Source organism: Abramis brama, assembly GCF_963993115.1.
Source record: "Abramis brama genome assembly, chromosome: 24".
NCBI classification, from domain to species: domain Eukaryota; kingdom Metazoa; phylum Chordata; class Actinopteri; order Cypriniformes; family Leuciscidae; genus Abramis; species Abramis brama.
The window spans coordinates 19,421,462-19,535,457 of NC_139986.1; the positions used below are offsets into that span (position 1 = coordinate 19,421,462).

At 37.1% G+C, this 113,996-nt stretch overlaps 7 protein-coding genes across 13 annotated transcripts; 3 read left to right on the plus strand and 4 right to left on the minus strand.

The window, feature by feature from the left end:
• Positions 1-24,157: 24,157 nt before the first annotated feature.
• On the plus strand, positions 24,158-36,023 carry pcyt1ba (phosphate cytidylyltransferase 1B, choline a). Of its 5 annotated transcripts, none has more exons than XM_084102185.1 (8): positions 24,158-24,418; positions 27,841-27,940; positions 32,486-32,602; positions 32,727-32,878; positions 32,950-33,028; positions 33,108-33,235; positions 33,767-33,955; positions 34,460-35,778. In XM_084102185.1, exons 1-8 carry the CDS (start codon positions 24,380-24,382, stop codon positions 34,670-34,672), a joined length of 1,017 nt encoding a protein of 338 aa, XP_083958311.1. In that variant the 5' UTR covers positions 24,158-24,379; the 3' UTR covers positions 34,673-35,778. The 5 variants fall into 5 exon arrangements, with proteins under 5 accessions (XP_083958311.1, XP_083958309.1, XP_083958312.1 ...); XM_084102183.1 differs by having other exon boundaries at positions 24,187-24,418; positions 33,108-33,250; positions 34,460-36,023; XM_084102186.1 differs by having other exon boundaries at positions 24,250-24,418; positions 33,135-33,250; positions 34,460-36,023.
• A 2,587-nt stretch (positions 36,024-38,610) lies between these two features.
• Positions 38,611-44,910, minus strand: pdk3a (pyruvate dehydrogenase kinase, isozyme 3a). Its single transcript, XM_084102251.1, has 11 exons — positions 44,540-44,910; positions 43,031-43,172; positions 42,879-42,950; positions 41,906-42,090; positions 41,732-41,821; positions 41,068-41,145; positions 40,852-40,928; positions 40,600-40,701; positions 40,410-40,517; positions 39,396-39,509; positions 38,611-39,316 (listed from the first exon to the last, which is right to left on the minus strand). Exons 1-11 carry the CDS (start codon positions 44,640-44,642, stop codon positions 39,173-39,175), a joined length of 1,215 nt encoding a protein of 404 aa, XP_083958377.1. The 5' UTR covers positions 44,643-44,910; the 3' UTR covers positions 38,611-39,172.
• A 2,635-nt stretch (positions 44,911-47,545) lies between these two features.
• Positions 47,546-59,068, minus strand: slc51a (solute carrier family 51 member A). The gene is made up of 8 exons (XM_084102252.1): positions 58,712-59,068; positions 56,331-56,482; positions 55,956-56,029; positions 55,574-55,732; positions 53,652-53,763; positions 53,415-53,561; positions 49,740-49,845; positions 47,546-48,209 (listed from the first exon to the last, which is right to left on the minus strand). The coding sequence occupies exons 1-8, from the start codon at positions 58,785-58,787 to the stop codon at positions 48,064-48,066; spliced, it is 972 nt and encodes a 323-aa protein (XP_083958378.1). The 5' UTR covers positions 58,788-59,068; the 3' UTR covers positions 47,546-48,063.
• A 692-nt stretch (positions 59,069-59,760) lies between these two features.
• Positions 59,761-70,197, minus strand: zdhhc20b (zDHHC palmitoyltransferase 20b). The gene is made up of 13 exons (XM_084102378.1): positions 69,975-70,197; positions 69,318-69,344; positions 68,607-68,701; positions 68,330-68,450; positions 66,809-66,878; positions 66,662-66,694; positions 66,465-66,585; positions 65,289-65,421; positions 64,323-64,449; positions 63,710-63,802; positions 63,486-63,601; positions 63,357-63,404; positions 59,761-62,549 (listed from the first exon to the last, which is right to left on the minus strand). Exons 1-12 carry the CDS (start codon positions 70,090-70,092, stop codon positions 63,361-63,363), a joined length of 1,098 nt encoding a protein of 365 aa, XP_083958504.1. The 5' UTR covers positions 70,093-70,197; the 3' UTR covers positions 59,761-62,549; positions 63,357-63,360.
• Positions 70,198-71,955: 1,758 nt separating this feature from the next.
• On the minus strand, positions 71,956-83,135 carry nup58 (nucleoporin 58). Of its 3 annotated transcripts, XM_084102710.1 has the most exons (14): positions 82,766-83,135; positions 82,217-82,374; positions 82,069-82,101; positions 81,149-81,418; positions 80,900-81,062; positions 80,754-80,819; positions 79,803-79,977; positions 79,640-79,719; positions 79,421-79,539; positions 79,226-79,308; positions 77,911-78,112; positions 74,239-74,322; positions 72,997-73,089; positions 71,956-72,709 (listed from the first exon to the last, which is right to left on the minus strand). In XM_084102710.1, exons 1-14 carry the CDS (start codon positions 82,843-82,845, stop codon positions 72,540-72,542), a joined length of 1,776 nt encoding a protein of 591 aa, XP_083958836.1. In that variant the 5' UTR covers positions 82,846-83,135; the 3' UTR covers positions 71,956-72,539. The 3 variants fall into 3 exon arrangements, with proteins under 3 accessions (XP_083958836.1, XP_083958837.1, XP_083958838.1); XM_084102711.1 differs by lacking the exon at positions 72,997-73,089; XM_084102712.1 differs by lacking the exons at positions 72,997-73,089; positions 74,239-74,322.
• A 990-nt stretch (positions 83,136-84,125) lies between these two features.
• Positions 84,126-96,091, plus strand: mtmr6 (myotubularin related protein 6). The gene is made up of 14 exons (XM_084102971.1): positions 84,126-84,340; positions 86,302-86,421; positions 90,243-90,405; positions 90,647-90,804; positions 91,605-91,733; positions 92,083-92,217; positions 92,305-92,437; positions 92,526-92,635; positions 93,759-93,884; positions 93,965-94,014; positions 94,095-94,295; positions 94,370-94,504; positions 94,593-94,719; positions 95,480-96,091. The coding sequence occupies exons 1-14, from the start codon at positions 84,317-84,319 to the stop codon at positions 95,798-95,800; spliced, it is 1,932 nt and encodes a 643-aa protein (XP_083959097.1). The 5' UTR covers positions 84,126-84,316; the 3' UTR covers positions 95,801-96,091.
• A 5,169-nt stretch (positions 96,092-101,260) lies between these two features.
• On the plus strand, positions 101,261-105,055 carry amer2 (APC membrane recruitment protein 2). Its single transcript, XM_084103413.1, has one exon. It carries the CDS (start codon positions 101,693-101,695, stop codon positions 103,655-103,657), a length of 1,965 nt encoding a protein of 654 aa, XP_083959539.1. The 5' UTR covers positions 101,261-101,692; the 3' UTR covers positions 103,658-105,055.
• Positions 105,056-113,996: the final 8,941 nt, after the last annotated feature.

Here is a 113,996-nt window from a genome sequence, read left to right on the forward strand (position 1 = left end):
TTTTGATTATGTCTCTCACAGTGGACATGCACCTACGATGACAATTTCAGACCCCTCCATGATTTCCAAGTGGGAGAACTTGCAAAATAGCAGGGTGTTCAAATACTTATTTTCATCACTGTATATATATATACAGTGAGGAAAATAAGTATTTGAACACCCTGCTATTTTGCTATTATATATATATATATATATATATATATATATATTTTTTTTTTTTTTTCATAAGTTATTCAATAACTGCAAACCAATATTTGCTCCAATATTTTTATGAAACAATAGGTTGTCTGAATTCCCATACATTATGTACTAATTTGATGAAGGACTTACTTCTTGACCATCCATATTTGAATTTCCTTGGTACTTAAAGCACTTGTATTATTATTTTATATAAAATATTAAGATTTAATATTTTCTAAATATATATTTTTGTATTTAATATTTTTTTTATTTATCGAAAAGTAAAATCAATAACTGTAAATCAATATTATGTTCAATATTTTTTATAAAATAATTATCTGTATACTATCAATGTATGAAGAACTCACTTCTTGACTATCGATTTTTGAATGTCACTTGAAAAGATCTTCCTGGCTCACAGTGCACTGTTTTTTATTATCTGATGGCCCCCTCAGCTCTGGGCTTATGGGATAGCAAAGTGTCCAGTTGTTGCACACTTCACTGCCAACAGTATAAAGACTGTACTAGTCTTTAATCTCAAATGAATTGAATCATAATGCAAATACGGCAGAGACTTCATTGTCTGACAGACATGTCTGAATTCATCAGCTGTACCATATAAGTTTTAATAAGCTTGTTAAAATCCAATTTCTCATGGGTTTGTAAATGTCATCCAGGATTATAGTCCAACCAGTGGAAAGTTATAAAAATAAAAATGGAGAGCTCCAAAATCATGTTACTGCAACCCCATCAGGCGACTGTCCTTTAGGTGCATGCAAAATCTGCACTATTTGGACATTTCATTGGGAGCAGCGAGTCCATTAGGTCTCTTAAAATACAAGGAGCTCTTGGCAGACAGGGAGAACAGATGAGGTCAGATGACCTCCTCAGGCCACGATACTCTAAATCCAACTGGATCAGCACAGGGAAGCCAAAATCACACACAGCGTCAAACATGAGCAAAATATCATCTGGCTTAATTATTCATTCAGAGTGAGAGGTGATGGTCTCCTCTGCTCCGCATGCATCTTTGATTTGTTACTTTGCATTTCTGGGCCTAATTAAGTTTTCTATTGATAATTTGAAGCTTGTTGTTCTGCGATGGGACGCATTGTTAAATTGATGGATATTTTGCGAAGGCATATGCCTAATTGTGGGGAAGGAACAAAGGATTGTCTTGATTTAAAATTCAAAAGCTGAACAGTGTGTCTTACACAAGAACTGAAATGTATCTTTTGTTCTGCCACCCACAGGTCTGTTCGTTAAGAAATTTATTAGTTTACAGCAAATATGAATACAATGTGCAGTAGTTATTTTACTCATGAATGATGAATTCTTCTTGCCATTTTAAGCACTGTTGTTTATACGGATACAGTGGGGAGAACAAGTATTTGATACACTGCCGATTTTGCAGGTTTTCCCACTTACAAAGCATGTAGAAGTCTGTAATCAACTGTGAGTGACGGAATCTAAAACAAAAATCCAGAAAATCACATTGTATGATTTTTAAGTAATTAATTTGCATTTTTTTGCATGACATAAGTATTTGATACATCAGAAAAGCAGAACTTAATATTTGGTACAGAAACCTTTGTTTGCAATTACAGAGATCATACGTTTCCTGTAATTATTGACCAGGTTTGCACACACTTGCAGGGGTTTTGGCCCATCTCCTCCATACAGACCTTCTCCAGATCCTTCAGGTTTCGAGGCTGTCGCTGGGTAATACGGATTTTCAGCTCCCTCCAAAGATTTTCTATTGAGTTCAGGTCTGGAGACTGGCTAGGCCACTCCAGGACCTTGAGATGCTTCTTACGAAGCCACTCCTTAGTTGCCCTGGCTGTGTGTTTCGGGTCATTGTCATGCTGGAAGACCCAGCCACGACCCATCTTCAATGCTCTAACTGAGGGAAGGAGGTTGTTGGCCAAGATCTCACGATACATGGCCTCATCCATCCTCCCCTCAATACGGTGGAGTCGTCCTGTCCCCTTTGCAGAAAAGCATCCCCAAAGAATGATGTTTCCACCTCCATGCTTCACAGTAGGGATGGTGTTGGGGTCGTACTCATCCTTCTTCTTCCTCCAAACACGGCGAGTGGAGTTTAGACCAAAAAGCTCTATTTTTGTCTCCTCAGACCACATGACCTTCTCCCATTCCTCCTCTGGATCATCCAGATGGTCATTGGCAAACTTCAGACGGGCCTGGACATGCGAGGTGAGATCTTGCATGGTGCCCCAGACCGAGGGAGATTGACCGTCATCTTGAACTTCTTCCATTTTCTAATAATTGCACCAACAGTTGTTGCCTTCTCACCAAGCTGCTTGCCTATTGTCCTGTAGCCCATCCCAGCCTTGTGCAGGTCTACAATTTTATCCCTGATGTCCTTACACAGCTCTCTGGTCTTGGCCATTGTGGAGAGGTTGGAGTCTGTTTGATTGAGTGTGTGGACAGGAGTCTTTTATACAGGTAACGAGTTCAAACAGGTGCAGTTAATACAGGTAATGAGTGGAGAACAGGAGGGCTTCTTAAAGAAAAACTAACAGGTCTGTGAGAGCCGGAATTCTTACTGGTTGGTAGGTGATCAAATACATATGTCATGCAATAAAATGCAAATTAATTATTTAAAAATCATACAATGTGATTTTCTGGATTTTTTTTTTCTGGACAGTTGAAGTGTACCTATGATAAAAATTACAGACTTCTACATGCTTTGTAAGTAGGAAAACCTGCAAAATCGGCAGTGTATCAAATACTTTTCTCCCCACTGTATATCTTTTTTAAAAGCAGTCATAACACTGCAAAAAAAAATAATAATCAAAAATAAAATAAAAATAAATAAAAAAATCACTGCATTTAGACAATTTTGCAATAATTGTAAATAAATATAATATTCCAATAAATAAATATAAAATAAATATAGATAAAATAAAATAAAACTGCTCGTATAATACTTAAATTGGACAGAAAACTTGCCCAAACACATTTTCAGGGCATTATTTTGTAGAAATTCCTTTTAAACTTACTCTGAATGAACCAAATATTTTTCAACGTCCAAATTTAACTTTTCACATTCTTCACTGCTGGCCTTTGTTGTTGAATCACCTTGAGATAATGAGAAGGCACAGATATTCTTCCAGAAATGCCACGCTTTATTGCACTTGTCCCTTTCTGGTTTTATCTAACTCTTCCAGTTTTGAGTACCCGTCATAGACAGTGTAGGATCCCTGTCTTTTACCTTTTTCTGACAATTCTGCTGGGCTTGACAACACATTCTCTACTTGTTTGTGATGTGATTGATATGACATGACATGAGTAGCCCTCATGAGAAGACTTTGGGTTTGGCATGAGAATCAATCATACTATTAAGTCAACTGTACTGACATCTTTATAAAGCTGAGATATCCTGTAAAGTCCTCATGTCCTTCTTGTCTTTAATACTAAAATTGTTACTTTTAGCAGGAGATCATAAAAACAGTAAGGATAGAAACAAACAGTGTGGGGCGGATTCACTAAACAGTTACAACAGTTGCAAAAACCTTATCATATTCTCAAATCACCCACTATCCAGTGTAACCAAACACTGAATGTGCCAGAATTGTGCTGAAATGCCATCATCGTTTTCAAAGTAAACACATCTATTTTTCTATGCAAATGAGGGTCATTTTAGAATACTACCAATTTGCTATTAAAGGAACACGCTGACTTTAGCTTATCCCCCAGAGTTAGATAAGTCCATACATACCCTTTTCATCTCCGTGCGTGCCGTAACTCTGTCTGTGTAACTCTGTCTGTCAGCTTTAATACCCACCGCTAGCCTAGCTTAGCACAAAGACTGGAGGTAAACGGCTCCAGCTAGCATACTGCTCCCAATAAGTGACAAAATAACACCAACATTTTCCTATTTACATGTTGTGATTTGTATAGTCACAGCGTGTACAAATAACAAGGTCACATGAGACACAGCCATCTTCTAACCGTATACATACTGGGAACTATATTCTCAGAAGGCGAAGCACTGCTACTTCTGCGGAGTGATACGGTGGGATACGGTGAATAAGCTAAAGTCCCAAAAAGACGGCGTGTTCCTTTAAAAAGTGCATGTTGGAATTAGGGATGTAAATTTACATATATTCCCATAATCGATCATTATTAAAATTTAAAATCAATAATCGATTAATCATTAACCTTAACCTCTTAAATCCAGAGTGACGGGCGCTACTAAATTATGCTACTCAATAACCACTTGCTTGACCAACACAAAAAGAAGCTTGGCTTTACAGTGATTATAGCGAATATGACCGTTCTATACCAAGTATTTGTATGAAATGGCGCCTGACGAGGCACATAACAGTAGGCTATATATATGATGCTTTTGCGCCACGTTTTGGTTTGTAACGTAGCAAAACATTAGTAAACCATAGTAGATTGCATTCCTTTATTTAGAGCAGATGGTCTCAAATGAGCCCAAACACAACATAAGACAATGCGTAGATCACGGAGTGACATGACATGCTGCTTGGCTAAAGGAAACTGGATCTCAGGTATGGTGGGTGGACATAGTGGTTAGGGACGATGTGTAGAGACCAATCGGACACTGTTTTACAGCTGGAACGCTTTTGGATTGGTTTGATAGCTCAGATTGACAGGTACAGCGCGCTCGCTTCATTTTTCCTTGTGTGTCTGCTGCATATGTTTGCGTATGACCGCATGCAACTCAAACCTACGAACTATAATGATGACCTTTTTATCTTTTATTAAATTTATTTTACCTTTTTTTATTTTATTAAATTATTATTGACAATTAACCAATTGCAGATTAATCATTTAATCCCTAGTTGGAATAAACTTCACCTGAACAGCAGAATCCATTGCAATCTTCAAGCATCCGAAGACCCACTCTTCTGGGAACACTAGAAGAAAACATCAGAGCAAAAAATTTAATGTGAACTTATAATATCCCTGATGACATTAAACTGTGAATCCCAATTTAAGATTTGTTCCGGACAGAAATCGTGATCTACAACTCAAATGGAGTTTGACAACATATAGGGTCAGCATCACAGTTTAAAAATGCCTGTTGAAAAAACACGTCACAGCTTTTTGCCTCTTTGTAAGTCAAGGTGCCTTTTTTTTCTTAAGAATACCTTTAGGGCTTGCTGCTGGCTTCCAGTCCCTCTGAATTTGTTATGAGGAGTTTAAGATTTAAAGAAGAGCTTGCAGCATTAAATATATGTCTGTAAGCACCCCAATAAAAAGCATGCAAAAAGTATGTTATTTACAGGTATTTCAGTTTATAAATGTATAATTTAGGTACTGTAGAATATGGTTATATTGCTAAACCTGAAAATGCATGAACATCATATTATTAAAATCATATCTGTGTAAGCAATTCAAATCTTGTACTGCACGCAATGATTGTTTACTGAAGTACCTTGCCAACTAACTGCACTACCTAAGTGCAATTCCATGAATATTTTAACCAAAGTGTACTTAATTTTCTTTTGTGCGGCAGCTTTTAAACTAAAATGCTTTAGAGACATGGCATTGCACTGTAAAACACGTTTTGTTCAGGGCAGTTTCGTAAGAAAAACGTCACTCGTTTTATTCAACTCTAATACATTATTCAATACAGCTGAATCAATCAGACTACATTAGGTAACACCACTGAACGCAATTCAGGTCAGGTCAGGTTGAAGTAGTTGTACAATGCACAGTCACTTTTTAAAGTATGTGTTAGTAGTAATTGATCGCATTTAAAGGCTTTTCAACACAGCACCTACATAATTTGGGGTGAAAAATAAAATTTGTTTATTTTGTAAACCTTAAAACAGAAAATGCATGAATATCAAATATCCTGACTTATCATGATTTATCATAAAGCAAATGTGACCACTGTTGCCTTCAACTCATTTGGTGTCTTCTATAGGGCATTCGATCCCATGGGAATGTTTCTCGGCGATCCTTGATCATGTTTCAGTGACACAGAATCAATGACTTGTGGCCTTTTCCTCCGTGACCGCACAGAGAGCGTGCAGCTTTACCCTGTCACTGCCCCTTCCTTCTCTCTCTCTCTCTCTCTCTCTCTCTCTCTCTCTCTCTCTCACACACACACACACACTGATTAGGAGCATCATATTCACTCCGCTCCATTCTGCTGGCTTTTCATCCCAGTTTGTTGTCTAACATGATTATGAACATAATTTCCAAACTGTTCTTGCAAGAGCTCTGACCAAAAACGTTCTCACTTCATTGGTTATTTCTATATTCCACATCTTTTTATTGAAGACTTATACTGCAACTGTAACACAATAAAACAAGGCACCTGACATGAAAATTCAATTAAGTAGTAGTACACAAAACAGTCAGAGACAAACGCAGTCAAACCCCCTTCATCCCAGCTACATACCAAAAAAAAGGAAAAAGAAGAAAAAGAAAAATAAACAAGTAAATAAATGATAAATTAGGACACAAGATCAAACCTCTCTCCAGAGCCCTCTAATCAGCAGGTCATGTCCACTTTATTATCTAGCCCATTATTAAGACCATCAACAATTGCAAGTAAAGGGTTCCAGGTCATATGAAAAGAGCTCAAGGATCCCTTCAGAGCGTATCTCAATTTTTCAAATTGGATGCACTGTAATACCTCTCATATTCCCTACTCATGCGTTGGTGGGGAAGAGTGTTTCCATTTGAGGAGAATGGCACATATGGCTAGCAATGTTGTAAGGTTAATAACACGGTCCATTGTAGTAGGTATAATCAGAAATATAAAGAAACCAAATAGAGCATTTAAGGGGTTAGGGACAATGTTTTGAGTGCCAGCAAAAGAGTTTTATAAAATGTCAGAACAATATTACCACCGAGCAAGTCCAAAACATACTGTATATGTACTGTACTGTACATACTGATTCTATGAAATGTTAAAGCGCTCTTTGAGAGTTAGTGGGAAATGGTGATAAGGAATTTATTTTGCCATAAAGTGTAGATATCAGCCATCTTTGGCCATGGTCAAGGGTGAAAAACTGATTTCAGAGTCAGGAAGGCGGTTGGGGAAACAGTTTTTCAATAAAATGTCTCAATTGTCTTTTACTCAAGTACTGTGTTCGTCCACCAATGCAAAAGTCAGAGAGAGAAGGGGGGAATAGACCGTTATTTAGAAATGACATACGAGTCAAGGCTTTGTGTAAGCCAAATTGCTTTCTAAATTGAAGCCAAATTCATTGTGACATAGTTAAACCCAACCCCTTTTGCTCATTGCAACTTTCACAGGACATACTCAAAACCTTAAATGAAAGGGTCTACTCAGGCAAACATGAAAATTATGTCATTATTTACTCCATGTTGTTACAAACCTGCTTGGCTTTCTTTCTTTTGCTGAAAGATTTTCAAGAATATTTCAAATGGTTTTGTCCAAACACTGTAAGACATTCTGTTAAATTTAAAGTAAAAACATTAACTAAACATAAACTGTAACAAAAAACTAATTTACATTACTGATAACAAAAACAAAGAAACAAAACTATTTAAATAAAATAGAATCATGCGACGTGTCACGCAAGGACATCTACTGCGTTTCACCGTAAATTATACAGTAATTAATAGTATTTACTTGCTAAAACTATAAATGTGCTTGTATTTTACAGCAAAATTACATGTAATGCAATTTTAAACCATTTACAGTTTTTCACCTTATATGGTAAGATAACTTACATGTAAACAATTACATTTAGCAGGTTTTTGCTGTAGCATCTTTTTAGTGTACGAGTCAATAGGGTCCAATACAACAAATTACACTATTGACTTTCACTGACAAAAAACCCCAGACATTTTTCTATACATCTTCTATATATTTCGTTCCACAGAAGAAAGAAACTTGTAAAGATTTGGAACGACATGAGTACATAATGACTCAATTTTCATTTTCAGGTGAACTATCAATTTAATGGGCATATAAGCACATGGAGTCCAAGTGACTGATCAGTAAAACATCTTCATGCTTTATTCAGCAGTGTTATAATCAGTGGCCAATTGCATCTTCCGATGAATGCAGAAGTGTGCATCCCTCAGAGCAGATAATCAAGCTGCGATGCTACAATGCACAGAAATACCGAGAAACATCAACTTAAAACTGTGAAATTTCATAATAAGTCACAGAGTACACATCCAGCTTTAAAAATCCCGAGGAATAATTACCTCGGGCAAAAGTTTCACTCCCTATAGATGAATGTGGAGGGCTAAAAAAAGAATTCTTAGAACAATGCCATTAAAGAATTGTCTAATTGGTGTGTGAAAAGGTCTCCTTGGTCATCTCCATCCACATCATTATGTGGATATTTCAAAACACGGTTGTGCTTTTTTCATTAGGGACCGTGAGTGTGAGCCTAAACAAAGGCGTACCAAAGTCATCCACCGCACTAATTGGTGTTCATTAGCTCCAAGGTTGATACTTTGAGCTCTCTCTGCGAATCTCAGACTGAATCAGAGGATTGCACCCATCAATCAGTTTGATTTACCCTGTTAATTAATCACCATCATTAAAGTTGCTAATTGTGCAAAAAGAACGTACGTAAAGCTTCACTGTGCGTCAAACGGCATTTTGCATTCAAATCATGTTTCATTCACGCACTCGAGGCAGGGGATGTACAAAAATGACTTTCGAACAACCTATTCCTATCCGAAACCAATGTTGAGAGACACATCTGAATTTGCTTAATTAAACGTTGTTGATTTACACAGACACATGGTCATTCATCAGTCAATTCTATGTGAACATAAATCAGAAGACACCTCTTAAAAAAAAAAAAAAAAGCAGCTTAATTTAAGGGTGTGGAGAGGCAAAGATATTGAGATGCTCGGCCAACCTCTCATTGCAGTAAGTGTACTGTTTATTTTTCACTTGTTGAGAGAAGTTATCAGCGTAAGTGATTGCAGTAAACAAAGCTGACATCTTGTTTGGGACTGAATGACAACAGATGTCCGTGATCAATTAGAAGGAGATGGCATGCGATGGTGAACTGGCAGTGGAATTTATCGATATGTGAGTTACAGGCGCTCATCGGATGAGTCAGCTTCTCTCAAGGGAGTGGCGCACGTATCTTTATAGTTTAGGCTTAAAAAGTGTTCCCTCTCCAGGCCTCTTTCCAACTTTTAACATCAAGCAGGGAAAAAACACAGCTTGATGTTCTCTCTGAAATGAGGACAGAATATGGCACTGAATCAATAAAAATGTCGATCCGCTAAAAAGAATCTCCTCCAGTCTCTGAAAATGAAGGAAATAAATACAGTGGATTGAATTTTCCTTTGACGTGTCTAAAAATTGAGAAAGTCTCCAGCGTCTCAGGAGAGCCGGCGTTCTCTCTGAAGCACACGCCTTAAGCTTTATTATATCGGTTTATGTCATTACTGAGCGAGGACGGCGTGTAGCCGATGTAAAAACAAGAAGCTCGGTTTTGTCGTAATTGTATTTTCACGCTGCTCATTAGCAGTTCATTAGAGCAATTAATGGAGATGTTGTTTATTGCATTTAGTGCAAACATGTCACAACACGCATTAATGAGCAATAACAATCAATTTGAATTAGAAGAACCTGAACTATTCATTTATAATAAAAAACTTAGCAGATGCATATAGACTATGATTTTAAAAATAGGGGAAAAAACAGGGCTAGGCACCATTCTTATACATATCTACTAATTATAAATGTAATATCTTTAATAATTTACATATTTACAATGTTTTGAGATTATATATATATATTATAATTTTTACACACATGTATGTATAGTTTTGAGCTCAATTAATATTAATTATTATTGCTGAAAGTCTTGTGACAACATGCCCTGCTACTGGTCCACTATGTTTCTATACAGAAACTGACTTTCAAAATCAAACAAAAATTCAGTAGTATAGTATACTTGCTCTAGTTCCCCTATTTTAAAACTTGTGAAAATGTGAGTGAAAATTTCAAACTCGACAGGTCAGAGTGTTCTCAGAGAACATACTGGCTGTTTTAAAAATGTTTCCACCAAGTTCTTAAATGAAAGAAAAGTACGCCTTGCGTGTCCTCGTAATTCTTCCTGAAGCACCGTTTTCATATTCTGGCGTAGTTGGAACAGTACTGAAAGCACCCACATATTCAAGTCAAAAGAGATGTATTCATGATGCTTTAGTCTACAGGGACCAGCGTTGATTTGATGTTAGAAGAATTCAATCTCACGTTCAAAATGGTGAAATGGTTCAAATAAAATGGTTTCATTTATTCCATATATTCCATTCCATTTTATGAGTCAAAATTTGTAAGCAAAAGAATGGCATTGCTTTATTCCCATGCTCATGGGACAGAAAACACCTCTGCATATTCTTGCCCTGAGGAAAAACTGTACGTGTGCATCATTATGCGGCATTTGCTTCATGTGCCATGTACAAAAAGGAACAAAATTCCACACTCCAGCTTTCAGATCTGTTAATGTGATTGGTGAATCCACACCTCCAGGTGAATTGCCTCGCATCTAAAAAAGCCTTTACTTTTCAAGCAGTCGAGTCTCGGAAGCTGTCCAGTAGAAGTTGGGTTTTTAGAGCTCTGCTTCAATGTGCATCAAGTTTTATAGAGCTCCAGAGTAATTAAAGTGTAGGTTGTCGATTTCTCAGGATTATCTCCGTTCAGTGAGCTGCAACCTAAACGACTCTGTTGGCAATATTGAGGAAAGACTCAAAAGAACAATAGCGAAAGTGAAGTCATGACTCATGGGCAAGAAACACAATGATTCACACTGTGTGAACTGCATTATATTGCAAACAGTATATTGCCACAGGACTACTGGACTGTACATACACTGTTTTCCAATATAACATCAGGTTTCCTTAATTATAATGATTGTCTTAGAGGGATAGTTCAGCCCAAAATGAAAACATTCCTATCTAAACTAACAGAAAAACAGGTGAGTTGCCCAGCTGTGATGTTTATTTCAATCTGGTTTAAAAGCAGTCATCCCACAACCCAGAATGAAGAAGCCAGAGAGAAATCAAGCATGCTTCGCCCCTGGCCATTGCTGCCAACCACCTCTGGAGCGGTGCAACAATGTAAACGTGAATGCACCGCAGTGGCTTTCCCAGGAGCTCATAATGATATCTATAAAGCACAACAGGAGTTGACACATGGAGCCTCTCAACACTCTTCAAAGCAATGACTCACCAGCTTTTATTTAGAGTAGATATGCAAATCAGATGCCGCAGCCATCACCACGTTCTCTCCTGAACCCTTGACAGAGCATTAATCACCCCATCCTCGAAACGTCGCCCGCCGCCCATCGTAACGTCACGGACACCTGGAGATCAGTTCATTGTCTTCTTGCTGTAATGCCAAAGAATGTGTTAAGTACGTCTACAGGCTGGTGTGGTTGGACAGAAGAACATGATGCATCATGTGCAACTGCTGTTTTTAATATAAAGACGCATTTCAGTTGAAAAAAAAAGTTTCACAGTACGACTGTCGGAATATTGCACAATGATGTTATAATAAGCCATCATTCTGAATCCGATCCAGACGTAGTCTTTGATTTTCTCAGTTTTTTGCTCAAAATGTTTCTTTTTTATGAAACTTACCCACAACCAAGTGTTGATAAGAAAAGTATGCATGAAGTATGCAGTATGCATGAAGCTGGATTTTTTTGTTCGTTTCTGTTCTTTTCATATATTGCATGTTCAGATATTCATAGAACAAAAATATTCTGGGGGCCATGAAACTTCTGTAGAAATGATCAAAAATGCTGGCGCTGACCAGTAGCACCTCACTGCAGTACACGAGATCCAGGGGGCGGAGTTGGATCCAGATCTAAGGGGTGGAGATTGGTAGGTTTAGGGGTGGGTTTAGGGATCAGGGGGTGGAAATGGGTAGGTATATGTAAGGTGGGAGGAGTTGGACCTGGATCCAACTCCTCCCCCTGGATTTCGTGTTCTGCTGTGAGGACCATCTCGCGCTGTCTGACAATTCTTTTCAAAAAACGCTGGCGGGGAAAGAGTTAAGTAAATTTAAATTTGAAATTCTTTTGAACTTTCTATTCACCAAAGAATCCTGTTATCATGGTACAAAAATGTATCCGGGTTTCCACAAAATTATTAGACAGCACAACTGTTTTCAACATTGATAATAATAAGGAATGTTTCTTAAGCAGCAAATCAGCATATTACAATGATTTCTGAAGACTGGAGTAATGGCAGCAGAAAATTAAGCTTTGCATCACAGGAATTAATTACATTTTAAAATATATTAAAACAGAAAACATAAATTACAGTATTTTTGATCAAATGCAGTCTCTGTGAGCAAAAGAGACTTATAATGCAAAGACATAAAAATATGGCTTAAATGTACAAATTACTTTTTGGGGTGACTATTAAATGACATGATTATTCAAAACATATTAACAAATTATCAAGCACTAAATGTATCACATGTTGCCTGGGGTAATTGAAGCAGTGGTGAATTTATTTATCCCTCAATAATTTCACTGCACTTTTTTTGTTATGGGTTTACAGAATCATAAGGTCATTTGCAGCAGTAGAGACAGCCCAAGACCTTTTCAGCGCTTCCATATCTGGGCTCCTTTTCAGCGCTGCCATATCTGGGATGACAATATTTAAGTGACTTTTTCTAAACTTGAGCTTAATTTTGTTGGAAGCCAATTAAAAACAGAACCATGGCAGGGGTCAATTTGCTGTTCATCCAAAACTCTTCTTTAGCACTCACCATTTCTACAGAAAATCTGATTTGAGACATATTCCAAATTATCCCTCGTTTTAATTGCAGGTCTGCTGGCAGCTGACAGCTCTTTAGTCTCTAACTGCACCTTGAGGGTTTAAGAACACCCAACTTTTCCCAAGCACAAATTGTATGGGCTATGACCATCATTTAAAGCAGGAACAAACAAGTGCAGCCAGGCTGGAGACTTTTTAATGAGAGGCATTCAGTCACATTAATAAATTATACATTTATATTCCTAAATTATATTATTAAACTACATTTTTACATTTTCTAAAAAGAAAAAAAAAGCCACAATCAAGGTTAGTTGTTACATAGTGTTACACGTTGTATATAAATAATAGTAAAATTATACTAAAATAACACTACTCTCTGCAACAAGCAGCGTAATTTGTAGCTTAATCATATGAGCAACAGTAAAAGTGATGCTTTCTATTTAATACATACTGTATATTGCATCTCCCATTCTTTGAGAGCTTTTGACACTTTTTAAATCAATTATCACTGCAAACAGGAAACCACAGCTAATTAAATAATGTGTGATCTTCAGCTATTCTTAGATATAAAGGTGAGGCATTAAAGGGCTACGTCTTCCACAAAAGTGAAGCTCACAGCACCTGATTTCTGTTTTTAGCTCTTTAATCTAATTTTGAAAAATGAAATAAGTTGAAGGTGTCATTTGCATAACAGGATGTCTTGCGTACACATAATCTAAATTATTTATGGCAAACCAGAGTGGCACTGGATTTTACACAGTTCGGAAGCTTTCATGCTCAATGAAACAGACGGTTCAGCAAGTTAGCAAATGTGGCGGCTTGTCTCAGCCAAGAGCATTACACCTTACATTAATCACTGCCAGCAACTGATCTGGAATATTTGGTGCCAGAATATCACAGGTGACATGGATGTGCGACAATAACGCTTGGCAGCCACTGGAGATAATTGCCACATTGTGTGAGCGATTTGACTACTGACCTCTGAACTCTGACTGACATTGACTGTGTTTGTACATCAAGAAATGAAAGTCGTTCAGGGGGATTCTTTCTACTCAGTAGCACATAATAGCGTTTACGTGCAGGCAGGTGCGTGCCTGGCATGTTGGAGAGCACAGCACAAAGAAATTGAAAAAGGTCAGGCTTGTCACATAGCACTGCGTTTGCAGGGGTGTCGCCAGTCCATGTAGCCAAACTCCAGCTGTGTGGGAGTTCTGTGAAAAATATGCTGTTTAATTAGCTCGGTAAGTGTGTTAAAATAGATCACTCGCTGTAAAGGGTTAAAATTCTTTGGGCTCAACTCCATAGAGGCTTCTGCCTTAAAATTAGCTGCTGATGAGGTATCAACAGTCTTTCACACTTTGATTTTTTTTTCTTTTTCTGATGTTAGTCACTTTCAAGTCATCACATAAATTAACAGATGGTCTAACAAGTGTTGAAATACTGCACTTTTCAAACCCTCAAAGGTTGTTTATACATGAAAAGAGTTGTTTTTTTTCTGTATGACTTAATGAAAAGTCACAATCAAACTGTCTCCATACTTGATGCAGCTTTGCACAAATTTGGATGTAGAGTGTAGGGTGAACGTCATTTTGTAAGCGGCCCCATGGGATATGAGAACCGCTGTAATGGCCTCAGAACATCTCTCAAAAGGCTAATTTGTCACTTGTCAAATGCAGATTTAGTGAGAAGTCATTTCTTTCAGATTTGCCTGTTCCCAGCGGTCGTACTCTGTCAGTTCACATAGTGTCAGAAGAGGGTGTGCAGACGACCAATTAGATGTTTAAAACTCTCAAACCGCCCAACCTCTCAATTAGATCCATTGAGTTAAAATGACATCTTCGCATAATTGCGCACAACTCAATCAGATCTTTTTGCCCACTAACAAGATGCTAACTAAGTGTTTAATATTAGGAGTCAGCAACTAAAATGGTCGCTAACTTTTTTAGAGGTACATGAGACATTGCAGCAAATATTATTTTTGCATGGTCAGTTTCTCATTAAAAAAAATAGAGAAGAGTGAAAGACTCAAATTTAGAGTAACTCCTACAGCAGCTGTATTAGATTTTATTATAAATTTATTGCAGAGTAAAAATATAACATGGTAATAGAAGTGTTAGAAATGTACACTCATTTTTGTATTTTTATATTAAAGTATTATATTTATATTTATATTTACAGCTTCACTGAATCGTTACCAAGATCCCTCACTGAACCGCAAATCAATAATCGAATAATGTTCAAAATTATCCGGAACCATTGTGATTAAAGAAACAAATTCATATTAAAGACACACTATGCAAGATCTGTACCGTGATATAACAGCTTCGAAAACATTAATTAGATGGTAAACAAACTCATAGTAGGGCGAATCATCCCAATAGCAAAGCAGTGGAGGAGATGTCACTGGCAAAACCAGCAATGCAGGTTTGAGATGTGGCGCCCCGCCAAATCTCGCGAGAATCACGACTTGCTTTACGGCACGACGTCACATACATCAACAACATATGAAGCAGCCTCTATGGAAGACACTTGCACGCACTTCAGACGTGTATCATGGCAGAGTCGACGAAGAAAACGAAGAAAGCTCAGTCGGAAGAGTGCAGAGACGGCTCTGCGTGAGTGGTATTTACGACAGTAACGTTAAATACAAGTACTCCACAGCGACTCTAGGGGTCGCTGTTTGAGAAAAAACGTAAACTGCATAGTGTGCCTTTAATAGTTTTGTTGCAATCAATTATTAATGGTATTCTAAGAAAAAACTTTCAGATATTTCACACACAAAATGTTATTGGTGATTGTTTGGCACAAATACGTTCTTTTAAACAAATACACAGCTACACACTTTGCAGCTCAGGGTTTGTTTGGTTAGCATAGTCAGTTTAGCCCTATGGTTTAGCCCCTGGTGTTAGATGCTGTAACTACATCACTGTTTAATTACATTTCATTGGTCAAATTACAACTTGGTCATACTCCAATTAAAGAGCAATTAATAAAGAGAGCTTATGACCTCCTGCCTGGATCTTTGGTTCAGCACGTTTGGCACTTCAAAGGGAATTTCTGTGGGCTTTGTTCCCAGAGGCAAACACAGAATATTTGCATGCATGATATTTCCATTTTGTCTTGCACTCTGGCTGAGATTATGAGAATATAAAAAGAATTTAGCCTTGAGCTTTTTGACAAGCTTGGGTAATAATAGTCTGATTTCTCAGGTTTATTGACACTGTGGAGATTAGTCAGAGTGTTTGAGAACAGAGAAAAGTGGGAAAAAAGTGACAATTTGTCTTGTAGCTAAAATATTGAGCTTGGTGAATGATGTCACTGTTTTTTTAATGAGGCCTTGAATGGTGGAGGGGTTGGGGATGACCTCTGTGATTAATGCGGCTTGCCTTTATAGTTAGTCCAGGCCACAGCATGAAAGCGCATGACTTCCTGCTGTAGCAGCATGTCCTAGATGGATGAAAAAATGCTAGAAAAACCTTGGAATGTAATTTCAAGGACGCAAGCTCGCATGCTGGGATTTTCTAGGATACCAGCCAGATCGTGCAGAATGTTAGCCATGGCAAATGTGGCCAGAGTCTCTTCCATCTCATATCTGATCATGTGAGAATACCCTACGAAGCACGCAACATCACATCATCATGTGAGAGAAGACCGGAGCTATGTATTGAAATGGTTATCAGTCTTTCTTAGGAAGGATTCAGATGTTATTTTCATTTTTCCAGAGTGGTTTTATATGGAAAACCATTTTATGTCAAATAAATAAATGTATAGGGTAACCTCTTATCACAAAGGAATATATAGACTAATGCTTTGTTATTATATCATTCGTATCATTATATAATTTTAGTTAACAAATGAATGAACGTTGTGCTCATTTTTGACCAAACAACAGATTTAAGCTAAGCAAGTGGAATCAGCTTGTTTTCTGAATTTATATTCTGGGAACTCTGGAAATTTGTGGTATTTTGGGGGAATTTTTTGAAAAGGTTATTACTAAAACAAGGTTACTACAAATATTCAGAACATATTTTAACCATGTGGTCAAAAATTATGTCACTCCCTTAAATACTGTATGATGTCAGAAATATCAAAACAATATTTTAAAGAGAAAATCTCAATTTCCTAATTTCCTATGTATAACCCATTAACATTCATTGGCTGTGAACGGACACATCTTGATAAAAACTTTTCAGAATTTTTAAATAATGTGACCCTTCAATCCAGTGGATTATTTTTATTAAATAAATGGGATTTCTTCAGGAAAATATTAACAGAACAAATTTCAGGGTAAATTGTTTCTTATAACAAATTTCTGTGTAATGGTTTGTATAACCATCCTTATGTAAATTGTCACATTCAATTCAATGCAACAATGCATTCATAAGCAATTTAGACAAAACAAATCATTGCTCATGTTCATGTTTGATGGCCAAGTGTTTGTAATGTGACTCTTTATTAAAAACATTATTTTTGTGACACCTTGAACCGGTTGCTCCAATGAATCCCCTAAGTCGACGGGACAAATATGATTCAGTGGGAAATCACGGTCTGTGGACTTCCTGACACAGTTTTCCCTCCATCTGATTCCATATAATTGGATGTCCCAGGCAAAGTGGGTCAGTTTAATTTATATAACACTGGACTAAAAATACAAGAACACATCCAACTGAGCGTCTTTCTTTATATGGTCACTTGGATTAAGTCAGACGGGCATGAAATCATTGCCCTTTTGTTAGTTCCCTTCTCTGCCCATCATGCCCTCTGTTTGTGTCAGGTCAACAGCAATCTCCCTGAGAAGTGGATGGCCAACACAACAACACTTTACCTTCCATTTAGGAAATGTCGGTCCCTCCCGTTTCATGATTCATGGATCACCGAAGGTGCAACCAGTCAGAAAGTGTTACAGGGAGAGCCTGATCACTCCCACCACCGACACAACGACAGCGTGACCTTCAGGTACATGTGCATTCTTCAAAACTGATCATGTTCTGCTGCGGAAATATTACTTAACTTTAAAGCCATGATACATCCAATAAAATAACACTCGGAAAGCCTTAGGGAAATTTAACAGTGATTCGTCGTCACATCTTGGTAACTCAAAGAGTGCAATAACAAAATAAATTCACTAAACAAAACACATGCGTGCTCCGATTACAAAACAAGCACTCAATAACCCTTCACGATAACCAACTTCTTTGCGTGCGTCATCAACCAGCAGTGATGGAAACTGCTGGAACAACAGAACATGGGACTTCACACGAGGACCTAAACAAAAACTGTTTGCGACTGTTAATATTGCGCTCACCTCATTAAAATTCTCACAGTCACACTACTTGCAGGCAAACACAAGAGCGTCATTCCTATTCTCATTTCCATAGCTGTCAGAAGCTTCACTTTCACAAGAAGCCTTCAATACCGGGTGTAATTAGTGATGCCCAAAATAAAACGGTGCCATTTGGTGATCTGTTGACATCGTTAAATCCAGAATCACAGCTTTGGGTGCTGTAACAAGATTCTTCACATACCTGTAAGCTATCTATAGTAAACGATTAGATGGATGCTGTGTAGCTTTGGGGTTCTCATCAAACAAATGGTATGTGATGCTTTGTTTGTTGTTCTATCATATGAAAATTCTTAACTATGCAAACCAGATGTCGGACATAATTAGGCTTTATTTTCACACAGAGTATGTGTGATCAGGCCTTTATTGTCAGGAAATTGCTCCTGCTGTGACATGAATTTTATTTCAAAGGCTCTATATCGGGCAAGTTAATTAATTTATTGCAACTAGCTGCGATCCGTAACTACATCAATTGTCCTGAGCGCGTTTCACGCAGAGCTCTTCAAACTGAGAAAGCCCTTGTGACTTAAGCTTTTTCACTCTAAATATATATTGCCTGAATAGCTATACATAGGTCTGACAAAACAATGGGAATCAAGGCACTCTATTGTTGACATGCATGTCAGCATGAATTCACATCATAATACTCTGACATCAGCTTTCTCCTGATTTTTCCTGCAGTAGTCTCCCACATAACTGCATTGTCAAAAAAAGAAGAAATTTGAAAGGAATACATAAGGGATAATCCACAGCTAGTGGTGCATTAAACAATATTAATGCACAACGTGGAGGCGAAGAACCACCAGTTGCGAAGTGAATAAGGGTAGTTGCGAAGCGGAGTGCATTCAAATTGTTTAATGCACAGCTAGCAGTGGGTTATCCGGCTTATACCGTGGTCATTTGTCAAGTTAACAACAAGTTAAAGCTGTTGATGTTGCAGTGCAATATTTGACTGGATGGGTGAAAATCAGGGTTATTTTCGTCAGTTACAACTCATTAGGTCTATTCTGCCCACTTTAAATGACACCGACGGATAACGTAGGCCGATAATTTATTTGAATTAATTATTGAGAGAGAGAGAGAGAGAGAGAGAGATGTGTGTGTGTGAATTACCTCCGTCTGCAGCATTTTCCTACTAATAGAAATAGACCCTTTTCACAGACTGTGATGACGCGTTTTATCAGTCATCAACATCATAAACGCTGCAAGGTTTTTATATATATATATATTTTTTTAAATGTAGGCTATGTCCATAAACACTATACTTTGTATTATATAACCTTTGCATCAAATTGACATATTTCTCTCTTCTAACAACTCACTCTAATAACTAATACACACTAATAAATCACTCTCAATTTGTTTCCTCTTTTTTAAAAGTTTTGAAAACACTATTGTGGAGTTTTTGTTTTGATATTTGACCAAATGAGAACACATAAAATATATTTGATGTAGTCTCTCATTCACCACTACAGAAGTTGACCCTACTATGAGGACTTCCGCTTCTGAGAAACACGGAAATGTGAAAAGGGTCCATCATGAACCTACTTTTATGCAAATAGCAAAGGTATTTTATTACTAAAAGTCACGGGCCGCGTTAATAACAAGCTTCTGCTCCATCATGTTTCTATGTGTGCAGGCTGTGTACAAAAAAATCTCCGAACTGTGTGCGCGCGCTTAAAGCCGGGGACTCAAATGAAACAAGTAATAAAAACTCGGTGAGTGTTTTAGCGCAATTTTCTGACCTCATGGGATCACAACACTAAGAGATAGCAAATCTTTTCCTGGTTTTTTTTTTTTGTGCGTTCCCGAGATTAGACCTTAACATAATGCCGAAAACCCGAAGTCTCTAGGTGGTCTGGTTGAGGAGTAGATAGAAGTGCAAGATTGGTGCGCACAGACAGAACAGAAATCATGAGTTAACAATCGCAATTTTGTCCGGTGGAAAATTGCGCTAAAAAGGAGCGCATTAATATAGAACGTGATTAACTGACTGGAACTACCTGTGCATTGAACAGTTCTATTTTAAACTGTTTTTAATTTCATCACACGACGTGATTAATGAAGTACTATCAGGGAAAGTTATTATTTTTTACTCATTAAGTTACTAATATTTCACTGGGGCTCGCCCATGCCTGGTGCCTCAGTAAAAAAGGGTCTAGCGACGCGTCCCCTGCTTAGAGTAATTTGTTCGTGAATCGTTATCGGACATTCGGACTAATTTACAGGTGCATGTTTTCCCTTGCTGTTAGCGAGGAAGAGAGGCGCTGAAAGTGGTAAACAGGGAAAACAGGAAACAGACCTGCCTCATGCCAAAATTATCCACTCTGCAACCCACCACCACCAGAGGTGAGTGTGATATATAAAAATTGCTCGTTAAAAAGTAGTGAAAATTGAGCTACTTACATTTAAGATACAGTCAGTATATCGACAGTTGCTTCGACTCTTTGCTGCGCCGACGACCATAAGTTAGTTCCAAACAAAACTAACGTTAACGTTACAGCAGAACTTGCCTGCCTCCGAACAACACTGCGTCAAAATTAGCATACTATCCATACTAAATAAATAGTATTCGACATTAGAATTAGTGTATCCCAAATCGTAGTATGTTGAAATGAGTATTTCAAAGATACCCGTTTGATTATTTTTACTGTTAGAATCCGAAGTGCAGATCCGTGCACACGCTAACGGCGGCTAACATTGACCACAACCCATTGCGCGTTGGAGGAGGATTCGATTAAATCAAAATTGATTTTTTGTTTTGTTTTGGCTTTTAGTATAAATTTGTTAGCCTTACTGTTGTCTATAAGCCAGTGTGCTCCAAAACAATGACACAATTCGCATTTAGAAGATATAGGTATTCAAAACTTACAGTCTCTCTGACATCACTCTGCACTTTGAACGAATCGGTTTTGTGAATGATTCAATGCACCATCACTCACTCTGCCACCTACTGGCAGAACGATGTCTAACCACTGCCAGCAACCAATGGTCTCTACGATCAACTTACCTCACGATGCATTTGTGAAACGCAGCCCAGAGACGGACAGTCAGTCTGGAGCTTGCAAAAAAATACAAGTGATACAAACAATGAGAAGTTTGTCTAAATACCTAAATAGCAAATCGAATTCTAGCATAGTATCTAATTGATGAATAAAAAATGACTTATGTTTATGAATAAATTATGATTTATTTTTTCTTCTAGTGAACTATTCTTTTAAAACTAGTATTTAGCATGAAATATTCCTCCAGTGTGTCTTGCATGCACTTACTCATTTAGCAAGGATGCTACAGTGGATGCTGATTAACATTTAAATTGATTAGGAAGTAAATAAGCATTCATTTCCCTTGCAGTGTCTTATTTTGCATGTCTGTGAAAATGAAAAATTAATTAGTTTGTTTGGCCAGAATGAAATTAATGTCACTTAAAAGAAGTTACTTAGCCAGATTACGTCAAACAATTCTCAGGGGAATCTCAGTATTCAAGAGAGATAAAAGAATATCCTTAACCTTGAATCAGCACACTTATATCACATTGGAATTGTCTCAAAAAGGAAGTGTTTTTTTTCTCCAGACCCTCTCAACGCCTTGGAGGGAAGAGTCTCTTCTCTTTGTCAAGGATCTTCCTGTTTATTCTCTATTTGATTATGACACAGACCGATAACCTTTTTGAGCTGGAGCGCAGCTGCTTCACAAGCCGTGAGAGTTGAATCAATTAGCTACGGCCCCACTGATAGAAGTGTTATTCACAGTACTGTTGCCCTCTGAGTCTCTGGGGATACAGCAGTCAAAAGTACATACCCCCAGCCTAAGAGGAAAATGAGACTCGGTCTTCATGCTGATGAGGAGAGGAGCTCACAGAAAACACATGAGGATATTGAATCTCTCGCCAGCTCTCTTGGACCACATAGGGGGTGGTTCTTCAAAGCACTTCTGTTCTGTCCTGTGACTGAAATAATTACCTGCTGAATAAGTAGACTGAATGAAAGCAACACTGGCACTCAATGGAGAGATGCACACAGGACATGTTCAGGGAAACGGCTGTCAGAAGAAACGTTTGTGCTGAATGGTGCTACTCTTGATCCTGTTTATCATGAAACATTGTCAACTAATATTAAGAAACTTAAAAATGTTTGGTTTTGTTAACTTGATTAGCCATGGGACTGACAGCAGAGAGTAAATGGATGGAAGCTGTAAGGGGCAATATTAACAAGTACTGCTTGTCTAATTTCCAACCCTTATTTTATTCGGTAGCATCTTGTAACTATTTTAAATAACCACTTTGTGCCATGTTCAAACACACTAACTTAAATTGAAACAATGGTGCCACCAAGTGGATAACAACTGAACAGTTCTCAAAATGTTTTCTGAACTGGAAGTAAATCCCAGTGAAAAACAAAACATAATATAGCAATATTTTACGGCTTTATTAGATACACTGCCTGGCCAAAAAAGGGATTTAAATAGGCAAATGCTTAAGAGTCTATGATTGGATCATTATTGCAGTGATTATATTTCTAGTTATATGTGCAACAGTTCTTCTAACCCTAATTGAGTAGATTTTCATTTCTTAAACAACCATGTTGGAAGACACATCATGACCATATTCCAGGATGACAATGTAAAGATTCATCAGGCTCAAATTGTGAAAGAATGGTTGGGAGGGAGCATTAAGAATCATTTTCAAACATGAAGTGCTAGAGGAGAGTGCTTGACTCTTGCATCCTCAATACAAGATCTTGACCAAAAGTTGATGCATCTCTTGATGGAAATAACATTCCAACATTTATTTCCATCAAGAGGTGCGTCAAATTTTGGTCAAGATCTTGTATTGATGGTATAAAAGTCCAGCACTCTGTAAAGTCTCCTCCAGCACATCCCAAAGACTTTCACAGTTTGAGCCTGATGAATCTTGACATTGTCACCCTGGAATATGGCCATGATGTGTCTAATATATATATATATATATATATATATATATATATATATATATATATATATGTGTGTGTGTGTGTGTGTGTGTGTGTATATGTGTGTGTGTGTGTGTGTGTGTATTATATGTATAGTAGTATGTAATCTATTAAATACCTTTTTTATGAAGCAAAAAATGAAACATTACATAAAAGCAATTAAATAAAAATAGCACAGAACTGTGGTAAGCTTTAATAGATTACTGCTCAATTATTGTATATTAATTAAATTACCATAAATATATTTATATTATTATAAATATTATAATAAACTATATTGTTAGGATATTATTTATAATCATCAATTATTTAATTGTTTAATATTTTTTTTCCTGTTTTTGAAAAAATGATTGCGAACCTGCATATAAAAATATGATCTTTGCTAGACAAATCAAATTCAAGTAGTAAATGTTTTCAGAACTACACAAAACTAATACAAAAATCAGCTTTGGTCTTTGTATTGCATAGCTTAAAATGGTTAGACTTATGTTTGAAATCATGTCAACAAAATTCTAATAAATATAAAAAGACGTCACGTGAAATAAAAATATCTTTATTTTTAAATCTAAAATATAACGGTGCATGGTTGTTTTTAATAGAATGAAAAGGAAAATTAATACAAATTGCTACAAATGCCTTATACTTCACTGTCATGTCTAAAGTTTAGGGCTGATAAATGGAGATGAGAAATCTACGTTACTATCCCAACTTAACTGTATTGTTGTCTCTTTCAGCAAGCCTTTGTGATCCACCACAATGAGGAAGCAAGATGAAGTGCACTCAGAGATACTCAGCAGTGGGTTCACAGTGATGGTGCTATAGCCTGCTCAGCCAATCACACTCTCGTATGTAAATTAGGTAGGAGGGCATGTTTTGCTGATTGGTCCTCCCCACACTTGCCACTGCCCTCATCAACAGACTCTTCCTTGTTGTTGTTGTGCCATCATAGAGGTCCTGTGTGTGCGCGCAGGGAGGGGCTGCGAGGAAGAGAAGAGCGAGTGGGCGGGATCTAGACACAGGCTGGAGTAGAGCATCCCTGACCGAGGCTCGGCTAACGGCTAGAAAAGCACCCCCAGACTGATGCTGAGTCAGGTACAGGTGGAGTCACATCCTGTTTGGCTTGGACCCTCCAGAAATCATGGAGGAGCTGGAACATACCTGTCCACTGCCACGAACGGTGAGATATATGCGTTTTGTTGTCGTTGAGGGCATCCGTGAAACGTTGAGGAGAGGCTGGATCACTTTTTCTTTGTTTTCATCTGTCCTTTTTATTGTCCTGCTGTCTGGGTGACGCTGAGCTTGTGAAACTGCAGTTAAAGTGAGATGTTTCGTACTGAATGTGTGTGTGTTTGTGCTAATGCCATGTCATAATGCTGCCATCAGCTCTTTTAATCCTTTGCATCTTTTTTTAAGTGAGAGAGCCAACACATTGGTTGGATGCTGCAGGGCTAATGTTACAGACACCATCCAGATTGCATTTATCTGCAGGTTGCCCTTTTGTGATGTTGCTCCTCCTCTTCACCTTGTATAGAATTCTGGGAAAGGTACCCAGCATCCTTCGAAACACCATCTCCGTTGCTATGGGAATGAATCATGCATTGCTCCATGGAGATTTTTCCTCCATATCAAACCTACATTGCATATCTTCATTGTAAAATGTAAATGCATATGTACCAGCTGTTTCCTGTTGACCGGCAGGAATAAGCTCTCACTGGGTATTTCCTGAAAGGACAGATGGCCACCATTGTCCCAAAGGTCCCAAAAGCCAATGGAAGGTTAAAAACGAAAATATTCTTTAACATTTCTGTAATGTGTTTGACCAGTATTTATTTAAGCAGCATTTGTTGGCTCCGCCCACATTTATGGAAACAGATCGGGGCTAGTTGTCACAATAGAAGGTTGGCTTTAGGATAATATCTCTGTAACTACAAAGTTTTAAGTCAAAGGCCACTATATACTTGATATCTCCTGATTTCATAAATATTTTTTTCTGTAGAAAAGGTTTTGTATTGGTTTCAAACACCAAGTTCAAAATGGTCTTAAATTATTATAATAATGCAAAACATTTTTTTGAAATTTACTGTTGAGTAAACAACTGAACTCCAAAAACCACAATTTAATGGTTTGATATTTTTTGTTACCTTTTTCATTTTGTTGTTTCATGATGTTTATTTTACTCTTTAAATTAAGCAAAAACCCAAATAGAATACATTATATAAAATATAAAATAAAATAAATGATGCATAATATATATAAAATACAATATAATGTAAGACTTGAAGTGGATGATGTTTTTATTGGGCAAAACCCCATTGCCTAACAATATATTTTATTTAATATAAAAATAAAATGCATTATAATATAATATAATATTATTAATATAATACAGACTTGAAGTGGTCAATGTTTTTATTAAACAAAAACCCATTAAATATAACATTGTTTCAAAAGATCAAATTCATATCTGTCTTAAATTAGAATACTTAAAAATAAAAAGTTTTAGATAAAATATTTTTGCTAGTTTATATAATTAAATAGTTTGATAGATGTTGGGTAAAAAAGTGAGCACAATAAAACCAGATCTCAATAATTTGATATTTTTGTATGTTACCGTTTTCTTTCTTTTTTCATGAATTATTTAGTAAATATTATATATGCATATGCTCCAGCTATTAACATAATACAGACTTGAAGTGGACAGTGTTTTTAACAAGATAATATTTCATATTTTTAAAATTCTTTCCATATCGAAATTGATTTTAGCCTATTTCAATCATTTTTAGCCAAAATTCAATACACTTTTGACAACTAACCCCATTCTTCCCCACATTTAAACTGAAAGATGCACAAAAAATGAAGTGTATCCCTGCTGCCTTGCTATACATTGAAATGCCATGTGTTGTCACAGTCTCTGCAGACCTTTTGTTCCCTGTTTATGCAATAAGCCTCTAGGAGGTTTGAATAGATTGAAATATCTGTGTTATGTACAGCATGTCTGTGTCTATCTCCCCCACTCTGCTGTTGTGGACGAATGATTTGTCTTTAGTCAACGATATCAGAGAAGCCTCTACTGGACAAATCAATATTCGGCGTTACACTGTTACACAGATTGTCTTGAAATCAATACGTCAGATAATAACCTGTATTAGTACAAAAAGGGAAACATTTTTGAGAAGATTAAATAGTATGTCAAGTCAGCAGGATCTAGGCTTGTTTAACCTAAACAGTATTTTATTTGGGAAGCTACAATGTGTTAGCCTGGATGCCAGCCGAACTTAGCCCCGCCCACAAATTTTTTAGGTCGGGAAGTTCGGTCTGGACTCGTTCCGTTGAGGATCTATTATAGCCTGACTACGTCAGACTTCGTACTTCCGCTCAATTTCATTTCGCTTCTGTACTCAGTCTGAGACAGCGTAATAGCTTTCCGTTTTCCTCCGGCCTGAAAACAGCCGGCCAATCAACGAACAGAGGGCGGGCTGAGAGCCGTGACGACGTAGACACTGATTGTACCGTGGATGCATAGATTTACTTAACATAATCTGCAAAAGTCGTTCACAGCCATGTTCACTCCGGTATTTCGCTCGGTTTTGTTTTCGCATCATACATGTGTTTACAGTGGAAGTTAGATGCGGCTGAGCATGCGCATAACACACGCCATAACCAAACGTTATGTGATTGGCTTATGGGTAACCAATGATTTTAAACTTCAGACAAGCGCCCCCCCCGCGAGAAAGAAAACGCTTTTCAATTATGCCATGCCAGACTCTGTCTACGAAGCAAAGCGAAGTAGCAGAGTTTGGTATTACCAGGCTAGATCTATTATGCCCGAACAAAAATTGTTAGGACCAATCAAATTGTCAGGGCGGGCTTTATACGATGATGGACAGATGAGCAACGGTAACGTAATCATCCACGTCATCAACGAGCGCTTGGGTTGAATTCAAATGACTGCCGCTGAAGAATTGAGATTTCACGAGTTCACGCTTACAAATAAGTCAGATAGAATAAATGCATATTTGGCGTGCTGTCCGAGGAGAGGCTTCGGGCTCGGTATTCGGCCCGAACTCAAAGTACTCCCCCCGTATTCCTGGCTGTGGAAGAACAAGCCAAGAGTGAGTGGAGGGATGCTGAAAACTGTCAAGGAATGTTAGGTGAGTTGACAGAGTGAATAAATGTATGCTTCCTCTCATGCTGATAGTGTAGACCGTAGACGGTTGATTGGATTGATTATTTGAATGTGCTCCTCCTGAACTTTGTTTATAAAACATCATGTGTAGATTCCGCCATCGCGTCTGTTATAGAAGATATGGACAGCGCATTAATTTTAAAAGAGGAACAGAGAACCGCGATCGGAAACATGAATGAAAAACATACGCCACTTACTCCGTTGCTCTGATTGGTTGTAGGTCTATCCAATTGAGTGCAGAGGCATTTTTTTTTCCTGGTTCGGTTGAAACACGCCCCATAATCAAAGCTCAATGGAGCAGTATCAGACTCACATTCTGACTAGAATCTGAGTATGACGACGTCAAGCTAACAATGTGTATATATTTCTCATAATTTCTCTCAAATTAATATATTCTTCATTCTTCTCTTTAGACTCTTATAGAGCCAGCCTTATTTACCCCCGAGACGAGTTGTAAGTGTCGGGCGCCACATGAGAAGCTGACTGTAGAGCAAGCTCGACTCGGAACGCCCGGTCAGTCTGTACTGTCTGTACTTTCTGTCTTCACACTTTATCATTACAAAAAGATAACACGCTAGTTAAAGGGTTAGTTCACCCAAAAATGAAAATTTTGTCTGTAATTACTCACCCTCATGTTGTTCCAACCGCGTAAGACCTTCGTTCATCTTCGGAACATAAATTAAGATATTTTTGATGAAATCTGAGTGCTGGATCACTTCTCCATAGGCTGCTAGGTGACCGAAACTTGCTGGCCCAGAAAAGTTATTAAAGAGATCGTTAATATAGTCCAAGTGACTACAGTGGCTTAATCTTAAGTATATCAAGCGACGAGAATACTTTTTGTGCGCAAAAACAAACAAAAATAACGACTTTATTCCACTATTCATTTCCATCTCTCTGGGCCTCGTAGTGTTTTTGCGCTGCGCGTCTGTGTTACACGTCATCACGCATCACACACATGACCAGCGTCGGCCAATAGTGAGCCTACGTGGTGACGTGTAACACAGACGCGCAGCGCAAAAACACTACGTGAACCAACTAGAGGCCCAGAGAGAAGGAAATGAATAGTGGAATAAAGTCGTTATTTTTGTTTGTTTGTGCGCACAAAAAGTATTTTCGTCGCTTGATATACTTAAGATTGAGCCACTGTAGTCACTTGGACTATATTAACGATCTCTTTAATAACTTTTCTGGGCCAGCAAGTTTCGGTCACCTAGCAGCCTATGGAGAAGTGATCCAGCACTCAGATTTCATCAAAAATATCTTCATTTATGTTCCGAAGATGAACGAAGGTCTTACGCGGTTGGAACAACATGAGGGTGAGTAATTACTGACAGAATTTTCATTTTTGGGTGAACTAACCCTTTAAAAAAATACTTTTGTAATAAGGTCATTCCTGTTACGCTATAACCTAAGAAAATGAATATGCTCACATCATGAAGTAGTTCTGTAACTGGGTGTAACACACTCTGTTATGCTATCTCAAGCTCTTAAATAGTAACTAAAACTTAACTTTATTGAAGCGCATAACTTCATTCATTATATCTTGATTTATTACAACCCCATTTCCAGAAAAGTTTTGTAATAAAAATCAATAACATCAAGAATCTGTGATCTCTTTAACCTTTATTTAACTGACAAAAGTATAAAGAAAAGATTTTCAAAGTTTTTTCACTGACCAACTTAAGTGAATTTTGTAAATATAAACACATTTTGATGGCTGCTACACACTCCAAAAAAGTTGGGACAGAGGCATGTTTAACACTGTGTCACATCACCTTTCCTTTTAATTACACTTTTTAAATGTTTGGGAATTGAGGATACTAATTGTTGCAGTTTTGTAAGTGGAATTTTTGCCCAATCTCGTCTGATACAAGACCGCTGCTCAACAGTCCGTGGTCGTCGTTGTCTGATTCTCCTTTTCATGATGGGCCGCACATCATATGTTCAATAAGTGACAGATCTGGACTTCTGCCTGGCAGTCAGGCACATCCAGTCTACTGTGTAGAGTGTCTAGAAACCACTCTGTTTTAGCATGTGCAGAATGAGGCCTGGCATTGTCTTACTTCCCAAGATGTCATCTTAATGCCATTAAATGTGTCTGTACAATCCCAATATACGCCTCCATGTCAGTGATTCCTTCACACAAATGCAAGTCACCCATACCGTTTGGACTGATGCAACTCCATACAATGACAGATGTTTGCTCTTGCACCTGTCGCTGATGGAAGTCTGGATGGTCCCTTTCGTCTTTGGGACTGAAAACTTGATGTCCATTTTTTCCAAAATCAAGCTGAAACATGGACTCATCTGACCACAGCACACATTTCAACGGTCTTTTGGCCCATCTGAGATGAGCTCGGGCTCAGAGAACTCGCGGTATCTCTGCATTGAACAGATGTGTAGCTTTCTCCTTGCGAAACAGAGATTTGAGTGGCATTTCTTGATGCAGCGTCAGACTGTGTTAAGTGACAACGGTTTTCCAAAGTATTCCAGAGCCCATGTGGCTGTATTTAACACAGTTGCATGATAGTTTCTCATGCAATGCTGTCTGAGGGCTCAAAGGTCACACACATTCAACAGAGGTCTCATGCCTTGCTCTACACAGACTGAGATTTCTCTGGATTCCCTGAATCTTTTCACAATATTTTTTATGGTAGATGGTGAAAGACATAGATTCTTTGCAATCTTATATAGAAATGTGATTTGTGAATTGTTTAACAATTCTCTCATGATATTTGGCACAAAGTGATGACCCATGACCCATCTTTGCAAAAAAGAAATGGTCCTTTTACACTCAATCACAATATTCTCACCTATTACCAGTTCACCTGCTCATTGTGGACCGTTTCAAAAGAGTTTAAAGGTCCCGTTCTTCGTGATCCCATGTTTCAAACTTTAGTTAGTGTGTAATGTTGTTGTTAGAGTATAAATAATATCTGTAAAATTATAAAGCTCAAAGTTCAATGCCAAGCGAGATATTTTATTTAACAGAAGTCGCCTACATCGAACGGCCCGTTTGGACTACATCCCTCTACTTCCTTCTTTAATGACGTCAGTAGAACAGTTTTTTGACTAACCTCCGCCCACAGGAATGCTCCCTCAACTCTACCGGAAATCGTTTATGTACTTGCGCACTTTTATAACTTACTGTGTTTACTCAGCTCTTACAGTGATTTTCTGAAGTAAAACTGACGCTTCATCTTTTGTGTGATGTACAGTAAACTTTATTAAACTCATCAGTATATGTTTGATCATCATTCGGACCTGGTCCGAAACAGCAGACTTGTAGGCTATTAATAAATAATGGATACATACAAGCAGATGACAAATACGTTATAATAACCGTAATTAAACTACTAAACTATACCTGTTTCATCTCTATACAGCACTCTGACTCTGTAGGCATTATTGTCCGACTCTAAATGAACACCGTTACTGAGAGTTTCTGATATTATCATCATTCCGTGAGATGAAATTGTCCTGAGAGACTGAGCGCGAGCTCATGAAGCTCCGCCCCCTGGGTCGTCCAGCAGCAGCTTATTTGCATTTAAAGGGCACACACTAAAACAGCGTGTTTTTCTGAGCCCCTAAAAATAACAATTTAAACATGCTGTAAAAAATGATCTGTTGGGTATTTTGAGCTGAAACTTCACATACACACTATGTGACATCAGAGACTTATGCGTCAGAGGCATAATACGGGACCTTTAACTTAGATATTCTATAAGCTTTGCACTTTTATTTTGCCTCTCTCCCTACTTTTTTGGAGTGTGTTGCAGCCATCAAAATTAAAACGTGTTTCTGTTTACAAATAGAAATAGAATACACTCAAGTTGGTCAGTGAAAACTTTGAAAATCTTTTCTTTGTACATTTGTCAGTTAAATAAAGGTTAAAGAGAATTAACAAATAACAGATTGTGAATTGTATTGCATTTTATATGTCCCAACTTTTCTGGAAATGGGGTTGTATATAATTGCAAGAAAATTAACAGGATGAAACCTAAGCTATATATATTTTTATGTATGTATGCATGCATAATTATTGACACAATCCAAAGACAAGTAAAGCTTTAAGTCTAAGACCCATGGTAGTTGATTTATTAAAAAGTAACAAAAATTTGATAAATGTGTAAGTGTACATGTACAAAAAAAGTTTACTTTTATCTTTTGGACCCTTTTCACTAATCCTATCAAACATTTATAAGTTAAGCTACTTAAACTGATCCCATATCAGTGGCAGAGGAAAATGCAGTGCTTGTAGAATAGCCCACCACTGGGATCAGAAACAGCAAGACTAGATTCAGGGATTCCCTGTTCATTCTGTGACCCAGATTCTCACAGTCACAAAGCTCTCGCATACCACAGTTCTGCTGGGCAACGATAACTGAGCTTGGCTACAGTGAAGAAGAGACCAAAGGAGAATGGCTGAAAGGTTTTTGATTTCCTTAAGGACTATTTTAAGTTTGTGGAAGGTAAAACTGAGGAAAAAGTTGAACATGACCATCTTAAAGGCGTTCAATACCGTTCAAACTTTGGGGTCAATCATTTTTAAATAAGACTTTTATGCTCACTAAGGCTGCATTTATTTGATCAAAATTACAGTAAACATAGTAACATTGTGAATAACTGTTTTCTATTTAAATATATTTTAAAATGTAATTTATTCCTGTGATGGCAAAGCTGAATTTTCAGCATAATTACTCCAGTCTTCAGTGTCACATGATCCTTCAGAAATCATTCTAATACGCTGATTTGCTGCTCAAAAACATTTTATTATTATCAATGTTGAAAAAGTTTATGCTGCTTAATATTTTTTTTTCAAGATACTTTGATGAATTCAAAGTTCAAAAGAACAGCATTTATTTGAGAAATAAATATTTTGTAACATTCTGAATGTCTTTACTGGTACTTTTCATCAGTTTAATGCATCCTTGCTGAATAAAAGTATTAATTTCTTAAAAAAACAACAACAAGAATGTATAAACCAATTTTTTTGTGTATGTTCAGGGAAATGTTTAATAATTTCTAAACGTTTCTTGAATTTCCCATTCTCAGTGGACCGGCCGGTGCGAATCTATGCAGATGGCATCTTCGATCTTTTTCATTCTGGACACGCTCGTGCCCTGATGCAGGCTAAGAATCTGTTCCCAAACGCCTACCTTATAGTTGGAGGTACAGACACACTTAATTTACTGATACAGACTTTTCAGTATTCTGTAGATGTCGAATTAAGAATTGTGTGGTCCTAAACTGATGAAATATGTATTTGTGTGTGTTTGTGTGTGTGTGTGTTAAGTATGCAGTGATGAACTCACTCACAAGTTCAAGGGTTTCACCGTAATGACGGAAGACGAGCGGTACGAGGCGTTGAGACACTGTCGCTACGTCGATGAGATTTTGCGTGATGCGCCCTGGACTCTTACTCCAGATTTTTTAGAAAAACACAAGGTTAGTCAAGTCTTAGCACAGTACCGTACCCATAATTCCCTGCGATTAACCCTCTGGTTCGTATTCTCTAGATTGACTTTGTGGCACATGATGACATCCCATACTCCTCTGCTGGATCTGAGGACGTGTACAAGCATATTAAGGAGGCAGGTAAAGAAAAGCATTCTTCGCTTAAGAGCATGTGTATGTTTGTGCTTCAGACCAGGTCTAACATGTGTGAGTGTCTCAGGTATGTTTGTGCCCACTAAAAGGACAGAAGGGATCTCAACGTCCGACCTGATCACCCGGATTGTGAGAGACTATGACGTGTACGCTAGACGCAACTTGCAGAGGGGCTACACCGCTAAAGAACTGAATGTCAGTTATATTAATGTAAGAAAGTGAACTTAATGTATTTAAATGTTGAATCCAATTTCAGTTTATTTTAATAAATTAAACTTTTCTGAAACAAATTAATCAACATATTTTTCTTAACCATTTTTCAGAGATTTTCTTTTCTTTTGTGGCAAATATCATGAATTGTTAATTCATAAATATTAACTTTTTTGGGGTCACATGACATGTTACAACCTGAACTAAAAATATATCTAAATACATTTTAATTAATAAATTTAAACATGCTCATCATAGAGGGGTGTATGTGGGTCACTATATGTATGAACTGAATATATACATAGTGAGAATATGAATGTTTAAATAGTTTAGAAAAAAAAGATTCCATTACACAGTGTTGCATAATTTGACCCATAAGTAAAATCAATAAAACGTTCTCATTGAAAATCCTAATTTTCTCTGAAGTACGAAACATTCCGAAAGTAAAGTCTGTTTTGAATGCCATTGACATATATAAAATGCTTGCTGAACTGATGCTGAGCTGTTTCTGGACAGGAAAAAAAGTACCGTCTGCAGAATCAGGTGGACAAGATGAAAGAGAAAGTGCGGACGGTGGAGGAGAAGTCCAAGCACTTTGTATATAGAGTGGAAGAGAAGAGCCATGATCTTATCCAGAAGTGGGAGGAGAAATCACGAGAGTTCATTGGGAACTTCCTGGAGCTATTCGGCCCAGATGGGACATGGGTAAGCAAATATGTATTTATTTGTGTGTGTGTGTATATATATACATATGTTACCGGCAAAGTGTGAAATCCCGGTATTGTATAGAATGCCTAGGCAATGTATAGAATTCCTGATGTTTTTTGCAAAAAATACATTACCTAATTCTATACATTACCTAGGCATTCTATAGAATACCGGATTACACACTTTGCCGGTAACATATATACTATATATATATATATATATACACACACACACACACTTTACCGTTCAAAAGGGGTCAGTAAAAATGTGTAATGTTTTTGAAAGAAGACTCACAGAGGGGTCATTTATTTCATCAAAAATATAGTAAAAACAGTAATATTGTGAAATATTATTAAAATGTAAAATAACTGTTTTCTATTTTATTATAGTTTAAGTCTTCAGTGCCACATGAACTAATTTCTTTAATAAAAAAAAAATCCTGCTGACCCTAAACTTTTGAATGGTGTATTTGTATATAGTATGACCTTTTCATTTTTCCAGAAGCAGATGTTTCAGGATCGTAGTGGACGTATGATCCAGGCGTTATCTCCGCGCGGTTCACCCAGCAACAGCCCACCAAGGGAATTTTCCCCGTCCCGCTCCCCGTCACCCCCCTCCCGCTGGGCCATGCCCAGAACCTCACCGCCCTCGTCCCCGAAGGGTGCTTCAGCCTCCATCAGCAGCATGAGCGAGGGAGACGAGGATGAGAAGTGAAAAGTGGCCCATCACACACAGAATAGACTGCACTTTACCCATTCACACATCACATACATAACACACACTGGCAGCAATGACAGGTCAACTACCCTCATGGGAAAATTTTAAAGTACTGTACACAGCGCAGGGTTGTTGAAGTCCTGTTTAGTTGTGCTGGTATTACAGCAAAAAAGCCATTGCAGCCCTGAACAGATCCTGAGAGGAGATTTAGTAAACAGAGGGGGGATTCACTGAATAAATAGTGGCCACATTTGAACACGCTGTGTGAGCTTTTCGCACCCAAATCCCTAAACATGAATGCAAATCAACAGGGATACCAGAAAAACATTGTTTTTTTTTGAATATTTAATTGTGTGTGCTCAATTACCGTGTTTTTAAATTGAAATTACCTTTGTCATTATCTAACACACACTTAAAGTTCATATTTAACACAATAATAATTTAATAACTTTAATGTAACCTTAAGCAAATCTCAAAATAAATGTCCATCTGTCATACTGTACATTATAATGTTAGTTTAGTTTTTTATTTAGACAAAATATAGTATAGAAATATAACATAAAAAATATACAAAATGAAGTATAGATTAGAGTTAGTATCAGTTATCAGCTAAAACAAGAAAACATTATTATTTGCTTATTTTAAGTTTACTTTAATTAGGTTAATGACAGAGTAGTGGCCAAAAAAAGTGCGGTTAGTGAAATAGAACCGATCTTTGCACTGAAATACTGAGCAAAAGTACCACAACTTTAGTGAATTCGCCCCAAATGTTTAAAAGGATGAGGAATGATTCTGTCGTCTATTGCTCAGGACTGCCCTACTGTAACATACTGTACATACACCAATCCCTGTTCCTTGTTTTCAAGAAAAATGATGTCTGATCCACCTCATGAATATGTATCAGTGCACCAATGAGGAGGCCGCTAGCATTCACTAAATTGTCTGTGCATGAATGTGTTTAATTCTCATTAACAGTCATTAACTTGTGTTATTGCAGCTTTTACCACAAAATAAAGCAATTTCTTTGCACATGTTGTGGTACGATCAAGAATGGTCTTGAGAATAATACAGCCAAAAGGTCTAGTAGCTTTTAGATAAATGGTAATAAAAAAAAAGAAAAAAAAAGAAAATCATGAAAATGAGGGATATCACATTAATCTGTGCTGCTCAATTTACATGGAATTCCTCCCGTCTTGTCTAGTTATGCCATTATATGTATGCAAGAGTCTCGTCAATTTACATAATCTGTACTTTGCAAAAATTGTCTTTATTTGGTTTGTATATGTTTTCTTTTACATTAAAACTAGCTTAAAATGTAAATAATAAACTGAGAAAGAGAACAATTGTCAGCTATGAGATTCATTACAAACTCAAGTACACAAAATCAATGATAGTACTGGAAGATCTCTTTATTGTTCTTCTTTTATACAAGTACTTCATGGAATGTCTTCATCATGATGATTTATGTGTGAATGTCAGGCTTACACAAAATCATCTAACACATTTTGTATTTTGTTTCAAACAGCATTTATCTATAAGCAGTGGTGTTTTACTTGAGAAGAACAAGAAAACAAATCCAAAAAAACAACAATAGTCACACAGAAATGTCCATTTTGCAGATACAAGATGGTTGTATGTCAACACTAGAATATCAGGTAAGATATTTCACTGTAGGTAAAAGTTTTTCCTAATGTGTTGTAGCATGAACAGACCTTACGCATGCATAAACGAGAGTATACTAGCTAAATCAAAGACTGTTTGAGCTTGACGACGACAAGGCTTGGTTTCATGAGGAAAATGCTTGCATACTTCAGTCTGCTCTTCTGAATGCTCTGAATTCAAGGCATCAAAGTGCATTCTTCATTGACTTAAACATAAAAACTAACAAATCATTTTAAAATAAATACTGAATTCTACACTTCAATAACATGAGAAAATGTAAGGTACTGTATGCACTTCGTCACCAAAAAAAGTTCCCTTGAGGACTAACAAACCAGCGTTAAGACAGATGTAGATGGTTTTGTATGATTTCTATGGAAAGATTATGACACGTGGAACAGTAATAGAACATCAGCTGACGGATATCAATCGGTCTGTATAAAACAACAGCATGAGGCAAATATCATGGGGAAAATCATATTTTATCATCTCAAAAGTTTGCTTACTTTAGGACCATTAAGGTCTTTTGAACCGTAATATTATTTTCATGAGAATTTAATAGATTTTATTCCTCAATTCTCAAGTACTGTAATGCAAAGAAATCTCATTGTAAAAATAGGATTTATTTTTCTTATGCAGAATCATTTTTTTAGGATTAAATATGATTCAGACGTGTTCTTGACCGGTTTCGTGAGATTCATCATGGAGTGTTGCAGTAAAAACACAAAGTTCATCCTTTTGGAGTTTCCAAAAAGCAACTATTGAAATATCATTCAGGTTCACCTAAATATACTTGTGCGTACAAAATCATCTTTTAAGTGATCAATGACAGGGTAACAGACAAACTTAATAGCCTGGGCAAAGTTACGCTTGTAGTTAAGACAAGCTGCCCTGTATTTCATCTAATGTCAAAGAATCATTGCACTCAAACGGTCCCAAATTGTATCCCTGTCAGGAATTATTTTAAGATGAGGTTTTCTGGAAAACAAGAAATGACTGAGAGGTAGTGGTATAATAAAAATATATTTAGCTGAAAGTCAGCCATTTCATGGAGTTACATCTATGAGTTTATATCTAGCTATGCATTTTCTCTCTCAATCCAAACATCTAAACTTTCTGGTCCATTAAAGTCTGCAAGCAAATATCTTTCTATCAAATGTCACCATGTAGGGGCCATAATGTCGTGAAAGCAGAAGACGAAAAAAAAAAGAGACAAATTAATGACTATAGCACTAATGCTATAATAGGCTATTGTGGTGCATTCTTAAAGTTCATCACAGTCTCTCACCATTTACATTAGTAGGAAGCTCTGTATTGTTGACCTATAAGTGAATGTAGGAGATGTACTTCTAGTCGCACTTAAAGACTGAGGCCCAGCTCAGAGTCTTGGGGGGAAATGCTAAATAAATTGGGGTCAAATAAATAAATAAATACATGTTTGAGACAACATTGATTTTTTTAAAAGTGCATTCCTGCATGCTTGGAAACATCAGTTCATCAGCATACTCCCTGACCCCAAAAACATTTGGGCGCATCTAACGAGGAAATGTCCTGCTCACCTAAAACATTAAAAGAAAAAAAATTAAGAACGATTTTGCATTAAGAAAATTATTTGTAGGACCACTGAAATTGTTTGCATTGTAATATTTTCATGAGAACTAAGCACATGTTCCTCCTCAAATTCTCACTACTGTAATACAATTGCATTTTTCAACTAAAATCAGCATACATTTAATTAAATTAATTTTTTTAAACTTAAATAACTTGAATTTATAAAAATATTACTGTATATATTTTATTATAAATAAATATATAAACATAACTAGGAAATATAGTATTGTGTGTATATGTATATTGCTGTCAAATCGATTAATCACAATTAATCGCATCAAACATAAAAAATACACACACACACACACACACACATTATACATTTCGATGAATCTATTTGACAGCACTAATATATACATATACACATAATATATGTCTTACTTATGTTATTTATGTATGTACTTATGTACTTATATTTATTACATATATTTATTTATATTAATTATATATATATATATATATATATATATATATATATATATATATATATATATATATATATATATATATAGAATGCAATATAACTTAAATTAATATTTAAATATACTACATTATTGTACTACAAAGTACTATAGTATAATTGTACAAAGTTCAATTAGTATATTGTATTACAGTATTATACTAATTGTACCACAAAGCTTCATTTTCTTTATGCAAAATATACATTTTTCTTTCTTTTAATTTTGGGGTGAAAAATAATCTCAACAAGATTTTGAGTTTCTCCTCAGCCTTTTTAAAGTGGTTCTCCATTAGTTCACTGCTAAGAAAATCATAGTGGAAGCCACAGAAACTGAGGACAAACTCACTCTCTCCCCCCACCCCCCCTCTATTGCTGCGAATTTTTGAATGGCAGTGAAAGAAATGCTCTTTTTTGACCAACTCAAACTCCAGGCTTCCTTCTCTGACTGCTATTGAAAATGAAACAGGGGAGCTACTGTGTGGCACAATAAAAAAAGTATCTTACACCCTGGACACAAATGCTCACCCTTTCCTCTCACCACCCTGGAAGACGCTTAAACAAGGCTCTGTGTCTTACGTCTGTAGCTGCACAAAGGAGGAAGGAGCAGAGACTTAAATGACACTTGCATCATCAGATGTTCTGCTCTGGAAATGCTAACAAGTATAGAACACTCAGCATCGATGTGATGTTGCCATGGCAACTGAAGCTAGACTAAAGACGGAAAGGTCTGTAATGGGTGCAGTGGGACATAGATGGGGTGAGTGCAATTATCTTTTGGCCTTGTATTTTGAGGCATCTCTGGGCTCTTTGCTCGGGTTGCTCCAGTCATCCGCTCCTGGGCCTCCTTGGTAGTGCCGCCAAGCAGATTTGTTAAAGACGGGCAGACGCTCAAATGATTCACTGGAGAGGGCCTGGTCAGAGAAGGTGATTGGGTGGATGTCATTGAAATCCTAAAATATAACTAAAGTGCAAATTGAGAGCTGCTGTTACCTTCAAGTAGATGACGGCATCGGTCCCCACGCCTTCCATTGAGTACAGTTTCAGGTCTCCTTGAAAGTAGCGGGCGTACAGTCTGGATATCGGCAAACCATGTCCAAAACCAGCCTACAGACGCATGGAGATCAGGTTACAGAGGACAATGCTACATTTAGAGCTGCTGTTCAAGGTTAAAGTTCGATGGTTCACCTAAAATCATGTCGTCATTTACTCACCCTCAAGTCGTTCCAAACCCTTATGGCTTACTTTCTTTCAACACTGGTACTGAAATAATACAATAGCTTTCATTGAGGAACACACTGGAATTATATTAAAATAAAAAATGCCAGGTTTGATGCCTTGTCACTTGAATGACTGTGACATAGCAAGGTTGAATATGTGGATGAATAAATGAGATTTAAAGGGATAGTTTACACGAAAATGAAAAGTTTGTCATCATTTACTCACCCTCATGTTGTTCCAAACCTGTATGAGTTTCTTTCTTTTATTGAACACAAAAGAAGATTTTTTTTTAAATAATGTTGGTAACCAGACAGTTGACTTGTCTGTTGACAAGTTGACCATTGACTTCCATAGTATTTTTTTCAATGGGTGCAGTCAACTGTCTGGTTACCAACATTCTATACATTTTTTCTTTTGTGTTTAACAGAAGAAAGAAAGTCATACAGGTTTGGAACAACAAAAGAGTGAGTACATGATGACAGAATTTTCATTTTTGGGTGAACTATCCCTTTAAGAGTGGCAGTAGAATTGAAGATTTTTGACAAATAACAACTTAAATTTGGGTCTGCTTGACTTCCAAAGACAATTTAAAGTCATTTTCAATACATGGTGTTTTGTGTCCTTTTAGAGTTTGAAAGCCCAAGAGCAGCGCTAACATTCTGCGAAATGTCTCCTTTTGTGTTCTTATAAAAAGTCAAACTGGCGGTTCGTATACACATAAGGGTGACTAAGTGATGATACGATGTAGTTTGTTTCTGTAAGAATACTGTAGCCACACTTTTTTACCAATGGCACACGTTTAGAGTCCAGACTGGGTGTTGGCGCAGTCGAGTAGGTGTAGTTAAACAACCTGTCAATCTTCCGTAAAGCCACACCCCCTCCCCTGTCACTGATCTATGATGAAAATAACAGAAAGTTCAAGGATCAAGGCATGTCATTTGTACGTGTAGAAAATGGACTCACAAAACAAACAGACCTTCACAGAGAGATCTTCCTTCCCCAGGGTCACTTTTGCTTTTATAAGAGGAAGACCCTCTTTACTACCCTCGTGGAGCTCATTGGTGGCCCGCATCGCGTTCTGAAAACACAAACACAAGCCGTTACAGCAATACGTCAGGGCCTTGGGAAGAGCACAAAGATGAGGGCTGCTGAAAATTGAATTGCGTAACAGATGCCAGCACTTTGATGTATCAAGCTCAATATGTGTGTGCAAGTTTTAGAAACGTACCTTAAACAATTCAAACAGCATGTGGAATAGGTGGGAGGGAACATACACAGCCTGGATGGGTTTTTGAGGAGCCTTAGCTGCATAGAAAAGTTACATATTTAAAGCATTTTTGAGAAATTCTAACTCCAGAAATTGAGTTACATGAATTAGAAATGAATGAACTCTGAAACAAACATTATATATTGAGTTTTGCGAGAGAATAAGAAGAAAAAGTACCATTGAATTCCTCTGTCTTCAGTTCAGGGGCAGCTTGATAATATTGCTCACACACCATCTTGGCGGTCTCGTAAGCATCTGAAAACAACATCGCATTTGATCAGTAGAGAACAAAATCCTAACTAGAGATTCCAAGCTTTTCCTACTCTATTGCTGGAAAGTTTGGGGTTTGGTAAAGAAAGAAGTCTCTTATTCTCACCAATGATGCATTTTATTTGATCAAAAATACAGTAAAAACAATAATATTGTGAAATATTACTACAATTTAAAAGAACTGTTTTCTATTTTAATATATTTTACATGTAATTTATTCCTGTGATGGAAAAACTGCATTTTCAGCAGTCTTCAGTGTCACATGATCCTTTAGAAATAATTCTAATATGCTAATCTGCTGCTCACTTTTTTATTATTATCAATGTTGAAAACAGTTGTGCTGTTGAATACTTTTGTGGAAACTGATACATTTTTTTGTTCAGGATTCTTTGATGAATAGAAAGTTCAAATGAACAGCATTTATTTTAAATATAATTATTTTGTAACATAATTGTCTTAACTGTCACTTTTGATCAATTTAATATGCCCTTGCCGAATAAAATATTAATTTATAAAAAAAAAAATTTGAACGGCATGTAACGAACAAAAAAATAAATAAAAGCGAACTTACCAGTCACCACCTCTGCAACATTGCAGTTGGGATCAATACTGCCAATGTGTTTGGGATGGGCTGGGTTGATGTCATTGCCAAAAAGGAGAGCTGTAATAAAGAGAAAAGCAATTACGATAAAACAAAAAGCTGTTGTCCAATATGTGGTGACTGTCTTTCTTTTGGGTGACGTACTGTGCTGGTTTATGAGCATTCGAAAGGAGATTCGGTTGGTGTAGAAGCGGTCCAAAAAGTACTGGATGTTGGAGCTGACGAACGGATCGAAGCCAAACTTCTCCTTATATTCGATCACACCCTGGGCCATGGTCGGGACCACATCATTGTGTCTATTCCTGATCTCAATAAGAGTCTCCAAGAAGCTATAGATACAGAAGTTTAGAAAACACATTTTGTTATACAGAAACGCAGAATAGTTAAACAGTCATTATTCAGTTAATCAGTTCGGTGTTAATTCAGTTTAGTTCAATAACTGTGTAAAATTATGGAATGAGTTCAGTTTCATCTATAAAGCAGATCTGGAGAAAACAGTCATTTCAAAGTCAATAATACTGCCGAAAGTTACTACCCCAACTAAGAAAGGCAAAAGTCGACAGTGGCAAGGAACCCGAACTCCATCAGTGACAGAAATGGAGAAAAAAACCTTGGGAGAAAACCAATTCTCCTCTGGCCATACGAACAAACATGATGTGGTTTAATTCCAGGCTGTATCACAAGTCAGATTGTGGATTGGTATCATCCAGAATATCACGCCAGCATATGGAGGGAGGAGGAGTTGAAGCTGGCCATTGAGTCTGGTTCACTTCGTCTGGTTCGCTTGATCTTTGATGAGGATCTGTGCTGATGGTTGTCTAGTCTAGGTCTTCACAGATTGTCCATTATTCAGATCATTTACAGTAGTTTGTATCAATAATAAATGCCATTGTATGTAGAAATGGTATGCGAGTAGGATTCGCTCTCTGTTTTTCGCTGACCCAGCATGCATATTTGCTCTGTCAGGGCGGCTTTCAATTACTGATTCCTCTGTTGTAAACTCTAGCCTGAATTCACCTCGCATGAAAATATAACACTCTTGTTTTTCAGGCTGTTGCACGGCATGCTATCTACGTCGATGTCTCACAAAAAGCAAAAAAACACAAGTCCTACTCACTCATTCAGGGCATGTGGGTCTTCTGGCTTCCTGTTCTCAAACTCTAGAAGTTCTAAAAAACTTTGCATGTACCTGTGGAGAGATTCGGCACAGCTCAGGACAGGCTTCAATGAAGCATGCATGTACTCCGATTCAAACTCATTTATATTCACCATTTCTGCACCAGTTTGACTGAAGGTTGACTGAGGAGCTTGTCAGGCAGCAGATTGACCTCTCTCATAGTGTTAGCCAAGCGCACCGGCAGCTCCTTCCGCAGGAACATGTAAGATGTCTTCTCACATGCATTATCCCTACCTGAAAATCAGGCAACCAGAAACATAAACAACTGCGAACGCAGGAGGGGAAAGCAACAAAAAAAAATGCTTTATCATCATCCACACATGAAACCTGAGAAACCTGCATAGGACTGAACAACAACTCATTAAGCAAAGCCAAACTCAGTAAGCCAAAAAAAAAAAGAAAAAAAAGAAGTAATTTAAAGTGATTTATATTAAATAGCAAGCAACTACTTGATTGTTTATGTCATCGCAAAATGGAATCTACATTAGCTCTACTCCGGAAAATGCCATGAAGATATTAAGATACCACAAACGTTAAAGTCCAAAGTCCAACATTTTTTGGAATATTGCAGTATTTATTATAAATGATTTATCCGTGAAACATGATTATTTTTTAAAAATCCACGTGCCCTTGTAATCTTAAATCAAAATCAACACCTCTTCTCTGATGACATGTTTACTGGCATGAGGGTGGGATCAACCAGCAATAGCGAATGACAACGATCCAATTAATTCCAGATGGACAAAATTAAATCCCACCCTACGTTTTTTTGTTTGTTTGAGAACTCGTTTCACTCGGATGTTAGCGCAAAAAAGTCCAAAAAAAGTCACAACATCGACTTTAACAATTTTTTGTAAATTTTGTCTTTGTGAAAAACAATGTGTCTTTGTGAAAAGTGCTATACAAATAAAAATTATCACAAATATCACAATTATCCTTGTTGCATAAGCCATACAGTTTAGGACAACATGAGTAAACGCCATTTTTGGGTGAACAATCCATTAAAAACTATTTATTTTGACTAATTTTTGTGTTTGACTCACCTAACGTTAGGTGTAGTCAATATATTATTCATATCACACACTGAATACATACATACGTGCATTCAAAAGCATCTCCCTTTTGCTTAGAAGGAATACAGTTAGATTAACGAACAACTATTTTATATTATTATAATCATATTTAATATCATTAGAATATGCAAATAGTTTATGACGTCAGCAAACAACATAAATGAAATCCTAATGAGAGGTTGGAAAAATTTCTAGGCATACATGGCCTACCCAACAAAATTAACTTTGAAAGTCATTAGATGACTTGTATAGTCATAAAAAACAGAACCATTAACGTTACCTCAACATTACCTCAATAATACAAAATACAAACGTCGAATGTTTTCCAACTAAACAAAGTTATTGTTTATCAGATCACGTCATTTGTCGCATTTATTAAAAAAGCGTTATAATATATATATTAAAAAGGTTTAAAAAGGTTATAATTTTTTTATGAGACGATCGACAATCATGCTGAATTAAACGTAACAAGTTCCGCTATCAGGGTCTGTCTGTCAGTGTGCATGTGATGGATGCACTCGCACTTACCAAATTCCAGAAACTGTTTAATTGACAAGGGCGATGGTGAAAACCTTGAATAATATTCTATCTTTGGTAAATGGTTATTCAGAAGAAATGCGTACAGTCTCATTGTGAGGGAAAATGTTAAACGACCGAGGCAAGGCTGTTCTTTATATTAGGATCATGGCAGGGATCGTCCAAAGAGTAGAGCTGACAGCAACATCCGTATCCGAACATTTACCGCGGTTTCATATTATTATTAGCTGCTATAACAGGCCACTGCATTAAATGTCAGTGTCTTATGTTTTCTAGCACGGCCACTGTTGCGCTAAACAGCACGTAGACAAGAGCGAAGCAGCGAACACACAACCAACCATGATTTAAACAGCGAGCACTGTGATTTGCTGAGAAGAGCCCGGAAAAAGACTGTGCTTTATGATTGGTCTATTTATTTTCCTGAATGAACACCTCTCTGTTGGCAGTTAGGTTGCAGAACAGCGGGTATAAGTTGTTGTTGTTGTTGTTGTTTTAAATGACATTTATGTGTATTTACATTCTGTGTACATCCTGAAACCCACCAATTTATTACTACAGATTATTTTTTTATAATTATTTTTGAGACCCACATGACATTGTTTGTGTATAAAATACTTACATTTTAGGGACATTACCCTACAGTAAAAAATAAATAAATAATGAAACCAGCATAAGCTGGGGCCTGTTTCAGAAAGGAGGTTAAGTGAAAACTCTGAGTAGGTTAACCCTGAAATGAGGGAAACTCTGAGTTTTCTGTTTCAGAATGGGAGGTATGTTAAACCTGAGAAAGCAGAGTAAGTCAAGCCCGTTTCTGAAAGAGAGGTAACTTATACTCAGAGTCAGTTACCATGGTAACTTACTCTGTGAACCTAACCTGGTCGCGAGCAGGTTTTCTTCAGTAAACCCAGAGTTTCTATCGGTCTCCTCCCCTTTTTTAAAGGGGAAGCGGTGTTTAAACACCTCATTCATTCTTTCAGTAAATTTTTATTAATAAAATTAATATTTTATTAATAAATAAAATATTGCTATTTTTACTGCAGTTTTTTTCTATTTTTTTTTAATAAGACGAAGTCTATATAACTCCTTAACTGGCAACTGTAAATACAGTAGTAGATTAGAGTTATATAATGTAGTTCTAAACAAATTCTACAGAATTAAACACTGGCATTTACTGGAAATCACTGAAATGTGTTCATCTGTGCAACAGAAGTTGATGGACCGTCCTCCTGCTGTTCTTCCACACTCTGAGGGCGGAGGGAGAGATAAGAATACCCGTTTATACTTAGATTTAAACTTAGATTATCCACATAAAAATTTGAAAAAATCTGAATGGGTAGATTGTTTGATGTGTAGACACATAATATTAACATTACCTCTGTAGGCCTCTCTGTGGCAGCAGAAACTATTTATCCTCATCGTCCTGTGAAGATGAGCATTTGGTCGAGTGCACTTTATAACACTATTTAATTTCTGGTGTATTGAGTAGGCGACTTACAACTACCTGGGGTTCTGTTGGGACAGGAGGCTCCAAAAGACAGATATTACCATCAGAATCTGTTAGGACCAACAAAAAACCCAACCTCAAAGTAAAATAAATGGAAATATCAAAAATAGCCTATCTAAAAAAATAACACATATGTAAACCTCTTACATTTTATGAAGGCCCTTGGATCTTTGGGAGTGACTGGCTCTGAAGTCCCTCCTGGAATTCCCTCAGCCAAAAATGCTGCTACACTGCTAGACACTGGATGCTATTTAGTTATTTAATATGTCAAATGTTTGTAAAGTCAGGTAGCCTTCACCCATGATATGCTCAAGCCTTACCTGATTGAATTATGTTTTTATATTTAATTTTCAGCTGCTTAATGCCTGCAGGATTGCACCTACATGAAAATTAAAATTAGGTTGAATAACATAGGCCTACTGTTCTTCCAGTTTCACCTCTGATATATAACAGTTGGGTAAGTTACTCTAAAAGAGTTATCAATGTTATCTTCAATTAATGTAATTAGATTAATGTAATAATTACTATCTTTAGAAAGTATTGGTCTACTTATTACTAATTACTAAATCCCATATCAACCTCAACCACTTGAACAATACAAGGAGAGACAAGAAACTGCACTTTTAATGCTTTCAAATAAACAATATACAATTGCATAAACTATTCTTGATTTGACCAAAGTGTGTAGAGGGAGAAGGTTACATAAAAAATATACCTTTTAAAAATGTATGTTAAATCCACTATTGTTTTATACAGAATTGTTCTCTATAGTCTATGCAGTAGCCTTTTTAATGTAATTACATCAGATTTTATTTTAAATTACAGAAGAATTAAGAGTTATCCCTTTAATTAAATCACAATATTTAGATTACTTGGTAATTAATTACACCCAACACTGTATAACAGTAATTCCTCTTTTTGTTTGGCGCTGTTGCCATGGTGACTCGTAATATCTGCGCTCCATTGATAATGGCTTTTTATAGTTGTGGTGCACGCGCTTAACTCAGAGTAGGTCAACTCAGAGTTGATTGAACTAACTCATTTCAGCTGTTCTGTAACCGAAAACTCAGAGTTTCCCATCTCAGGGTAAGTCAACTCAGAGTTCAAGTTTTAACTCAGAGTTGGTTGAACCTCCTTATTGAAACAGGCCCCTGGTCTTAGCTGATTTAGAATGGTGTAACTGGTCTCCCAGTCTGACCAACTGAAAAGTTGAGCATAAAAAGGCCAAAGTTTGCATTTACATTTATTGTTGCGTGTGCAAACAAAAGTGTTATTTTAGCATTATTTATAGCCTATAGGCTACTTATAGTATTTATTAACATTTTGAATTAGCTTTCATTTTCATATTTTTGTCATTTTGTTGTGTTTTTGATATATATATTTAATTTATAATTTCAGTTTAAGTTTTTCATTTAATATTTATATTTTATTTCAGCTTTGTTTCTAACTTTTTATAGTTTTTATTTAAAAATAACAACAACAGACAAATAACATGGTGACTGCAAAAATCTGTATTCAACAATATGAAGTGATTTTACAAGGGTAATAATATATCGACATATAATTTAGCAACATAAACAAATCCTGACCTTTATACAATTCCAAAAGTCTTTTATGCAGCATATCATTATGCCATAGAAATGACTTTATCTCACTTTATCAGGAATGTGCACCGTGACTCACGGATTTATTATGCTTTGTGGTCCTATAAACAGACCAAGCATTCCAAATAAGAACAGAAACTTGATGTAAATCTCCAGATTGACGCACCCAATACAAAGTGTAAACATCAATATCAGGGCCCTCAAAGTCATGGTTGACTCTACAGTCAAATTCTGCTGCCTAGTAACCTCAATATAAAACCTATCTACCAAATTATTAGATCTAGCATGTACATTCATATAGAAAATACAAAGTTAATGACCATCATTGTTGACATTACTTTTTCCCCCCAACAAACCGGCCCCAAATATATAACACAATCTCATTCACACACAACAGTCTGTTCTTCTCAGGCAATATCCTTTGCGGTTAGGACAGTCTTTGTCTCCTCAACATCGTCCGCATCTGGTATGGGGTCATACGGGCGTCTATATAAAACACGAGTCACTAGCGTGATGATGAACATCTCCACGATCAACAGCTGCTGACTCATCACTGTGAAAAGAAATTGAGGGTATTTTTGAGAACCATTAATACCAGACAGTCTCTTTAAGTAGGTGTAGACAAATTAAGCAAAAATTAAAAGGACAGTCCAACCAAAAAAAAAAAAAGACTTATGACATCTGACTTTCTTTTTTCAGTGGAACACAAAATGAGTTATTTACAGTAAAATGCCATAGCCTATAAGAAAGTGAATGTGGTGATTGTGGCTGTCAATAAGATTATCACAGAATAATGACTTAAAATCTACTTAAATCCTTTAAATAAAGTGCACAGGTTGTATTACTTTTATGACAGTTTTATGATGTTTTTGGGAGCTTGATAACCCCTGGGGGTCCCCATCCACTTTCATTAAAGGCACAATATGTAACTTTTTTGCTTTAAAAATAGCAAAAATCACTATATCTATGTTATATATTTTTTTTAGTTGTGTACTTACATTATCCCGACTGTTTCCAACAACTTTCAAACCAGGAGAAATTTTAATTTAATTCGACGACACGGCACGTTTCTTTATTTCCGTTTTGTCGCAGTCAATGGTGTCATATCCGCGTTGTCCCTGGTTTCCGCTCGTACTGCCATGGCAACCAGAGCTATGAACCAGAGCCCTCTGATAGTAACCAAGACGACAGACGTGGACCACTGTAGTTCGCAATGTCTATCTGCACGCTGTTGTTGTTTCGTTCAAACATTATGGACCATGGCAAGCAGACTTTGGATAAAAAAGGAGAACTAAAACGAGAATCAATATCAGCGCGGTGTTTTCGAGATGCCGAGAGCTCCCATAGACAGTATACAAACGAGAGCTCCACGTCCGAGACTTCGACCGCTCCTACATGTACTTTATTAAACAGGTGAGCACATTTACATAAAACTAATCAATGTTATATAGTTCAACAATGATAAAATGTCAGAATATGATCTGTATGTTATTCTAATGTTGATCTAGTTTACTGCTAGTCTCATACAGACAGACTAACACATACATTTCAACACATTCAAATGCAGTTTAGTGTGATAGTGTAATGTTAGACCAAGTGAAACAGCGCTGCGTTACCTCACAAGTTTAATTTGTCTAATAAACTGACCTGTGAGTAGTAATTCTGCGTGTAGTTCGGTAGAATGAAATGTCCATATTCCTTTTATATCCGCGGGACTCGCGTCGTGTTTGGAGCTGATAGCTGTCTCTTAGCAATCCCGAACTGCTTCATATCATAGTCATGATAAAAACATCGATGTATTCAGTCATCCATAAACATTATTAGATCGGTCGACTTGACGACAAGATCCATAATTCTTAGCAAATGTTGCGTCATCAAACTACGCCTTTGTTATTGTAAATAGGTTAGCGACCCCTAGTGGAGAAAAAATCCCATACTGTACGTTTAAGAGAAACACACTTTTATTTTTTTTTGTGTTTCTATTGCAATTTTAATTTTGGGGTGAACTCTCCCTTTAAGTCTTGTGCTCTATGATAATTTAAGAGGATTGTTGTGTTTTGTTCTGCAACATGGCGGTACTCACAGTATCCACGGGTCTGGGAGGTGTAGGGTGGTGAGCAGGCAATAGTCCCGTTCATTGCCAGTATGTTAATGATGGCAGTTTGCAGCTGGCTAAGAATCAACACCAACTGCGGGCAGATATAATTGATGAATCATGGGCAACATTTATTCTAGGGCTGGGTACTGACACAAATCTCACGATTCGATTTGATTTATTTGGACACATCACTATCATGTACCATGTGTATCATGTCAAAAAATCAGCTAATGTTGTAAACTATACAGGGAATCAGGTACTACATTACTAATATTGAAGGTATATTAACTATACAAACACTTAAATTACACGCAAGGAAGTTTTTATAATAAAGTTATAATACTAACTTTATAATTACATGATTATGTATCTACTCCAATTAATTTTTTTATTTATTTAAATGGTGGCTGTCGTAAAAAAAACGGTCTGTCACGCCACATTAAAGAGCGCCAAAACGGTTTCGTTATAATTTCGTTATAAAATGGGCAGAATTTGAAATCTGAGACTTTGTTTCATATCAAAAGTAACAAAGCTTATTGTGATTTATTGGATATCAGGCGTGCTACAATGTTCTGTTCATTCGTTAACTGAAAACAGCACAGACTAAAAGTAAAACATCGATTTTTACAATTTAAAGCTGCAGTCTGTAACTTTCGGCGCTCTAGCGGTTAATAAAAAAAAAGTCCCTTTAAGACAAGTCATTTCACTCGGCGGCCATCTTTGAAACACCTCTCGGGCATGCAAGTGGAGAATCCGTGTATCATTCGTTCAGTCGTTTTTTGATTTAATATTGAAAGTAGAAAAATGAGAAAACAGTTCCTTTTTCGATTTTTCATTTTTTCCCAAAAAACGAAAAACAAGAATTCAGCTTTAGTTTTCGTTTTTCGTTCTGAGGTAGCAAAATTAATAAACAGCTTGATATTCGATTTCTACACATGGGTGGGAATGAAACGCCCCTTTCCTCTGATTTGTCAGCCGAAGATCAAACTGTCCCGTCATCAGTTCTTCCTCAGTTCTGCACTGCAGAGTCCTCCGTTGTGCGGATTCTTAACGCGTTTATTGCAACTTTTTCATATTTTTTCCATCAACCAGACTAACGAATGGCTCGACACAACCCGTACTGGGGAATAGACTAGACAGGGCTTTCTTCTTTGTAGACCAGAGTTCTCAAGTGCCAGGGGTTTGCTATTTTCCGAACTGTAAAGTCACGTTTTTTTTAATTTTTTTTTATTATCATGAACCACGCTGTGTTTTATTCCTAAGTGACTATATAATGCATTTTACTTAAAATAATCTAAATGTTGACTTTCAAAAGTAGGCGCGTCAGAAGGCTATTCACTCTGTTTTGGTTCATTTTTGGTGTGCGCCAGAAAGATGTTCAAGGAGTCTGAGACGCAGCGCATCATGTTGTTTTCTTTATTTTTTAAAGGTCATGTGTAGTCATTTTGAATGTACACAAGTAAAAATATAAATTTTACTGCTTCGGATGACAGAGTATTAAACGACAGAATATCAAGTTATTTCCCCTGCTGAGCAACAAATCCAAGTGATGGCGCTGGCGCTTTGCTCGCTCACACAACATCTAGGCTATTATCAGTTCACTTCTGGCATTGCTAACTTGACATCGCAGCCTATTCATTATTAAAATAAAACACAGTCAACCAAATATATAAAAATTATTCTGCTTAATTTAATTGGTCTTTTGTACAATATAAAGGCTGTGCTGCACAGTCCTACTTGCTGTTATTCCAAACTCATTTCCCTTGCTGTGAAGATGATGATTTAGAATATACGTGTATATTGGGACTCGACTGAAGTACGAAGCCTTCTTTACATTACTAGTTAGTATCCAAATGTTACATTGCAAATATGGAAACCTTGGACCGAATGAGAGATGCGCAAAACCAATGTCCGTACAGTTTCAGTTTCAATAAAGGACATAATAGGCTATTATTATAAGTTATTAGGTTAGACTATATTTTTATTATACGGGCTACTTATCTGTCTTATACTTACTGTTTTCTGAATACCATTCATTTAAGGATTTGACATAGGCTACAGTAAGGGGAAGTAAAATACACATAGACATAGCCTATATGTTATTAATAGTGTTTATAATGTCAATGTTGTATTTTATTTACGGTCTTTTACACTATTTCTGAATAGGCTAATAATAAAATGCGTTTGTTTCCCTTTCAACATGACCGTGTGCTACGCGCAAGCGCACATCTTTGAGATATAAATTAATAAATTTTAATAAAACACAAGGCCTACATCATAAAACTCAGAAGAGTATGTATTTTAATATCTCTGTTGTTCTCTGTTCTCTGGTTGTTAGATAGTTAGTCTGAATGACAGTTCATGCGTTTACGTTAAAATAGGCCTATTATATAGTCAATGCATTATTCTTTTCTTTGTGTATTAGTGTTAAAAATATTTAATTTACAACTAATTATATTGATTTATATCTTCATTTATTATTAAAAAAATAAAATAATTACTGGGTGAGGCGACCATGGTAGGCTTAACAGCCGTCATTTACCCTGCATACCCAGCTGATGCAAAGCGTAGGTGAATTTATATCTACACAGAAGAAAGCCCTGTCGAACCATTCATTAGTCTGGTTGTTTGATGAAAAAAAGATGAAATGTAGCCTAGTTGCAATAAACGCTTTAAGAATCTGCACAACGGGAATCTGCAATCCCGCCCATGTGTAGAAATCGAATATTCAAGCTGTTTATTATTTTTTCTACCTCAGAACGAAAAACGAAAAATCAAGCTGAATTCTTGTTTTTCGTTTTTTTGGAAAAAATGAAAAATCGAAAAAGGAACTGTTTTCTCATTTTTATACTTTCAATATTAAATAAAAAACGACTGAACGAATGATACACGGATTGTGGAGCTCCAATCTTTTTGAATGGGGAAACATCAAATTCTCCAAAACTGGTCGCCAAGCTTACGATTACATTTCATATTTGAAATCACCAATGAAATCTGACAACAAATTTTGTTTCTAAACGCTCGAATCATGACAGAAAACGAACATTTTCAAGCTAATGCGCATGCGCAGTGGAAGCGCGCATCTGACTGACTCCAGAGCTTCTAACGGCAGCTGCAGTGACGCGATGACTTTACCAATCGGCGATTAGTATTTATTTAGAAGGCGGGACTTATTCCGCCATATTGAGCGTTGCACTTTTCCCCATTCAAAACAATACGAGTGACGCGCCTTGTGTAATTCTATAGTCTTTGGTTAATAAACACAACTGCATGTGTCTTGTGGAAGAACATTGTAGTCTGAGCTACTTCTCTCTATTTATGTCTATGAAGAGTCATGCATCACGCAGGTTCTGGGTGGCGACTCAGAGGTGGCGACCCAAACCAGTCTAACATAGTCCGAATATAAACACTTATTATAGGTGTACCGTAGTGATTCAGGATAAGACAAAAACACGGCTTGAAAAATTTATTCATGATGCACTTGCTTATTATATACATTTTTAACACAAAAGCAAAGTTACGGACTGCATCTTTAAGAGTCGATATTGGTTCATTAAAATCAATAAATCTATATTTTTACCCAGCCCTAATTAATTCTAGCAATACTGAAGATCAATGATGTTCTAAAATATAAGGAATAAGTACAAAACACACACAAACCTGATACATGGCATATTTAGGGATAATTTTTAGGGTGCGTAAAGCCTCTCGCACATGCATGAACATGATTGCAACAGGCCAAAGGGCAATAATGGTGAGAACGCCTACAAATGAGTTTATCCATATGGCTCCTCCAGTTGCCGAAACCTAAAGACCAGAGAAAGAGTCACTCTGCAAGTCTTTCTCAAGTTCGTAAATAAAATTAGCAATTAAAATACTTGTACAGTCTATACTTACATCAGATAAATTAAAGTTGCCATTCCTCCAAAGGACTATAGAGAGGATGGTGAAGACTAACTTCAAGAGCGCAAACTGGTAGGACCCCAGTTTCAATATAAACAGAGATCGTCTGTAAAATCAAGGCACAGTTAAAATTTAAAAAAAAAAAAAAAAATATATATATATATATATATATATATATTTTCCAGGTCACATGATCCCACCCACAGGTATCTCATGAAGTAGGATTATATTGCATTCAACTGTTTACGCTGAGTTTGATAATGGAAGTCTTACATAACACTGATATAGTGTAAAGCCAATGGTTCCAGGAGCCACAAACTACTCCTTTCTTCCAGATAGCAAAGAGTGCAATGGCCCAGAGGTGCCCATTTAAAGTTATGCACTAAGCATGATAAAGACCTCATATTTGTAGAAGAGTTGAATGGCCAGAGGTACACTCATCCTGTTGACATTCAGTCGAAGATATGGGCAATTAATGGCAAACTGGCCAAAATTTCAGATGCCAATTTCAATGTCTGTTAGTAAGATAGATGTGCAATTCAGTTAAGATGAGGGATTCATTTATTTCTATACAGGCTACTAAGAATTTACCAAATTATTAGAGGTGTTCTAATTTTCATTTAGTAACTATGTACTAAAATAAAGTAAAACTGATTTTTTTTCCAATAAAAACTATATAATAAAAACACAACAAAATTACTAAAGCTTTTTTAAAAACCATTAGTTTTATATCAATTTCTACATGATAAAATATTTTAGAGCCTGGCATAACTAGAAAAATGTATTCATTATGAAAAAAGACCCATGGAGTTTTTAAGATTTGTCTTATGTTAAATACTTTTAAGTCATATTGAGGCCCCCTAGTGGGCCCTGGGCCCCAGGTTAAGAACCACTGTCATAAGCCGCTTTCCGACCGGAGGAACCTTTTCACAGTTCCTAGAACTATTGGCTAAAGTACCCGGATGTCGGCGTGTTCGCACCGCAGGAACTAGGAACGATTTTAGTTCTAGGAACTCCATTTGTAGGAACTAATTTAGGTCCTACTTCAGAGTAGGGTCTAAACCAGCACTATAGGAACTATCCGTGACGTTTAGTGTACGCTGATGACCGAACGCACGCGGAGCACCAGCACCCGCCATTTTTAAAACAGCTAGAATGTAAACACACAGATTATAGCCTATATTTACTCCATAAACTAACTATACAGACATGGAAAATAGTGATAGATGGGTCTCTAAACCTTTATGCTGAAGAGAAAATCCAACGCAACTTTGAGGGGACCAAGCCAAACATGATTATATATTTCTGCTCAGCTAGCAACACTGGACATCAACCACACGGCATAGGCTAATAACCTTTTTTTCATATACTGTCTACTTTCTATAACAGTTCTATCTAATAAGATATTAAACAGTACTGTTAGACAGATCGCTAACTAATAAACACAGAGAATGCGAGCATTGTTTTCTCTGGCGTTCTCAGCGCCGCCAAAATAAAGGTCCGTCGCGCCGTCAAAATAAAAGTCACCGTGCTTGCGTCACTCCCTTACCACTCCTACCAGTTCCTATGGCCACTTGGCCAGTGCGAACGCAAACACCAAAACCGAGTTTGGGGGAGAGTAGTTCTTAGAACTGTCTAGAAGTGGACAGTTCCTAGAACTAAGTTCCTAGAACTACTTGGTCGGAAAGCGGCTATAGATACTTCAGAATTGGCTATTTTGATTTGGCCCAATAAACGATCACCTAGCAATCACCCAAAACACCCTTGCAACAACACAGCAATGCACTCCTAGAACACTTAAAATGCCCTAGCAACACCCTAGCAACCACCCCCAACAGCAAGCATAGTGGTAGTGATTTTTGCACAGGTAAAATCCTCTTGGGTCTGACGGCAAGCACACTTTAAGGTTTGATTACCTTGTGATGGGGACATTTGGCAGGCATGGGCAGCAGCAGCAGCAAGGTCCTGTGCTGATCTTAAATGACTGTTTCTCACAGCGCCTGAGAAAAGCATCATCCCCTCCGACCTCTTCAATCATGAGAATCAGGAACTTGAAGACCACAACGGCAAAGTATCTGCCAATTGAGTCAGAGACAAGTTAATGTTATAACTTGCTGCTGTTGTGTGTCTCACTCGCACACACCCACAAATCCAATTCAAAGTTCCGTACACTACTATATATCTGGGACAGTAAGTACTTCCTGAAAAGTGAAAATAAAACTGAATTACAGTTACTAATGGTTTACAGAATTACAGTTACTACACTGGACAAATGTAGAGCACTAATGGTGAACTCACGTGGCTGATGTCATATCAGTGAACATTGTGGCCCTTGGAACCCACATGCCCAAACAAGACATGGTAGCAATGATCTGAAAAAGAGAGAGATAAACATAATGCCTCAGAAGCCAAGATGAACTTGAGACTCATAATCACTCATGCAGACTCATAATCCCTCATCCAGGCAGTCATGCACTAGAAATGTCTAACCGTACCATTGCCTCAGTTTCCATCGGGGTGGGTTACAGATAAGACTCATTTTTGACATGTTAGTTCTTATTAGGAGTTATTAGGAAAGATTTAAAAAAAAAAAAAAAAAACACACCAGAAGACAGGGAGGGACATAACCGATAGGACAAATGATTGATTGATTGATTGATTGATAGAACTTACTGGTGCTGCTCCAGTTACCCAGATGATTATGCTTTTCTTATTTGGCGGTACTTTCTTATAGATGTAGATGCATTCTTCAAGGAAAACCAGCATAGACACTGTGGCCATTAAAGTCAGCACAGAGAAGAGGACTATGCCAAAGATATCCAACTCTGAGAAACACAAGCACAAACACGGTTTGTATAATAGGGTTGTAGGTTTGGTTGTAGATGTAGTACTAAAATTACTAAAACTAATAAAAGTTATTTTTTAAAGAATGTTGAAAACTTGGTAACCAGACAGTTGACGGTTGCCATTGATTTCTATAGTAATTTTGTCCTACTATGGAAGTCAGTGTCTGTCTGGTTACTTACTACCTGTAATACTCCTTAAAATATCTTATTTCGTGTTCAACAGAAGAAATAAACTCATACAGGTTTGGAACAATTTGAGGGAGTAAGTGATGACCAAATTTTAATTTTTGGGTGCTAATTCAAAATACTGATACATACTATAATATTATATAAATAGTAGTGCTGTCAAATCGATTAATCGTGATTAAAAGTTTGTAAATATATAATATAATATGTGTGTGTGTGTGTGAGTGAGATATATATATATATATATATATATATACGTAGGCTACATATACACACACACACATACACACACATACATTTATATGCATATATATACATATGTGTATATATATATATATATATAAACAAACTTTTATGTTTGATGCAATTAATCGCAATTAATCAATTTGACAGCACTAATAAATAGCAGTACTTTATGCTTATTGTTTAAAAGTGGAAAAATATACATATAATGATACAAGATTACTTTACTAGGTGTCTTTAAAGACTATTTCAACTATCTGGACCAATTAAAGCAATAAAATAATCAGTTAAAGGCACGTCGCATGGAGTAAAAGGACAACTCAAGACTTATAGAGGTAAACAATTTTAAAACTTTCCAAACTCTTTTAAAACCACTATATACTATATACACTATAAACCTTATAAATCACTCCTAACTATCCATGTGTTTTCAATCAAAATGAAGTACGCTGAAGAAATCTAGTCAGGGTTTTCTTGAGAATTTCAACACACTCAAACACACACACACACACACACACACACACACACGTCATGCAAAGTCAAATGTTGTGCTCAGGGGCACAGGAATTTATACCAACCTACGCTGAAGCCAGCTTAGATGAATCACTTATTACTCTTTTCTCATTTTAATGATACTTTTTGCTTTACACATTGTTCTGCTGTGTAGTTTTACACAAACCAGGAGTCTCATCATTTTTTATTCAGTTCACTGATGTGATGTTTCATTACCTAACTTGCATTGTCCAACTGATCTCCTAAAGCATCCATGCACTTTCCTGCAAGTCATTTTAACAAGAGCACATCTGCCTAACAATTGTGAATCTACACAGTTCATCTGAGATCAAATCAACCCTTACATTTACAATCACTGCTGTTACCTTCCCTCGATTGCAAGTTTAAGGTAAGAAGTATTAAAACAAGAATGCAAGTTTGACACACGTATAGTTTACTGTAGTTGAGGGTGACACCAGGAAAAACTCCACATCAGTGCCATTCAACATTATCATGCCATGTGTACGAACTCAAGTTCAGGTGCATTGAACCACAGGATAATCACTTCTTATCAACAATGAGTGGGAAGCAGCGTAAGATATTAACTTGTGGTTTTCAGGGGCATTGTTTTTTTTTCCTTTATAAGTTTTTTTACAACCATATAAAAAAATACAGCATGCCATCCATTTATCAATCAACACTTTTATCTGAATAATTATGGGTGTAGCCATCAAATGTCAAATTCAAAAGTAACTGTAGCCTAAATAATGAACAAAATAACTTAACTTTGATGAATACATAAAAAAATATATTCCAGATCCAGTCGTATGGATGATTATAGGCTACATTGTTGTACTATCACATCAGAGTTGATTATCTCACAATATTCAAATATAAAAATATTCCAGGTTCAGGATATAAAAATATGACCACAGAAATTTATGCCAATTTGGAGACTAGAACTTCCAACGTAGCCTACCATAGTTATTAGATAGAGTTACAAAAATATAATTGTATATATTAAAAATAATATTATTAATAATATTAATAATAATAATGGGGTCTTCTTAAAATTTAGTCTTTTTGATCAATTACAATTTTTGAGAATGGTGGATACGGCAATTACGTCAAATAGTTAATATCTTTACGTATCTACTACACTATCAACAACAAAAATATCCAGTGAAAGCAACTTTATATTTGACAGCTATCCTAAAACACATTCAGTGTTACGGAAATAAACATCAGGGAGCAACTTTAAGGAAAAGCAACACATTAAATACTTACGCATAATAACATCGATAGAGAACGGAGCATCTTGTCTGCATCTCGGATCAAAAAGTGTGAAATTTGAATTTTCCATCTTCAGTCACCGTTTGTTTATAAGAGCCAGGGCAAACTGTAATCCGTGCAAACCCCACTGCCCGAAATACCTGTTGGTTTCAGCATGCGTGAAACCAATAAACTGAGGAGAAAGCAGGCGAGTTGTGTAGCTGTGTGTAGAGGAATCCCAGCACTTGTTAAGGGGCCGCCCATACACGGGGTAAATAGTGATGGATCACTGACCAATGAAAAAACGACTCTTTCATCCGACTACACTGCGCCTGCGCAATAGTGTCACACAAGCACACGAGTGGGCTTCTGACTGTGGGATTTTATCATATTATGCGAAGTGAATCGGAGATGAAGTGAGTGAACAAAATATGCGGGAAATGTAGCGGATAGGCACTTAATTCACTTTAAAAAAAAGACTAGAGTATGCTATAGCCTAGTACAATAGTGTTAAAGTTAGTCACTCATTACTGACATCAGAAAAAGGAAACAAATGACAGAAAAACCGAGAGCTTTTTACACACTGCTGAGGAACTAACGTTACTAAGTAAAAATACGGTGCAAAATCATTTCTGAGAATAGATAGACAGACAGATAGATAGATCTCTAGTCTCCCACTATGCAAGCGAAACCAAGCTGAGACTTGAGAACGTTTGTTATACAAGCATAAACAGTAACTGGGAGGGTTACAAGATCAGACAGACCAAAGTTCACATAAGACTGACAATGCATACACGTTTTTACAAAGATGGTTAAACTCTAGTGTGAGAATAGTATGTTTAGCTTGATTTGCAAGAGTTGAATGGCCTCAGTGCTAATGAGCTGGACAGAGTTCAGGGTAGAGAACAGCCCTTGAAACCAACACACACACACACACACACACATTTGATTATTAATGAGGACATCTCATAAACTTCCATCGTTTTATCTATCAGATTAATGGCATTTTTCTACAGAACTCAAGTCAAACCTGTAGAGTATAAATGCTGCAGAAACACAACCAGTTTTGTTTTTTTTTTAAAAATTGACATTTATTGTTACTTGTTACATATAAGTATGTACTTTATTCACAAAATTAAAAAATATGTATTTCTTTTTACATTATCTGCACCATATGCATTTTAAAACATGTAATCCAGACTTTCACATCAGTAGATCAAATATGTAGCTGTGTTTGCCATGCATTGAAGCACCATGCTTCAGTTTTTTATTTGATTGTAACAGAAATAAAGAAAATGGTACAAAGACACCAACAAATATTCTATATTAATTTCAATATGGCTTCATGTTTACTTTTAACTTATTAATAAAGTATAAAATGTAATGAAAGACAACACTTTTTTTCTGTAAAAAAAAAAAAAATGGTTTTGGTGCCATGCTTTGAAACAGAACTGAGATACACCATAAAAAACATCTTTTTTAATTTCATCAAGGCTGTGTAATTCATACCTATAAGAAAGCCGTTTAAAAGACAAAAACAATCTCTAAACCCATTCTGTACCACTATATGCATTCCTTAAGATCACAAAACAGCTACACCATTTATTTCACATAAAACATTACTTCATAACCAATAGCAATCTTCAATGTGTGGTCACTGATGGTAAAAGTGATGACAAACTTAGATTTTCTCAGCAGATAAACAGTCAAAGAAACCCTTCATCTGGTAATACTTAGAAGCCATTCCAGATTTGAGACAGTAAATCGTTCCATAAATGCTGTGGGCATAGAAAATCTCTTTTTACTGGTTTATTTACTTGCTTCAACCTCATTAACAACAAACACTCCAGAACAGCGGCACTCTAATGCGTGTACGCATGAATGGCATGATTTGTCATTTCTTTAGATACGTCAGAACACAAATGAAGCAATACTGCGATACATAAGACACATCTGGATTTCCACACATCAGTTCCACGTTAGCTCACGCTACAGTCACAGCCGACGGGCACAATTATTATTCCACGCTGGACCAAAGTTAACAAATGCTAACTTGCGACAAATATAAATAGAGTAAAAGAACGATTCACTTTTAACGCTTTGCAAAAATGGCTAAAAAAATTTGCATTTTGAATCTGAAGAAGAGCTATTCACAAAGCTTATGTATAAAATATAAGGTATAAGGAAAAAAGGTAAAAACATCATTTAAAGGGTTAGTTCACACAAAAATGAAATTTCTGTCATTAATTACTCACCCTCGTGTCGTGGGTATTTCCTTTGTTGATCTTCGGAACACAAATTAAGATATTTTTGATGAAATCTGATAGCTTTCTGACCCCCTATAGACAGCAACATCATAACCACTTTAAAGACCCAGAAAGGTAGTAAAGACATTGTTAAAATAGTCTATGTGACTGCATTGGTTCAACCTTAATGTTATGAAGCGATGAGAATACTTTTTGTGCGCAAAAAAACACAAAAAGAACCACTTTATTCAACAATTTCTTCCCTTCCGTGTCATTCTGACACTGTGCACGTTGTAAACAGTGCAGCGCTTCCATCAGAACACTTGTACCACTGTAGTCACATGGACTATTTTAACGATGTCTTTGCTACCTTTCTGGGCCTTGAAAGTGTTTATGATGTTGCTGTCAATAGGGGGGTCATAAAGCTTTCGGATTTCATCAAAAATTTCTTAATTTGTGTTCCGAAGATCAACAAAGGTCTTACAGGTTTGAAACGACATGAGGGTGAGTAATTAATAACTATTTTCTTTTTTGGGTGAACTAACCCTTTAATCGAGGATTGAGAACAAAAATCTGGTGATACAATACCAAAGACCACTGACCGCTCAATACAATATCTTTACAATATCTTCACTGTAATATTTACAGTGTAAATGCCGCCTGCTGGCCAGTTCTGATACTGCAGGAGGAACCTACAAAGATTTTCATTTGGTTTCCAAAGTGACACTGGCTACACTGCAAGAGCAGAGAGGTATTACTGACATTTTGTAAACACTCCTGTAGAGTTCAGAGCTCTGGTAATAAGCCCTTTATTTGGCATACGTAAAGTGGCCGACGTGTGCACAACATTTCACACCAGAATCATCTCAAGACTGGCAAAAGAAAATGGTCAGCATATACAATTGGAGCAGCTTAAGAATACACAAAAAGGGTCTTTTGCAGGCGTCCTTTGCCTGGTCACACTCTGTCGCACTTTGTGAACACGTGTGCGTTTATATCTTAGACGAATGTCAATGAAGTTTAAAAAAAGTATATTCCAAAAACAAAAAAACTCTTTAATAATGAATTTAAAAGTGCGAATTAGCCATCGTGTCCATTAACTCTGAAGGGATTCCAGATGAGCTCAGTCAGACCGTTCACTTGGTACGGATCCAGAACTTTTTTGTTTTTCACCTTCCCTTCACGTAAACAGCAGTTGTGGTGTAAAGTACCAGATGTGGTGCATTTCCTGGTAAACACTTGGGGAACCGTTTCAAAAATCTGTCTCGCCTGTATCAATTCATGTCTTGTGGGGTCTTTGCAGGCCTGAGCAACAAAACGGTTTACTGTGCAAAAAACGATGGATGCGAAAAAGACATGCGTGCAAATCTTTGTTAAAAGAGTGCAGCTACTATAGTTGAACGGGGGGCTGGGAGTCATTTTATAGACATGATGTACAGCACAGATTTGGGATGCTCCGTAAGCGATGGGAAATGGAAAGTGTTTAGGAGCTTTCAGAGAAAAAGCGCTGTTTAAGGCATCAGCTTTGATGGCTGTGATTCTCCTCAACAGTACTGGGAGTCAAAGGCACGAAACCGCTGAGGACTCACCCCTCACCAGCTTCAGTCCTAGGGAAGGAAATGACATCAGTTATGCTCAACAAGGCTACATTTATTGGATCAAAAATACAGTAAAAAATTTAAAATTGTGAAATATAATTACAATCGGTTTCTACTGTAATATATTTTAAAATGTAATTTATTCCTGTGAAGGCAAAGTATCATTACTTCAGTCTTCAGTGTCACATCCTTCAGAAATCAAGTAACATTTCTTATTATTATCAATTGTTGTGTAAACTGTGATACATTTTTGTTCAGGATTCTCTGATGAATAGAGGGTTGAAAAGAACAGTGTTTATTTGAAACAGAAATAACGTACAATTATAGATCTTTACTTTTATTTTTGATCAATTTGATGCATACATGTTGAATAAAAGTATATATTTCTTTAAAAAAATTTTTTTTTACTAAAGGCCCGTTTGCACAAAGAATGATAACTATAAAGATATCTATATAAGCATCCACACCTATGCATGATATTGCTCTGTTTATTCAGTTTTGTCATCTGCCGCTTTTAAATGTCCAAGCTCTTAAAATAGGGCGGATTCTAATTGGTTGTTTTTATCATTCATCAAAAAAAAAAAAATTAGTTCTGAAAGTGATTCCAACGACGACATTTCTCGGTGCTGTTATAGTTATAGTTGTGGTGTGAACTCTGCTATTCTTTTATATTTTAAAATCATTTTTATAACTATATTTTTATCATTATAGTTATATCATCTTTGTTTAAATGGGCCTTGACACTAAACTTTTAAAATGTAGTGTAGCATATATTGCATATATTACATAGCAATGCTTAGTGTGAAATAACCTTACCTAGCTATGACTCGCTCTCAATAGAGATCGTGATGGCCTCACTTTCATCTGAAAGGCAAGATGAAGGATATTCTCAACAATTTTTCCATTTTAGGCCTGCTAGAATGGAGTAAAAAAAATGAAACGTACCAGACTTTAAGAAATCTATCTCTTTGTGATCTTCTTCACTGTGGTAATCATTGCCTAACAGACGGTTTTGGGATTCACTGAGAGGGCTGGTTTGCTCAGCAGGTCCTTCTACAGCACTGTGGGAATGAACCACACTGAGAGTTACCGCTATTGTATTCATCTCTTTTTGGTTGGTTTTCCACAAACACTGCCACTCAATGGTGAGAGAGGAAACGTCACCTTACCCTTTATCCAACCCGCCAGGCTGGGGACATTCAATGGGCTGCTCTGGATCAACAGTGACCAGCCGTGTAGGAAAAGAAAGGCCGTCTCCTTGACTATAACAGAAGAAAAACAAGTCAAATATTACAATTATTGAACTAGATTTTAAGGACACTTTGGTAAGAAGGTTTTTGAAAGAAGTCTTATGCTCACCAATGCTGCATTTATTTGATCAAAAATACAGTAAAAACAGTAATATTGTGAAATATTATGGCAATTTAAAATAAAAATGTTCTATTTGAATGTCATTTATTTTCAGCATCATTACTCCAGTCTTCAGTGTCACAACAACAAACAATTCTTACTAACCCAAGACTTTTCAATGGTAATGTATGACGCTAAGGTGTTGTAAGTGGTTACCAGGGCATTGCTATGTGGTTACTAAGGTATTCAGAGTGGTTAGTAGTGTGTTGCTATGCCGTAGCACTGTACTGTAGTACCCAAGTGGAAAATAAAAACAGAAAGCACCAAAATGTAATACTTAGGGTGCTTTTCAAAACCATGAACCGTATGTATGAGCCAAAATATTGCCTTAGCAAGCAGCACTAAAAAAAACACATTAATATTCAAATTCACCTGGTAAAGACAGGAAGTAGCCAGTACTTCTTCTGGTCCCCAAACACCTGAGCAATGTTCTTGCTGAAGCCCAGGGAAAATCCACTTTTATCAGGGCCGTTTCTGAAGACCGGGGCTCTGAACGCTTCTGAACATAAAGAACAATCCAAAAAAGGTTTAAAATGCCGTTCAAAAGTTTGGGGTCAGTAAAGAAATTACTACTTTTATTTAGCAAGGATGCAACAAATGTGATGGTAAAATGTTACATAAGATTTTTATTTCAAATAAAGGCTTTTCTTTTGAACTTTCTATTCATCAAAGAATCCTGAATAAAACGTATCACAGTTTTCACCAAAAAAGGCAGCACAACTGTTTTCAACACTGATAATAATAAGATAATGAGAACCAAATCCTCATATTAGATCATGTGACACTGAAGACTGGAGTAATGATGCTGAAAATTCAGCTTTGCATCACAGGAATAAATTACATTTTAAAATATATAAAAATAGAAAACAGTTCTATTAAATTGTAATAATATTTCACAATATTACGGTTCTTACTGTATTTTTTATCAAATAAATGCAGCCTTGGTGAACATGACACTTCTTTCAAAAAATCTTACCGATTCCAAACTTTTGAACGCAAGTAAATGCATGAAAAACCACAACATGAAATCACTGAGCTCTTGTGACTGAAGCTGACTGAGTGGATTTATGCTGTAAATTACAGGGGCTGATGGGAAAACAAGCAGGAAATTGCTTCAAAGACTTCTTGATTGATTTGGTCAACACATGGAAATTTGAAGTTTACCGAAATAAATCTGAACAAGGTTTTGCTTGTGCACAGCAGGCCTACTGTTGTTGCTATGGTAACTACAGTGAGCAAATTGTCTACATGCACGACAGCTTTGTTAGAAACGTGAATCTATCTACACAGTACATGTAGACAAAGATACAGAGAAGTGAGTATGGTCAGGTGTGTTACCTATGGTGGACCTGTTTTTTCCCACAAGCCACAAGTGGTAAGTGAAGAGTGAAAGAATGCTGATGCAGAACATGGCCGCCACAAAAAAGAGAAATAAGACATGGAATTTGGCGTGAGACTCTGGCAGGTCATTCTGAGAGAGGGGGGAGAGAGAAAGGAGAGCTGTGAGACAGAGATCAACAATGAGCAAGACATGGGCAACATGTCACTCCGACACGGGCAACATGTCACTCCGACACAACCTGACGGGTACGTTAGGGTCACAGGGATAAAACGACAAAAAACAGTCAACGTAACTCAATGACACATTTACTAAACACTGTGAGGGATTACCTTTGGACAATTCTCTGCCGATTTCCTCCGGCAAAGCTTATTGCAAACAGAGACAGACTGTTAGACACAGGAAGAACACAGCAGGAGAGCAAAAGCTGACGAGAAGAAGGGCTTAAAGCAGCAAACAAGTGCTTGTCGAAACATACACTACTAAGTTTGACATTAGTAGGATTTTTTTTATATTCATAAAAGAATAAATATTATTATTTCTGTATAAATATAATTATTATTATTGTTATTTATTCCTGTGATGGCAAAGCTGAATTTTCAGCATCATTACTCTTTTCAGTGTCACATGATCCTTCAAAAAATCATTCTAATAGGCTGATTTGCTGCTAAAGAAACATTTCTTAATTATCAATGTTGAAAACAGCTGTGTTGCTTAATATTTCTGTGGAAACAGTGATACTTTTTATTTTTTTAGGATTTTGATGAACAGATAGTTCAAAAGAACAGCATTTATTTGAAATATATATCTTTTGTAACATTTTAAATGTCTTCAATGTCACTTTTGATCAATTTAACAGATTTGCTAAATATAAGTATTAATTTCTTGTAATTTTTTTTTACTGATTTTAACCTGAGTAGTGCAAGTAAAACAAGCAGATGAAATGGAAATGACAGAACAACAGTAGAATGAAGGTGACAGAGTGGACAAGGTTAGTAGATGGGAAATAAACTGATGCATGACTAGCACATGGAGGAAACCGCCGAGATCACACATCTATCCACACGTGTAACACATGATGACCCACATATGACACAATATGACAATCAAAACTTTTACGTACAAGGAAGAAAGGTTCACGAATGAGTATGATGAAAGGTGAGGGATCTACTCACTGTCCAGAACTTTATGAAGTATTGGAGGACAGAGGCTGCGATGAATAAGCAGTAAACAAGCGAGTAGGTCAGGAACAGGATGAAGAACTTGTAGTTGGAGAAACCCACACAGTTATTTACCCTGTGGATAATGGAGGGAAAGAGAGATGTTACCTACTATTTAAAATTTTAGTGTCAACAACTTGTATCTCACTCACCAAGGACAGTGATGATCCATCTTTAGTACACACCTGTCAGAAACAAGAACAAGCGTTTAGAAGATAGAAGTCGCTTAAATGACACAAATTGAAACTAATTAAACTAAATGCCTTCAGAACTGACCATGAGGCTCTACAGTAACTTACATGTCACACGCAGAACAATGATGACATCTGTCTGGCTTGATGACCTGGCAGCGGTCACAGTACCGGATAGCTACAAGAAGAGGGGGAAAAAAAAATCATGCCAGTTTCTGTTTTTTATGGCAAAATAACAAAAGGTAAAAATTAATTAATAATAATAAATAGGTAATGAATAAATAATAATAAATAGGTAATAAAATAATAATGAATAGATTATACCGGTAATACAAATAAAAATAAATAGATAATAATAAAAGATTTTAGATCTGCGGCGGAGTGACCCAGAGATGGTCTTAAAGTCGCTTTGAGCGAGCAAACAAGCAACAAACAACCCTCAAATTATGATAAAATGTGAGAAATTAGAGGATAGGCACTTTATCAGTACTGACATCAGAAAAAGAAAGAAATGGCAGAAAATCTTGAAGCTTCACACACTGCTGATTCATGCTGAAGAACTTCTCATAACAATCTATTGTGGCTGTACAGTACTGAAATAAAAAAAATTAAAACAATAAAAAATTATATAATATTGAAATTACATTAAAAATTATAATAATTGTGGAATTTTTGGGTTTTGTGGTATTTTTTTCAGTTTCTTATTGTATTTCTACAGAAATTAACTGTGAGCATAATCAGTTATGAGAATGGACAGATAGACAGAGGGACAGAAAGACAGACAGAAAGACAACTTCTTTTTTTTAAGTTTACAATAAAGTCTATACAAGACAATTTAATTTGAAATTTGACAGAAATTCAAAAAAATAAAATAAAATAAAAATCCTGGTAAAACTTTAAAGAGTTCCATAATTAATGAATCGATGTATAAATACTGATTATTTACACTTAACTAGGGTGGTAATCTTGGATGCCTATAAAACTGATTGCCAGCTAAACTAAACTTAGGCTACGTTTACACGGAAACGATCTGAAGAGAAAACGCAAAAGTGATCACATTTTATTCTGCGTTTAGACCAGCGTTATGGGGTGGAAATCTGCGTGCATACTGTGACGCAAAAGTGTGTGAAATTCAATGTAGTATGCACTCCAGGCGGCTAGGTCGCAATGTGAAGCACTGATCGGTGCCTTCACTGTCTAGCAGACTTTTGCGTTTTTACCGTTTAGACTGAAACGCGACGGTGGAGCGTTTTTAAGATTTCCACTCTGGAGGGTGGTTTCACTTTTTTGCGTTTTTAAGCCCCAAAAACGCCGTCGCCGTCTAAACGAAAGGCACATCTGATAAAATATTTTTACGTTTTCACCCGCGAGCGTTCTCGTGTAAACAGGGCCTTAAACAGGCTGTTTGTGCAGATAGTTTAAAGTTAATCACAGTTGACAATTACATAATTAAAGTACATAATTTAAAATGTAAAACATGTCTCACTCAAAAAAAGAAAGAAAAGAAAAGACTAAGAGGCTATGTCTGTGTTTGACAAAATCTAGTACTCATGCCCTTGAGGTAGAAGCTAGTGGGTCATATTTGATTAAATATTCTCTGTGTTTGAGGGTGTAAAGTCAGTCTCTAACCTCCTGCCCCGGTGCGGGTGTAGAGGGGCAGGCTAGTGGCCACTCTCTTCAGGATCTCCTGCTGAGTTTCTGGACGCTGTTCCTTCTCATACTGTTCCTTCTCAGATTTAGGTAGACAGAACTAAGACACAATACAATACAAACAGCTCATTGTGTGATATATCAGCAGCATATTCCATTTTGAACAACAGCAGTGTGTAAAATGATACATAAAAAGCACTCTCCATAGAAACTGTCCAAAACAAATACACAACTGTTTGTTTTATACTTGCTGTACCTCTTTGGAAGGGTTTGCTGGTCTTGTAAAGATGGTTTTCCAGTACGACCACACAAACATGATGAATGACAGGTGAAACACAACCAGGTAGATGACTGAAAGGAACAAACAGTATACAGTTATTAACAACAAGACTGCATGAGCCTGCAGAGAAGCCTGCCAGAAACAGCCAGAGTATAAATCAGTCACTTTAAAGGCGTTTGTGATTACTAATGCAGTCTGACTGTGCTGAAGGGCCCGCACAAGTCCGCACAAGCACGGACCGAATGAAGCCGTAATTGCCTGACAACTGTGCCAAAGTGGCTTTGTACTTTTATAAACATACATACAAATATCTGTAACTCGTAAAAACACAGAATAGTTATTTGGTGTGTGAATTTAAGAATATTTTTTACTAGGCTCTTTGGAATAATTGATTCTGATTAGTTAAGACCAACGACTAATTTATATAGTAAAATAATTTCAACTCAAATTAATATTTAATGTACATTTATTTATTTACATCAAATATATTAATTTATTTTGCAACAACTGATATAATCTATGCAGTGCAAATCACCTTGGATAAAAGCATCTGCCAAATGTATAAATGTACATTTATTTATCTTTGATAATTTACCGCACAAGAAACAGAATTATATACAGGTCTTAGACACCTTGTGATTAAACATCATGATTGTACATTATTCCTCAAATAAAGGTTTTACTCACTTTTTTCGCCCGTGCTGGGAATAGTTACTGCAGAGAAAATAAAAAGAGAGAAAGAAACTGTTTAGCATAACTGTGACTCATGTCATAGCACATCTGCCTTATCAATCGGACTTCTGCTTCTTGAAGATATGGATTTGCGACATACTTCACTTGGACATGTGAGAAGACTTGAGGCTTGACTCTACGTCAGGGACTTTTGAACATGTCTGCTTATAAACTTATAATAAGCAGCTTGTCCATATTGAAAATAAATTTTGTGCTATTATTTCAGTAAGAAACTCAACAATCTGGTGTCTGATGTCTGCTCTGGACACTGAATAAACAGGGACGCGTGAAGAAATATTTATGGGTTTCCTACTGTAACACTGGGGGGAAATAATCGATACTATTGCTGTTTGACTATTTAACATAAATATTTACATTAAAATGAACTGTAAATTAAAGAAATAAGATCATCTTAGTGTCCACAAACACTACCGGATGCTAAACCGCACAATATATGCCCCAAAACCACATTGAAACCATGTCTTGTTGTTTTGTTTCAGTTTGAAATAACGTTACGCCAGTTTATGTAAACAAATCATTCATTGAGGTTTTCAGTTCAGTGACTTCCGGTAGGCGTGTGCCCGTCTAGTGTGAAAAATAAAGCGCACTTACATATACACAGCTCCACCACGTATGCATAATACGACCAGCACACAACTAAGGCAATAAATATCACCGGTATCCACGCCAAACCCCTCTGGCAGCATCTCAGTACATGTGTAGGCGCCATCTTTCTTCTTCCTTGACTACAAAAGACGGGAAAGGGAGGGATGTTGTCCGTCCGTCCACCCGTGTCCCACCAACCTCGGCGGATCGGCTCCGCCTTTGCGCCGCCTCTATTTTGCAGTACTACGGTAACGACTGAATTATGAATATTCATGACGTTGCACGACATTAACCCAGTAGACCTATCTGATTGGCTGTAAAGCAGACGTTGATAAGCGGGTGAGCGGGTGCCAGTCTACGTGCCTCGACCGCCTCGACGCCCGGGAAGTTTACCAAGCAACATCCGCACGAATCCAAAATCGGACCATAAGACTCATTCACTATTCCCTACGTTAGTCCACTAATACTGTTCACTTGGAGTGAATTAAAACGAGTGAGCGAATTCGGACAGCCGTTGAGCGTACATCGGTTGTAACGTTACACACGTTACGGGCTGTAGTACTCGAGTCCGGACTCGAGATCGCTTTTCTATGGTCTCGGACTTGTCTCGGACTCGCTGGTATTTGGACTCGGACTTGCCTCGGTCTCGGCCACTGGTCTTGCCAAATATGGCTTTTGGTCTCGACCGAGTCCAGGTTTCTTTATTATGTTCCCAGTAATCACACATACGTCGCCGCGATATTAAAACAATATATTATTGGAGGGAAAGTGAAACACTGGCCACCTAATAAGTATTTCGGCTCTTTTTCGTGAGCCGACTCGTTTCACTCAGCTCACTGAAAGAGCTGGCTCTTTTGACTCTAAAAAGGCTCTTTAAAAAATAAATGTTTAAATAAACTCGCTGAAAGTCCACCGCTAGTGCAACGTGAATATTCATATTTTTAATTGTCCATAACACCCCGAAAACTAGCCTGCTTGCCTTGCACATCTAATTAATGGGCAAAGTTTTCCGACTTTTTTTCTTACCTTTCTTTCTTTGCCTATTCCATGAGTGGTAGGCGCAATGACTGGCTGTTTTAAAATATAGCTAATATCGAAACAAAATAACCCAGCTCATAACTTGCAGGTTTGCTTAGTGGCAAACTTTTTTCATTTGATTGCTTCAGCCGCCACCCACCCGAATTTAATTAAAATATTATTTTTCGTCACCGATCCGCGGTTTATCCGCATCTCTTTTGTGTGTGTGTGTGTCTGTGAGTTGTCTCGGTCTTCCCTCATGCAGTTTAATTGGTTGACATCGCGTGTATGATTGACAGGAACAGAATGTAAGGCTGATCAGACAGTCGAAACGAATGTGTTAGGCCTAGGCTATATAATTATTATTAATTTTTTGTTGTTCTTTGAATTAGTCAATTATTTTAAATAAAATTAAAATTATTCATTATTTCATTATTACATAATGATTTAATTTCTATAGGCTATATTTTTTAGCAGACTTTTTTTTTCCTGTCCTGGACTCGGTCTTGACTCGGACTCGAACCTCTTTGGACTCGGTCTTGACTTGGACTCGACAAAGGTGGTCTTGACTACAGCCCTACACGTTAGTACAGTGCAATGTGGGATTGAATGAGTGCACTCAATAACGTCCACTATGGTTTCGGACACCACTACAAAAGGGCCCTATTTGAGATGGGGGTGATTTCGGATTTAGCCTCAGATTTCTATCACACGTAATTTTTGTAAATTTCACGCCAGTCTGGCATGGACCGGGTGTTTTTGCGTGTATGGGTGCATTTAAGCTAGATTCAAACTCGCATATTGCCTTTTCAAATGCACATACTTAATTATTAGTAAAATGAATAAAAATATGAATACACTTACACAAAATCATATATATATATATATAAACAAAATGTGTGTGTGTAATATATATAAAATGCATTCTTTATACAAACTTCTGCCGCATACAAAAAGACTCAAAACAATATAATTGTCGCTTCTTTTAATAACACAAACTTTTCAAAAAATACATGTTTGCACAAAGTCTGCTTATGTATAGAAATTTTTTTCACTATTTGGTAACAAAGAGACAAAAAACAAAAATGGGGTATACAAACTTAACATTCTTATACAGGTTGACATCTATTTGGTACAATTAACCAGGAAACCGCTTACATAGGTCATCTTAATAGAATGGGTTGACATTTACAATCACAGCGCATGTGGTTTAAAATAAAGCCACTGACACAGGTAAACTTAGTTCAAAAGTATCTTCAATACCAAGAGCATCTACATCAAAATTCCTTCACAGGTGTTCTTGTGCATCAGTTAGCTCTTATGCAATTCATCGGAAAACAGTAAACAAGAGAACACAGCACAGTCACAAGGGTAAAAGGGAGAGCCGAACAAATCCTTTAATGGCATTCAACAGGGAAAACATTTATGCACACACACACACACACACACACACACACACACACACACACACACACATATATAAAAATAAAGATCTGAGAGACACATCATCTTTACCTCGTGACATTTCCCTTTACCCCACAACAACTTGCTGTTTTATCTCTTGCCCCTCTTGTTTCCCGCTGGTGGTTTTTTGAGCTGTAGCAGTGGCCCACCTGCCCCAAATCCAGGAGTTTGTGTGTTGGAAACGCCAAAGGTCAACCCAGCCGATGCATTGATGCCTGGGTTACTGAAGTTGAAGCCCGAGGTGTTAGATGTTCCAAACCCTGATAAAGAAATAGAGTTTAAAATGAGAAAGTGGAGAGATTGATCAACTTTTACTGCTAACGACAAGCATTATTGGGCATTTAAGCAAGCCACATTACAGCAGTTAAATAAACCATGCAAATTTTACATTTCAGTTTCTCTGATATGCAGTTTACCCTTAAGCAGCATGATGTTAATGCATTCTGGGGGAAAAGGGAGATTAGATTTAAAGGGTAGCTGTTGGTAATGGTTAGTGTTGATGAAAGCGGGGAAGAGGGAAGAGGGAGGAGGGTGCTAACAAACACACCTGCGCTCAGGCTCCCTCCAGATGGCTTGCTAGAGGAAAACCCGAACGACAAACCTCCTGTTGCGCCCCCAAACCCAGGGCCGCTACCAAACGCTGCCGAGAGACAGAGGGGGGGCATTTAGGCAGTACGACTACATATACACCAGAGATAACCTCGCAGTCATAGGGCAGGGGGAATGGGGGCTAGGAATGAATGATGAGTTATATATGAGATTAACTAAAAAAAAAAAATCATGAAGGAAAAACATGAAGGAAATGTGAAAAATACAAGTTTCTCTTTGCATTATTATGACAAAACAAGAGTCCTGATTTGTTCCACATCCTTGAAGGAATTGTTCACTCAGTAACAATTTTTTTTATTTATTCAAAGTAAAATAAAAAATTCCCGTTTTTGCAATAAAACACTATAGATATCATGCTTGCATATCAAGATTTGTCTAAATGACTTATGCACTATATTCAACATTTTCAGTTTTTTTGTTTTGTTTTTTTTTAAAGACCAAAATTGAAGAATCTTTCCCTCTAGTGATTTAATAGTTTAATACAATTTGTGAACTGAACACACCATCACTCACTAAAAGAACTAGCTCTAAAGACCGATTTGTTCATAATTCAGACTCATGCATTGCCTCAATAATGACCCAGTCACAGCAATTCTTGAGATTACAGAAAACTGGAGGGGAAGATTATAGGTGAATAACTTTACACAAAGTTATTGTATAACTTCAGAAGACTTAAGATCCTTGCACACAGAGTCAGAAATAGTCGGCCAAAGATTTTGCACGTTAAAAAATAAATACCTCACGTTGTGTCAATCAGGTCCGTCATGAAAATATTTGGACCGGGTTCTACTTTTTTGCATCCATAGCAAGCATTTTGAAAGTTGTTTTGTCAATTCAAATGACAAATCCGAAAAAACGCATACGAAAATTTCGGACTGTGTGCAAGGACCTTAAATACAGTGCATGGACCATATTTATGTTGCTTTATGCAGTATTTTGTATTATTTTGGAGCTTAACAGCATGCTCACTATGAACTGTCATTGTATGACAAAGGCCTGCATGAAGATTTCTCAAAATATCTCTTTTTTTATCATATGGGTTCAGTGTAGCATGAGGGTGAATAAACAATAAGGATTTTCATTTTGGGGTGAATTATCCCTTTAAGATTGAATGAGAGTGAAAGACTTGTGAAGAGTGTAGAGATGGAAAGGGAGAGGAGAGGTATATTACAGGAAGTACCTCCGAGGCTTGATGAGCCCATGCTAGTGCCAATACCCGAGGAAAATGGAGTGCCAAAACTGGCCCCCAAGGGCGCCTGAGGTCCTGGGACAAAGAAAGAGAGCAGAGGAACTTACTCTCATGCACTCTCATATATCAGATCCATATTATCAATGAGCAAAAAAAATTGATCACAGCCTTGTGAGAGGAAAAACATGCTTTGAAAGCATCTTTTGGACACAGTCCTTATTGAAAGGAAGTGGCACAGTGTGGTTTTTAATTAACAAATAAGAGCTACATAAAAGCATCATCTGAATTACTGTTCATTATGATGGTGCAAATGCAAACTACAATATAAAAAAAATAGGCGCTACTGGTTGCAATTTCAATCTTTTTTTGAATTTACGCACTAATCCGCTTCTAGTTTAGTTTTTACTTACCTTGGAGCAACACTTGTGTTCTTATTTTGATGAATTAACTAAATAACTTAACTTGGGACAAAAGTTACTTATTCCTAAACTACATCTGCTGAACCTGCTGCTACTTAATGCATAAAATGTGCTCCTGTCTCGTTTCCTTTTAGCTGGTTTAAATTTGATTAAAATTTTAATTTAGAGATGTGATAAATCAGCATCTCAAATGCAGTCTTTTTATCCAATTCATTGAGAAATATCAATGATTTATCAGTCAAAAAGAAACAAAGACAAGGGCTTTTTTTTAATAAAAAAACTGATTTATTGTCAATTCAAATTACATTAAACATGACAGACAATTGAGGACAAACTGATTCCTAGTAGTAGCTATGGCATTAACACTGTTCAAAACGATTAAAGCCAACCTGTGCCAAAAATGCATTTCAAACAATGGTTAGGACTAAATGCTGTATCCAAAAGGCACACAATTTCATATGTATCAACAAGCATAATCAAAACAAAACAAAGAAATCAAATTATAAGTTAGATTATAGAATTCACTATGATACTATTTGTAAACAACCAAAATAATAAGCCTCATATTTGTTCCAAGGAATGGAAACGTATACCGAGATTCAGACATGTCTATAAACAGACATCCTGTGTAAGAGCTTTGATAAAGTACCAACACACAAAAGCCACACACTTCCTAAAAGCGTTTTTTAAAACCATGACATGCATCAAGATCATTTGTTTGTATAGTAGATTGGCGATTAAAAGCAAAAGAAAGCCTGTAAGATCTGAGATTCACAATGGCCTGTAGAGGACATCTATAGGCGGACTATCTGATCTGATTCTCACATCTTTCCCACAAATTGGAAAGTGTCTCGCTTTAGTAAAAGTTATTTGAAACGGTGTTAGAAAAGGCATTACCACCTCTACTATTACTCAGACCTTCAAGTTATGACAGCCATGGTAGAGAAAGATGGATTTAAGCATGAAATAGCAGCTTTGAGCCACCGAAAGGCTGAGAATCACAAAAACGGCAGTTCTGAATACTGAAGTTTGGCACAATCCTTCACCGTGGACCCTCAACAGTCCCATAAAGCAGCAAGTTCACTCAAACTGAAGGCTTGAACGTTGTAGCCCTTAAATAAAGTGAGACCATGCACTGTAAAGTGATCACTTGACTTAACTTAAAGTGAGGAAAACAGCCTTAAAATTATCAAGTAAATAAAATTCATGCGTAATTGAAAAAAAATAAGCTGCTGAATTGTCAAGTTCACATAACTTAGGCTAGTTTACTCAATCACTCATGTAGTTTATTTAAGTTTAAGGCAACTGGTTTCCTCGCTTTTTTAAGTTAAGTCAAATGATCACTTTTTACAGTATGAACAACAACTAGTGTTTGTGTATGATTTTCATCTTTATCAGACTTTACTGCAGTGTCTTATAGCCATTTATGATTGGGCTGATTCTATAAGGAAATGCCAATATCTCTCACAACTGGTGCTGTGTGTATATACACTGTGCAACTAAATAAGCCATGCCATTGGTTTAGCGCACTACATATTTACAGTTAATATAATATGCAAAATCACCCACAACAGCCTAGACTTTCTTAGGCACGAAGGCAACGTCCATTTTCAAAAAAAAAACAAAAAACATTTGTATTACTGTTAAAAATCGATATATTGGGAAACCGACAAAATGTGAATGAGGAACAGTCAAGTTTTCGGTCTAATGATTTTGGTTAATGGATCACACTGATAAAGCCCTTTTGTCGACTTATTTCTAGTAAAATCACAAATAATAAATGTCTGTAACTTGATTCTTCTCTATAGACTGAGAACCCAGATTCTGTGACATTGGAAGTGGAACATCTCTCACACCTCCAACCTGCTATTATTGCCAGCAAGTCTCCATGGAAACCACAAATGCAACCATGGTTACAGACGGATGGAGGGTATCACCAAAGCAAAGGAAACTTCAATCAAGAACAAAATACACACAAATTGTGTCATATTCACTGAGCTGTCGAATGAAATACAGTAAATTACCTTAATGCACCTCCGAGTCAGTAGCTTACACACTCCCTTCATACATATCTACACATATGCAAAGCAAACCTCACAGAAATCCAGTTAATTCTAATCATCACAACCACAAAAAGAAAGTGAATGTATATATTTGGGAATAAAACCACCTGACATTATCACTAAACCAAACAAGAACCTAATTGCTGTTCTGACAGATCAAGAAGTTACAATGCACGTTTTCTGTATTTAAACTGATCGATCGCAGATGAGATGTGGAAGCTGAAGCAAAAAGCTTACCTTTAAAACTATTAATTATGAACATTATTCAAGAGTTTTGTATGCAGCTAACAAAATGCATGTTAGCAGTAGAATGCCACCAACTGAGAAAAATATGGAAAGAACTAAATGTGTTCCTGTCCTGAGGTACGGCTATCTCTTTCCTGCATAGCATGTTCATTTTGTAACAGAATTACACCGCTTTTATCTGTATATTGCCATCTAAAAACAACATATTGCTCAGAAAGCCTCAGCTGTTGTGTTGGCAGAAAAGTGTATGTTGGCACTTCAAAATATCAACTTTCACATCTTCCATGGAATATAGGTTTAGTCGATGATTATTATAAAAGTGTTTCAATCCGTGCGTAGCGGGTATGAGTCTACTCTACAAAGAGTTTGGCTACTTTGTGTAGTGTGGCTACATTAGTGCTGTTGTAATATCAGATTTCAAATCCGATGATGTTCGGTGCCACTCGTCCCACCAAAACACAAACAGACCACCTCAAGATGGCAAACCCCCTTCTAAACCTTTACTTGATTTGGAATGTGCCCATTTGACCATGGTTAAAACTTATGGGCTGTATCAAAATAGCATTTGATGCTACTGGTTTACATCTTTCTTTTTTTTTTCTTGATAGAGGAAAGAGATAAAAAGAAAAAACGGAAGTGGGCAAAAATCTCACATCACTAGTTGGCACACGAAGAGTCACATGATGTATGTTAAAAGAACCCTGATGCATGTTAAAAGAACCCTGTTGCTCCATATCTCCAAGAGAGACAGTTTAAAAATATATAAAATAAAAACAGACATGGCACTGACTGAATTTACGGTTTATTCTTGAATTCTTTTGTCTGCTCTGCCTTTCTCTGACATTTCCCCCCTCCCTCATCTTTCTATTCATCCCTTCCCTCGTCATTCTATCAGTCTAGAGGTCAAGATGTCTAGAACTTGAAGGCGGTCAGACCTGGAGCCGGCTGCTGCTGCTGAGTGAGAGTGGCAGCCATGGCAACGGCTGCTGCGTTGGGAACGCTGCCGAAGGGGGCGGGGCCTGTGGTGACGTGCGGAGAGCTCTGCCATTTCTTGCCGGCAACACGCTTCGACTCGAACACGTCAGAGGAGTCATCGAGGAAGGCTCGTCTGTAGCCCAGGTACTGATGTTTGAGAGTCTACAGAGAACAAGAGAAAAGACTTTTTTAAACACAATAACTCTGCTTTAATTCGATCATGAAATCTATATGTATTGATAAATTACTGTGCTTGAGTTATTAGTGCATTTTATTCTAAAGAATGTGTATAATAGACACAACCATTCAAAAGTTTGGGGTAAAAGATGTTTTTGAAAAGTAAAATACCTTTTAGCATTAAAATGATCTTTAATCTTTACTTTAATATTTCAAATAAATGAAGTACTTCCTATTTACCAAAGACTCCTCAAAAAATGTATCACTAGCTGTTTACATGCACACCTTTTGTTTCAGTCGGAATAAATTCATTTTGATTGATGAATCCGAACGAAGTGTTTACATGAATGTTAAATAAAGTGATCGGATTGATGTGCGCGTTTATATGTCACAAGCTTCAAATCAGAATTAAGTTTTTTTGACGTGCACACAGCATGAATATACAGAGTTTCCCGCTGTTTGCACATACTATTCTTCTAAATTGCCTATTTTCTTTGTTTTAAAGAGCAAACTTTTATCTATTTTATGTCCTAATTAGGAGACGACGACGAGCACATGAAGCTTTGTGTCGTGCTGCTTATATTAATCAAGCAGTAAAAACGGCCATTCCCGAGCCCAAAACAAGGCGTCTGTCAATGAAACTTGTTCCGAAACAAGGACTGGCGGGGTGTTGTTCTGCTCCACTTCACAGACGATGAGTGGAAGGAAAAATTTTAGAATGACAGGACAGTTAATTATGACACTTCATTCAACAACAGCTCGTTTACATGTCCTCTCGATCGGATTAGTTAAACCACCCCTAACAATCCGAATGAAATATATTAATCGGATATGGCCATTTCATTCAGATTGACGTGGTTACGTGTGCTTTTTTTTATTCCGACTACAATCAGATTATTAGGATTAAACATAGCTACTGTTTCCACAAAAATTTCACAATATTACTGTTTTCCCGCCTGTAATTTTAATCAAACAAAAGCAGCCTTGGTGAACAGACTTTCAAAAACATGAAACAAATCTTAGTGACCTCAAACTTTTGAACAGTACTGTGTGTGTACATTTAAATGAAATATATATTATCCCATATAAGAAACTTACCTTAACATTCTCATGAACTGCATGCAACTGTGCAGCAAGTGCAACAAACGTCTGGTAGAGTCTCTGCATGGCCAAGGACAAATCTACATGATAGATGACATCATAAAGTCACTAGGATACAAGACCTACGTTTCTATCATGTGAATCAGGGCAGTGTTTTATTTAGTTGACCGATAGCATAGTGCAGATTAAGACCTTGAGGTGTGATGTGGGAGCCACTGCTCTGGGTGGTCAGATGATTCTCGAGTTCTTCAATCTGCTGACGGTACTGCTGTAACTGCACCTCAAATTGCTCCACCAGAGACCGGAAATAACTGGAGGGAGAGATGGACAGCGCATTGGTGGACAATGAATAGTAGCAACTTTTACTGCTATCAATGGTCTTCAGTAGTAGAAGCACACTAATTCACTCACTCAGACGGTGCTGTGTTTTCATGTTGGAGTCCAGGAGGGGTCTTCTGGGTGCGAAGTGCGATATCAGCATTCTTCAATTCCTAGATGAAGAAAAAGATAGATTACAAGATTGAACAATGCTTAGCTGAACTGTTTGCAATGGTCTAAAGGATATTTGTCTAACCTGAGAAGTTTCCAACTTCAGCTTGTCTATGGAGAGCGAATTTCTCTGCAGCCCGCTGGCACAGACAGAGAGGAGCTGTCTGAGAGTCTTGATGTCCTCCTGCACTTTGAGAATGGCTTTAGAGGACATTCTGCTGATCTCTTCCTGGACTTGCTTCTGTTCCTTGACAAACTTCCTGAGAAACAACAGATATTAAAGTTAGCATGAAACAGAAGTTGTGATTAGGGCTGCACAATATTGGAAAAAACTGACATTGCGATATTTTGTTTTTCTGTGATATATTGTGATATGAAAACAGTTTCACCAGAGGAACAGCTCTCTTTGGAAATAATGAATCATTCTAGACTGATTTGGGTTGGTTTTGTAGGGGAGTGAATCAGCATAGATAAATAAGATAGAATTAAACAAATTACAAGCACACATAAATACAATAGGACAAAGATTCAAATAAATTAAAAAAAAAGTGCAGAAAATGAATAATCAAATGGAAAAATAATACTACATAGTCTTTACTGCATAAATTAAATATAATCAGTTAGGGCTGCTCGATTATGGCAAAAATGATAATCACGATTATGTTTGGCCAATATTGAAATCACAATTATTTAACACGATTATTGTTGAGCGATATGATCAAAGTCTTATTTCAGGTACATTTTAAATATCAGTGAAATTTCAGTTATCGATACTTCAGCAAAAACTAATACTAGGTTAACTAATGTCAAAACGTCATCAGAGAAGAGAAGTCATGCAGGAAGGAAGGAGTAATTTTGATTAAAGATTAGGAGGGCACATGAATTAAAAATAAATAATGATGTGCACGGATAAATAATTTAAAATAAACACTGCAATATTTCATTAAATGTCATCAAAAATGTTGTTAACTTTGATTTCATCGTGACTTTAAGCAACAGATCAACTTGCAATCAGACCAAAAAGTGGTGAACTCACTGAAAGTTATCCACATCTTGACAGATCGGACCAGGGAGGTTTTCCTCTTTGAGGGCTTTACTGTCCCTGTAGAGATAAACAGCAGGGTAAGGAAATAATATAATACCCTAGGATGAGTCAAAAGGTCATTGTGGTGTGGTTCTTACTCTGGTCTGGTGCTGGATAACTTGTCAGTATTTTTTTCAGAGGAAGTGCTGAAGTCCACTCCACCCAGGCCGAGACTGGGCGCTGCGACAGAGGTGGCTGCGACAGAGGAAGAGACTAAACCACCCAGACTCAGAGCTCCACCTAATGTAGACTGTCCCAACCCTGAAACACACATTAAATAAGTAAGAGACAAAAAAATACTAGTTTAAACTGAATGTAACATGATCACAGAGCGAAAAAAGACTGACCTGTCAAGGTAGGGTTGGAAAAGAGACTGGAACTAAAGGAAAAACCCGGGGCAGGTGCAGATGAAGTGGTGGTTGCTCCTCCTAAATTAAGGGAGAAGCCAGTGGAGCTGGTCTGGGGTGCTGTGGAGGTGAGGACGGAGCCCAGAGTCAGACCTGTGCCTGGAGGTGCAGAGGTGGTGGTGGTCAGTGAGAATGGTGCAGCAGAGGCCGCTGGCTTGCCGAAACCCAGGCTGAACCCAGTGGATCCAGCAGTAGAGGTGGTAAGACTCCCTAAGGACAGGCAAAAACAAAAAGTGGAAATGAGTAAAGCATGACAGACTAAACCAGTGGTTCTCAAACAGGGGGCATCAGCAAATGTCCAAGGGGCTTTAAGATGATTTTAAATCAGACAAAAGTAGAAATTAAATAAGTTAATACAACTAAAAATCAAGATATTTCTTATTTATACTCTCCCTTCAACAATATGTTTTTTTCTTTGAAGAACCAGAGTTCAAACAGTCTTGGAAAACCGGGATGTATGAGGTTGCCTATTTTTAAAATGCCCCTATAATGTGTTTTAGCACATTAACTTTAGTTAGTGTGTAATGTTGCTGTTTGAGCATAAAAAAAAAAGATCTGCAAGGTTCCAAAACTCAAAGTCCACTACAAAGGGAGATATTTTATTTAACAGAATGTTAAACTAGAGTGAAAACTAACAATCTAATAAAACATGCTTCAGTTATAAAGAGTTTAGAAATAGTGAGTAAAAAATACACAGATATGTTTTAAATATTAATTATATTTTGTAAAAAAATAATATTGCTGTTGACAATTTGGGGGGCAGCAATGAAGTCAAAAAGGTTGAGATCCACTGGAATAAAGTGATATAAAAAAGCAACGGAATAAAGTGATATAGAAATGATTAAATCTCTTCTGCTTACCTAAAGTAAGGCCAGTAGTGGAAGGAGCAGCCCCTAAAAGTGTTAAAAAGATGGTGAATTAACAATGACAATGGTATTTATAATTAAGCTACCAAATTAGAACAATGTTAAGTAAATCAGTTTTTATGTCATAAGAGCAGCCAGGAACCTGAGGCAGGTGTGTTAAAGGAGAATCCAGTTGTTGGTTTCTGTGCAAATACACTGGACCCAAATCCCAGTGTGGAGGTGGTACTAGTTGCGGCCGGTGCAGAGGACGGCGTGCCAAAACCTCCGAGTGTGAATCCACCCGTGCCTGCAGCAGGTGTGCTGGAATAGGATATATCAGAAATTTTAAAAAAAAGTGTGTATTATAAATATTACCTAATGAAATTAAATATATACCTGCACCTTAAAGAGACAGATCACTCAAAACGTGCGTGTATAAATTTATGTGTGTATATATATATATATATATATATAGAGAGAGAGAGAGAGAGAGAGAGAGAGAGAGAGAGAGAGGTGTGTGTGTGGCCTATATATTCTTCTAAATCTGTTGATGAACACAAAAGGAGACATGCTAAATAACTCAAGTTGACATTATGCTTAACATAATATAAACCAGCCAATTCAAGTTAATATGCATTCATGTTTTGCACATAGTTAGTTGAGTATAACTCATTTAAACTGAGCACAATGTTGAAAGCTAACATGATCATACCTGGTCGCAGCTCCAAATGAGAAGCCCCCGCCGGTGGCGCTGGACCCGAGGGTACTTGTGCCGAAGTTAAAGCTGGACATTCTGGACTTAAATTCCCAAAACTTGACAATCAAATAAAGCGGGTCCGACCTCGTGGAGGCCCTAAACACACTACCTAGGACATACGCAGCATAATCAAAGCAACTAGCACAAAATTCTGAAGCGTATGGAGAAAATATAAATAAAAAAACTAGTAGGCCAAGGCCTACTTTGTTGTTGTTGTTTTTTTTTTAAACGATTAACGTTATGAGTTTCTAAATATTGAAAACGTTGCTGCTCTGTGTTTCCGCGCAAAAGCGCCTCTCTTTTTCTGTTTCTTTGGTTTTGCGGTAAAGTTCAAATATTATTTGCTGCGCCGTATTGCCCCCTACTGGCTTGGAGAGTCCATGCAGGTGCGTTTTAAATGCAGTGTGATTGTGTTGAATGAACTCTATCTAGGACTTTCTTTTTAATATTCTGTCCACCTTTACAGGCATATTGTCACTATTTACTAATATCAGAATACTCTTTAGCCTTGATGATATTTTAGTGGTGTTGCATTCGCTAATGAATCTCTTAAATGAATCTAGTGCAAGAATTATGATTACCATACACAAATAGCACAACACATCATGCAAAAAATAAATAAATAAATAAATAATTCAAATATACACAGCATCTAATAAAAAATGAATGAAACAATACATCTGCTTTGTTGCTGATGGTGAGGGAAAAAAAAAAATGGTTAAAGAATAATTTGAGTGATTAATTCAGCGATTCACCCAAATGTGACGGTCGCTAATATTTTTAATGAAAGGATTGAAATAAAAAATCGAGTCAAATGGATCAATTATTTGGATAAATAAAATGGAGGGAATTCTAAATCTAATGCAAGGAATTTAAAACCGGGATCCAAGGTGGTCCTTGGAAAAGTTTAGAGGGAAAAAAGTATAAAAACTAACTAGCTAAATAATCAAACAAAAAATTAAACAAAAATAAAGTAAAAATATTAAATAAACAAATGTTTACAGGAAAGAAATATATAAAAAATAAACAAACAAACAAATAAATAAATCTAACAGTACTAAAAATTAGTAGTTCATAGAAAAAAATATTTATAATATAAAAAATTCAGATACATTTATACATGAAAATATATAGCTCCTTATTAAATTTTAGAATGGCGGTCCCTCGCACGAGGATGGTCATATTTAGGGGTACGTGGCATCTAAAAGATTGAAAAACCTTGCTCTAATGATAAGGATAAAAGCTAACTTACAATGAGTGATCTTACATGGAGGTCGTAAAACTACATTTCCCAGAATGCACCTGTCTGTTTTTCACACAGACACGCCCCGTGAACGAAGTGCTGAGTAGAGCTGCAGAAACTGTTAGCTGCTAGTTGAGATGTTTTGAACGTGGCTTCAAATGTAAAAGGATTTATTCTTCACTCATTCATCCGATGTGTGAACGCAGCTATTTTGGATATTGTCATCCATTCCTTGTGCTGACCAGGCGGAAAACAGCGGCATCATGGAGCACATTCGCACACCAAAGGTAGAATTGACTAACGTTAAACACAAGAATTCTGCGAGATCTGTCCTGGTATGGCAGAATCAGTCATGATTTCAAAGTCACAAACACTTGTTAAATGTCAATGAATTTATGTATCTATATATGTATTTGAACTAGGCTATAACGTGGTTTCACTTTATAAATATGTAGCGCGGCTCTCATCAGTGTTTCTGGTCATTTATATCTTCTGGCCTTATTTGAGACGAATGCACTTGAATCTAGTAACGTTACCGGTGATCCGTATGTGGATGTTCTTTGCCTTTGTGGCCATTTTGACAGATTTCAAAAGCTGTGCAGAACTGGATTGTCCTGAAAGCTTTAACTTAGGCCTTAGAGGCTGATTCTGCATTTTTATGTTGTCTGATAGAAAGCTCCCAAGACAGCTTTCTTTCTAACTCTGTTGTCTTTTTTTTTTTTTGTGACATAATGTATCACTTTAGTACTACAGTAACTTTAGTGTCAGTGTATTTATATATATATATTTATTTATATATATATATATATATATATATATATATATATATATATATATATATATATATATATTATGTATTTATTTATTTTTTAATGGTAGTGTATATTGTTACAAAAGATTCTATTTTAAATAAATGATGAATAAAAAGATTAAAAAGTACAGCAAATAATCCTGAAAAAGTATCACAGGTTATAAAAAAAAACATTTTAAGCAGCACAACTGTTTCCAACATTAATAATAAATCAGCATATTATAATGATTTCTGGAAGACTGGAGCAATGATGCTGAAAATTCAGCTTTGCATCACAGAAATAAATTGAAATTGAAAATGAATTTTCTGTGTTTGTGATCAAATAAATGCAGGCTTTCAAAAACGTTAAAAATAGCAATGTTTCCAAACTTTTGACTGATACTGTATATATATATATATATATCTCTGTAAAGTTATCTCGTCACACTCATGTGTCTTGATGTTTGCATTTGACATCTGAACTACTGTATAAACAACTGTTTAAAGTTTATTCACTCTGTTGCTTTTGTCAAATTCCTGTTTGTTTTATGATGTCTGCAGATTTTATTGCAATCACAGGAAGTGTGTTGCTTATCTGCAGGCCAGTTGCCGGGAAACTGGATCTAATTGTAATAAACAGTAGTTTTAGATAATATGAATGGATGTCTATTGATGTCTGTGTTCAGTGTCTCAGTCATTTTTTTTTTTTTTTTTTTTACTAAATGGATTCTTTAATCATGTTTCCTGTCTTACTGAATGTCAAAATACGTGGTAGAATATCATTTATGATATGATTTCGGCCAATAGGATATGGATTGCCAGTTAGTGTGATGTTAACATAATACAAAGTTATTTAAAGGGTTAGTTCACCCAAAAAAGTAAATTCTTTAGTTTAATTAATTACTCACTCTCATGTCGTTCCAAACCCGTAAGACTTTTGTTCATCTTCTGAACACAAATGAAGATCTTTTGATGAAATCGGAGAGCTTTATGTCCTTCCACTTTCATGCTTCAAAACCTTTATTTGTGTTCCAAAGAAGATGATTGAAAATCTGACAGAATTGACAGAATTTTTGGCTGAACTACTAACCCTTTAACTGTAAGGACTAGGAGTCTGTTGTACTGATGGTTTATATAAAATTATGTGATGAATGTGACACACATGAACTCTTCCCCACTCTTTGCATTTTCGTTCATGAATTGTTTGGGATAATTTTATTATACTTTAAGGTACAAGCTGGCTCAGTTTAACAGATTTTGCCATGTTGTCCCTAAAATTAGGCTATATATGCAGAAAATGTGAAAAACATCAGTGGATTCTGCTTGGTCCTGCCATTCATTTTGGATAATGTCTAAATTGCTCATGATTTACAAGGAGGAAGATATTTATGGCTTTACTCTTTCACAGTTAATCTCAAAGAATTTAAAAAGTTAACTAACTGGTGCTTTCTTCCACAGGTAGAGCAAGTGAAGCTGCTGGATCGCTTTAACAACAAGTCTGTCACAGGAACCCTGCATCTGACGGCCACACATCTGATCTTCGTGGAGAGTAATTCAGCCAGTGCCCAGGAGATATGGGTATGAACAGCCACCCTTAACCGTCTCTAAATGATCTGTCAGGATGTGATAAAGAATTCCTGTGTGACCAACAGGGTTTAGCTTGGGTATATAGTACAACTAAGCCACTCTTTTTGTGTACAGGATAATAGTGAATTAGATCATGGGAATGAGGTTACTAGTTCTTCACGTTGGCGGTAGGCATTGTTGCTGTGGAAACCTGTCGGCTTAACTTGCCCTTAAGGCCAAGCGAATACGAGAGTGTAGGGGAGGCCAGGAGAGGACATGAATACCAATGACCCACATAGCTCAAGACGTGATCTGCCACTGAGTCTGAGCCATCTGAGTCCACTGATCGGTCCTTCTCAGTGTGTGAGCGTGTATCGCAGATGAATATCCATATCTCACCATCTTCTCCGGAAGCAGGTCGGAGCAGATGCTAACACTGACAAACAAAGTTTATCATTATAATATACTCTTGAGGGGTTATTGCTTTTATGCTATTAGTTAACTAATTGATTGAATGCAAGATTTTGAGGAGGTTCTTTTGATTTTGGCCAGTAAGTAACCACCCATAACAACCTAGTAACTGCAACATCTTAACCACCATCTTAACCACCCAGAATACCCTAGCAATTGTTCAGACAAGCATTATTAACTTAAAGGTGCTCTAAGCGATGTCACACGTTTTTTAGGCTAAAACATTTTTTGTCACATACAGCAAACATCTCCTCACTGTCCACTAGCTGCCTGTCCCCTGAACACACTGTAAAAAATGCGGTCTCTGTAGACAGCCAAGGCTCCACAAACGGCAACAAAAACAAACTGGCCCAACCTGGACCACGAAACATAACAAACAGTGTTCCAGCCAATAACCGACAAGAATTATTTGGGGGTGGGGGTTAGTGCGCGTGCACATGAAGGGGGGTGTGGGGAGTGGAGGAGAGAGAAGCACGAAGAGGGAAGTTAGCTAGAGGAGAGATGTCCTAACAACGACTAATGTTAAAATGGTATATTCTTGAGAATTTTGATATGGCCGACACATGACCAAAGAGACGACGTTCCGATGAACAAATAACAAAGAATAGGGAAAAGGAGAAGGAAGGTGACGGCAGTGATGTCTAATCACATCTAACGTAAAAGTTTGTTAATACAGTATGTGTATGTATAATTTATATATATATATATATATATATATATATATATGTCTATATATATATATATATATATGTCTGTGTTTGTGCATGTCTGTGTACACACAAACACACATTTAAATATATGTTTGTGTATATACAGTATACACACACAGACATATCTTTAATATAAATAAATATAACAATACATACACACACATATTATGTAAACAAAACTTTTATGTTAGATGCGATTAATCGCGATTAATTGATTTGACAGCACTAATATATATATATATATTTTTCAAGTAGGACACATTCAATTGATCAAAAGTGACAAAAATGACTTACTTACAAAAATGTATTAAGGGTTTCCACAAAATATTAAGCAGCACAACGGTGTATGACATTAATAATAAGAAATGTTTCTTGAGCACCAAGTCAGTACATTAGAAAGATTTCTGAAAAATCATGTGATGCTGAAGACTGGAGGAATGATGCTAAAAAAATCAGGTTTGCCATCACAGGAATGAATTACATTTAAATATTAAAATAGAAATTTTAAATTGTAACTTTTTTATTGTTTTTTTGATCGAATAATGCAGACTTTTTCCCCCCAGAAAACTACAGTACAATTTTTATTTTATTTTTTGCATATTTACACAATGCATAATTAGGTATATATTGAATTCTGTTTATACTAGCAGTTTTTTCAGGGGCATCCTTGATCTAATTTTAGTTAGATTTATGAGCAGATGAGATCTGGCCTCAGTAGCACTTTTTTTGAGACTTTGTTCCAGCACTTTCTAAAAACTAGCTGACTGGTTGGGGCAACAGATGTTCACATGACGGTCTGGAACCCAACTGAAATAAATTCTGCATCCACATGTGTTGCTTCTTCACTCTCAAGACTAGCTCTGACAAAACGTCTCTCTGTCTGCTTGTAGTACTGCCTTCTGGTCCTTATGCATTATGCATTATATTATACACTTCAGTGATCAATGACAACAGCACCCTGAGTCACGATGCAAAAGGAAATGCAGATACATGCGCATTTTAATAACACCCAGATTTTGACCTTCCGAACTGCTGTGTAGTTAGTTGAATATGGTAATCGTGTGTGTAGTGAATTCTCCTTGTCATGCACATTACTTTCGTCTTAAAGATAGAGGAACAGCAGAAGAGGAAGAAGAATAAAAAGGATGTTTCAACATATCTTAAAAAAAGGATCCAGACCAATCTGAGACTAGTTGATGTAGTAGGTAATGAAATAGTTCATCACAATAACATGTTCCCTGGTGTGACAACCACAAATATGTTTCCATTGTAAACAGTGTATATAGTCATTGTTTTGTCATTTTAAACCTAACAAGCTTATTTTTGTAAAAATGTTTTGCACATTATACTTGTTATCAGCCGATATTTGACGTTTTAAAATTATCGGCATTGAACAATATTGTATATCATAACTGTGGATGCTCATTACTCAATTTTACATTTAGACTGCCTTTGCCTTCATGTAACACTCAAAAGTTAAAGGAGTAGTTCACTTAAAAATGAAAATGTTATCATCATTTACTCACGCTCAAGTTGTTTCAAACATGTATGAAACACAAAAGAAGATATTTTTAAGAATGTCAGTAATCAAACAGTTGATGAACCCCATTGACTTCCATAGTATTTTTTTTCCTACTATGGAAGTCAATGGCGTTCAACAACTGTCTGGTTACTGACATTCTTAAAAATATCTTCTTTTGTGTTCAGCAGAAGAAAGAAATTCATACAGGTTTGAAACAACTTGAGGGTGAGTAAATGATGACAGAATTTTCATTTTTAAGTGAACTATTCCTTTAATATTTAAAAACAGTAATGTAATTACACTGTTTAATTAAGTTTTTAGTAATTGAAGTGAATATCCATTTTTCATACTGTGTATTATAAAGTTGTGATGTTTAAATTCACTTTTAGCATTTAAAAGGATTTATTTTTATTTTTTATTTATTTAGACAAAATAGTATTGAATTTTAATATTGAATGCATTTTATCAGTTTTCGGCCATATCTTGAAAAATTATCGGGAAAAAGAATTATCAATACATCTACTTTACATAAAAAGTGCTGTAATTAATGCAATGACATTTCATATTTTTTTAAATAGGGTTAGGGTTACTGTCCAAATCCTTTCACTATAGTTGAATTTTGTAAATGCATTTTGCATGTATTGATAAGTTCAAGTCCTCCTGGGAAGTTTGTAACGATTTGGGAAGTCATGTTCACGACGACAGGTGCGTTCATAACACTTTCATTGGAGAAAGATGGCGATGTACCTTCTCTTAGTTAACTACACCAAAATACATCAAGGTTTTTATACTCTACTTCTAGAAAATGAAGAACAAAGAATGTTGCTTTTTTGTTTTTAATTCATTCATTAAACCACTATAAACTTTGTTACATATTATATTATATTACAATGTTATTATAGTTTGTGCATGCAGTTAGCATGTTTTGTTGTAAATAAAAAAGCTTGACAATGTCACTTCTAAATACCTAAGTATCCACATTTCTCACTGATACGCCCTCAACTCATAAACTCGAGCCCGAGCTTCCTACTCATATTTACGACTTTGTGGTGACGTTCATGTGCGTTCAACTCATAAACACGATCTTTCCGACATGACTTGAATGCACCTTATGTGTTTTGTGTGTTCAGATCCTGCATCATCACATCGCCTCCGTGGAGAAACTGTCGCTCACAACCAGTGGCTGCCCGCTCCTCATTCAGTGCCGGAACTTCCGTGTTGTCCACTTTGTGATTCCTAGAGAGCGTGACTGCCATGACATCTACAGCTCTCTGCTCAGGCTACTGAGACCAGGTGGGTAAACTCACACGTCTGCCCTCATGAAAAATAAATAGACTGCATATTGAAAGAGTTTCCTGAAAGTCACAGAGGAGATTATTAAGTCCTGGCCACCCTCTGTTCAGTGACTGGATGACAGGTATAGTGGTCATGCTCGAGGTCAGGGACATGTGCGATCTCCAGATGGTCGCCTGAATAGTATGACTTTCTTTTTCACCTTTTGTAAAGTTATTGAATCTTTTGTTTTGTACTCCAGTGTCCTATGATGAGCTGTACGCGTTCTCCTACAACCCAAAGCAGAATGACCAACAGAGAGAGGAGGGATGGCAACTCATAGACCTCGCAGCTGAGTTTGAACGGATGGGCGTGCCATGTGACCAGTGGCAAATGACCGATGTTAACAGGGAGTACAAGGTTTGATGTGAGGGTTCATTTGTGAAACATGCTCAACGTCACTTTTTCTTTCTTTAAACCAGCATTGAATCTAATTCAGGATGTGTTTGATTTATACTTGGTTCTCATGAGTCTTTCAAGCAACCTAAAATAGAGGGTAGTGTCCTTCAAGACTAGTATTAGAGTAATGTAGTTGGAATAAAACTAGGATTTAGTCGGATAAACAAACCCCAGGCCAAGCCAATATGAGTTAGTGTTGTTTTATTTGTGAATGAATCTGATGTGCTTTGGTCGTGAATGGCTCTGTTTATTAACAAATCTTTTGAGTGAATGATTCAGTGATTCATTCATGGTACGAAAAGACTTGAGAGACCTTACTAAAATTGCAAAAACCAAAACTGAAATTAAATAAATTAAATCTTAACAGAAATATAACAAAAACCCAAAAACTAATAAAATGACAAAGGCACAAACAAAATTACTTCAACTTAAACTGAAATATAAAAAATAAAAGCTATTTCAAAATATTAATAAATACTGAATTAAGTATGTAAATAATACTAAAATAACACCTTTGAATGAGTTCTTATATATGCTGGGCATATCTAAAAAAATATCTAAAAAAAATTATAACATTAATGTATGACAACTAACTAAGCATTTAAGCATAAGTCTTTAGATCAAGAGAAACATAAATGTTTGAAAAAACACAGTTGAAAAAAAGTGTGCCCATAGTTTTGACTGGTACTTCAGTGTTTAAAATGCGGTAATTGTTTCTTTTGTGTATTGTAAATGTGTCTGACTATAAATTCTGTGCTTAGGTGTGTAAGACATATCCAAGAGACTTATACGTACCCATTACGGCCAGTAAACCCATCATAGTCGGAAGCTCCAAGTTCAGAAGCAAAGGCCGTTTTCCTGTTCTTACATACTTCTACCAGGAGAAGAAGGTAAGAATGGTTTATTCTGTCTCTACTAATGAGAAAAGGAAGCCAGTGGTTGATATGAAGAATATTAGGCCTTTGTTAATCATTATGAAAATAGTCTCTGTTGACATTGTAATGACCATTAGTTGCTTCTACTGTGTTAGATAAGAGGAATGAGATGGTAAACAGGTAATGGCTTGTCAGCACACAGAGGATGCTGATTATGATAAACATTAGTTTTACTGGCAAATCAGGGCTGTATCCCAGTGGCTTCTTCCCAGCATCTGCACTGTCTTTGTAAACTTATTTACTCTGCTTTTATATTGTTCTCCAGGATGGTGAACATTTATATTTGTTTGTGTCATGTCTCCAGGCGGCAGTGTGTCGGTGCAGTCAGCCTCTCTCCGGCTTCAGCGCTCGCTGTTTGGAAGACGAGCACATGCTTCAGGCCATCAGCAAGGCCAATCACAACAGCCGATATATATACGTGATGGACACGCGGCCTAAGGTAGAACGTCATGGAGTTTTATTGTGTTCTTCAAGCCAGTTCCTTGATCATAACAGGTTCCTTAAGCACTGTTTGATTTTTTCGTAGTTAAACGCATTGGCGAATCGTGCGGCGGGGAAAGGCTATGAGAATGAAGATAACTACTCTAATATCCGCTTCCAGTTTGTGGGCATTGAGAACATCCATGTGATGAGGGGAAGTTTGCAGAAGCTTCTGGAAGGTCTGAGACGCTGAAGTATGAATTTTTTGGTTCATTCTCATCTCATTTTGTGGATCGTCAACATCTCTGTTATTTGCGTCTCTCATAGTGGTGGGAACGCGCTCCCTTTCAATGCCAGATTACCTGGTCGGACTGGAAAACAGCGGATGGTTGCGTCATATCAAAGCCATAATGGATGCAGCAATATTCCTTGCCAAGGTAAAACTCTTTGTATGTGGTATTTTGCTGCTGGTTCTTCAGTATTCAGTAGGGCTGCCTTTGACTAAAGATTTTTCTAATCGACTAGTAGTCGTTCATTTATTCCATTAGTTGACTAATCGCACGTTTATATTAATTTAATTACTGAAACTTATACTAAACCATAATGGGCCTATTTTGCGCTCAAGCGCACACATAAAGCTTGCCACAAAGTACTGGCAAAATTAATGATTATGAATGTGTCGAAAAAAATAGCAAGGAGACATTTTAATTCGTTATAAATAAACTATAGTTTTCTGAGTCTGTGTCGGCTGCAAAGATGAAGTTGACGATGCCGACTCATCTCTGCTGTATAGTGAACACGCCTTTAGAGAGAAATGCACCTTTCATACGAATTACAGTATTTGTTTTCGATTTTAATTTGTTTAAAAGTAGACATTTCAAGCTTTCTGTAGATATATTTCTCATGTCTGTGAGGCAAGTCCCCTGAGTTTCGGGTCATTTTTGTGACTTGATCTAGTTCACAGAGAACGAGACGGCAGAAAGTGCACCTTGTTTGTTTTCTTTATTTTAAGAGTTATTAAGAGTTTACAGAAATAAAAGTAATTGTCCTTTACAATTTCGAATGATGTATTACTCTTTGTGTATGACCAGAAATGAAGGAGTTGCATGTTTTAAGTTTTTTTCCATGTCATGCAGTAAGCGCGCTAATACTTTAGCTTCCATGCTCCGCACGAATACTTGAATATGCGTCTAATAATAGCGCACATTTATCTAGGTTAACATTAGAGTGAGTAGCTACTTACATGTTTCAAATGATAAGCCATATTTAAGGTCAATGGATGATAGGTGAACGTTTGGATTTTCTTGCCTGAATGACTGTAATTACCACAAGGACCCGCTGTTAACGATCTGTCCCTCACGGACTGCGTGACTTCTCCACTTCCTGTGGAGTTTTTTTTCTGTGACAAACCGACTAATAAAATAATGGTTGACTAAGCCTTTTCATGTCTACTAACGTTCAGTCGACTAATAGGAATAATCTAGTTTAGTGGTTTTCATTAACAATAACCACACTTTTATGAATTCACAGATTTGTCATAAATGTTTTTTGTTATACCAGGCTGTGACTGTGGAAGGTGCTAGTGTCCTAGTGCACTGCTCTGATGGATGGGATCGGACAGCTCAGGTCTGCGCTCTAGGCTCTCTATTGATGGATCCGAACTATCGCACCATTAAAGGTTTCATGGTAAGAGCCTTTTGTATGCGCAAGCTGACATTATCATTCGTCTCTTTCCACCTTCTAATATATCTTCCTCTTGTTCTCAGGTACTTATTGAAAAAGACTGGATTTCCTTTGGACATAAGTTTGCAGATAGGTTAGCATGATTCTCAGTTTAGTTATTGACTCAAGTTGCTTGAAGAGTCTGAAATAACCTTGCATAACATTTCCCCACAGGTGCGATCAATTGTACACCGACCCTAAAGAGGTGTCGCCCATATTCACGCAGTTCCTGGAGTGCGTATGGCAGCTGACTGAACAGTTTCCTCAGGCTTTCGAGTTCAGTGAGTGGTTCCTCATTCAGATCCACGAGCACATCCATTCCTGCCAGTTTGGGAACTTCCTGGGCAACAGCCAACGACAGAGAGAGGACCTTCAGTGAGTCAAACAAACCTGAATTCCCTTCCTTCCCGTCTTCTCAAAGCCCTTAATGCATTTGTCTGTCATTAAAGGTTGAAGGAGAGGACATATTCATTATGGGCTCACCTGCTGAGTGAAAAGCAGCTCTACTTGAATCCACTGTACAGCCCAAGCTTTGCAGAGTCACACCCAGTTTTGGAACCATCCACCCAAGCCTACCACTTCAAGTACAAATGACTAACCATTTATCTTTATGTAAGACTCCTCCTTTATTTAGACTCTGCAACAGTAATCAGTAACCGGTTTGTTTTGCAGGTTCTGGAGAAACATGTACCATCAGTATGACCGTTCCATGCACCCTCGGCAGTCCATTCTCAAACAAGTCCTCACCTTGAAAGAAAGCAACCGAGAGCTTGAGGCTACAGTGCAAGCCCTGAAGACTGTGAGTTCACCTCAGGAATTTGGATTCCGGATAAAAATTAAGCCTTGAACGCTCGCTTCCCATGAAAAATAAGTAGTCATGGATTTGTGTGTTGCAATACCACTAAGTTTCCTCTAAGTTTCCTCTACAAATGAGGCTGGGAAGGAGCTATCTATCTATATATATAAATGTATTATCATAATGTATAATAATTATTATTATTATTAATAATTGTTTAATGTATTAAGTGTTGTACTGTTTATTTTAGTTAAATGATAATGCTTTAACAATAATAATATAATAATTATAAAAACATAATTACATATTTGTATTAATATATAATATTAATAATATATAATATAAATAACAATTTTATTGTTATTATAAAAGTAAACATTTAATAATAATGTTTAATTTATTATTACTGAAACAATATAATAATTATAATAAAATGTAATATTTTATTAATAATAATATATAATATAAATAACAATATTATTATTATAAAAGTAATAATACTTTAATTATGTTTAATTTATATTACAGCAACAGTAATAATATAATTGTAATAATTAATTAAATATTTTTTATTAATGATAATGCATAATATTAGTAATATATAATATAAATAACAATGTTATTATTATAAAGGAGTTATAATTTTCTAATAAAAATAATTAACCCTTCATTGCTCTATCCTCATTGCTTCCATCAATAGCCCCATTTGTTTCCTTCATTCATCTGAAATCACACATTCTCCTGTTTCTCTGTGTTTCCACAGAAGCTGCAGAAGTTCGGGGTGAGCACGTCTCCACTGAAGCCCAAAACACCCCCAACCGAGCGCACTCTCCCTCCCCGGCCTCAGTCCCTCATTCTGGGAGCTCCTCTTCTCAGTCGGAAGGAAGTACAGCAGGATGAAGACGAGGAGGTGTTTGGAGAGGAGGCTCTGGAGGATCCTCCGGCCAGTACTGGAGGAGAACGGACTGTAGAGGGCAGCAGTGCCACAGAGAACGGTTATGGAGATCTGCCAGGGTCGTTCGGTCCCAAGAATGAGCCAACCGTGGTCACCTTGGAGTTTGGAGTGGCCAGAATGACCTGCTAAGAACACTTGAGGACTTGATTTTTGAGAATTAAGGAATTAAGCAGGATAATATAATATTTGTATATTCAGTAATGAGAAAGATGAAGTATGTTTGCTGATGTGTGTGCGTGCGTGTGTGTGTGTGAGTGTGTGTGAGCGCCCGTGTGCGCATTTGTTTACTCTACGTGATGGCACTGCACTCATGTACGATAGACAAAGAGATAAATGGAAGAAGGAATTCAGAGGTCGGATCCCTTACTAAATTCATTGTTATATCTGTCAAATTAAATGTTATTTCTGTCATCATCTACATTTAAAAAAAAAAAAAAAAAAGTTTTGTTTTTTTTTGGTTCATTTTTTAAAGGATGTCAATAGCACTAAGAAGAAAAGATTAAATAAAGAGCTGATAGACTTGTGATTTTTTATTTTTTTTGTGTTCAGACTCAACTTCATTCATTCCATGTCACTTGTTATCTTGAAGGGTGAAAAGATAGATGCTGTCCAGAATGAAGGATGACTACAGAGATGCCCTACACACAAGTGTCCCATGTGCGGTCTGGTCGATTGTGGGGGGGTTAGTTAGGAACTCAAAAGGTTAATGTGATGTCACAGAGCAGGTCAAAGGTCATATTTACTTATAAGTGATTATATGAGAATACAATAAATCATTACAGCTACTAATCTGAATTAATCTACAGCAATCTGTCATTGTCACATACAAAAGCAATTGCAGATTATAAACTACCTCGGAAATTATTATACATGTGTAAGAATATATGTAATAAGTGTTGTGATTGTTTAATTTTTTTGAAAGAAATCTTTTATGTTTACCAAGGCTGCATTTATTTGATCAAATATACAGTAAAAACTAATATTCTGAAGGATTATTACAATTTAAAAGAACTGTTTATAATCTGAATATATTTTAAAAGATGAATTTTCAGCATCATTACTCCAGTCTTCACTGTTACATGACCCTTCAAACATTCTAATATGCTGATATGGTGCTCAAGAAACATTTCTTAATTATCAGTGTTGAAAACAGTTTGAGGTAAGTAAGATTTAACAAAGATAATTTGTTATTCAGCAAGGATGCATTAAATTGATCATATTTTAAAAAATATATTCAGCAAGAAAATAATCCTTGAAATCAAATTAAATTCATATTTATTATTTTCATATAATTCATCAAATTAATATTTAGGACAATTATTTTTTATTTATTATTTGGGATGGTTATTTTTCTAGGTCAAACTAGACTGAGCTCATTCCAATTAAAAAAAATGTATCGGCATATTATGATTTGGGACATACTAATTCTAATCTGATATTCAGAACAGTATGTGAATTTGGTATAGAGAGCTCAAGTTAAGCTGATTACAAAAGTGTCTTATTTTTCATATGTAGTCAAATGAGGGCTGAATGAGTAACTCATTGAGAACCATCTCAAAATGATTAAATCAAATCAAATCAAATCAAATCAAATCAAATCAAGTATATTTGTATAGCGCTTTTCACAATACAGATTGTATCAAAGCAGCTTCACAGTATTAAAATAAAATAATACAACAAAGTTTGTTTCTAGTGGAATTTATTGATTGATAGAATAAAATTAAATTTAAATTAAGAGGCTGTCTGTATCTTACCACACTGCTTTAGGTTTAAGCACCCGTCTGTCATCCATCTTGCGTTTGGAAGCACATCATAAAAGTGATTATTGGGCCCAAACCCTCGGGACCTAGGTATTACTGACTGACTGGAAGAGGATCACTAGACGAAATGGGAATTATCACTAATCCCTGCAAAGTGGCCCTAGATGATAGTCTGCTGTATGTCTGTAAAGATCTACACACACAAAGGCCAGTGTGAGTGAAATGTGTGTACACTCAAGTCTTTTGTCCTTCATCTAAGCAGAAGTAGCCTACATCTAAAAAAATCAGCAAATAACAATGATTTGTGCATAATAAGTGAAATGTGTCCATGTAATAAGCACTCAGATTCATCCAAACATCCCATAGAATGATGTAATCACTTATTCTTTCATTATTATACTGTGTCTCCGTAAATGGTGGTTATGGACCTGGATGTGATACTGTGTGTGATACTATAGTCTGTGGATGTAAACAAACTTCAGGCAGGTGGCAGGCCACTTACCAAGATTTCCCCCCTCAGTAGCCTATATCCAATGTTCATGTTCGTTTTGAATGGTTTAGCCTATAATAAAAGCTTTTCAGTTTTTTTGCTCACATTCAAGAATTAATTGTAAGCTTTCTTGAAATTCTTACCTTCAACCAGAGGTCACAATGGGATGTAAAGCTGTGTCACGTGACTCCGTAAGCCGTGTTTGTTTTTCAAATCTGAAAACCGGTGACGGGACGCACATGAAATCCATCCGCGGGTCAGGATGTATTAATAAGACAAAGCCTCTCAGCGAGCGCTAAGTACAAGAATAAGGGATTTCTGTTGAGTGAGTGGGGCCATTTAAAAATGTAACCTACCGTAACAATGTTTTGCGATATTTCCGATCCTCATGGTGCCCTCGGGAAATTTCTTATGGGCTTTTACGGTGATGTTGAATTTTTGTCATATTTATTCATTTTGTAAAACAAAGTGTGAACATCTTTTCAATCAATGTTCTTCACAGACCCTATTTTGATCAAAGTTATCAAAATAACTTTGATCAATATACCCCCCCCCCCCCCCCCCCCCATGGTATATTGACTTTATCTTAATCTCATAATTGTTAATTTGTATCTCAATATGTTGCTTTATATCTCCATTATGACATTATGAAAATCATTTGCTTTTAGTATTTAAATAAATAAAATCAGTTTTGAATAATTACTTCTGAATTCCCAATCCTTGGTAAACAAAGTATTTTCTCAGTTCACTCTGATACATTTCTGTGCCTCTCCCTCCTCAAAAGCAAATAAAGATGCTACCTGACCTGTTAACACAATAAACAGCTGTGGATTCAGATGATGATGATATATCTGACATAACAACCATGTTTGAACAATTTCTTTTTCAAGTGCACGTTAAACTTGTCTGTGGGAAGGTTAAACACAGTTTGAGGCTAAAATAGTTTAAAGCACTCTTTGTCCTCTATTTGAGTGGCAACTGCATTATGCCTCAGTTCATGAAAAGATTTGTCTTTGGTTTAAATCACTGCCATTATTGATGTCTCTGATCCAGTTTGGCCTTAACAAACTCCACAATAAGAGCTATGCTGTGCTTTGAAGAATCTGTGAACACCTTTGTCCTTTTCAGATAAAGATAATGGAGGGGAAAGCAGAATTGTAAAATCTGGCCAACACACCCTTATTAGCAAACAGTCTCGCTCTATTCTCTTCCAAATGTCCTAGCTTGTTTCTCATGAGAGTTTTGTCCTTGGCAGTGACAGGGATGTTAGTTATGTGAGCACTGTGTTTATCCACCAAGGTGGAACCTAAAAAAATGGACTGCAAACTGAAGTGGTTTCAGATTGTTTAAGGTCTCTTTTTTTCTGTCTGTTTCTTCGTGTTGGTCTCTTAACTTGTGGTTCTGGTTAATTTTTCTCCCTTTGTACCCTCAAGCAGACAGACCTCCCGTGGCCCCGAGATTGGAGAATGAGTATACAGACCCAAACTGACCCGAAGAAACAAGTGGCGTGGTGGCACATTCCAGCCGCCATGCCTCAGGGGCTGCTGACAGAAATGACAAACACAGGTGGGGAGTTTTGGTCCAGCGCAGCAGACCTGGAACCAAAGCTGAACCAGAGGCCAGGAAGAATTGACCTCGCTGTAACTGCTGCACGGTGCCTTCCCTTCACACATACACACACTGTGTTCTCCGACCCCCCTGTACATTGTGTGAATGTAGACATTGTTTCATACCAGTGAGGTGGAAGAGGAGGCCTGTATACAGATAGGGGTGGATGGGTGGGCACATCAGTTTCATGGGGATTTATTCAAGCTGTCTTAGGGGAAACTTAAAAATAAGGGAAGAGGCCAAAATGAGGATGTAGGTATCATTATTTAGCCCTGATGTCTTTGTTTCAGAGTCGCTTGCATTATATTCAGACTTCTCACAATCATGGAAAAACTGGAAATGGAAATAGTTAATGAGATTTTATAGGCCTGGAAAATACATAGAAATTAATAAAATCTCAAACAAAGTCAAAGACAATGTTTATAGTAAATATTTTTAGCATTTCAGTAGGCATAAATTAATGAACATAATTAACGGTGAATAAATGAACATTAACCTAGATTAATAAATGTAAAAATGTTGTGTATTACTGGTTCATGATACACTCTTAATGCAAAGAGTCTTATTTCAGTGTTAATTTTTTTCTATTTGTTCAGAAAAATTTCACTTTGCAAGTGCAATCTCCATAAAATTATAATTATAATTATTTTTAAAATACAGATTGTAGACCTTATCAGCTTGCTTCATGAATATTAATCAGTTGATGTAAGGTCCACCCAGTAGTCCCAACTGAAAGGCAAGCAAATGAGGGCTACCCATAGCAGATTACCACTTACTGATTGCATGTTCATGCAGCCCAAAGCGACTGGTAAAGACTATTTCTTGGTCTTAAAGACCATGTGGCTGGGTATAATGTTTTATTTCTATGGTGATTATTTCACAAGAAGTAGGGGAGACATGTCCCTCCAGTATATATGAAAGACTAGAAAAGTCTTGGGAAAGTCATGGTCTAAAAGTGTGGGAACCTTGTCTATTAGTTCTGCCACAACATTTATAAAGTATAATGTTTCTCACCAAATGTCTCCTTGTATATATTTCAACCACTAAAAAAAGAAAACCCGAAAGCTTTCAGTTGTTAACTACTTTTGCACACAATTGGACTAACTAATTGCTCTTGTGTAACATTGGAGGAGTGTGGTAACAGGAGTCCCCCTGGGCCCATATGCTGGGGGCAGATGGACTGCGGGTTATTGAAGGATACGTTGAATATGATCAACCACTCCAGACGGCCCAGAACAGGTGAGGACCACCAGCGTGAGCTGATCTAATCTCATTTAAATTTCATCAGCCATTTCTCTAAACCATTTCAAGTGTGTTGTGCATGCATTCATTATAAGTGACTGAAATGTTTATCTAAATCTGCCTCATGTCTTCATACTTGTAATTTCTCAAATCAGCAGCTTTTGCTTAAATCCTAAGTACAGACTCTACAGCAACCAGACAACTCAAATTTCTTCCTGAGCCTTTTCATCTGAGGGGGATTTTCAGTGGCTTATTCTCATTTACACTGAGAGGTTTGTACTCACTCCCATTTATTTCCTCTAACACTCCTGATCGTTATAGCATTTCTGGAAACGTTCCAGATGTGATTGCATTTCAAAACAAATCCAAAATGCAACACTAATACCATTATAACCTCTATAAAAACACGGGTAAGGAATGCAAAAACTTTGTCTATTATGTACACACGCACACACATATTTGTACACAGTTGCGCTCACATGTACATGACGACAATCATGATTTTAAAAAGCAATACACCCATTCTTTACAGCCCGCAGATAGATGCATATCATGCGTATTCAGTGAGATAATAAGAGAATAATTGAGGCAAGAAAGAGGAGAAGGATATCTGATGTTTGCAGTGTGGGGGATGAGGGTGTGTTTGTGTGTATGGAGGGGGCGAGCTGTGGGGGCGGAGAAAAAAGAGCTGGCTCGCCTCCAGCGCTGACGAAAGCTGCTTAACCCTCCCAGTTACCATAGAGACTGTCAGGCGCAGCCACCAGTGAGAGAGAAAGAGAGCGAGGCAGGGAGAACACCAACAAGCAAAGGCAGCAGATAGAAGTGGAGAGGAAAAGGACAGAAGCTGTTAGAGACAAGGTAAAATAAAGGGAGAAGAAGAAAGAAAGAAGAACAGAGGGTGCAGTAGACATAGTGGCAGAGATGGAGGCTCAAAACGAATGCAGTGAACCGCCTCCATGTGACCCTCAGCCACCAGGAAAGCTCAACAAAGCCGCCTTCAAGCTGTTCGGCAAGCGTAAGTCCGGCAGCAGCATGCCGAGTATTTTCTCTGTCAGGAACAAAGGGGAGTCCGCCGGTAAAGCCGCTGGCAAGACACTGGAGCTGGTTAGGAGCAAAACCCATGATGGCTTAATAACAGACACTCCGTCAGAGCTTGAAGGCCACCGGAATGAGGAATCTGCCAGTAGCGACCAGCTCCACGCCGGCACGCCAGATGGTGTATCCAACGCCCCCCTCCGCAGCTCCATCACCAAGTCTTTCAGCTTCTTCTCTTTACTGCGTCGGAGCAGCAGCCGTGCAGGGGATGGAACTTCTACCGTGGGACGAAGAGGACGAGGGCTTAAGGGGCTGTTTAGCAGCATGCGTTGGCGGCGGAAGCCCCAGGTTCAAGAGGACTCCTTGGAGGTAGCTAAAGAGGTGAAGGAGGGAAACCTCATAGTTTCCTCTAGCTCTGGCAGCGTGGAAACAGAGAAGGACATGACACTGACTCTTGAGCCCCTGCCGCAAGTATTTGAAAAGACTCCTCTCCAGGGGGATGCTGAGAAATGGAAGGCAACGTCTATGCAAGAATTACAGGGAACTAATGAAGTGGAGTGTGGTTACTCTAGTCCTCCTCTTTCCCGACAACACACAGTCACTGAAGAGTCTCCTACTCCTTCTCCAGTCCGAGTCCAGACAGAAGGGGTTCAACATGATAAACACAGCGCTTCAGAACTTTTGTCCTCCATTCCGACCTGTGCTTTGACCCCTCCAATGGAGCACAGCACAGCTGACCCACAATCCGAGCAATCTGTGGATCGCTTATGCTCCATGTTCACCGATGTTACTTCACTAAAAAGCTTTGATTCTTTAACAGGCTGTGGTGACATCATTGCTGACCCAGAAGAGGATTCTGGGAATGGGGGAAGTGCCACGAGCAGTGGAACTGGTAGCAGTAGTGGGGGCTGCATGGGTCGCAGATTAAGTGGAGCCGGGACGAACTCTGAGAGATGCTCTCCTGCCAAGCCTCCACTTCCTCCCCAGGTCAGTAGTCTTACATCTATCCATGCTTCTTGCTACATTCCAGCCCACCAAAGACCACGTGCAGCTCCCAAAAAGCCACAGGGTAGTGGAGTTGTTGCCTACATGGGTGGAGGGGAGGAGATGGCTAGTCCTGAGGGTGTTGATGATGCTGACATGCAGGGTCTATGGCATATGTTGCCCCAGAAGGTTGAAGACTCACCAGCGCTACGACGTACAGAGCCTGTTCTGCATCATGCACCAACCCGTCTTGAGAAGAGGCCATCTCAAGTGAAGGCACTTGGGCTCAGTAAGATCCCTGTGAGCGGAGTTTGCAAGATGGGAAAGCAGCAACCCTCTCGTCCCTCACCTCCCCCTGTTGATAAAGAACTCCAGGATGCCCCACCAAGTGATGAAGGCTACTGGGACTCTCCCACACCTGGCCCAGAGGATGAAGACAGCACCTTTCTCCGCCGGGACAGCCTGCTGAAGGACAGCTGCTCCGGAGATGCGCTCTACGACCTCTATGATCCCGACAGCCCTAGTGCTGCTGGCTCAGACGATGATGTGAGTTCACCAACAAAATCTGCAGGTGACCTAAAAACTAACTTGCCTTCCCCCAAATTCTCGTCTTCTGTCACTTCCTCATTCCGATCCATGAAAGGCAGCACCAGCTTACCTCGAGATTCCAAGATCCCCATTAGTGTGAGGCAAACACCACCATCCCACTCTTCCAGCCAAGGAGCACTGTCTTCTAATCTTAGCCCCACTTTAACCACCCCGCCTAAAAAGACAGATGCCCCACCACGCACTCGAATCCCTGTCTCGAAGGTTCCTGTCCGTCGTTCTGGCAACAAAAGCACCCCCACCTCACAAAGCAGGAAGTAGAAAGCTTGGAGGCCTTTCTACTAATCCTCCTCTTTCTAATCAGAAATTTCTGACAATAGAAATCTATCACAAGAGCTTTAGGCCAAAACAATGTTTTTTTTTTATATGAAGCAATCAACCTCCACTTTTTTTTATTTCACCTGTCTACTGAGGACTATATCTGTTACTATAACTGTTTTTACATTTTTTAAATGAATTGTGATGTTGCATATTACACCCTAATATAATTAAGATTTTTGTAGAATGCACTGCAATATGTAACACATGACATTCAAAATAATGTAAGCTTGAGTTTTTTTTTTTTTTTTTTTTTACCTTACCAGCCTTTTAAAGAGGAATAATACAGTGAGAATGCTGATCCTAAGAAGAATGTTTAATATCAAAAAGCTTCTCATTCCCTTCCATTGGAATAAGTGAAACTGTGGTAATTTCTTGCTCTGTCATCCCATAAGCACTGTGTAAAACGCAGCTGCGATCTTCATCTCTCCAGTATTTTACATGTAATGAATTTTTGAACTGTGTGAGATGAAACCAAGCACTTCTGACACTCCTAAATAAAGCTGCATGGAGTCTTGTACACTCAAACTGGATCAGGGAACACAGCCTTTTGTTCGAGACACTCTTTCGTATCACACAACGTGACTTCCTATTGACACTGATGAAAAGAAAATCATACTTTTTATTGAATCTCCACTTTTTGTAACTCTTTTATATCGGACATGGACCTCCCGGTGACCTCACTGTGGATATGTGTGCACTGCTTGTTTAGTCTTTTGGAAAACACTACTTGCAAAAAATAAATCTCCGGATCAAGAGTATCCTCCTTTTTTCACAGTGATTTGTACTACTCTCGCTAAACTGGACAGACTGAGCTGGATAATTTTGAATGTAGCATGACTCTACACACAGGTCTGTTTTTTTGCCTGCTCACTGCTCAATGAATAAAGGATAGAGAGATATGAAGAAGCCCATATGTATCAAGAGTTAAATGTCTTCCGTCATGTGGTCGTTCTCCTGGAGATGTCATCACCCTTTGGCTCTCAGATTTGTGAGCAATCACTGCAGAAATCATTTGCTTAATCAGTGTTTTTTTCTGTTTTTACAGTATAGAAAAATCAAAGTATCCTTAAAATGGATAAAATTTACATTTTTAAAGTATTTTACAAGACAAAAATAGTGATTAAGAAAATTATTTTTGCAGTATTTGGCTGTTTATTTTTTACTGTTTTTTAAAAGCTCTTCACCACTGGGACATTTTATTTGTAAGCTGTAAAACATTTTCTCTTCAGAAGGTCTATGACATGCCTTCTTTCTTTTATGATATGCTCTCTTTCTTTTATGATATGTTCCCTTTTAAATTGTGCATTATTTAATAAATAAAACAACTCCCTGTGTACATCCAGGAAGTGGACATCTATCTATCAAGTGCGAATGCATGCATCATTTTCCACACACATAACAGGGCCATGTGGGCAGCTTAGATGTTATCTATTTTAATCGCAGAGACGTAAAGAGCATCGAGGTTGTCTTTTTTGCAGCCAGCCACAGTCTGCTGGGATTTAAATCCCACCCGTTAGGAAGGAAGAAGAAAGTTGGTCTGGGTTTAGCTGTCGGTGTGAATCCGGTTGACAAAGGGAGGTGTTTACTGTGGGATATGGGGGAAAATTATGGGCTTCCATTGTCATGGATCTGTTATTGATGTGGTTTTGGGAGGTGAGGTGAAAGAAGGAAGTGCGTGTGGAGTGAATACAGATAAGAAAGAGCTATGCTCGATTTAGTGCTTGTTCATTAAAGCCAAGTGGATGGAGACATGGATGTGTGTGTGTGTGTGTGTGTGTGTGTGTGTTTCTGAAGGGGGGATTTGGTGCAGTCCCAACAGTAATGGTGCAGCGAAAAACATTCACTCCTGAGCAGCTCTCACTGCAGTGTGGCTTCTTATGTAAAAGTCTTATGTAACACCATAACTCTCTGATATCATCCCTATGAGAAAACAGCTGGAGTGTGTGTATGTTTATGTGTGCAAAGCTATTAACTGCCATCGTCTAAAGAATTAGTTAGCATTCGCCATGACTGCGCTGTAATTGGGTCATCTGGATTTACCCTTTAAAATGTGTTTTATCTCTGTGTGTGTGTGTGTGTGTGTGTGTGTGCGTGCATGTGTGTGTGTGTGTGTATGTGTGAGTGAGTGTGTGTGTGTGTGTGTGTGTGTGTGTGTGTGTGTATGGTAGCAGAAAATTAGACATTACTGCTGTATGCATAAGCAGAGCTGGCTGTGAGTGTGTATGTGTGACTAATGGTTGGATGGCCTAGTTTTCAAAGACCTGATTCTGTGAATGAGAGAGAGAGAGAACAGGGTCGGAGAGAAACATGGTTTATTTACAAAAAAAACAAAACATTAGCGTTACTATGCTTCAGTGATGGTAAACTACGGTAATTTGGTATACCATGATATTTTATATTCATATATCATCATTTTTAAACTGTACTTGTTTTTGTGTATGTACTTCAAAGAATACCATGGTATTAACGGCATGTCCGAAAAAATGGTAATATGTAAACAGTTTTCACAGAAGAATAAATACAATGTAAACACAGTATCACTTTGAATTAGACAGCAGATCTAGAATACTGGCAGTTGGGGCACGATGTGTTGGTGTATCAACGAATGTGGCTGACGGAAGGGGGTGGCTTAACCTGATGATCCCTGAGCTCATATTCTCATTAGCTCTCATCTCACCTGAGAGCCGGATGGGATACCCCAGGGCTCTATCCTCGGTTTGACACCCACAGGGGCTTAGGGTCTGTATAATAAGCTCAGAATCTGTTCCAAAACCAGGACCAGAGGCAGAATCATTAGTGTGGTATTTCGGTAACCATGCTCATGGTATACTCTGGCTGTTTAGAAATCGATTGTGTTCACCGAGGTTGCATTAAAATAACTTATTTCTATTTTAATATTTGAAAATGTACTTGATTCCAAACCTAATTTGTAACACGATTCTTCAGATATCATTCTAAAATGCTGATTTGATGCTTAAGAAACTTTTCTTATTAGTATGTTCAAGTCCTCCTGGGAAGTTCGTATTTAAGAGTTGTAGTCGTAATTACCATGTCAGGTGTGTTCAAGTCTCGTTGGTCGAAGCAAAACAAATGAAGTTCTGCTTAGAAAATGCTGAATAAAGAATGCGCATGCATGTTTTTGTTATATGGTATTATTCAAGTTATGAAGGTGCTGTAAAATGAATCATAGGCTATATACAGTATATGGTGTCGTGTTCAACTCCTTTCCAACATGACTTGAACGCACCATTATTACTATCAAAATTGTAAACAGTTGTGCTACTTAATATTTTTGTGGAAACATGATACATTTTAGTAATTTTTAAACAGAAGTGTAAAAAATAAAGTAGTTTTAACTCAAAAAAGTAAGTGTTTGTTCTGCCTTAAAATTTTATGTTTAGTCAACTTAAATATCCAAGTTGTCAGTTAGTACACTTTCACATTTCGAGTTGACTGAACTTAAACTGAGTTTATATATATTGTTATTTTTTAAAATAGGCACTTATTTTTTTAGTAGACAGTAAAAACATGTACATTTCATATTTTTAAGAGCCATACATTTGGCAAATTGTCTTTAAAACTACTATTATATAATGAATATCTGTGAATACTGTACGTGTTGCTTTTTGCCCACATAATATTGTAGTTTCTGCATCTCCTTGTTCTGTGTGCTTGCATCCTGTATCCTGTGGCTTTTGTTTAGCTTGTGCTAGGGTGAGAGAGGATAGAAGAGAGAGAGAGAAAGCAGAAACAAAAAACTGTGTTATGAAGTGAGTGTGAGCAAGGGGGTCTATTTAGAAGGGGCTTTGCTTGGGTGGAATCAAATTGAATTTGATTACAATGAACAGAGAGAAGATACATAAGAGTGCATTTACACAAACATGTGAAAGAAAGGCAGAGAAAGAGTGCTGTATATTCAAGACTGAGTGGAGGATTGTCTGAATTGATGAAAAGCCATCTGACTAAACTACATTTGTGGGCTGATATGATCCTAAAAGCTAAACAATTCAGAAACACACAATAGCAACATAGGACAAATAGGGCAGCATTTCTCTGAACAACTTGTGTTAAAAATCCATGGACAGTTTCACTCACGCCCCTTTTTTCTCAGAAACACTCTTTCCTTCATCTCCAGGGGAAACTGGAAACGGTTGCTTAAAACTTCTCAAGGGTTTGCCTGCTATCCAAGACTGAACTTTTGTTTTGTACTTGAAGTGCTGTGAGTGAAACGCTCCCTGTTTTTCCTGTTTGTCTGCTTTTAGTTGACATGTAACCTGATACAGAGTAAACGTAGACCTCTAATATATTTTGCTTTCTCTGCTTCCTCTCTTCCTTGCTAAAAGCCTGTCAAACGGAGAAAATTCCTGATTTTTGAGGCAAGTGGATTCTGAATACAGCTTCCAAAGAAAATTATTTATATCCTCAAGCTGAATGCTTACTATTGGTAAATAGTGTTAATATAAAACTCTATAGCTGAAATCACTCATGTCTATTGGGTCACATGTCTAAATTTGGCCCGTCTAAGGGCACGTTTACACGACAATGATGTCCTAAAAACGGAAAAGTTTTTCCTTTGTGTTTTTCGGGATAACTTATGGGTAGGGTTATGGGGCTAGGGTAAGAGCCCCATAAATCAGGATGAGCCATGACGTCACCGTTTTCACAAATTCGCATTGTTGTAGTTTACACAGTGACGATAACGGTATCGTTTTCAAAAACTTGCATTTTGAAACCCGTTTTCAAAAGTTTGCGTTTTCAGGCCCCAAAATGCTGATTTTGTGTAAATGAATGGCCAGAAAGCATTAAAAGTTTTCTGTTTTTAGTTGAAAACGGTGTTGTGTAAACGGCCTCTAACATAATTGAGTAATTTGCTATGTGCCTTGAACCCCCCCCCCCCCCCCCCAATAATAATGTAATATACATTATTGTTAAAATGGCAAAGCTATATGCTAAGCAGATTTTCCATTATAATAACTAATTTACGAAATAATTATTTGAATAATCCAAGAAAATTACTATAGTAAAAAACAAAGGAAATTAAAATTCAAAATAGTAAGATGTATGTAGGCCTATATACAGTACATTACAGAACTTTTACATATTTATTTATCAAATTTTTTTCTTGGTCATGATGCCTTGGGCACAAAGTGAGCGCCAAGATCACCCTCTCAGAAAAGATGAGATGACACCACCGGGCCACCAGGAATGGATCAAAACTAAGAGTGAGATTTGTTGGTTTGTCTGCATCACGATTGCTTGATCAGAAAAATGTGTTTTTGTGCATATGAAATTATATCACACACAGGGGGTTTGGCCATTCAAAATCAGCACCCTTCATTTCACACGCTTGCCCTACTACACAAATCTCCATGGCAACCTCAGTAGGTCATCCAATGAGAGGTGGAGGTGGGGCCGGGGGGTGGGGGGTACGCGCGACTGACGGAGAGTTTTGAGGACACTGATTGGAGTGAGAATGGTGCAGTGTGAGTTTGTGCAAATTCACACACTTGGGAAACTCAAATCTCATTTCTTACCCTCGCACTCTTTCATTTGCTGCAACCTCATGAGAATAACACACCCTTTGGTTCCTCTTCAGTTTCATGCTTTCAAAACAATACTTTGTTTCTTCATTCTTCATATTTCTTCTTCGTTTTTACACCAACTCTGACATTCTCTACCCAGTGGATGATGTCATTTACTTTCCTTACAGTCGTTGTTTCTTCCCAAGCTTCTATCAGCATCAATAATAAATCCACTTCACAAACTTTACATGTATAATTCGTTCAATCTGAGCTGTGGAAACAGGGTCTTACATCTCTGAAACAGCAAGAACAAAATGACGTTTTTCCAAGAGTTTGCAAGTGAAAAGTCTTATGAATTATGCCTTGTGTGGTTTGAGCCGCTAATATACACCACAAGCACAGTCTGAACTCAAACGTGAAGTTGAGGAAAACCTCCTGAGGTGGATACATTTAAAAAAAAATCTATCTAATCAATATGCTATCAATTAGACTCATCTGATCTGTCAACGTAACATTGTTACATCCCTCATTCTGGAAAGAGAGAGAGAAAGGGCATGGAAATGATGAAAGGGCAAACGATTCATCTCTAACCTGATTTTGCTGCACCGTCAATTTACAGGCACCATCGCAGACATTAATGTGATGTTCCTTTGACAAAAGAACCCTCAGTAGTGTCACTGATGGATCCCTGTCACGGTTCAATGAACATAAATGAACCATGAAACAGTAATTCACTCATGATTGGTCAGCATTGTGTTGCCTATCACTGCCACTGAGGCTCAAGGTCACATGATCTCAAGAAATAAAAGTTAGAAGGGATCATAAATCGATGCTTATGTTCACACACAGCATTATTTATTTATTTCGCCAATCTTTTCCCCTTATTTTGTAAAAAAAAAAAAAAAAAAAAAAAAATTATGACTATGTGGACATCAAAAATCATATTGAGTCTGATATTTTTTATTGTGATCTGGGACACAGTGTGAACAGGTTATAATTTCTAAAAATGGACACAATATAACCTGTTCACAGTGGTGAATCAGTTGGACAATATGAGATACACAATACACAAAAGTGTATTATTTTAAAATTATTTAATATTTAGCATATAATTATTTATATGCTATTTATATTATACTGTATATATTATAATAATAATAAGAATTATGAATTTGACTATATGACAACACAAAATATAAATTAGTATATAGATCCACAAGTATCAGATGTTGTGACACTTGCTTGAGCAGTGAAAATAGTTTCACTCTGGTTTCACAGACAAGGTTTAAACTTAGTCCCAGACTAAAATGCATGTTTGAGATGTTTTAACTGAAAGCAACTTACACTGATATATCTTAAAATATGTCAGTGCCATTGTTTTTTCTCAAGATGCACACCAGTAATGTTTTTTTCCTAAGGCACATTTATAAAAGCTACGTAAATGTCCTAATTGAACTAAGGCCTAATCCTGGCTTAATCGAAGTCCTGTCTGTGAAACCGGGCCTAAATTGTTCATTCTAATCCTCATAGATTTAAGGTTGGAAGTCCAAGTATATACTTTCAATATTAACTTTATGATTATAAATTATATTATGAAATGTGTTAAGCATGTTATTTATAATATAAAGGATAGGGTGGTTTAAACTGGCAAATCAGTTTAGTTGACCAGTGTCCAATATTGGCCATATTTAAAAGATCATGTGAACAACCTCACAAAAATAGGATTTGAGCAGAAAATGTTAATTTTGTACTTTGGCTTGTGCAGTGAATGTAGCTTTTGTGTGTGTTTGAGGGAACAGTGCTGCTCGTCTGCTGGTGTCGTATGTGCTTAATCACTGTCTCTATACAGAAAAGACCCACTCAGCACACACCAATCAAACACAATCATGATCCCACACAGGACAGGACAGGGAAAGGTTTATCTGACTCTGCAGCTGGACACCAGCTGGGCCCCCCACCATATATGTGGACCACCACGAAAAAAAACGAGGGTGGGGCTAAATTACACTCCTTCCACAGATACATACTAACCGTGGACCCTCCCCCACGTAGCCAACCCCTCAAAAAACGGCTGCCACACACACACACAAAGGCTTGAGGTCATGTTCACTTGCAGATGAAGTTAGCCTGAAGTTAGTAGACATGAAAGTGCAAAGAACGCAAAACAGCAGCTGTGACACCTTTGACATTGAGACATTACCAAGTGCATGTCTCTAACCTGTAATTTCATCAGCTGAAGCGTAATGTGACTTCTCCCATTAACTAAAAAAAGCCTGATTAAATATTCATGATTTCTGTGAAAGTCACTCAAGGCTCATTCAAGAGCTCACAAAGTCAATGGCTGCGTCCAAAATGGCATACTCACTCGAGTAATACTTAATAAGTACTTCACGACCTCTAAAAAGTATGTTTGAGGGAACGAATTCTGACACATTTCGTAACTCAATGACGCATTTCGCTAGCATAGCTAGAATTGTTTGAGTCCAGTAATGTGTTTGAATATGCATACTTCTCCACTATATAGTAGGCAAAAACAGTAGATGAAATGATTAGTGTGTCAGAATTTGTATTCATAAAACAGTAGGTGAAAAGTATTGACTGAATGGCAGTGAAGCAACCCAACTGATACTGCAGGTCACATGACAAATGACAACATGGCAAATGTAGTACATCCTCATTTAATTCATACTACACACATTTATAATACAAACATACTTTTTTAACTGTTGCAAAGTTTGTTACTCGTTACGGTATGCGATTTCAGATGCATCTCATGTATTTGTGTAGACTATGCTTTTTGGGTCTAATGCCATCCCCAAACCTGCAGATGGGGGTCTAAAATGCATGTGGAAACTCCCTCGGGATCAACCCTGAGGTTGAAATGACATGTCCGTGTATTCTCTGAGGACAGATGTAAGTGCGTTTGAGTCAGAATCTCTCCAGCATCAATTATCTTTAAACAGACAGGATGACGCTTGACAACATGGGGCCCAATTGCTCCTTCTCCTGCTAATATATGAGGATGCGTTCAATACATTAGGCTCATTCAGATGCCAAACGCCTTGCTTGAAAGTGAGGGGAGGAACGAAATAAGTGCAGTCAAGATGAACAGTACTAACCCAAACAATGGGAGGGAGAAGGGAAGAAATTGGGGGAAATGAAAGAGTGAGATGATGGAATACATAAAGGACGTAGATGGAAACAGGATGTTTTATTGGGAACACCGCAGCCCAAACACCTTTAGGAAAGTAATTTCCATATTAAAATTTCCACTTTTAAAGGAAACTGACAAAATGATTTGCTTGCCTCGAGTTTGTGCCTCCTTCTGGGAGAATCCTGTACGCATGTATTCTCTCAAAAAGAAGGACAAGTAAAGGACAGTATTCCCACAAAAGAAAACCAAATATAGGACATTAATCATAGCACGGATGATGTCAGACAATCTAAACCCAACGTTCACATCCTAACAAGGCTGTGCATGAAAAATGAGAGCAGGCCTGCAGGGCTCAACACTCACGCACATGCCTGCTTGGAGGATGTTTAAATTATAATGAACATGCAAGTATTCTAATTGCAGAACATCTGTTTATCTGTCGTCTTTTGGAGTAACATCGAGAAGAGAGTTTAATAATCAGACCTGGAAGAACACTCAGTCTATGCAGTAATCCTAAACAACCTGACTAATCTACTCTCCACCCTGTTTTTGCTCAAATCCTTCATTTGATTTCAGTCCAGCATGTCTTGTTTGTCTGCGGGGAGCAACATACGAACATATAGCCTACTCACAAGACATAAGGTCTTATCAAGTACACAGAGATCATAAACAATATGTATACCAAAACAATGTATACAAACAGTATACCATATACATATATACCATATACCATGAATGCACCTTTATTTTTGTATACAGGAAAATAAAGCATATATATATCTGCTTTATTTTCCTGTATGCAAAAATAAAGGTGCATTCATGGAAAACAACAGTAAAAAATTTTAATATTCAAAACAGACTGCTTACGGTTAACATGTTCAGTACATGTGAATGTGTCGCCTTCTGCTGGTGGTAGTGAAATTACACTTCAAATTCAGCTTGATTGGACTTGTACTAATAAAACTGCACAAACCAAAATCCTGTTGTGTGGTAGCACTGGCTGAACCTTAAGCTAAATTCTAGATCAAAAAAAAAAAAAAAAAATAAAAAAATTGGTTTTCTGATGATTTTTATTTGTAGCACTGCTGTTTTTCAAAACCAAATATAAGTAATCAGGTTGCAAATGGGCAAAAAGTATTGAATACAGTCCAGAAAAATGCAAATGTAACAAGAGTTAAAATTATCAAGTATTATAAAACATACTGAAAACCTAGTTTCTATGGCATAATTCAAAAAAGGAGAACGTTTTACCCTTTAGAATCGGTGTAATACCTGAACGGTTATTGTTTTGGAAGTTGTGAGACTTTTATAGTGAATAACTGTAGTGTTAAAATAGCTTTTGAGCACAAATACGTCTTATAGCACCTTCGATTAATCTGAATGTCGAGTATAAGGCATTTCAGTATAATATAGAACTGAAGGCACTGTGGCAAACACCAACACACGCATATATACATAAACTCTATAGTGGTAAGTCTGAATTTCATCTTTGGCCAGGCCACATCCGGTACATGTGGATTCCTAGCTTACCAGATGTGGCCCGGATATGGGCCGACACTATGTTATGTCTGGGACTGATGAGAGTCTGCTCACTGCAGAGCCA

Bases quoted from the DNA above. Each gene is read 5' to 3' on its own strand.
- pcyt1ba (XM_084102183.1), top strand. From the start codon at position 24,380: ATGGAGGAGCTGGAACATACCTGTCCACTGCCACGAACG. The intron at 27,941-32,485 runs GTCAGTCTGTAC...TCCCATTCTCAG, and splicing joins AGCTCGACTCGGAACGCCCG to TGGACCGGCCGGTGCGAATC. The intron at 33,029-33,107 runs GTAAAGAAAAGC...TGAGTGTCTCAG, and splicing joins CAAGCATATTAAGGAGGCAG to GTATGTTTGTGCCCACTAAA.
- pdk3a (XM_084102251.1), bottom strand. From the start codon at position 44,642: ATGAGACTGTACGCATTTCTTCTGAATAACCATTTACCAAAGATAGAA. The intron at 43,173-44,539 runs GTAAGTGCGAGT...CCTGATTTTCAG, and splicing joins TAAACAGTTTCTGGAATTTG to GTAGGGATAATGCATGTGAG. The intron at 40,518-40,599 runs GTCTGTTTGTTT...TTTTCATCATAG, and splicing joins AGGAAGATCTCTCTGTGAAG to ATCAGTGACAGGGGAGGGGG.
- slc51a (XM_084102252.1), bottom strand. From the start codon at position 58,787: ATGGAAAATTCAAATTTCACACTTTTTGATCCGAGATGCAGACAAGAT. The intron at 56,030-56,330 runs GTAAGTTCTATC...TCTCTTTTTCAG, and splicing joins GGGTAACTGGAGCAGCACCA to ATCATTGCTACCATGTCTTG. The intron at 53,764-55,573 runs GTAATCAAACCT...TTGATTTTACAG, and splicing joins CCAAATGTCCCCATCACAAG to ACGATCTCTGTTTATATTGA.
- zdhhc20b (XM_084102378.1), bottom strand. From the start codon at position 70,092: ATGGCGCCTACACATGTACTGAGATGCTGCCAGAGGGGTTTGGCGTGG. The intron at 66,695-66,808 runs GTAAGTTACTGT...TGTTTCTGACAG, and splicing joins CATTGTTCTGCGTGTGACAT to GTGTGTACTAAAGATGGATC. The intron at 63,405-63,485 runs GTACGTTTCATT...CTTGCCTTTCAG, and splicing joins GATAGATTTCTTAAAGTCTG to ATGAAAGTGAGGCCATCACG.
- nup58 (XM_084102710.1), bottom strand. From the start codon at position 82,845: ATGTCCAGCTTTAACTTCGGCACAAGTACCCTCGGGTCCAGCGCCACC. The intron at 81,419-82,068 runs GTAAGCAGAAGA...GCCTGTCCTTAG, and splicing joins CACTACTGGCCTTACTTTAG to GGAGTCTTACCACCTCTACT. The intron at 79,540-79,639 runs GTGAGTGAATTA...CTCTCCCTCCAG, and splicing joins GAAAACACAGCACCGTCTGA to TTATTTCCGGTCTCTGGTGG.
- mtmr6 (XM_084102971.1), top strand. From the start codon at position 84,317: ATGGAGCACATTCGCACACCAAAG. The intron at 84,341-86,301 runs GTAGAATTGACT...TTTCTTCCACAG, and splicing joins AGCACATTCGCACACCAAAG to GTAGAGCAAGTGAAGCTGCT. The intron at 92,438-92,525 runs GTCTGAGACGCT...CGTCTCTCATAG, and splicing joins TTTGCAGAAGCTTCTGGAAG to TGGTGGGAACGCGCTCCCTT.
- amer2 (XM_084103413.1), top strand. From the start codon at position 101,693: ATGGAGGCTCAAAACGAATGCAGTGAACCGCCTCCATGTGACCCTCAG.